This window comes from Salvia miltiorrhiza, chromosome 2 (genome assembly GCF_028751815.1).
Source record: "Salvia miltiorrhiza cultivar Shanhuang (shh) chromosome 2, IMPLAD_Smil_shh, whole genome shotgun sequence".
Lineage (NCBI taxonomy): Eukaryota > Viridiplantae > Streptophyta > Magnoliopsida > Lamiales > Lamiaceae > Salvia > Salvia miltiorrhiza.
The window spans coordinates 22,310,540-22,454,718 of NC_080388.1; the positions used below are offsets into that span (position 1 = coordinate 22,310,540).

A 144,179-nucleotide genomic window follows, 5' to 3' on the forward strand; every position below is an offset into this window, starting at 1 on the left:
CTTGACTTCTTTCTTTAGCAGGTGCGTCAATGGCTTAGCGATTTTCAAAAAGCCGTTAATAAAAAGTCGATAGTATCCTGCTAATCCCAGAAAACTGCGAATCTCGTGCGGTGTGATTGGCAATCTCCACTCCTGTACCGCTTGAACTTTCGCTGGGTCTATTTCAATTTCTCTCGCAAAACACTATGGTCGAGAAAATTGACTTCTTCAAGCCGAAACTTGCATTTGCTAACTTCGCATAAAGCTTTTCAGCTCGTAATCTCTCTAACGCGATCCTCAAATGCTCTTTGTGTTCTCGTTTACTCTTCGAGTAAATCAGGATATCGTCTATGAGGACTAACACGAACTTGTCTAGGTATTCGCGAAAAACGCGGTTCATGTGATCCATGAACACTGTCGGGACATTCGTCAAACCGAAAGACATATCTTCCAAACATCATTGAGTTTATAGTAATGCCATAATGCATACGCGATGCCGTCTTCGGAAATATCTTCCGATCGTATCTTCAGCTGATGGTATCCCGTTCTCATGTCAAACTTTGAAAAGGTGCTCGCTCCTTGTAGTTGATCGAACAGATCATCGATCCGGGGTAACAGATATTTATTCTTTAACGTCACTTTGTTCATCTCTCGATAATCGATACACAGCCTCAAGCTTCCATCATTCTTTTTAACAAAAAGAACTGGTGCTCCCCACGGGGAAACACTGGGTCGAATGAAACCCATATCTAGAAGTTCTTGGAGTTGCAGCTTCAACTCTTGCAACTCAGCAGGGGCCATTCTGTACGGCGCTTTCGACGTCGGTGCTGCGCCGGGCTCTAAATCAATAGTAAACTCGAGCTATCGATCTGGGGTAATCCCGGTAAAGTTTCAGGAAAAACGTCTTTGTACTCTCGTACAACTGGCATGTCATCAATATTTGCCTTGGATTCGTCTCTCTGGTTCAGATATACAACGTAAGCGGTTGTATCTTTTCTCCGCAAGAGCTTTCTTGCTTGCAGTACCGAGATGATCGGCGTCTTCTTCCATTTTCTCTCAATACCAATGAAGGAAGTAGATTCTTGGCCAGGTGGCTGAAAAGATATTCGTCTCTCCGTGCATTGTATCTTCGCACGATTCTCCTCTAACCAATCCATTCCCAAAATTTATCCAAGTGCCACATATGCATCAGTCTCAGATTTCTAATCTCGAGCTTAATCGATCTTAACTCGAATTCTAAGTTAGGGCACACGGATGAAACTGTAGTAATTCTGTCTATGGGTGTGGCTACTCTGTAGAGGTTGTGGAGCAGGCTCTACATTCGGTTTCGAACAAAAATACTATGGGCACGTCATTCAACTCGCCTATATCTGACAAATTTCCTCTATTCTTGTCAGGTGCTTTCTACTCAAGCGCGAATAGTCTCTGGTGGTGCGGTTGATTTGCCTGCGGGGCTGGTGGTCGCCTTCTTGACTGATGTGGTCGATAGGCTGGCTGTTGTCGCTGTGGTGGAGGTAGCGGTAGAGTTCCCTCCATTGCTTTGAGTTGTGGCCGAAACTGACTCGGTCGTCATCCGCTTCCACTTTGCCAACGATTCGGACACCAGTTCGAGTAGTGCCCGTTCCTTCCGCAGGTGTAACAGCTATTCTGTCTCATCTTGCATTCTCTCAGACGTAATTTATTGCTCTTCAACAAGTCGATAACCCTCGCGGTCCTTGAAAGTTTACTGCTTCTGGGGCAGTTGGGCCAACATAAGGCCGTTTGTCTCAGTTCTGATATCGCGGTTGCTCATTCTGACTCTGCCACGGCTTCTTGGTACCTTGACTTCGGTCGTCCCATTTTCTCTTTCCTTCTTGCCCTCGTCCAGCAAAAGTTGTTTGCACGTTGAGGTGCTCCAACTCGTTTGGGGTGCTGAAGCTCAAATCACGTTCCCTGGCTGCATTGTCAGTTCTATATCAAATGCTCTATTTAATGCTTCAGTACACATAACCGCACTCTGACTCGTTAAATCGTCTCGTACCTCTTGTCTCAAACCTGATCGAAACAATTTTTGACATCTTCTCGTTCATCTCTTCTCGATATGTGGCATACCGAACCAAGTCGCGAAACTGACGTTCGTGTTGAGCTCCGGTTTTATTGCCTTATCTCATATCATCAACTCTATTTCTTTCTTCAATCGGTTTTTCTTTCTCGACAAAAGTCTAAGGGAATATATATATCAACCTTAGAACTAATTCTCATAACTCACAAATCATAAGACTCTTACTCAACATCATATTATTCTCTCAATTCTCATAACTCAACGTCAAAGACATATTTAATGTCTATCATCGCAACATCAGCTCAAAACTCTACTCAAGCATAGAAACTCTCCGGTCATCGTTATATAGACATATAAGAAAATTTTCTCTTTCGAGAACTCTTACTAATTGTGGGGCTTAACGAAAATAAAACATCCCCTAATATTACGACGATGCTACATCTATACTAGTCATCATCTCAGTCTGCTATCGTGAAAAACATTATCTGCTCTAACCCGTCATCTCGATCTCCTTGAATCTGCTATTGCCTATTCTGGCTTAGCATCACTTCCTCTCATCCTCGAAATGGTTAGATTTCAGCATACATGGCTAATATAAGAAAATCCATAATCGAAAAGTCGTGCTCGTCCCGTAATAATATATTTTACGTCTGCTCCCGTAAATCGGGTTTCTTCCAAACACTCTTCTTGTTATACCATCCTAGTTACCTAGACATTCCTAACTCTTGTCGGATGTGGTAGGGTAATAGGATGTAATGAATAAAAAAAAATGTCTGATCTTGAACAAGACGAGCTCAAGTAATGGAATGATTCCATAATAGCTAGTGCTATTTCAAGGATAATGAAGAAGTTACAATCAAGGTAAGATCAAAAGTTAGAACAGAAGCTAGAATAAAACTGAGATATGATATGATGGGAATAAATCAATGCTGGAAGTAGAAACAATCCACTAAGTGGAAAATGAATAAATTGTCCACTGTTAAAGCAAGGGGTAAAGATTTCCAACACAAACGGCTCAGGCTCAAACACAGTGGATCTGGAAAAAAATTTTCAATAGCAAATAGTTCATCTCCCGTTGGAGTTCAAATGGATGCAGAAAAATTTAAATACGACCAAGCGGGATAAGGACTCAATAAGTCTACTCTCATGACTACTCTAGCGATGATACGCGCGGTCCCGGTGAAAGTACCTCTATTACGAAGTACAATTGGTCAATAGTATCTATGCATCCCATGAGGTCTCCATTATACGTTCGTCCTATTAGGGTCGTGTCTATAAATTGCGATGAAATCTCTAACTCTCGTCGTATTATCTCAACAGTTGGTTTCTCTGCTCCTCTCCTTCATCTTCTTCTCGGTTTATGTTCCTTCGGTTCCCTCTTCTTCTCGGAGGTATACTATAAAGGAAAAGGAGTTATATAACTATCGACTTCTAAACTAACCGTTCGTCATTACAAAATATAAATCCTCGTTTTCTCACTTCACTTCTATATCTCATGTGCGATCTCAGAATTCTAAAAATTCTCGTCTACTCTATTTCTCGTCTATCATCGTTCGTAATTCTCATCAATCTCTATTTCTCATTTATCATCAAGCATCAACATCATCATCATTCTCAAAGCTCTGATAAAGATAGTGAAACTCACTAATCATTAACATCTTTGTATATATATATATAAGGAAAAATTGCCTCTCTCTCGAGGTCTTTTACAAAAGTAGGATCCTATATACAAAGGTCCTAACACTAAAATGATGCTTTAACTATACAAGCATCATAGGTACTATGTACCTATAGATATATACTATCTACACATACACACTATGCTATGCTTCTCTACCTATATATATATGTATATAACAACTATGCATCTATACAAATGTACGCGTCTACTAGATACACGTGATCGCTAGTCGTCGTCTCCTGAAATCCTGCTCGTCGCATCGTCAACTTCCATTTCCTCACTCGACTCCATCTCCTCGCTCTCGTACTCATCGATCAGTCGGTAGACGCTGTCGTCGCTCGGCTCATCCTCAACGTCAGTGTCCATCATTGGTCCAAAAACCGGCACCTCGGGAACATGTACCCATGTCTCGACTCCGTCGGCTGTAGTATGACGCTGCAATGGCTGAGTCCGTCCGTAGCCGACCGTCATCTCTAGAGTCTCCTCATCCGGGTCCTCCTCATCACTGTCAAGGTGTGCGGGCCGAGAACTTTCCTCCTGGGCGTCTCGGGACGGTTGGTATAAAATCGAGTGTAAATACGTCTGAAAAGCCAAAGTGCCCAGCTCAGGCAACGGGGCAACCCTCGGATAAGGATCAAAGGGCACATACTGCATCTGAGGCTCAATAGAAACAATCGGCTGCGCCGACTCAACAGGTGGCAATGGCAAAGGTGCCGTCGCCAGTGTCAAATTCCAAGGCGGTAACTCGGCGCTGGGAAAAAGGAATAAGTGATAGAAACGTAAACGGGTCATGCTCTACCACTGGAGAGTACGCCTCGAAGACCATCGGCTCTGAAACATCAGGCTCAAAAGAAACTGGAATCGGATCAGCTGGAAGTAGAGGGGCAATCGAAAATGGCTCCTCGGGAAATGGGGGCACAACAACAAGCTCCCCTCCGTGGGCTGGTCCCCCCGACTCTCCATACGGCGGTGAAGGTGACTCGCCATAAGCAAAGTAGCGGTGGCTCAAAGTCGCGATGAAGCCACGAAAATCGGCGCTCACGAAACGCCCGAACTCAGTCCTCAAGATATGTTGCGGCACCAGCGAAGCCGCCTAGTTTTGCCACTCGGGTGGCAGCTGTGGAATTAGGTGAGTGATGGCCTCAGCCTCGTCAATCCTGTGGATACTAGCCTCCAACCAACAACGGTGGTAATGCGCTAGAAATTCTCCAAGAGTATCGCCCTCTCTCGGTCCAGTAGTCCTGAACCAATGGCGCATCGCCTCGCTATATCGTCTCTGTACCGCTGCCTCTTCTCGACTTCATCCTCGTTTGGTACGGTAGGGCATCGGCTATACTAGCCTCAACATCTCTCCTCGTATTCCACATCAATTGCCTCGTATCAGAATCCATCATCTCAAACAATTTCGTCATCAAAACAATACATAACTCATTAGTGAATCAAACTCAGCTCTCAACAGGAAAGCAACAAGAAACAACATCAACCTCTTACCTCATTAAGCCGGAGGAGATGGGGTGCTGGGGTTTCGTTTCGAACTGACTCTCAAACTAGCCTAAGAATTCAAATTAGACTAGTACTCAAGTTTAATAGAGTAGAAGCAATCAAAGGTTCAACTCAGTCAAGCAATAGACTCAGAGCAGATGACCTGCTCTGATACCACCATGTCGCAGCCCGATTCCCGACACTAGTGATAGTGGGGTACGAGTATCAATACGACTATTTTTAAAAGAATAAAAGATAAGAAGAATAGGTCGAACATCAAGCGGAAGCTCGCATCAGAGCATGCTAAGGAAAATCATCATAAATTAACCCAAGGGTAAAATCGTTAATGTCATCATAACTTCGTAAATATCAGGAATTTCAAGATAAAAAACAAAACGGGTATCGCTCATTTTTCGTAAGGAATCATAATATGCAGAGTATCGCGGCAAAAGGCGAATCGATTATATGTATGAAGACATATAACCGTGAGTACATTGCTTAATTTCAAAAGAAAATCAAAGTATATCACTCCTCAAGACTTGATCGTCAAAAAGGAAATACGATAAAGTAAATACATCCTCCAACAACTCCCCACCAGCACCAGACCAATCTCGCTCCTCGCTTAGTCTGCACATTTAGAAATACATGCAGGGCGTGAGTACATAATACTCAGTGGGCAAACGCCGAAAATCAAGAAAGGTGCTCTTAGAGCTATAGGTTTGAAACTTGCCACATCTCAGCAATACACATGAATAAATTTAGCGTAAATGAACCTGTGTAAGCAGTTTTAATAAACATCATAAAGAAATGAATGAATGACAGCTGTCAAAGATTTCAACATGCATGTACCACATCTACAACTCATCATCATCAAAGGTACTGAGAAGTAGGCCTTCTTCTCGAGCACCGTGACCGGCCGACCCGAAGACGGCTCACGGTCACCTCTGTGTACACAACCCTGCTTGTGGCAGGATCCGAATTCGTCTCATCTCATCAGAAGAGGGTAACATACAAGCTCAACATCAAAAATTGGCAAGTCAAACAGTTCTCAAATATCATTTATCTCAAGACATTTGACAATTCATAACATCATCAAATCATTTTAGATAGCTCGAATGATATATGTATCTCAAAATATTGCCCACCTGAAGTCCTTCGCTAGTTTCGGAATGAAAACAGGCGACTTACTTCTTCGTCTCGCTCGGTCTTCATAATTCATCATCATCGTCAACGAAGGTTCATGTGATAAAACAAACCTTAGTTAGAACTCATTACTAAAATCCAATCTCGTCTCAACGATAACTTCTCACTCAACGTCTATTTACCCAATAAAACTCAATCCCTAGGTATACTCAACTTCTAAGGATTCACACATCCTACTCTCGACTTAACTCTCAACTCGGATTATACTCATAGCAATCAAGCACATAAACAAGCATGAACACATAAGCATATAAAATTCACACATAGATAAGTCAAAAACAACATTCACACTGCACTGACTCGACTTCAAAAATTAACCTGTTCTGACTCCGACATCTCCTGGACTCGAGACTCATACCAAAAGAAAGGTCTTCGAGTCTAGTTTCATATACAAAAAAGTCGAGTCAAAATCTCCAAAATTAACACTCAACAACATTCAAACACATTATAAAACGCATCATACCCAAATTAACTCTCCTCTTTTACATCTTAACTCAAATCTCAAGGGAAACGTTTCAACGAACGCATCAATTCAATTCTCTTTTCATTCTTATGCTCAAAATTACCCAAACACTCATTAATGACCTCATACATCATATAACTCATTTTACACATATAAATCCCCTTTTTATCATGTAAACTAAACTCTAATGATAACTCATGTATCAACGCAAACTCTTAACAAAAGCATGACAAACGTTCACATAATGATCATAAATCAATTAGACCTCATTTTATCATTCATTGCCTTCTCAAAATATGAAAACTCAAAAACTCATTCAAACTAAACTAAGTCCAAATTTTACTTAGCTTACAATAGACTTGATCAAACATACTAAAACACTAATATCATACTCAATTTCATATATCTTAAACCAAATCACTTAATAGACACATAGACAAGAAAGTCCTAATTTTTATTAAACTAAACTCTTTGAAATTTTATAAACACACACGGATCTTTAATCTCATCATATATCTATCAATTTTAATCATTTAAACTCACATATACTCCATCAATTTACAAATTAGAGCATAGATACACATATCCCTAATTTTAGTAAACCAACTCATATCAAAATCATCAATTGACATCATCAATTCATCATTTAAACCATCAACTCAAAAGTTCCCAATTTTGGGTAAACTAAACTATATCAAACTTTCACATCTCTAAGCACATACTTCACAACACCCATCAATCATCAACAAACATCATATAAAACTCATTTTTCACCCCAAATCAAGAAAAGAAAAAGAAATTTTTTTGAATGGTATGAGACCCATATTTTCGAAAATTTAGAAAAAAAAATGAAGGGGGTGATTTTCTTGCTTCAAACTCTCAAGAATACTCACATACAATCTCATACAAGTCTAATCTATGAATATGGAGATCACTTACCCAAGTTTACACCAAATATCAAACTTTCTCTCTCTAGTCTTGAAGTCAATCTTCAAGGATCTCCTTGGATTCAAGTTGATAGGAGGTGTTTAGGTAAGATTTTGATGGTGATTTATGTGTTTGGTATATTTTTGTGAAGCTTCGGAGGTCTCATCTATGGTTAACAATGGTGGAAAGCGAGAGGTGAGGAAGATGAGTGTTGGGCGAAAATGATGAGTGAGGGAGAGAGAGGTGGTCGAATGTGGTGAGTGAGGGAGAGAGAATTTGCTTTACAAGATATGAATTGATCTTGTGATCTTAAAGAAAGATTTGTAAATCTTATGGAATATATGCAATTAATGCATTGATCTCTCTCACTCTAATCTCTACACTTCTCTCTCTAATCTCTACACTTTCAATCTCTACTCTCTCAATAAACACACTCTCAATCTCTACTCTCTCAATCTCCACACTTGGCAATTTGTGGCATTTAATCATATGGTAGAGAAATTAAAATAAAGTGTGAGAAGGGTGATTAAATAGAAATCACAATAACTATGAAAATGTTACTCATTAATAAGGTACCATAGTATAATTATTCATGTGACCAAAATAAAATAATTATAGCACTAATATTAGTGCACTCACTCAATTATAATATTCCTCTATGTAGGAAAAATAATTTAAAAAAAAAATCCTGCTTGGAAAAATTTCCATAAACCGGCATCATTCGATTTCTCGGTAAAAATAAACTGCACTTGCTTTGGAAACTTAATCAAAATTCCAAGTGCTAAAGTCTCAAATATAAATCATAATAAATTGGTCACAATGACACACATCACAAAAATCACATAATCAATCAGTCACGTAAATTCACATAACGTCACATCAAAGCAGTCGGCAAACACAAACAGACTAAACGTCTCTCTGACCGACTCTTTTCATCAAGGTTCCCACTCTTTCTTCCTCGACTCTATATCAAACTCATTATTCCTATTTTCTTAATAGGACAGTCAATCTTTGTTAAGTCGGTATCTGGTAATTCTATTCCCGGTAGTCGGAAATAAAATAAAATCTCAACTCAATTCAATCAGCATCTCTATCTCAACTCATTTCTCAAATCTCATCACTCTAATTCCATCATCGGTTTATTCACTCGTATCTCTATTTAAAAGACAAACTGTCTTATCTACTCATAAAAAAAAGTAGTCTCGTATTTCGACATCTCAGTACTCTCAATAGTGTTAAGACACTATCTCACAACATGAGGAAAAGTACGGGGTGTTACAGAGTTGCTGAGCATTTTGGCATCGTTGGGAGCAGTTTTTGGAGTCAAGCTCACGGTCGCCGCCGTCTTACGGCGGCCGCCATCAAGACGTCGATCGCGGCCCCACGGCGCGCGCCGTGCATTTCCGTGGAAGATCATCGAAGGCAGTACACGGTGGCCGCCGTCCCACGGCGGCCGCCGTCCCTGGCGTTTTCGGCAGTTATGTTTTTGCCGTTTAAAAGCCCATTTTTAGGGTTTTCACCCTATTCTCGACCCCAGCAGCCTCTAAGGCGATTTCCACACTTTTTCCTTGGGTTTTAGAGATTCAAAACATCAACAATAGCTCTTGGATTCATTGGATCACCGTTTATGTCAATTTACATTCCATCGGATTAGTTTACTTGGATCGTACGTTTTGTAAGAATTCATTTGATTCTCTTTAGTTTATTTGAATTCTTTGGTTTGTCTCAGTATTTGTTTATGCTTTTGATGATTGATAGATCTTAGATTATTTTCCATAACGTGGATGATCGTTGATAATTTAAGTATTTGATTGTTCGTTGTTGATCGCTGCGAATGCTCTTTGATTGTTTGTTAAGAAATCCTTCTAGATAACAATTAAAGTTTGTTTTGATTTTGAATTTGATGTTTGATCTTGTCTTCATGCCTGGGTAGTGATTATTCGTTGTTTACGGGTTTATGTTCGTTTGGTTTGGCGTACTAGATTATAACCCTAGTTCGATAGGTTTAATGTTTAATGTTTAATTTCTACGTTTTTAGTTACTACATATCTACTGCATAGTTAATGTTTATTGCTTTCTTCCGATTATGTCTTGGTGATTAGAGAGCGAGATAGTGCCAGACCCAACTACCCGATTAGAGTGTTTAGGTTTTCCTTCAGTTTCTTGTGAGTAACACAATTAGAGCCCTGCTAAGCCTTCCGTGTAAGACGACTTGAGTCACCTTACTGCCCTAGAACGACCTCGTAAAAATTCGAGTCCATCCGCTAGGTGTTTTGGATGAGTCACAAGACGCTACATTTGCTTTTCGGCACGGGATTTAAGGAGTTGTAGATTAATGTTTTAAGTGTGTAATAATAAAGTGATAAAGTAGGAGAGAGAAAGTAATAAAGTGATAAAGTAAGAAAGAGAAGATAATAAAGTGATAAAGTAGGAGAGAGAAGGTAATAAAAAAATACTTAATTAGTGTTAATTAAGTGTTTAAAATTTCTTATTTTTGCCAAATATAGAAATGCAACATCATCGTTGGGACGGCCCGAAAAGGAATATGTAGCATCTTGGGCGGGACGGAGGGAGTATAAATTATATAATTCGAATATTTTTTTTTTGGATTTATTTTTTTTAAAATTTTACTATTGATTTGTTACCAATTGATTAAATGCGATTATATATTAAGAAAAAGAGAAAAAAAAAACCTAAGAAAACCCTTGAGAGCGCAAAGTGAAGCAAACTAAGGGTCGGGCCTCGTTAAAACCTCAGCAAAGAAAACCCAAAGGGAAAAACCTTGCAGACGGAAAAGAGTGTCCGTCTAAGAGGCAACAAAAAGGGCATCGAATCCAAGAGCTCCGGACTAACCATCGCCCCAAGACAGACACCCAAAACGACTAAGAACAACATACGCCCCTCAAAATACTACGTCGTCCCTAGCCGCACAAACCAAGAAAGAAAACGGCCCAACTTGTATTTCGAGCAACAACCAAAGCGCGCCAAAGGGGCTCAACACTGATCCTACCAGCCCACTTTACCAGGATCGCAAAGGATCCCACGTAATCTGCCGAGAAAAAACAGACTCAAAAAACTCAACGCCAACCTATCCAAACGAAGATAAGTTACGGAGCAACCAACGGAACCCGACCCCCAAGGCCCAACTGCCAGCGCACCAGCAAGTTGTTAAAAAACCTCGGCGTCACTCCAACACCCACAACCGCGCACTTCTAGCATTGACGAATAAAACTATGAGAAGAAAGATCCTCCACCACTGCTCGTTGAATCTCATCAATAGCATATGACCACCAACCTTCACTTCTAGCTTGATTTGCCATAATGTCCGCTGCTACGTTACCTTCACGGTAGATGTGACAAACTTGAATGCGCATGTCAGCCAGACGGAGAAGAGTGGCTTTCCAAAAAGCACGATAGCGCCAAGGCACGTCCAATGAACGAGTCTCCACTAGCTTGACAACATAGATAGAATCCGCTTCAATCCATAAATTCCACTAACCTTTAACGTGAGCGATATCAATCGCAGTGATAGTAGTAAGCAGCTCAGCTTCGAAATCGTATCCATCTTCGCCTTTCACATGAAAACAACCTCGAACCGTACCCATACAATCACGAAACACCTCTATCAAAAGTAATAGTATATAGAGAGTTGCAACATGGACAGAACTATAACTTGGACATGTAATAGTATAGAGAGAGTTGTTCAAAATTTCAGAACAAATAATCATGTTATTTTTTATGATAGAAACACATCTATCAAAAGTAACAGAATATCCATCCAAAAATAATTTTGAAACAGAAACGATGTTCCGCTGAAACTCCAGCACATACAAAATATCTCTCAAAACTAAAATGTCATCACCAAAATATAAAGATAAATCTCCAACTGCAATAGCTGCAACTTTCGCCGCATTGCCCATGGAGATGGTGATCTCATCACTTGCTAGTTCCCTTGTCGACTTGAAGCCCTGCAAGGTGTAACAAACATGGTCAGTTGCCCCCGTATCCACTACCCAAGAATGAGTAGAAAACGAAGCTAAACATGTCTCAGTTACTAGAACTTGTGACGTACCTTGTCCATCTGCCTTTAGCGCATTTGAAACACTTCCCCGTCCCCGTTGGCTTCTTCACGCCGCCGGTAGGGCCGCCCACTCCGCTACTCCCACTAGCTTGCTTGCCTCCCTTGCCCTTCGGACCTTTCCACTTCTTTTTCCCGCCTTTCGACGAAGAAGCAGATCCCTTGGCAGTGACAAGCACTTCTTTCCCTTTGCCCATGACTCCCTCTGCCATAACTAGAGCATTCAATAAGTCGTTAAGAGTATAGTTGATCTTGCTCATAATGGCATTGAGACGGAAGTTCTCAGAAGACTTGGGGAGAGTGTTCAGGATGATATCGACTTTGACTTCCCCTTCGATACCTCCTCTGAGTAACTCGAGCCTATCAAAAAGATTTGTCATATGCATGACATGCTCGTGTACAGAACTGCCCTTGCTCATCTTACATGCTAAAATTTCTCTCATTATGTTAAAGCGAGCAGATCTCTCGGACTCCCCAAACACCTCAGTGAGGTTCAAGATGATGCCAGCCGCGTCATCCATGACCTGATGTTGGAGTTGCAAGATTTGTGACATAGTCGTCATAATATAGCACTTAGCCATATTATTTGACTTGTGCCACCTCTTATGCGCCTCTCGTTCCACATCAGTCGACTCATCAGTAAGGGCCGCGGGACGTGGAGTAGTGAGCACAAAACTGTGCTCCTCAGCGTAAAGAATATACATAAGATGGCGTTTCCATTCAACATAATTCGGACCGGTGCGAGGATTGTTTGCAAGAATAGAGATGATAGGGGACATAGACATATCTGCAGGTAAACAAATTAAACATGTAAGAACGTGAAGCACATAATTCGTAACAATAATATTATAACCTTTTGATAAAAACAATATTAATGAAACCTCCAACCGCTCAAGGAATCTCACGAGTAAGCCACGATCGTGTGGACATTTACACACGAACCCCTCAACCAGACTATTCACCTAGTCATTTAATTTCCATCCATGTCAACTTAACCTTTTGACAAAAGAAATTAATAGTTGGACCTTAACTAGACCATATCATATTCAAAAAGGGACTCCGATGGGGAGTTGTACATTGTACTTGAAACAATATCTAAGCAGCGACCACAATTTAACCTTGACAATTAAATTCTCGAAATTGTCATACTCACTAGGACCATGACGCTTTCAATTTAATCTCTTGGTTATCTTATTTAAATCCATCCTATAAAGTACTTATGAGAATCATACGAGTAAGCCACGATCGTGTGGACGTTTACCGCATAACTCCCCCACTACTTAAATAGATTTAAATATTTTTAATAGAAATCTCAACTCGACAAACTCGTGAAATCAAACATGAAGTAAGCCACGATCGTATGGACGTTTACTTACATTCTCAATCACTTTGTCTTGAGACCGCTTGTGGAGGTCTAAAATAATTTTTAAGCACCATAAAAATTATTAAAACAGCTTAGTCTTTTTCTTTCAGAAGGTTTGATTATGCTCAACACATAATCCTACACATGCTATTCTAGAACGCAACACGTAAAATATGCTTAAGAAAACGATAAACCTAGCATGTTTGTCTAAAAGTAGTTAATAAACAAATATTAACAAGCAAAGCAGAAACAACGTGCAAAGAGCATAACGGATTAACCCCACGACATGCAAAGAACAAAATAAAAGAAATAAAGTTCTTCGTGACCCATTCGTGGAATCCCAATTCTAATCTATTACATTTAAAACAGAAAAGAAAAACTCGAAAACGAAAACTCGGCCCGAAACAGCTCCATCAGGCTCGTTTTTGAAACTAGAGTATAGGAACCCCTAGGGTTTACCTCGAGATCCGTGCACCACTTCCTCGGCAGCTTCGGCAAACAGAGCAGCAGCAGCTCAGAGGCCAGAGCAGAGACCGCTCAGAGGCCAGAGCAGAGACAACTCAGAGGCCAGACCAGAGACAACTCAGAGGCTAGAGCAGAGACCGCTCAGTAGCCAGAGCAGAGACAGCTCGGAGGCAGAGTGCAGCAGCTCGCGGACGCGCGCGATAGAACAGCCTGAAACCTGTTCATCCACTCCAAAAACCTGTTCTTCGTTCTACGTCTGATTGTCGTCGTCTTCATCTCGTTTTACCATAAGTACAGATTACAGCCGAAAAACAAATACAACAATTGAAATTCTAATCTAACCATGGATTTTCTCGTGGTAGAAAAACGATTACAACGTCAAAACGACGTATCCCACGAATCAACAGACCACGAAGAACAGCAGCAGCAGTAGGCCAAACACAACGCATATTATTAATGTACGCTAATAAACTGACAGAGCCAAGAAAGACAATGCAGGCTCTGATACCAATTGAAGGATGTAGCCCCAAAAGGATCGTTTCTCAGATATCATTATTCACCAGTACCTTTGATGATGATAAGTTGTAGATGCGGTACATACATGATGAATATTTTGATAGTGCTATCGTTTGTTTATGATTTAGTTGCTTACACGGGTTCTTTCGAGTAAAATCTCCGTGTATTGCTTATGTGGCAAGTTCAATCTATAGCTCTAAGAGCAAGTTTTCACTGATTTTTCGGCATATGTCCACTGAGTATTTTATACTCAGCCCTGCATGTATTTTTAAACGTGCAGGATAAGCGAGGAGGGAGATTGGACTGGTGCTGGCGGGGATTTTGTTTCGGTTGGTTTCTCTTCTACCGTATTCATATTTCTTGCGGTAATATCAAGATGTTGAAGTTTAGTTTAGACTTAATCAAGAAATTTACTCCCAGCTATATGTCTTCATACATATAGTCTGTTCGTATTTTGCTGCGATACTCTGTATATCCTGAGTTTTTGTGAGTATTTAGCTATGTCTACTTTGTAAAGGTTGACAAGAATCTCGAAGATTTAAAAGTTATAAAGCTAATAATTTCTACACTGATGATGATGTCATCTTTCTTGTTTTATCACGTTTCAGTGATTGCTTCCGCTCGACGTTCAATCTAGTTTTCTCTCTTTACCTTATTAATTTATTTAGTCGTATCGATACCCGGTCTACGCTATCACTTGCTAGGCGTCGGGCTGCGATATTGCTGCATATAGATGTCCCTTCCTTCTTCAAGGAAACCGTTTAAGAAAGCGGTCTTGACATCCATTTGTCAAACCTCAAGGTTCATGTGGGCTGCTATGGTAAGGAGTATTCGGATGGACTTAAGCATGACAACCGGCGAAAAGGTCTCATCATAATCTATACCCCGTTCCTGGGTATAACCTTTTGCCACCAGTCTAGCTTTAAAAGCTACTACTTCGCCATCCGAATCTCTCTTTGTCTTGTATACCCACCTACTACCTATGGCCAAAAAGTCATCCGGTAATTCAGTTTTCTCGTATACCTCCATAGCAGTCATGGATTCTATTTCAGAAACCATGGAGTCGAACCAAGAATCTGCATCTAAATCTTTCATCGCTTGTCTAAAGTTGTCAGGGTCGATATCCTTTCGCTCATTAACAGGGACAAGATCCGAAGATTCTCCCAAGAACATAAATCGATCGGGTTGGACGATAACCCTTCCACTACGACGAAGCGGTGGTGGTACAGATGTGACAATGGTTTGTGCAGTGCCTTGTGATGCATTCGCTTGCACACTTGGCTGGGGTGGTGATGGAATCGCCTGTCCATTGCCTTCGATTTCTTAAAGGATAATCTCGGACGTAGACTTGTGTTTATCTATATAATCCTGTTCCAAGAATCGTGCGTTGGTGCTAACAACCACTTTCTGATCCTTAGGATTATAGAAATAACCACCTTTCGTTTCTCTTGGATATCCTACAAACAGCATTACTTCACATCTAGACTCCAATTTCTTTGCCTCTTTGTCGAGCACGTATGCAGGACAACCCCATACCTTTATATGATGCAAACTGGGTTTTCGCCCTGACCATAATTATGTAGGGGTTTTTGGCACAGATTTGGATGGCACTAGATTCAGTAAGTGCCAGATTTGGACGGCACTAGATTCAGTAAGTAAGCCGTTGTTTCCAAGGCATATCCCCAAAATGAAATAGGCAACGATGCATAACTCATCATTGATCGTACCATTTCCAAAAGAGTAATGTTTCTTCTCTCCGCTACACCATTCTGTTGGGGAGTACCCGGTGCAGTTAATTGGAATGTAATCCCAGAATCTAACAAGTATTGCTTAAACTCGTTTTCGAGGTATTCACCACCGCGATCAGACCGCAATGACTTGATAGATTTACCCAATCTCTTCTCCACTTCTGCCTTGAATTCTTTGAATTTCTCAAAGCATTCAGACTTGTGGTGAAGTACGTAAATATACCCATATCTTAAGTAATCGTCAATGAAAGTGACGAAATACTCATACCCTCCACGAGCTTTTGCGGACATCGGTCCACACAAGTCAGAGTGAATCAATTCTAAAACATGCGAGGCCCTATTTCCATTTTCCTTAAAAGACCTTGCCGTCATCTTTCCTTTTATACAAAATTCGCAGGTTCTAAATGGAACAGCTTAAAAGTTTTTCAAAATTCCATTCGACACAAGCCTTTGGATCCTGTTTAGATTGATGTGGCCTAACCTTAGGTGCCAAGCATGTGTATATTGTTCATGAGAAAAAAATTACTCTTATTTGGATTTGGACAAATTTGTGATGTAGATGCAACATGGACAGAAATATAACTTGGACATGTAATAGTATAAAGAGAGTTGTTCAAAATTCCAGAACAAATAATCATGTTATTTTTGATGATAGAAACACCTCTATCAAAAGTAAGAGAATATTTATCCAAAAACAATTTTGAAGCAGAAATGATGTTCCGCCGAAACTCCGGCACATACAAAATATCTCTCAAAACTAAAATGTCATCACCAAAACATAAAGATATATCTCCAATTGCAACAGCTGCAACTTTCGCCGCATTGCCCATGGAGATGGTGATCTCATCACTTGCCAGTTCCCTTGTCGGCTTGAAACCCTGCAAGGTGTAACAGACACGGTCAGTTGCCCCCGTATCCACTACCCAAAAATGAGTAGAAAACGAAGCTAAACATGTCTCAGTTACTAGAAATTGTGACGTACCTTGTCCCTTTGCCTTTAGCACCGGACAATCTTTCTTCCAGTGCCCAGTGTTGCCGCACTTGAAGCACTTTCCCTTTTTCGTTGGCTTCTTCACGCCGCCGGTAGGGCCGCCTACTTTGCTACTCCCACTAGCTTTCTTGCCTCCCTTGCCCTTCAGACCTTTCCACTTCTTTTTCCCGCCTTTCGACGAAGAAGCAGATCCATTGGCAGCGACAAGTACCTCTTTCCCATTGCCCAAGACTCCCTCTGCCATAACTAGAACATTCAATAACTCGTTAAGAGTATAGTTGGCCTTCCTCATAATGGCATTGAGATGGAAGTTCTCAAAAGTCTTGGGGAGAGTATTCAGGATGATATCGACTTTGACATCCTCTTCGATACCTCCTCCGAGTAAGTCGAGCCTATCAAAAAGATTTATCATGTGCACGACATGCTCGTGTACAGAACTGTCCTCGCTCATCTTACATGCTAAGATTTCTCTCATTATGTTAAAGCGAGCAGATCTTTCGGACTCTCCATAAACCTCAGTAAGGTTCAACATGATATCAGCCGCGTCATTCATGACCTGATGCTGGAGTTGCAAGGTTTGTGACATAGTCGTCATAATATAGCACTTGGCCATATTATTTGACTTGTGCCACCTTTTATGCGCCTCTCGTTCCACATCAGTCGACTCATCAGTAAGGGCCACGGGACGTGGAGTAGTGAGCACAAAACTGTGCTCATCAGCGTCAAGAATATACATAAGATGGCGTTTCCATTCAACATAATTTGGACCGGTGAGAGGATTGTTTGCAAAAATAGAGATGATAGGAGACATAGACATATCTGAAGGTAAACAATTTAAACATGTAAGAATATGAAGCACATAATTCGTAACAATAATATTGTAACCTTTTGATAAAACAATATGGATTGATACCTCCAACCGCCCAAGGAATCTCATATGCAAGCCACGCGTGTGGACGTTTACACACGAACTCCTCAAACAGACTATTTACCTAGTCATTTAATCTCCATCCATGTCAACTTAACCTTTTAACAAAGGAAATTAATAGTTGGACCTTAGCTAGACCATATCATAATCAAGAAGGGACTCCGCGGGGAGTTGTACATTGTAATTGATATGATATCTAAGCAATGACCACAATTTAACCTTGACAATTAAATTCTCGAAATTGACATACTCACTCAGACCATGCCGCTTTCAATTTAATTTCTTGGTTATCTTATTTAATTCCATTCTCCAAAGTACTCGTGAAAATCATACAAGTAAGCCACGCGTGTGGATGTTTACTCCATAACTCCCACTACTTTAATGGATTTAAATATTTTTTATAGAAACCTCATCTGACAAACTTATGAAAGAATAAATATGAAGTAGGCCACGCGGGTGGACGTTTACTCACATCGCCAATCACTTTGTCTAGAGACCGCTTGTGGAGGTCTAAAATAATTTTTAAGCACTTTAAAAATTATTAAAACTACTTAGTCTTTTTCTTTCAAAAGGTTTGATCATGCTCAACACATAATCCTAAACATGCTCTTCTAGAACGCAATACGTAAAACATGCTCTTAGAATTCTAAAATATGCTTAAGAAAACGATAAACCTAGCATGCTTGTCTAAGCGCAGTTAACAAACACATATTAACAAGCAAAGACAAAACAGCAAGCAAAGAGCATAAAGGATTAACACCACGACATGCAAAGAACAGAATAAAAGAAAAAAAGTTCTCCGTGACCCATTCGTGGAATCCCAATTCTAATCTATTACATTTAAAACAGAAAAGAATAACTCAAAAACGATAACTCGGCCCGAAATAGCTCCATCAGGCCCGTCTTTGAAACTAGGGTTTAGAAACCCCTAGGGTTTGCCTCGAGATTCGTGCGCTACCTCTTCGGCAGCCCCAACAGATCCGCGCAGCCAGAGCAGAGAAAACTCGCAGCTAGGGCTGAGCTCGTGGCCAAAGCAGGGAAAACAGCCAGAGCAGAGCTCGCAGCCAGGGGCAGAGCTCACAGACAGAGCAGAGACCGCTCAGAGCAAGAGCAGAGACCACTCTGAGGCCAGAGCAAAGACCGCTCAGATGCTAGAGCAGAGACCAATCATACGTCAGAGCAGAGACCACTCACACGCCAGAGTAGAGACCACTCACACGCCAGAGTAGAGACTGCTCAGAGCCAGAGTCGAAACTCAGACTGCCCAAAGCCAGAGCCGAAGCCCAGAGTGCTCAGAACCAGAACCAGCTCCAGAGGGAGAGCGCAGTAGCTCTGAAGCCAGAGTGCAGCAGTTCGCGAACCAGAGTGCAGCACAGCCTGAAACCTGTTCATCAACTCCAAAAACCTGTTCTTCGTTTTACGTCTGATCGTCGTCGTTTGCGTCTCGTTTAACCATAATTACATATTACAACCGGAAAACAACAACAACAAAAAAACTAATCTAACCACAGATTTTTTCGTGCTGGAAAAATGATTACAACGTCAAAATGATGTATCCCACGAATCAACAAACCACGAAGAACAGCAGCAGCAGCAAGCCAAACTCAACGCAAATTATTAATCATACACGAATTAACTGAAAGAGCCAAGAAAAGCAATCCAGGCTCTGATACCAATTGAAGGATTTTAGCCCCAATAAGATCGTTTCTCGGATATCTTAATTCACCATACAACGATTAATTCCTAACATGCTCCTATGAATTTAAGTGCTGTACATTGGAGTTAGAAACACTTACTTGTGAATTATGCAAAGGCTGTCAATGACTGAATTGAAAGACTCCAGTTCTGATCTTCTGAACTGTATCCCGCTCAACTCCCAATGTTGGATGGACAACGAGCTATGAGAATTCCCAAGGAGTAATCGGCATTCTCAAAGTTGGCGCCCCTCTGCTGCTCTCTAAAACCCTAATATTGTGTGTGTCGTATTCTGAGAGCATACAACTGTATTTATAGATAAAATACAGTCCTAGGGCACCAATAACTGTGATGGGCGAAATTTAACTCCTACTAGGGCACAAGAGACTTTGGGCCAGTCCAGGGACCAGCTACAAGGAATAAAGATGGGCCTCTAATGAATTAATTTCTATGATCAGCCTAGATCATAATTAATTCATAAGTATTAATTCATTCCACTAGAGAATCAATACTGATTTACCCCTTTATTGCCGGTAATGAGTCGGGGCTTGTATTTAGACTTATTAAATCTTCGTATTTAAAATATCTGACATCCATTAATTAATTGGAGCTCTGACAGCTTAAATTAATTAATCTCTTTGTAATCCTTAAGCAGTACCACTCAAAACTTATTATTGCGCCTGAACTTAATCAACCTGCAGGGTTTAACGCAATAAACCTTATTGAGCTCCTTAAGGGGATGTCATTATCCTATACTGGAAACGGGTACTAATACAGATAACCAAATATCATATATTGACCGCTATCACCCAAGATACAGAGTACTCAAGTTAATATATAATTCTCACCCATAGTAAGTCAAAGTGATACACGAATCAACATATATATTTGAAATCTTATTAGTATTAAGATTCTACTAAGTCACCGAGATCTTGATTCTTCACTTATGTCAGATAGAAGAATACATCTCACTGTGATCCTATCAATACGTTATAACGTACCAGTATAGACAAGTAGTCAAGACAAACTCCTTCCATCTATATTGCAGCCTAAACCGACGACTCGTCCTAGAGTCATCTCGGTTGTCATCATTTTATATCTCTTAAGGTTATTCTAATTATATGGTCTTCTGTGATCTACAACACACCATATAATCTACTTGTATAGAGACAAAGGACATACATATGCAATCATGAACACAATCAGATAGAAGATTAAGTATTGAACACAGGAATCATTGTATACAAGCATAAAACGTTCTTGCGTTCAGTATACCAATCCAACATCTTAGTACCAGTTCGTGCTAGGAGTGAGAAATCCAACAAGGTGTGTTGGTACTGAAGATTAGATCTTCAGTTGTTTCGGTTGTGTGCACCTGCAAGCACACGTTCAGGTTTGTTGTGCACCCGTAAGCACGAGCATCGGTTTGCAGTGCACCCGTAAGCACTTGCAGAGTGAAGTTGTTGGTTTGACAACCGACCGTGAATGTAGGAAGTGTTTTCCGAACCACGTAAAAATCTCTGTGTCATTTACAGCTTTCAGTACTTACTTTCTTATTTGTGCTCTTCCCTTGTAAACTAAAAAATGATTAAGTGCAAAGAGAAACTTCAGACTAACAACATGCTCAACCCAAAAGGCTATTGCGAAACAAAAGTTTTCCGCTGCGTGTGTTATCAGTCTGATTGATCTATCCTCTGATAGTCAGTAAGATTTATAACATCTCTGTTTATCAAACTCGACTGAAGCTTTACGTGCATCAGTTAAGTTATTTCAAGTTAACTGATAACTCCTTACTGAAGAGTATTCAGTATCAGTCGTCAACTCTATTTTGGTCAAAACTCCTTTCAGTAAACAGGTGTCTGAGTTTGTGTTCAAAGTTTTGTTTTGATCTCTGTGTTGAGATTTCTAAAAATAGCCTATAGGTGTATTCCCCCCCCCCTCCATACACCTATTCAAGACCCTCCGGACCTAACAAGCTTGTAATTGAAATATCAACGTAAAACTAAACTCATAAGTAACTAGGCATAAAAGAACAAAACATAAATACTTAAGCATAAACTATTAAACCCTAGGCAGAATTGAACGATAAAGTAAAAGCTACTAGAATTTAAATGCTACTACTCTAAGAATTTAAACAACTGTAATTAAAAGCTTCTAATCTAATTTGACATAAATGAAATTGCATAATTGAAAACGAAACATAATGCATGTAGAATAAAAGAATCAACGTAAATAATAAATACCGAAAATGTCGCGAGAATCGAATCAGTGTCACTTGATTACAACTCAAAATGGAGAACTAATTCAAAACGGAATTTTAAACTAACTTAGAACAAAAACTATGAAACTTGAAGAACTAAGATTAATTTCGCCGGAAGCAAAGGAGATTGATTTCTTGATGAGTAGTTAAGCCTTTTTATAAACTACCTTTCATCAACCCTAAAGACAATCAAGAACGGCCTAGCCAAACTGGGCCTAAGAGATAGAATCGTGAAAGCAAAGGAGATTGCAAGTTAGAAAAAGTGCTCGGCAAGTAACGGCAGCGCTGGCGAGTGATTGCCAGCTCTGGAGCAGTGCTGGCGGCCTTGCGCGTGATTGCCAGCGCTGGCGACCTTGCGCGCAACTGTCAGCTCTGGACACGAAGTTAGCTCTGGAGTGTTAAGCTCTGTAGAGTTGTAGTCTGCTCTGAAGATGTAGTCTGCTCTGGAGATGGAATCAGCTCTGGCATATGAAGTCCAGCTCTATCGAACTTGGTCAGCTCTGGCGCGGGATTGTCAGCTCAGCTCTGGCACGGGAATGTCCGCGCTGGTAATCACTTTGAGCCCAAATAAGCAAAATCTCCAAAATAGCAATCTTTCTTCTATTTTAACAAAAGAAGCAATAGGGCCGGATGGCCCTATTGGTGATTGAAACTTAAATTTTTTCCACAAAATTTGAAATATCAATATTTGGCCATCTTTTATGTGCTCTACCTAATATACCCTTTAACCCAACGGATCCAACAGCTTCCTTTGACCCGGATCCGGATTTAGGGATTAACCCATGTAGCAACACATACACGTGATTCAGCTTTCATCCTCCTCTCTCTCTATCTCGCCTGCGACATGAACTTTCATCCGGCCAATTCTCCTCTCCGCCTGTTTCATAAGTTGCGACGATGATGAATGAAGCCAATTCTCCTCTCCGCTTGTATCTCGCTCTCTTGCTGTGATTTTCCTCTCCGCCTGTATCTCGCTCTCGCCGGCGTGGACGAAGAGATTAGAGAGACAATTATCCTCTCCTCCTTATCCTCTATCTCACCGCAAGCGACGTATCTACAACCTCTCTCTGATTGTCCTCTCTGCTTCTATCTCTCTCTCGCAGGCACCGATGAAGAGACTAGAGAGGCGATTATCCTCTCTTCCTCATCCTCCTCCTCTGTCTCACCGGTTTCGACAAATCTGCAGTGATTCGACGAGATTTGGTACGAGATTTTGTTTGTTTTTTGTTTGTTTATTTGTTTGTTTGATCTGTTTCATCTTATTGACATCATGATTTCTTCTATTTCTGTGATTTATGTATTTGTGTACGAGATTTGGCACGTATATTATATTGTTGTTGTTTTTGTATGTGTTGCTGTGAATGGTAGGCACTTATGGCACTATTAGTGCTGTTAGTGCCATACAGTTGTGTTCTGATATCATGTAGCTAGGTGGTGCAGTCATTTGGCCATTTTAAACACTTTCCCGTAGGGTGTATATTATCCAATTAGGGTTTGGATGCTCCATTTAGGGTTTAGATGTTCCATTTAGGGTTTAGATTCGATTGTTGTTATGTCTGTATTTTGGATCTGCGTATTAGTGCGATAAGTGCCTAGGCAAATCTATTTAGGGTTTAGATTATCCAATTAGGGCTAAGATGTTCCATTTAGGGTTTAGATGTTCCATTTAGGGATTTAGATTTGATTGATGTTATGTCTATATTTTTGGATCTGCGTAGGCACTTATGGCACTATTAGTGCCATAAGTGCCTACACAGATCTATTTACGGTTTAGATTATCCAATTAGGGTTTAGATTATCCATTTAGGGTTTATATAATCCAATTAGGGTTTAGATGTTCCATTTAGGGTTTAGATTATCCAATTAGGGTTTAGATGTTCCATTTAGAGTTTATATTATCCAATTAGGGTTTAGATGTTCCAAGGTTTAAATTCGATTGATGTTACGTCTGTATTCTGGATTTGCGTAGGCACTTATGGCACTATTAGTGCCATAAGTGCCTACGAGGACCAGATCACTTGGTTTTATTTTGTTTGTTTGTATGCTTGTTTATTTATCACATTTACAATATTTGTGTTGCATGAAATCGTACTAATGACCATACACTGCCTTGTCTTATGTAGATGGGTGCAACATCTATTATTATTGCTCATGAAGGAACTTGGGTTAACAATGTTTATGAGGGTGGACGGAGGGAATATATGCCTATACCGTCTAATGGTATAACATTCATTGATCTACTTGGTAAGATTGAACTTCGTTTAATGAAGAATAGGACTGTCTATATGTATGAAATTGATGCATTATTTCAGTCTCCTGGATGTGAGGTGATGAGGATGAAGATTACTGATGATTTTGAACTGTCACATTTGTTGAATTCTGTTCAAATTCCGATTTTACATGTGACTGTTTTTCTTAGAAGTAATGATTTGGCGAAGCATGTTTTACATAATCCTGTTGTTGGAGTTTCAGCTTCTAGCAATTTTAATTCTAGTGACAATCAGATGGATGGTCTTGAGAATTGTTGTGAAGTTGCTGATGATGTTGATGAAGAGGATGAGAGTAATGATGGTTTAGTTGGGCAAGGTGATTATGGGTCTGATGATGATGAGGATTTTGATGACTATTGTGGTAGAGATTGTCAGAATTTGCCACCGCGTGATGCAACTGATGAAGAGATAGGAAATTATCATCACCCTACTAGTCAGTGGGTTATCCCAGGTGCTGCTTATCAAGCTTCGGTCCCTTTTCAAGAACTAGGCATAGAGGAGGATGATTCGAGCAGCGATACATTCTCTGTTGGTGGTATTTTTCAAAGCAAGGATAAGATGGTTGTAGCTTGTGGTGTTTATCATCTTATTAACCATGCATCGTTTACTACAGTTCGTTCCTCACTGTCCAGATACTATGTTGTTTGTAAATTTGGAGGTGGTTGCCCGTTTGTTCTTCGTGGGAAGGCTTTGGGAAAAATGTGGACTATTACTGAATTTGTTCCTCATGGCTGCGCAATTGACCTGAGGTACCATGCTGCCCCAAAAGTGTCTTCTAAGGTGTTGGCATCGTATTTCCTTCCGGATGTGATGGCTAAAGGTGTTACCCTTACACCATGTAACAACCCGCTCTTTTATCAGTATTTAATTCCTGTTTTGTGTGTTTATTTATCTATCTGCCAGTAAATGAAGCACCTTACGTTTTCAGCTATGTTTCTGAATTACGTATTTTGGAGAACAGAGTCACTAAACTAGCAGTATGCATTTCTTTTTATCTTCGTGTGTTTAAGACCGCGACGAGAATCTTTGAGTCGATGAATTATTATTCAAAGTTATAACCAACTTAGCAAAGTTGTGTTATTTATCAAGATGGAGTTTATTTCACATTGTCGCTTAAGTCGTGAATTATTTCCGACTTTGAAGCTAATTAAATCTACGGATTTAATTTAAGTATTAGAATGACGAACGAATTAAATCTACGGATTTAATTTAGCACTTATTCGATTTTAGCCGAAACGCGAAACCGTATTTCAAATACAGAGAAATCAACACTGAAGGATTTTACTTAGATCTTTTTCTCTTAGAACACATCACCACCCACGCCACCCTATCCCGCCACCTGCCAACGCCATGATTAAGGAAAAGAAGGAAAAAGGGAGAAAAGAAAAGAGTGGAAAAAGGTGCTGCAGCAACAACTCTTCCCATTGGCTGGGCAGCCGAAAGGCCTCCCCTCAAGCTACAGCAACAGCTCTTCCCATTGGCTGGGCAGCCGAAAGGCCTCCCCTCAAGCTGCAGCAACAGCTCTTCCCATTGGCTGGGCAGCCGAAAGGCCTCCCATCACCTCACCTGCTGCACCCCATCCCACGCCATGCAGTACTACAACCAATGCCTCCCTTCGGCACTCAAGTGCACGCCAACCGAGCTCCTAGTATAAATTCACTCTTCAACCCTTGAGCCACCCCTTTCTCCTTTCAACACTTAGAATTTTCAGCAGTAACAACAAGAAGTTTCATCTCTCTCGACGCCTTTAACGAAGGGGAGTAGAGCGAGATTCTTGATGCCGACTTTAACAAGGTAAAAACTCGGCTTAATTTTCCTCCCTTCGCCATGTGTCTTTCCACCTGTTTCGGCCTAAGAGCAGCAGCCATTTTCATTTTCAGTTTGCACCTCGACGCTTGAAAAAGCAAGAGAGAAACTATCGTCCTTACCCGACCAAAGCACGCGAGATATCAAGGTAACCTTCGACCTCTGTTGCTACTCCAATCGGCATGAATCACACTCGTAGAAATCATGTTTTATGGGCTGTTAACGAATGAACAAAAAACATGTTAAGTCACGTTTTTGTGGAACCTACAACTTGAACCTTGATGAACTACGAGAACATTAGCTTTAAACGTAGACGAACGTGAATAATCAAAGTATAGACAAAACGGGTATCGCTCATTTTTCGTAAGGAATCATAATATGCAGAGTATCGCAGCAAAAGGCGAATCGATTATATGTATGAAGACATATAACCGTGAGTACATTGCTTAATTTCAAAAGAAAATCAAAGTATATCACTCCTCAAGACTTGATCGTCAAAAAGGAAATACGATAAAGTAAATACATCCTCCAACAACTCCCCACCAGCACCAGACCAATCTCGCTCCTCGCTTAGTCTGCACATTTAGAAATACATGCAGGGCGTGAGTACATAATACTCAGTGGGCAAACGCCGAAAATCAAGAAAGGTGCTCTTAGAGCTATAGGTTTGAAACTTGCCACATCTCAGCAATACACAGGAATAAATTTAGCGTAAATGAACCTGTGTAAGCAGTTTTAATAAACATCATAAAGAAATGAATGAATGACAGCTGTCAAAGATTTCAACATGCATGTACCACATCTACAACTCATCATCATCAAAGGTACTGAGAAGTAGGCCTCCTTCTCGAGCACCGTGACCGGCCGACCCGAAGACGGCTCACGGTCACCTCTGTGTACACAACCCTGCTTGTGGCAGGATCCGAATTCGTCTCATCTCATCAGTAGAGGGTAACATACAAGCTCAACATCAAAAATTGGCAAGTCAAACAGTTCTCAAATATCATTTATCTCAAGACATTTGACAAATTCATAACATCATCAAATCATTTTAGATAGCTCGAATGATATATGTATCTCAAAATATTGCCCACCTGAAGTCCTTCGCTAGTTTCGGAATGAAAACAGGCGACTTACTTCTTCGTCTCGCTCGGTCTTCATAATTCATCATCATCGTCAACGAAGGTTCATGTGATAAAACAAACCTTAGTTAGAACTCATTACTAAAATCCAATCTCGTCTCAACGATAACTTCTCACTCAACGTCTATTTACCCAATAAAACTCAATCCCTAGGTATACTCAACTTCTAAGGATTCACACATCCTACTCTCGACTTAACTCTCAACTCGGATTATACTCATAGCATTCAAGCACATAAACAAGCATGAACACATAAGCATATAAAATTCACACATAGATAAGTCAAAAACAACCTTCACACTGCACTGACTCGACTTCAAAAATTAACCTGTTCTGACTCCGACATCTCCTGGACTCGAGACTCATACCAAAAGAAAGGTCTTGGACTCGAGTCTAGTTTCATATACAAAAAAGTAGAGTCAAAAACTCCAAGTGGTTTTCGAGATATGACTGTTTGCACCTCGACGCTTGAAAAAGCGAGAGAGAAACCATCGTCCTTACCCGACCAAAGCACGCGAGATATCAAGGTAACCTTCGACCTCTGTTGCTACTCCAATCGGCATGAATCACACTCGCAGAAATCATGTTTTATGGGCTGTTAACGAATGAACAAAAAGCATGTTAAGTCATGTTTTTGTGGAACCTACAACTTGAACCTTGATGAACGACGAGAACATTAGCTTTAAACGTAGACGAACGTGAATAATCACAGCATGCTCACTGATTTATGCTTAATTTACACTATTTTTTAGGGGTTTGTATGTGCGTGTTTTAGGATAATCTTCTGGAATTTGGTGCGTTTTATGGTGTATTCTATGCTTTGCAGGAGATTTAGGCTTACCAGATGAAAGAATGCAATTTTGGAGAATTTTGGATTAATTAGGCGTTTTCTAAGTGTTCTGGAATGCCAGAGCAGAGGAATCAAAAGCCAGTCCAGAGAAATCCGCGGAATATCAGAGAAGCGGAGCCGACATCTCCAGAGCAGAGAAATCACCGTTCCTCTGGCACCAGAGATATCAATGTCAGAGGCGTGTCAGAGGCGAGATCCATTTCTCTGGCGAAGTCAGAGAAGTCATATCCAGCAAAGTCACAACCCAGATCAGAGAAATCGTCAAGAACAGAGAAGTGCCAGAAGAGCCGAAGATCAGAGCAGAGAAGTCATTGCAGAGGGATCGAGTCCCCGCTGCCAGAGAAGTCAATACCTAAATTTCAGAGGAGTCACCGTTCCTCTGGAGAAGGCCAGAGCGGAACCCATTCCTCTGGCGAGGCCAGAGAGATCAACCATTCCTCTGGCGCAACCCGTTCCCCGAGAGACATCCATTCCTCTGGCGAGAATGGGCAGGCAGCGAGAGTGGGAGTGTTTTCAGTGCGTGCATCCAGCTGGAAAGTTGCCTTGTTTTACACGATTCTATTACCTTTAGAATTCTATTTCCTTTTGGAATTCTACTTTGCATGGCAACTCCTATGGTGATTTGAAGGAAATCTGAAGCTTATAAATAGGTCCTCTTTTGACCTAAGGCATATCATCAGACGGCAGACACCCGAAAACCTTAGTATTCATACTTTAGTTTTTAGCTTTAGAATTTTATTGCTTTCTAGTTTTCAAGGCTTGGATCAAGATTGAAGATTCAAGTCGCTACTTCAGTTTTTATTTTAGTTTTTATACAATTCAGTTTTTATAATTGCATTCTATTTATTTATGTTTATGTTTTACTTTAGCATGTCTGGCTAGTTTCCTTTAACTGATTCTAGGGTTTGTAAATAGTTGATTGAATTTATGTGATTTATTTGTTAATACTTTTGTGCCTTCCAGTTTATGATTCATAATTCCTGGTACTTAATTCTTGTGAATTATCTGATCAATAGTTTGCATGTTTAGCTATTCGGTTTGAGACCTAGCGGAGATAACTGTTTAGCGGATTCAGGAATGTATGATATGATTTTAACCTTGAGACCTAGCGGAGATAGGTGGATCATAGGGAGCTATTCTTAGGAGCTATTGGGAGTTAGTATATTTTCTTGAGACCTAACGGAGATAGAGAATTTACTAATCTACGATCGTTGCTGCTCTAGCGAGAGTAATTGATTACTTAAGTGATCTCTCATCATAACTGGATTAAACTGGTACATAGGGTTAATAGATTTATTGCGTAGATTTAATTGATGAATTTACTACCCTAGGATCAGTTGTCTTTCATATTTGATTTTTCCTACGATCTTTTAATTATTGTTAATTGCGTTTTAGTTTAAGTTAATTAAACCTTCATTCTTTCGTTTGCCTGAATATTACTAGAGTTTAATTAGGATTACTTAGAGTGATTCGTCATAATAGTCCCTGTGGATACGATACTCGGTTACTTAATTTGTGCTACAATTACACCGTGTTAGTTGCGGTAATTTGTTGCTAATAATTTAGTGATCAACTTTTTGGCGCCGTTGCCGGGGATTATTTAGAATTTACTTTAATATTTCTGATTAGACTTAAGCATTATTTCAGGCGTTATAAGTTTTAATTTTATTTTATTTTTAGTTTTTAAAATTTCTATTTTTGTTTGTTGTCTCAGGCGTGTATGATCACGAGATCCAAAGGAAAGGAACATCTAGTGCCTTTGAACTTGGAAATCGAAAAGCAATACAAAAGAGACAACCGCGAAAAGAAAAAGCTAGCAATGGCAGAGAATAACATGGACCTTCAAACTCTTGTGGAAGTCGTGACAAACCTTCAGAGGCAACTAGATGAAGAAAGAGAGCGCAACCGGGCTCCTCCACCAGAGCCACCACTGAATCACATGTATCAGCCTCGAGTTGATCAATTTCAAGGAGGCAAATGGGGACCAACTGTGCAAGCCAACACATTCGAGCTGAAGCCGGGATTGATAAACATGGTGCAAGCTGAGCAGTTTAGTGGAGCGGCTTCTGAAAATCCGCATGCTCACATTACCCAGTTCCTAGATATCTGCGACACTATTAAGCAGAATGGAGTGCCACCTGATGCCATCAGAATGAAGATGTTTGGATTCTCTCTCAGGGACAGAGCGAAGGAGTGGTTCAAGAGTCTGGACAGAGGTGCTATTACTGGATGGGAGGATTTGTGTAGAGCTTTCCTAGCAAAATACTTTCCTGCCTCTAAAGCTCAGAAAATCATTGCGGAGATTTCTCACTTTTCCCAGCTAGGAGATGAGACCATTCATGATGCCTGGGAAAGATTTCGTGAGCTGCTCAGGAACTGTCCACAACATGGTTTCACGGAGGATCAGCAAATCATTCACTTTTATAATGGTTTGACTGGTCTGACAAAAAGTATGGTGGATGCCACTGCAGGTGGATGTCTTCTCCATAGAAACACAAAGGAGGCATATCGTGTGATAGAAGAGATGGCCTCCAACAGTTATCAATGGCCGAATGACAGAAGTTCCACGAGAAGAATTGCAGCTGTGAATGAGGAGAGAGATAATTTTAAAGAGAAATATGAAGCTCTTCAAAAGCAGTATGAGTTGGAGAGAAAAGCATTGCTAGCTAAAATTCCTCAGCAGCCGATTTTATCCGATGTAACACAGTTTGAAGATGCTAATTTTGTCCAGCAGCAGTACCAATTCAATAGACCAAACTATCAGGGACATCAGGGTGGAAATCCACCGTATCATCCCAATAATAGGAATCATCCAAATTTTTCCTATTCAAATCCCAACAATGCTGTGCAGCCTCCACCTGGGTTTTCTGTGTCTAGTGGAGGAGTCATCAATGAGCCGAAGAAGGATTCACTAGAGGAGATGATGAAGCAAGTGTTGGTGAAGGTGACCGGGATGGAGGCAAACTCGGCAAACATGGGGACCAAAATTTCCAACATGGAGCAAAATTTTTCAGCATTGTCTAAGCAGGTGCAGATGTTGGAGACTCAAGTTGGTCAGATGGCCAACCAAGCAGCTGCGCAGAACAAGCTAGGCCAACTTCCTAGCAACACTCAGTTCAATCCGAAGAGCCAACATCAGCAGCCTCAGCAAAATCAGCAATGTCATTCCATCCGGGTGGTTGATAATCTAGTTGAGGATCCAGAGCAGAGGAATCAAGAGCAGCGGGATCCAGAGCAGAGGGTTCCAGAGAAGCGGGTTCCAGAACAGCGAAATCACTCAGAGCAGAGGAATCCTCCAGAGCAGCGGAATGGCAAGGAAAAAGGTGTCGAGATTTTTGAGGAGGATGATTTGGAGACGATTGTATGCGATTCGCCACCAATTTCTAAGGTGTCGAGTTCTTCTGCAGTTAAGGAGCCCATCCCTAATCCCACATTTCCCAGGCCAGAGTACAAGCCTGTGGCGCCTTTCCCGAATCACCTGGCAAAACCAAGATTAGATGAGCAAAGCTCCAATTTTTTGGAGACATTTAAGAAGTTGGCTGTGAATATTCCTTCCGTGGAGATCTTGAGAAACAAGCCAAATGTGGTGCAAATTGTGAAGGCTGTGATGGAAAAGAAGCGTGCATTCAATGAAATTGAGGAGGTGCTCGCAGTGAAGGAGTATCAGCTGCCTCCAAAGAGAGAAGATCCGGGCAGTTTCAATATTCCTGTGAAGATTGGGAAGTCATTGTTTGAGAAAGTGCTGTGTGACACCGGAGCAAGCATAAATGTCATGCCTCTTAAAGTATATAGGAAGTTGCAGCTGGGGGATTTGAAGCCAACCGACAAGACAATTCAACTGATTGATAAGTCTTGCTCTAAACCTCTAGGAGTTGCGGAAGATGTGCTTGTGAAGGTGAGTGATTTTTTCTTCCCAGTCGACTTTGTAGTGTTGGATATTCCGGAGGATCCAAAGATGCCTTTGCTGTTAGGGAGACCTTTCCTTGCCACATGTGGAGCAAAGCTAGATATGCAAATGGGGACGATGATATTGGGAGCCTATGGGGAAACGGTGATCTTCAAGAAACCTCCACCAAAGGAAGTTCCCCAGAACGAAGTGATTAATTTGGCTGACAGTTTTCTAGCAAATTCGGAGGATGAAGAGGTTGCGAAAAATGAGCTGCCCAAGTATGAAGCCAAGGAAAAAACTCCAAAACCAAAAGAAGTTCTGACTTTTGAGATGTGTTTGTTTTTGGAGCATGATGGGGGGTCTTTGAAAACCCATACCCCCAAGAAGAAGAAAGTGAAATTCCGAATTTTTCGGAATAAGAATGAGAAGGGGGCAATGCTGGTGGAGGATGTCCGAGCCAAGAGAAGTGTTTTGGTGGAGAGGGCACCCAAGAGTAGAAAAGCCTTCCGATGGTTAGAATGTTGTTTCCGACCTCCATGAGTTTTTGAGGTATCGTCGAGCTCTAGACGTTAAATTAAGCACTTGTTGGGAGGTAACCCAACTATTTTTCTTTGTTTTGTTTTCCTTCCTTTTAGTTTCGTTGTGTTTTGTTTTGTTTCTTTTTGTTTCTTTGTTTTGTTTGGGGCTTTTGTTTCTCTGTCAGGTTTCTGGAGGTTTTCGTGTTTCAGCAAAGTCACTCACTTCGCTGCCCTACCCAGCGCCGCCTTATTTACTCTACCCAAGGCCACAAACCTCTTCAACGCCTCTCACGAAGATTCAGCTTTGCAATGCCGATATTCAGGGAAGTTTTCTACACTTTTCATATTTCTTTTATGCCCTGAGGACATGGCATACTTTAAGTGTGGGGGAGTGGTGTTTTGTGCTTATATTTTTCAAAATTGGGCGAAATTGATTTTTCTATGCTTAGTTTTTAGTCTCGAATCTGGCTAATTTTTATGAATTTGTGGAAGAGAAGATGGTTTTCGATGTGAATTTCGGGTTTGTGAATGAATGGAGGATATTCTTGTTTTACCTTTGATATATGTTTCTTGTTTGTGCAAAGAATTATGAGTTTTGTTGCAACACTTTTGTAAGTTAGTAAAACGTGATTTGTCCGGTAGATGCTAGAAGGAGTGTTGTCATTGTGATTGCCTACGATCGTATCTTATCTGTGAAATGTGAAAAATGTTGGACGAATTGCCAACTTCAAAATTGCCAGCTCTGAAACATCTGGCCTGTTCTATAATGTGATAGCTCTGAGTCTCTGCTCCTCTAGTCTAACTATGAGCATGGGAAACCACGTGAAAAGACTTTGGATTACATCCAAATGGTTTTATTTCATGAATTATGGCTCAACTGTCGAAATCTCAAGCACACAAAGTGTGAAAAATGGTGATATTGATTATAAAGGCGATCACATTAGGGAATTCACTTCTAGCGGAGAATTGGGTCTGATCGAATTACTTGCATTACTCTTTTGTTGCTTCTTAAACTTTGAGTTACTTGCATGACCGAGAGATGTATGTTGATTGTAAAGTTTTGAATTGACTTTGTGAATGATGGGATGGAAATAAACGTTGTTGAAATCAATCTCTTCCTAGGATTCATATAGATTTTGCTTGAGGACAAGCAAAAGGCTAAGTGTGGGGGAGTTGATTTATGCTTAATTTACACTATTTTTTAGGGGTTTGTATGTGCGTGTTTTAGGATAATCTTCTGGAATTTGGTGCGTTTTATGGTGTATTCTATGCTTTGCAGGAGATTTAGGCTTACCAGATGAAAGAATGCAATTTTGGAGAATTTTGGATTAATTAGGCGTTTTCTAAGTGTTCTGGAATGCCAGAGCAGAGGAATCAAAAGCCAGTCCAGAGAAATCCGCGGAATATCAGAGAAGCGGAGCCGACATCTCCAGAGCAGAGAAATCACCGTTCCTCTGGCACCAGAGATATCAATGTCAGAGGCGTGTCAGAGGCGAGATCCATTTCTCTGGCGAAGTCAGAGAAGTCATATCCAGCAAAGTCACAACCCAGATCAGAGAAATCGTCAAGAACAGAGAAGTGCCAGAAGAGCCGAAGATCAGAGCAGAGAAGTCATTGCAGAGGGATCGAGTCCCCGCTGCCAGAGAAGTCAATACCTAAATTTCAGAGGAGTCACCGTTCCTCTGGAGAAGGCCAGAGCGGAACCCATTCCTCTGGCGAGGCCAGAGAGATCAACCATTCCTCTGGCGCAACCCGTTCCCCGAGAGACATCCATTCCTCTGGCGAGAATGGGCAGGCAGCGAGAGTGGGAGTGTTTTCAGTGCGTGCATCCAGCTGGAAAGTTGCCTTGTTTTACACGATTCTATTACCTTTAGAATTCTATTTCCTTTTGGAATTCTACTTTGCATGGCAACTCCTATGGTGATTTGAAGGAAATCTGAAGCTTATAAATAGGTCCTCTTTTGACCTAAGGCATATCATCAGACGGCAGACACCCGAAAACCTTAGTATTCATACTTTAGTTTTTAGCTTTAGAATTTTATTGCTTTCTAGTTTTCAAGGCTTGGATCAAGATTGAAGATTCAAGTCGCTACTTCAGTTTTTATTTTAGTTTTTATACAATTCAGTTTTTATAATTGCATTCTATTTATTTATGTTTATGTTTTACTTTAGCATGTCTGGCTAGTTTCCTTTAACTGATTCTAGGGTTTGTAAATAGTTGATTGAATTTATGTGATTTATTTGTTAATACTTTTGTGCCTTCCAGTTTATGATTCATAATTCCTGGTACTTAATTCTTGTGAATTATCTGATCAATAGTTTGCATGTTTAGCTATTCGGTTTGAGACCTAGCGGAGATAACTGTTTAGCGGATTCAGGAATGTATGATATGATTTTAACCTTGAGACCTAGCGGAGATAGGTGGATCATAGGGAGCTATTCTTAGGAGCTATTGGGAGTTAGTATATTTTCTTGAGACCTAACGGAGATAGAGAATTTACTAATCTACGATCGTTGCTGCTCTAGCGAGAGTAATTGATTACTTAAGTGATCTCTCATCATAACTGGATTAAACTGGTACATAGGGTTAATAGATTTATTGCGTAGATTTAATTGATGAATTTACTACCCTAGGATCAGTTGTCTTTCATATTTGATTTTTCCTACGATCTTTTAATTATTGTTAATTGCGTTTTAGTTTAAGTTAATTAAACCTTCATTCTTTCGTTTGCCTGAATATTACTAGAGTTTAATTAGGATTACTTAGAGTGATTCGTCATAATAGTCCCTGTGGATACGATACTCGGTTACTTAATTTGTGCTACAATTACACCGTGTTAGTTGCGGTAATTTGTTGCTAATAATTTAGTGATCACTCACATAGGTAGAGATTAAGGTCTGTATACGAGTGAGAATCGAGGCGAGATAAGGACGGAGAATTCTGGTTTTGGAAACTGGAGTCCCCGTCGCTCTTCCCAGAGGAATGGCCAGAGGAATGGCCAGAGCAGAGGAATGGCCAGAGGAATGACCAGAGCAGAGCGGAGAAAATGCCAGACCAGAGGAATCGCCTCGCCAGAGGAATCGCTTCGCCAGAGGAATCGCCTCGCCAGAGGAATCACTTTCACCAGAGGAATCGTTCCTCGCCAGAGGAATCACTTCGCCACAGAGCTAACTCAGCTAGTGCTGACTTAGAGGCCAGAGTTGACCTCCAGAGCAGAAAGCGAAAAAGGGAGAGAGAGAGAGAGAGAGAGAAGAGAACATAGGGTGTTTAAATCTTTATTATTTTCTTTCCCTTGCTTACACGAAGGGAGATTATTATATTTTACTGACAGTTTAGAATGCCCTAATGAGAACGAATCAATGTAGTTAATTACTTGACTTCATGGGACGGAACCTAGTTGGGTTAATTGTTTAATAAAAAGGAATATGAGCCATGCATAATTACATTATGCATCCTCATTTATTTGAGAATTTCCTCGGACTAAGACCTTACGTTATTTCTTTTCCGAATCAAGGTTGAACGCAAGAGTTTAAGGCTTAGTCGTGAGTCACCACTACCAGGTGGGCTTTCTTACGTATAAACTAAAACCGTATAGTAGAATTGTTATGACTTTATGCTTATGAATTTGAATGATGTTGTCAATGCCTAAATGCTTTATGTTTTGTTATTAATTGCCTATCTGATGTTAATCGAATTCGGATTCTGGATGGGACCGCAAATCCCTTCGGAATTAGTGTACACCCTTGTGATCGTGAGTTATCTAGCGGGTTGGCCGATCATAGTGACCGTAGAGGGAGGCCTCCCTCTCGGCACGAGTTACTGATATGGTGATTAATGATATTAAAATGCCGGCGCGAGTTATTTATGAAAGAAATGATATTTTTGTAGTAAATACGAGTCTTTAAAGGAAAACCCTCGTATCTTACTACCGATGAAAGGCTTGACAATAAAATATTATGCATGTATGTAAATTTCGGCAAGTGTCCACTAAGTACTCCCGTACTTAGCCCTGCATGTATTTTTAAATGTGCAGGTTGAGCTGTGATCGGGGATGTAGCGTGCAAGCGGAGCTTTTGTCAATCTAGGACGAGAACCCCAGAGTGGAGTATATGTCTTCATACATATACTCAAATTGTTGTTTTTCCGCTGCAAACACTGATTTTTTTTTGCTAAGATGTTATGTCATTTGTCAAACAATATGTAATATTTAACAATGTACTCGAACTCCTTGAGTACCCATTTTGGATCATGTTATGTACGGTCCCCTTGTGGCCATCGTTAATATCTAGTTATTTCGATTGTTTCCCTTATACAAAGTCGAGTCATCAAGAAGCTAAATATGCCCCTTTTCTAATCCCGCTCCTAAATTCCCTCCCCTAGTCGCGGTTTCCCCGAGTTTGCTATCCTTAGCAAGCGCGGTCGTGACAGAATGGTATCAGAGCGTTTCTTCTGCTCTGAATACTAATCATTCCTTCTAAGTTGAGTCTAGATTTAATAAGTCAATATACTTTTGAACTAGTTGACAAAAGCTTGGCACTACATCTCGTCACGCTCAACGGAGGTTATGGTAAGTGCTTTCAAGTTTATTAAGTTGATTTCTTGAAATGCATGAAGCATGAATAAGTATGATTATTGTTTGAATCACAAGAACTTAGAACTATTAAGATAGATACATACTCACTCTCACGATGGAACATAGAAGAGTACATCATCATCGCATGACAAGCCTTAAGATCGGTAGACTATAACACTAGAACTTTATGATTGTCGAATTCTTAATCTGTGATTAAGTATTAAGGAGGTCCTTAATACAAGTCATGATTTTGTGCTTGAAAACTAGATTTAGATCACCTCTATGACTTGTGCTTGGACACTAGATTTAGACGATGTTGTGATGTCTAGATTTTACAAGTTTTGATTTTCGAACCAATTCTTGATTACCAAGTATAGACGTTTGGAACCTTATCGCTTTTAGATAATTGTCGCGTGTTACTTTTTGAAGATAGAACTTCTTTTGTTAGATGGCGAGGACTGTCTTTACCCGACGACGACCATTGCCCCCGTGGGCTAGTCCAGAGGAGGTCGAGCGGTCCTACCGCACTTATGCCCCATGTCACGGGGATAACCTCGGACAGTTCCTCGCAGGTTTTCACAGACACTGGGTCGAGGTGAGTGCACACGGAGTGTCAGGGTATGATGGCATCCTGAGGTTGATCTTGCTGTTACCTTCTGAGTGGCAGGGATGGGCTAGTCAGATCTCTGCCCACTACATCTTTCGCCGGGAGGATTACCACGACCTCGTGGGAGACTTCCCTAGTTTCGTTGCGGAGCTTCAGGCCTGTTTCACCTTGTGGGGCAGCGCCCCTCTAGGGCCCTACATCCTCCCAGGAGACTACGTGCAGGTAGGGACGCCTCTGCCCGCTGAGACTCCCGCTGCTGCACCCGAGCCCCCGATGGCCTTGCCACAAGACCCTCCACCACGTGCCTCAGTTCTAAGGCGCCGTGGTAGGCGCGATGACGAGGCAGGCCCTTCTCGTCCATGGGCTCGCAGGGATTTCCCGTCGGCTCCCGACTCAGCTCTCCGGGCAACTACTCCTCCACCACCACCGATACCCATGGTAGTCGCAGAGCTTGCGGCGGCCATGGCAGACATCGACAGGGTCATGGCCAACATGAGGGAGTTCCTAGATAGGGGTAAAGCCCCTATGCAGGAGGATGATGATACGGCACAGTATGGTGCGATGAGGAGGATTACTCGCCCCGAGCCGTTGCCACCTCCAGCCCCGATCGAGCCTCGTGCCACGGCCAGGATCCGCACCAGGGACGATCCGATCCGTGAGATTGCGGACGACATCTTCCGCACAGCCCAGATCATGCGGGAGACGGGTGAAGGTCAGGGAGAGACCCCGTCGCCCAGCGAGGAGGAGGAGGATCCGATTATTTACCTCCTGGCGTCACCGAGGAGCAGCCGTACCGCGACTCAGGGTTCGCAGATTTGATAGTTTTAGCTCATGGATGTTTTCCGAAAATGATGATTCATTCCGATGTTTTTGTAACCCTATGACTATATTTTTATTTTGATGTCGTTAGCTAACGATAGTACGGAAGCGTTGATCTCTAGGACATTCCGTGACGGAGTACCTTTTGTGATTGCTTAGCTAGTAAGCCGGTACATCATATGGAGTACTTGGATAGACTTTTTCTTCGATTTGAGGTGATGATGTAAAAGTCCTCGTAGAGGCAATTTTCCATGATATATATGACCCTGGCATGGGCTTTATGCGACAATCTCGCGTATGTTTTTCTACGGGTTGTATTCTTCACAAGTCAGTTCAGGATGTAGTATATATGACTTTGTGACTTGTGCATGCAAGCAGTTCGTTATTTTTGCCTTAGAGGCTCCTGTTTTGAATGTGTTAAAAGGGGTGTTTTGTATTTTGCAGAATGCCGCCTAAACGAGGTCGCCCCGCTTGGAGAAACGTTAACAACGATGGAAATCGCGATGAAATACCAGAAGGACCGCGAAACGACAGGGAACCTACCCCATCCCCTCCACCCCCTGTTAGAAGAACTGAAGAACTTTTTCTTCGACAGAATCCGCCCACGTTCACTGGGACAGGCGACCCAGCCGAGGCCGAAGCTTGGATACGCGCGTTAGAGCGTATTTTCACCTTTCTACACTGCACTGAAGAGGAGCGACTCTCGTGCGTGTCTTTCCAACTAGCCGGATCAACTGACTTTTGGTGGAAAGCCCGCCGAAAGACTCTGACTCCCGAGCAATGGGCAGCTTATACTTGGGAAGACTTTAAGACTGGGTTATACGATAAGTATATTCCCAAAAGCTACAGGAAGAAGAAGGAGGCTGAGTTCTATAGCCTGAAACAGGGAAATAAGACAGTGACAGAATATGACAGAGAGTTCTGCGATCTATCACGTTATGCTCCACAGCAGGTGGATACTGATGAGAAAATGGCGGAGAAATTTTGTGCCGGTCTGAGGTACGAAATTCGGATGACTCTAGCTAGTCATGGTGGACTCTCATACACTGAGTCTTTGAACAGGGCACTGGACATCGAAGCTGCGATGCCAGTGGAAAGGTTGGCTCCGTCACAGACCTCAGCGCCAGTCAACCCACCTGCACGCCCTTAGAACTTTAAAGGGAAGCGCAACTGGAGCGACCAGGGAGGGATTGAAAACCAGACTAACAAGAGGCCATGGCAAGGAAGTGCGCCGTTTGGACAATTTCAGCAACAAGGACAAGGGAAGCAACAAGGCCCTGCCCCGGCCGCAGGCAACCAGAGACAAAATGAAGTTCCCCTTTGTCCAAAATGCAACAAACCACATCGTGGTGTCTGTAGGGCTGGAACTGACAGTTGCTACACGTGTGGCCAGAAGGGCCACTACTCCTCTCAGTGCCCCAACAAACAGCAGGGCGCGGCAATTAGGGCCACTTATGCCCAGCCCTTGCGAGCAGTTCAAGGCAACATCAGCCCCGCCAACAACAGCCACACCAGCAGCAACACCAACACCAGCACCAACAGCGCCAACAGCAACAGAAACAGCCGCAACAACTGCCGCAGCAGGCAAGAGCCTTTGCTATCACCCAAAACCAGCCCGAGAAAAACCAGGGAAACCTGGCAGGTATGGGCAAGCTTAAGGGTTTTTCCATTATGATTCTGTTCGATACTGGTGCCTCGCATTATTTTATTTCTGCCCCTTGCGTAGATACCTTAGAAATCGAATCAGAACGAGCTAAGTGTGCCTTAAGAATCACTACACCCTTAGGAGGAAGATCTACCACCACTCATGTTTGCTCGAACGTAGAATTTGAAATGGGAGAACTTAAGATGGTAGCGAACAATCTTAATATTCTGCTCATGTGGGACGTAGATATGATCTTAGGAATGGACTGGTTAGCCGAGAATTACGCCACCATCCTTTGTAATGAACGAAAGATTTCTCTTCGACCACCTGGAAAAGAACCGACAGAATTTCACGGCATCGGTATGAAGAAAAGAGTACCAGTGATATCCGCACTGCAAGCCAGAAAAGAGATGATGAAGGAAGGAAGCACAACTTATCTTGTCTACCTAAACGAGGAAGCTAGTAATGACAAGAGGGTGGAAGATGTGGCAATAGTACGAGACTTTCCAGAAATTTTTCCTGAAATATTGCCAGGACTACCTCCAGACAGGCAACTAGATTTCACCATTGATCTAGAACCTGGATCTGCCCCAGTATCAAAGGCACCATACAGGATGGTCCCAAAGGAATTACAAGAATTGAAGGTGTAACTACAAGAACTCTTGGACTTGGGTTTCATCAGGCCCAGTGTCTCGCCTTGGGGAGCGCCTGTACTCTTTGTCAAAAAGAAAGATGGAACCGTGAGGATGTGCATTGATTATAGAGAATTGAACAAACTGACGCTTAAAAACAAATACCCTCTCCCAAGGATAGATGATTTGTTTGATCAACTCAAGGGAGCCAGTGTATTCTCAAAAATAGACTTAAGGTCTGGGTACCACCAGCTGAAGATCAGACCGGAGGATATACCCAAGACCGCTTTCCGCACAAGATATGGTCACTATGAATTCGTTGTCATGCCATTTGGTCTAACCAATGCACCGGTAGTATTCATGGACCTCATGAATCGAGTTTTCCATCCATACTTAGACAAATTTGTCTTAATATTTATAGATGATATCCTCATCTATTCTAAGACTGACCAAGAGCATGAAAAGCATTTGAGAATCATCCTGGAGACATTAAAGATGGAGAAGTTGTTCGCCAAATTCAGCAAGTGCGAATTTTGGCTGAAAGAAGTAATGTTCCTAGGACACATCGTGTCAGCAGATGGAATCAAGGTAGACCCCGCCAAGGTGCAAGCAGTGCGCGAGTGGAAATCACCAACCACACCTAATGAAATCCGGAGTTTCTTAGGTTTGGCGGGATACTACCGGAGATTCATCGAAGGATTCTCTGAGATAGCAAGGCCAATGACGCAATTACTTCGCAAAGGAATCAAGTATAAATGGACCGAAGAGTGTGAAGCCAGCTTCCAAGAGCTGAAGAGGAAATTGACAACTGCACCAGTGCTAGCAGTTCCAGCAGCCGATAAAGAATACATGATCTTCACACACGCGTCCAAAAATGGGCTAGGTTGTGTGTTGATGCAGGAAGGGAAGGTCATCGCCTACGCCTCGCGACAACTAAGGCCACATGAGTTGAACTACCCCACTCATGATCTGGAACTGGCAGCAATTGTGCATGCTCTAAAAATTTGGAGGCACCATCTATACGGAGTTAGATGTGAAATCTTCACTGATCACAAAAGCCTTAAGTACTTTTTCGAGCAGAAAGACCTGAACATGAGACAGAGGACATGGCTCGAGCTCGTGAAGGATTACGATTGCGGTATCAATTACCACCCGGGGAAAGCTAATGTAGTAGCTGATGCTTTAAGTCGTAAAACTCAATCCGAGTTAGGACTTCTTCTCACTCAAGAGGACACACTTGTAAGGGATTTTGACAGATTGAAGATAGAAGTGGTTCAGCCACCGGCAACAACAAGAGCAATTATTGCAACTCTGGTAGCCGCCCCAGACCTCAGAGAAAGGATCATCAGTGCCCAGAGAGCGGACGAGGGCTTGGAAAAAGTTCGTCTCAAGATCCGAACAGGCACGCCCGGAGGCTACCAAGAGGCAACGGATAACACCGTTCTTTTTGAAGGAAGATTGTGTGTTCCCCACAACGAGGAACTCAGAAACGAGATCATGAGTGAAGCTTATGACACGCCCTATACCGCTCATCCCGGGAGTACCAAAATGTACCAAGATCTGAAACAGAAGTTTTGGTGGGACGGGATGAAACGAGATATAGCCTCGTTTGTAGAGCGCTGCCTTGCATGCCAGCAAGTGAAAGCTTTACATCAACGACCATATGGAAAATTGCAGCCTTTGGAAATCCCAGAATGGAAGTGGGAGCACATAGCGATGGATTTCGTGACGGGTTTACCCAAGACAAATAGGGGCAACACAGCTATTTGGGTAATAGTAGACCGTCTCACGAAGTGCGCTCATTTTATACCGATTCCAATTACCCATGGATCGGAGAAGCTAGCCCAACTGTACATCCGTGAGATTGTACGGCTACACGGAATACCAATATCCATTACTTCGGATAGAGATTCAAAATTTACTTCTAGATTTTGGATCAGCTTGCAAAAAGAGTTGGGAACAAGATTAAGCTTTAGCACCGCATTCCATCCACAAACTGATGGACAATCGGAAAGGACAATTCAGACCCTTGAAGATATGTTGAGGACAGTGGTGCTAGACCGAGGAGGAAGTTGGGAATCAGTGCTGCCACTGATCGAATTCGCCTACAACAACAGTTACCAGGAGACCATTGATATGGCACCTTACGAGGCGCTTTATGGAAGGAAGTGTAGATCACCACTTTACTGGGATGAAGTGGGTGAAAGAAAAATCCTTGGGCCAGATGCAGTAAGCGAGATGATCGAGACCATCCACCAGATTAGAGCAAGAATTAAAGAGGCCCAGGATAGACAGAAGTCTTATGCTGATACCCGACGAACCGAACTACAATTTCAGATTGGAGACAAGGTTTTCCTTAAAGTATCACCCTCGAAAGGGATCGTTAGATTCGGTGTTAAGGGTAAGTTGAGACCCCGTTTTGTAGGACCTTATGAGATCCTTGAAAGAATAGGTCCCGTAGCATATAGGTTGGCACTGCCACCTAGCTTTGGAAACGTCCACAATGTGTTCCACGTGTCACAGCTGAGACGGTACGTGTTTGACCCCAAACACGTGATTCACCAAGAGGAAATGATTCTTAACCCAGACTTGACATACGAGGAAAGACCTGAAGCCATTTTGGACCGAAAGGTGCAAGAGTTGAGGAATAAATCGATCGCGTCAGTCAAAATACTATGGAGACACCACGGACCTGAAGAAGCAACGTGGGAACTTGAGGACCAGATGAAAGAAAAATACCCAGAACTTTTCACATAGATATGCAAATTTCGGGACGAAATTTTGTTAAGAGGGGTGGTATGTAACAACCCGCTCTTTTATCAGTATTTAATTCCAGTTTTGCGTGTTTATTTATCTATCTAACAGTAAATGAAGCACCTTACGTTTTCAGCTATGTTTCTGAATTACGTATTTTGGAGAACAAAGTCACTAAACTAGCAGTATGCATTTCTTTTTATCTTCGCGTGTTTAAGACCGCGACGAGAATCTTTGAGTCGATGAATTATTATTCAAAGTTATAACCAACTTAGCAAAGTTGTGTTATTTATCAAGATGGAGTTTATTTCACATTGTCGCTTAAGTCGTGAATTATTTCCGACTTTGAAGCTAATTAAATCTACGGATTTAATTTAAGCATTAGAATGACGAACGAATTAAATCTACGGATTTAATTTAGCACTTATTCGATTTTAGCCGAAACGCGAAACCGTATTTCAAATACAGAGAAATCAACACTGAAGGATTTTACTTAGATCTTTTTCTCTTAGAACACATCACCACCCACGCCACCCTATCCCGCCACCTGCCAACGCCATGATTAAGGAAAAGAAGGAAAAAGGGAGAAAAGAAAAGAGTGGAAAAAGGTGCTGCAGCAACAGCTCTTCCCATTGGCTGGGCAGCCGAAAGGCCTCCCCTCAAGCTGCAGCAACAGCTCTTTCCATTGGCTGGGCAGCCGAAAGGCCTCCCCTCAAGCTGCAGCAACAGCTCTTCCCATTGGCTGGGCAGCCGAAAGGCCTCCCATCACCTCACCTGCTGCACCCCATCCCACGCCATGCAGTACTACAACCAATGCCTCCCTTCGGCACTCAAGTGCACGCCAACCGAGCTCCTAGTATAAATTCACTCTTCAACCCTTGAGCCACCCCTTTCTCCTTTCAACACTTAGAATTTTCAGCAGTAACAACAAGAAGTTTCATCTCTCTCGACGCCTTTAACAAAGGGGAGTAGAGCGAGATTCTTGCGGCCGACTTTAACAAGGTAAAAACTCGGCTTAATTTTCCTCCCCTCGCCATGTTTCTTTCCACCTGTTTCGGCCTAAGAGCAGCAGCCATTTTCATTTTCAGTTTGCACCTCGACGCTTGAAAAAGCGAGAGAGAAACCATCGTCCGTACCCGACCAAAGCACGCGAGATATCAAGGTAACCTTCGACCTCTGTTGCTACTCCAATCGGCATGAATCACACTCGCAGAAATCATGTTTTATGGGCTGTTAACGAATGAACAAAAAGCATGTTAAGTCACGTTTTTGTGGAACCTACAACTTGAACCTTGATGAACGACGAGAACATTAGCTTTAAACGTAGACGAACGTGAATAATCACAGCATGCTCACATAGGTAGAGATTAAGGTCTGTATACGAGTGAGAATCGAGGCGAGATAAGGACGGAGAATTCTGGTTTTGGAAACTGGAGTCCCCGTCGCTCTTCCCAGAGGAATGGCCAGAGGAATGGCCAGAGCAGAGGAATGGCCAGAGGAATGACCAGAGCAGAGCGGAGAAAATGCCAGACCAGAGGAATCGCCTCGCCAGAGGAATCGCTTCGCCAGAGGAATCGCCTCGCCAGAGGAATCGCCTCGCCAGAGGAATCACTTTCACCAGGGGAATCGTTCCTCGCCAGAGGAATCACTTCGCCACAGAGCTAACTCAGCCAGTGCTGACTTAGAGGCCAGAGCTGACCTCCAGAGCAGAAAGCGAAGAAGGGAGAGAGAGAGAGAGAGAGAGAGAGAGAGAGAGAGAGAGAGAGAGAGAGAAGAGAACATAGGGTGTTTAAATCTTTATTATTTTCTTTCCATTGCTTACACGAAGGGAGATTATTATGTTTTACTGACAGTTTAGAATGCCCTAATGAGAACGAATCAATGTAGTTAATTACTTGACTTCATGGGACGGAACCTAGTTGGGTTAATTGTTTAATAAAAAGGAATATGAGACATGCATAATTACATTACGCATCCTCATTTATTTGAGAATTTTCTTGGACTAAGACCTTACGTTATTTCTTTTCCGAATCAAGGTTGAACGCAAGAGTTTAAGGCTTAGTCGTGAGTCACCACTACCAGGTGGGCTTTCTTACGTATAAACTAAAACCGTATAGTAGAATTGTTAAGACTTTATGCTTATGAATTTGAATGATGTTGTCAATGCCTAAATGCTTTATGTTTTGTTATTAATTGCCTATCTGATGTTAATCGAATTCGGATTCTGGATGGGACCGCAAATCCCTTCGGAATTAGTGTACACCCTTTTGATCGTGAGTCATCTAGCGAGTTGGCCGATCATAGTGACCGTAGAGGGAGGCCTCCCTCTCAGCACGAGTTACTGATATGGTGATTAATGATATTAAAATGCCGGCGCGAGTTATTTATGAAAGAAATGATATTTTTGTAGTAAATACGAGTCTTTAAAGGAAAACCCTCGTATCTTACTACCGATGAAAGGTTTGACAATAAAATATTATGCATGTATGTAAATTTCGGCAAGTGTCCACTAAGTACTCCCGTACTTAGCCCTGCATGTATTTCTAAATGTGCAGGTTGAGCTGTGATCGGGGATGTAGCGTGCAAGCGGAGCTTTTGTCAATCTAGGACGAGAACCTCAGAGTGGAGTATATGTCTTCATACATATACTCAAATTGTTGTTTTTCCGCTGCAAACACTGATTTTTTTTGCTAAGATGTTATGTCATTTGTCAAACAATATATATGTATTATTTAACAATGTACTCGAACTCCTTGAGTACCCATTTTGGATCATGTTATGTACGGTCCCCTTGTGGCCTTCGTTAATATCTAGTTATTTCGATTGTTTCCCTTATACAAAGTCGAGTCATCAAGAAGCTAAATATGCCCCTTTTCTAATCCCGCTCCTAAATTCCCTCCCCTAGTCGCGGTTTTCCCGAGTTTGCTATCCTTAGCAAGCGCGGTCGTGACACACCAAGAACTATTCAGGCATTGTTACAGCATAAATATGGTATTTCTGTCATGTATAACACTGCACTTGCTGGGAGGAACTTGGCTTTGAAGATGACGTATGGTGACCTGGGAGGAACTTGCTGGGAGGAAGTGGCTGATGTGCACTAGCCCGGAAGAGGACAAAATTATACAAAATTTTCTTGATAATTTGCAGGATGAGGAGGCCATTGAAGATCAATTTTTGGCCAAGCTTCCACTCGACGTTAATGCCGTTCATGAGGTACCAACTACCGTGAAAGAGGATGCAACCGTTGAGGAAGAACGGGCTGATGTGCTGCCGTGCAAGGATAATGCCGTGCTAAGAGTGCAGAGTGCACCACCTTTGGAAGAGAAGAAAGAGGAGAGATCTCGACATAACTCTTGGTTCGAGAGAATGATGAATGTGATGAGCTCTGCTTGCTCACTAAGAGGACCCGCAGCTGAATTGGAGGATGATGTGCTTTCACGAGGACTAAGTCAGCTGACGTTTCATAGCGATTTTGGTTAAGGGATCCTCTACGTCGGGCTGGCGACTCTAACTCTAGCGCTTGGTGGAAGGCAACCCACCGTTGGTTTGTTTATGTTTTTCTTGTTTTCCGTTGTTGTTTTGTGTCTTTCCTAAGTTTTGGTTGCTTGCGCGGATACTTTGATGTGGTGTTCATGTTTTGACTTCAGCGCTGACCTGATTCAGCGTGGCCACTCTCTACTCTGCATCGACCGTAAATTCCCTTCTTCACCACCTCGCACGATACTTCAGTTTCTCAATGCCGATAATCAGGGACGTTTTCTCAACTCTTCTTATTTCTTTTGTGCCCTGAGGATATGGCATGCTTTAAGTGTGGGGGGGTGTTTTATTGTGCTTATATTTTCAATTGGGCGAGATTAGTCTTTCTATGCTTAGTTTTTGGACTCGAATCTTGCTAGTTTGTATGAATTTGTGGAAGAGAATAAGGTTTTCGATGAGAATTTCGGGTTTGTGAATGAATGGTGGTTATTCTTGTTTTACTCTTGATATATGTTTCTTGTTTGTGCAAAGAATTTGAGTTTTGTTGCAACATGATTGTAAGTTAGTAAAACGTCATTTGTCCGGTAGATGCTAGAAGGAGTGTTGTCATTGTGATTGCCTACGATCGTATCTTATCTGTGAAATGTGAAAAATGTTGGACGAATTGCCAACTTTAAAATTGCCAGCTCTGAAACATCTGGCCTGTTCTGAAATGTGATAGCTCTGAGTCTCTGCTCCTCTAGTCTAACTATGAGCATGGGAAACCACGTGAAAAGACTTTGGATTACATCCAAATGGTTTTTATTTCACGAATTATGGCTCAACTGTCGAAAATCTTAAGCACACAAAGTGTGAAAAATGGTGATATTGATTATAAAGGCGATCACATTAGGGAATTCACTTCTAGTGGAGAATTGGGTCTGATCGAATTGCTTACATTACTCTTTTGTTGCTTCTTAAACTTTAAGTTATTTGCATGATCGAGAGATGTGTATTGATTGTAAAATTTTGAATTGACTTTGTGAATGTTTGGATTGGAAATTAGCATTGTTGAAATCAATCTCTTCCTAGGATTCATATGGATTTTGCTTGAGGACAAGCAAAAGGCTAAGTGTCGGGGGGTTGATTTATGCCTAATTGTTCTAATTTTAGGGGCTTGCATGTGCATATTTTAAGTTAAATCTTCTGGAAATTGGTGCGTTTTATGGTATGCTTTGCAGGAGATTTAGGTTTTCGAGATGAAGAGTGCAAATTTTGGAGAGTTTGGGCTAAGAATCGTGTTTTTGTGCATACTCTGGCATGTAAGAGAAGCAAAGCCCCGCTTGCCAGAGCAGCGAAATGGAAAGCCAGAGAAATGCCCCAGAGCCAGAGAAGCGCCAGAGGAATCGAAGCGCCAGAGGAATCGGAAGCGCCAGAGAAATCACTTCGCTGCTGGAATTATAAGTGCGGAGGAATCAAACGCCAGAGAAATCACCATTTCTCTGGAGTAAGAGAAATCACCATTTCTCTGGAGTCAGAGAAATCACCATTTCTCTGGAGTCAGCGAAATCAAGAAGCCAGTGTAGCCAAGTCATCACCAGAGGAGTCAAGAGTCAGAGCAGAGAAATAAGTCAGAGCAGATGGGATAGAAGCCAGTACAGCGGAATCGTGAAGCCAGAGAAATCACCGTTCCTCTGGCGATAGCAGAGAAATCACCATTCCGCTGGCGAGAGCCGCGATTTCCGCTAGGGTGGAGATGACTTGTAGAGCGCGTCACAGCTGGACTTACCTTCTTTTGCACGATTCTATTGCCTTTAGAGTTCTACTTTGCATGGCAACTTCCATGGTGATCCAGAAGGATTTGAAGTCTATAAATAGGGCCATACTTTTCATTGTAACAATGATCCATTTGCCCTAATCTTTAGTTCCGCCAAGTTAGCTAAAGTTTAGGTTTATTGCTTTTCTAGTGCTAGTTTCGATTTCTGTTCTAGTTAGTTTAGTTTATAGTTCTTTTAATTCATGTTTTAGAGTAGTTCCCGTTTAGAGTAGTAATTACGTGAAAGATTACTTCTCGAGACGATTTACGGTATTTCTTTAATCAAGTTTATTTATTTGCTTTTACTTATGATTTCTTTAAATTCTGCAAATTTACTTATGCGATTTAATGAAGCTTTCTTTAAATTATGCACTTTGGTTTCTGCCTAGTTAGATTAGATTAGAAGTTTTAATTAAAGTTATTTAAATTTGATTTGTCTAGTTAATTCTTTAATTTAAGTTCTTTAAATTCTTGCCTAGGGTTTAATAGTTTAATTCGCCTAGATAATTTTAAGATTAAGTTTTATTTAAGTTTAAATTATAAGCATTAGTTAATAATTCCTTTTCGCCTAGTTAAGTTTAATTTCACGTAAATTTACTTTCCAAGCTTTAGTTTAATAATCTTAAGTTTACAGTTTTCTTGTGACATAATTAAAAGCCCTTAAAGATCTTCCTTGAGAGATGACACCGGGTCAACTTACCATCGCTAGGATGTCCTTGTTCTATTGCAAGTCAAACTAGATGTGTTTCTAGGTTGAGTCAACGCGCAAGCACGTGACCATGGCGCTCTGCTACACCGCCACGCCGCAGCGACTGTCGCGCCGGTTCCCCCATCTGGGGTCGCTGAAGCTCAAGGGAAAGCCACGCGCCGCCATGTTCAACCTGATTCCAGAGGATTGGGGCGGATTCGTCACACCCTGGGTGGAGGAGATTATCAGGTCCTTCGGGAGGATGAAGGTACTGCTCTTCCGGTGGGTGATTGTCAAGGATTCAGATCTCGAGCTTCTCGCGACGTCGCTCGACAAGGTTCTGGAAGTTTTGAGACTGGATAAGTGCTCGGGTTTCTCTACCGATGGGCTTTTGCGTATAGGCAAATTCTGCAGGTAGTAAAACGTGAATACCGCTCTCTGTTAATTATTGTTGTTATGTGATGTGATTTAATTTTGAACTGATTTCAGTTTTATGCTTTCATTTGTATTTGGTAATCTCTGTTATTAATATGATGACATATTCCATTTTTTTTTCACTTGAATTTTTTGTATACGCTGATCTCTTGGAAGAGTTTTACTCCTGTCATTAATTTTTTGAATTTCTTGAGTTGGCTGTATTCAAGAAGGTGAAGAAGGTGGGCCCAACAGAAAATTAAAAAATAATAATAATGCTGACTAACGGTGAGAAAACGGAGGTTAGGGCGAGGGGGGTATTTGCACCTTTTTTCTTGAGTTGGGAGGTTTAGTTGCACGCACAGTGAGAATGGGGAGGTATACGCTATAAGGGCTATACCTAGGAGGGCTTATCTGCACATTTTCCCTATTTAATATTAATATATCAAATAATAAAAACATATCAAATTAACCAGCCTTAATGTCATAGGTTGGCTACATCCTTCACTATTTCATAATATAACACCATTTTAATTCGTCCCTGATTTTTCACTCCAATCTGAGATAGTGTCGCTCCACGACCGCGGCTCGTGGCCGAGCGCCGTCGCCACCACCACCTCCAGCGCCACGAAGAACTTGGACCTATCCAAAACCCTATTCCACACTCCGCTCACGATGCAGTAACTGTTGTTGAAGGGAGGGCGGTGGTGCGCAGCGTGGTCGGCTCGCCTCAAGATGATCCCGGCGTCCTGGAGCATCGCCACCAGTGTCGGCAGCCTCCCCTTTGGGGTGTGGGCCCATGCATGGAACTGCTGGCTGAACATGACGCACCCTGCAAATACGCCCACAAATAACAGGAAAACCGGATCGCTGCATAATAAGTTTATGGGAGTCACGACGGCTGTGACGGCGGCGGCCGCAATGTGGACGTTGTAGGCGACAGGCGGTTTGGCGAGTTGCGAGGGGCGGTGGTGGTGACCTTGGAAACCCACGATTTGGGAGCCGAAGATCGGAGTTTGGGCGCTGCCGTAGTTGTCTATGGCCCAGTGATAAATGCCCGTAACTAGGTCCGCCGTGAAGTAGGCCACCGTGGCGGCAAGCATGGACTCGAGCCATGCCCGTGGAGCGGCGGTGGTCAGCACTAGGGATTTGGCTATGGAGAATAGCAAGGTGGCGCAGCCAGCGGCCAAGCGTGCACGGTGAGCGAAGGTAGTGATGGGCCAATTACTCTCTTGATTTAGGGTTTGCGAGGCTGACCTCTGTTTAAGCTCCATGTTGGAGAAAGAGAGAGTTGAGAATTAATGGAAAGAAATGGTTTGGAGATTAGAATTTATGAAGATATTTGCCGTCGAAATCTGATCAAAAAATTGTGATGAAATATGTTCCAAGTAAATTATAGAGATGGCAAGACCACGTAGGAGTATAAAATAAATATATTCTCAAAAGTAAAGCAAATACAGATAAGTGCTTAGAAAGTTGCACTGGGTTCACGTCATTGTATGGTTGTTGCAAATTTGTGAAGGTCAGAAACAGTTGGCACGTATCTCAATGGAAATTTTGATTGCATATACTAATTATAAATTGTGTTCTAATTTATGTGCCAGTATATATATAATTTTGATGATAATTCATTTGAATTATTTGAACCCAGCTCGGTTTGCAAGATTAAAGAAATTGTTTTTGTTTGTTTAAGACAATTTCTTCTCCACCACAAGCTAGAAACTCACGTACTAGCTAGATCCCAATTGGTCGAAAATATTTTCTGCAAAATATACGAAACTCAACCTTTTTGTTATAAATTACAAAAATAAATAAATAAAATTAAAAAATTGAACCCCAATGAACTCGATGAATTCGAACCCAATACCTTAGCTCTGGAATCTTTTTCTTTTCTTTGTCCGGCGCCGTTTCTACTCAGAGCAAATTCATTATTAATATCTCACTAAGTTAAGTTACTAAAAATAGAACTAAATCAATTATTTGTCGCAGCTACGTGAAATCAACAACAGAATTGTGATGGCGTGATGTATGACTTTTGAAAGTAGTGATGTTAAAGAAAAAGCTATAATCTTCTAATTGATTTGTAATTCTACGACTTTTGCTGTGTATAGAAAAAGATTCCCTTAATTTTAAATTTGTATTAATGCTGCAAAATATTTATTGAGGAAAAAAATAATTGTCTATTTAATATTATTTCAATAAATTATAATCAATTTTAATTGTTTCGAATGTAATTACTTATACCCTTCTCTATTTTATGTAAAAAAAAAAAAGCAATACGAATTCTACTATACTTATTCTCGCTCTCTCTGAAGCTTTAGTTTTTTCCACTGCGTCTCTATTGCTTTGAAGCTCTAATTTTCTTTCTCTCTCTCTCTCTTTCTCTGACGAGTTGCTCTCTCTTTTTATTGACGATTTCTTTTTCGATTTTTTCATTGCCTCCATCAACATTTTTATTTTATACAGAACGGTAAAATACGAGTTCAACAAGTTCCAGATCTACGAACAAATCCAGATTTAAGAAAATGTAGCACGAACCAATATATGACGTGTCAGCTGGAGGAATAAATAAGTAGGTGGCGAATCTTTGGCGTGTTGGGTTTGTCTCCCTCTTGTATAGTCTCTGGACTCATCGTGACACTGTCCATGATGATATCTCTCCCTCCCGCTACTCGGTTCTCATTCAATTGAAAACCTTTATTCTGGAGGCAGCAAATAACTTCAATCTTAGTTCTATGAACAACACCATTTCGGATTTGCTTATTCTTCACAAGTTTTCGGTCTCGGGCTCTCCTCGTAAGGTGCTGACCTATATTTATATCACTTGGCAGCTCCCTCTCCCGGGTTGGATCAAAATCAATACGGATGATTCTGTTCATGGGCTCGATATTCACGCTGGCGGTGTTGCTAGAAATGCCTTTAATGAGGTTATTGGTTGCTATATCATTTTTCTGGAGGTTGCGGCGCTGCCTTTGAAGCCGAGCTTGTAGCAACTATCATTGCCATTGAATGCACTCATCAATTTGGTTGGTCTTGGATTTGGATTGAGGCGGACTCTACTTTCATTGTTAGCCTTCTTCATTCTTGGTCACAAACTGTTCCCTGGCATTTCAAAGCTCATTGACGGAAAGCGTTGTCTAATCTCGTCAACATGTCCTTTATGGTTTCTCATATTTATCGTGAGGGTAATGGCGTTGCTGATTTTATGGCCTCTTACGTTGTAGAAGAAGGTTATTGGCATCAGGCCGTTGAGGGTATTATTTCCCTTGTTCATGAAGATGTCTACACACCTTTTTTTCATGAGGATGACGGACTAGTTCGTGCCCCGCGGTTTTGGTTGTTTTCGGTGGTCAGTTTTTGGGTGGTTTAGTTCACTGCATTTGGGTGTTATTTGGGTTCTTTTGGCATTTCTTTTTTTAAATAAATACTATTGTTAAAAGAACTTATCGATTTTTAAAACAATTCAACAGTTTTAAAATAATAATATATAAAAATTAGAAAAAAAAAACTAAAAACAATATTAACGACCGATTGTAAAAAGTATTAACGACTAATTTCATGAATGATATAAAAAATATTAAAAAAATTAATATTAAGGACCAAATTTTCATGAGTCAATATATGAAAGTAGCCATTTTTTTAGTAAACTTAAAATTTACCCACTCAAATAAAAACTTAAAACAAATACTCACTTTTTGTGTTAAATGACTAAGCTGCCACTAATATTGAAATTAAAAAATTGCCCACCCTAATCTCTATATGTCCCCTCCCAGTCTATCTCTCATTCGGTTCTCTCTCTCTCTCCCCTTCCGCCCCCACCGGTCCCAACAATCCCTCCTCCACCACGCACCGTCTCCGCCGCCGTCCAAGCCTGCGCCGCCTGCAAGTACCAGCACTGCAAGTGCGCCGTCGACTACATCCTCGCCCCCTATTTCCCCCATGACCGCTAGCGGCAGTTCCTGAACACCCACCGCCTCGATCCGCCGGCGAAGGACGCCACCATGCGCACCATCATGTTCCAATCAGAGGCGCGCGCCGGCGGCTGCTACCACATCATACGCGACCTCAAGTTGTAAATCGACCTAGGCACGATCGAGCTCGACATCGTGCTCCACCACCTCGCTCTCTATCGCGCCGCCGCGGCCCGCCAGCAGGACGCGAAGATGCTTTTGATTTGAGAATTTGTGATATCTGTATATTTATTTTACCTTTTTTTGTTATTTTTTGGTGAATTTTGGTTGTGTATGCTGATTTTTTTTCCATCAGATTCAAAGTCAAACGAGGGTTTGCTGATTTTGCTATCGTTCTTCCTAAGAATCCCTCAAAAGCGGTTGTAGCTGGTGAAGAAAGTGAACTTCTTGTTGGGATTAAAAACGGTGGGGAATCAATTATTTATGTCATTGTCCTCCTTGATAAACAAAATTGAAGATTGCAGTAATTGAGAATTTAGTGATGTGGTTTGTTTTATTAATGTTCTTCAATTCACAACTAAATCTATGAATTCAAAACTAAAACTATAATTCACAACCAGCTCGATGAATTCACAACCGCGAATTCGAGTTTAAAAGCTCGAATTCACAACTAATTGTTTTGGTAGTGAATTTATGTAATGACTCGCTCTTTTTATAGTATTTAAATCCAGTAACGCGATAGTTAATATCGTATCCTCCAGTAAATGAAACTCAGTTGCCAGTTATATATGAAACCAGCTTATGATCCTGATTTTTTTATCAGAGACTGAGTTATTATTTTCGCCGCGTGAGAAAAACCGCGACGAGAATTATTAAGCTATTCAATTATTATTATTTCCAAGCTATAACTGACTTACCAAAGTCATGTTATTTATTAATTAAGAAACAGATGCAGTTATATTTTTTTTAATGCTACTAGAAGTCTTGGAATTATTTCCGACAGTAAAATGAATTAAATTCACGGATTTAATTTAAGTTATTGTACAGTTTATCAATATAAGCGAGCGAGGAAACAGATATCAAACAGATACAAAAACACGATGTTTAGAAACTCAAACCAGTATTTTATTTATAATTCGTGACTACAAATTAGTTCCCAGCTTAGGGAAAATTCGTTCCCATATGTCACAAATTTTGGGATTTACTTGGCCCAATCACTTACTATTCTAACTCAAGGCTTTGGCCGAATAGAAGGAGGAAGAAAGTCAATAAAGTTAGTAAGAAAAAAAAAAAAAAAAAAGTGTGTGCTGCAGAGAGAACAGCTACTGCACCCCATCTCCTCAGCAGCCTCCAATGGCTGCCATGTTCCCTCAAACCACAACTTCCGGCCACCCTATCTCTACTCATTTCACTAGCATACTCAAGTATGCAGCAACAAAGTCTTCTACTAAAGCATAAACCCCAAACAATAAATACAACTTTTCATTCTCATCTCATTTCACCCAATAAGTACCAAGGAACAGCCCCAGCTCGTTTCGGTCGAAACACTCAAGTTATTCTCCAATTAAAACCAATCGGCTATAACAAACAGTACAACAACTAAGCCAAGCAACTTCAAGATTGTCTCAGTTCATTCAACAACCAACACAAACCTTCAAGGTATTAATGCTATGTCAATTACTAACATTTAACATGACTTTGCCTGATCAAAAAAAAAAAAAAAAAAAAAAGTAAATATCCATTCCAGTACGCATTCATACCAAAGCATGATCATAAGTAGTTTCACAAGGATAGACGAAGTATAAGCATCTTGAACTTAGTAAACACCCCAACTACGCTTTCATGAGCAAGTGACAGTTTATATGTAGTTTAAACGAGCATTTGAGTTTATACAAAACAAGAAGAGATTACACCTTGTCTTTGATTCGCGATTAAGAACCGATAGAAATGGGGGCGAGTGTGACCTAGCTTTAGAAAGGAGCGGGCTGCCGCCCTGCTCTGATTTGAGAAGACGATGCGATGACGGAGCTTCCAAAGGCGTCAGAGCTGGAGAATGAAAGGCCGGTCAGATTAGAGATGAAGGTCGGAGTTTGAAACTTCAGGGGATGAGTTTGGGCTTTTTGTTTCCCTTTCATGGTAGAGACGAGGATAGAGACGGCCACGACCGGCGCCGACTGATTCGCCGGATGCCGAACGAAGGAGTAGCAGCGGCGACTTACCAGATGAGACTAGGGCTCGATTTAGGGCTCTGTGATGAAGAGAAAAGGCTGACGCCGGTGATAGCAGACGACGGCTGGACGGCCGGAGAAACGAAGCCGGCCGGATTTTGCCGGAGGAGAAGAGGCCGAACGACTGGTCTGAGAGAGAAAGAGAAGCATCGGCTCCTTGAGAGAGAGAGAGGCCGAGATTTTGGAAAGAGAGAGAGAGAGATTGGGCTGTGTTTTGTTTATTTCATTTTGGGCTTCCATATGGTAAATTCGAACTGGGCAATTTTCCTTTAATTACTATTTGGGCTCGAATTATTTTAATTGTTTTGGGCCGAAGACTTTTTAAGTTGGGCTTTAATTGTTTTAAAGCTTGGGCTAAAGTTACTTCTTTTAGTTAAGCCTAGCAGTATCTATTTTGATGGAGCCCAATTATTTATGAGTGGGTGGGCCGATTCTTATTCAGTAAATGAGCCGCCCAGTTTATTAATTATTGTTTTGGACTTCAGACTTTAAAGCGAGCTATCATTGTTTATTTTCATTAAAGCCACTGGTTTATTTAATTAGTTGGCTACTCTCTTTTGAGCCTATTAATTATTTGAGGTTACGTTAGTAATTATGTTTCTATCGAAAAGCCCGATAATTTCTACGAGGTCACATCTTGATTAAAGCCGAGTTAGTCCTTTATTTTGATCGAGTACAAAGGCGAGATTTATTTCACAACTAGAACATTCCGATGAGGAAGGAAGAATCACAACTTCATTCGATCGTGTTAGACGAAAATTAGCTAAATCTATTAACAAGGATTAATAGTACAATTCCTCGAGTATCGTTCGGAAATATTAGTTCATGTATACGAGATTCATGCATAGTTAAATTACGCTTTCTCATTAATTGAGAATTTTTCTCGAGCCAACGTCTTATTTTACATTCTCGTGATTAAGGTCAAGCGCAAGAGTAAGAACTACTCAATGAGTTACAATACCTTAGCAAAACCTTGCTATCAGGTGGGCAATTTCTTACACATAAAATAAAATGCTATTAAAGAACTATGCAAGTTTTATGCTTTATTATGCCTAAATGAGTTAAGCTTTATTATACTTCACGCTAAATGATTTACGCTATGTTGTTACGCTTATTTATGCCTTATGTGATTTACGTTTGTTTACGCTTGAATGCTTTACGCTAATAAGTTTATGCCTGTGATTGATGCTTGCGTCTGTTGGGGGAGGCCTCCCTCAACAGTACGATGCCGTGTCCGCTGAGAAGGGCCTTCCTCACGGCGCGATGCCCGTGTCCGCTGGGGAAGGCCTTCCTCACGACACGATGCTTGTTAAATGATTGTTGATGATGAAGAATGCACTCACGCTATTCATGGTTTTGGAAATGTTTAGTGAACAAAGGATTTGAAAGAAACTCATGCCTCTTATGCGATGTTGTGGTTTGTTGATGATGTTAAGTTTATGTTTTAGTTTTGGCAACTGCCCACTAAGTACTCTTGTACTTAGCCCCTCGTATGTTTATGATTGTGCAGGTTGAGCTGTGATGGGCGATGAAGTGTTGCTGAGTGGAGCTTTTGTTGAACTTAAAGTAGGCTCAAAAAGGATATATGTCTTCATACATGTATCTCAGTTATGCCTTCCGCTGCAAACACTGATTATGTTTTAACCAAGCCTCTAACTATGCCTTTTTCCTTTCAAGGAATATTTCACGCGTATTCAAGTTCTTTGAGTATCCTTTTTATGCGCCCTTTTCTAAACCCGCTTCTTAACCTCCCTTCCCTGGTCATGATTTCCCGGCTTAATTATCCTTAATTAAGTCCGGTCGTGACAATTTGAATTTTAAAACTATAATTCACAACCAGTAATTTGATGAATTCACAACTAGAAATAATGCTAGTTGTGAATTTAAGTTTTAAAGCTTGAATTCACGACTAACAATATTTTTAGTTGAAGGCCCCGTTTGATAGGGGATATAAGCCCTATATTGCTTGTTTATCTCTTCTTATTGTGTGTTTGATAGAATAAATACTTAATCACTCAAGCCCGCATTTAGGGCAAGGCCCGCACTAAATTTACTGTTTCACATTTATTATACATCTACCGCTCACCCCTAGTTTTATAATCAAGATTGTACAGTGTTATTGGTTAGATTTTAGGTTTACAAAATTACCCTCCCAATTTCAACTGCAAAGCATCGATATTCTTGGAGCTCTCGTTTAGTTGGGTGATCTTCTTCACCAAGTGATTGGCCATGAAAGGGATTAGCCAGGTGCTACCAGAGCCGCCGCAGAGACAAAGAACAAGGTGGAGCTTGGATTCAATTTCGACGCAGCTGGGTTTGGTTTGAAAAGATGGTTGAAAGATTTGGGTGCATGTCTCGCTGCCCTTACTCTCAACGCCCCTGCCTTCGCCGAAGTCGTCGTCCCCGCCCTCGCCCTCGGCGCTCCCTACCCTCGGCGACCTCGCCATGGACGCCCCTGCACTCGCCCTCACTTTCTCCCCAAATTTCACCAAATCTCTCGGTAGGTTTGTGAGTTTGGGATCAACAATTGGAGCCATGGCGGTGGGTTTCTTGTGAAGAAAAAAAACAAGTTTTCATTCCAAAAATCAAGTCTTTACAACAATTGAGTTCTCTGTAAAACTATTTCAAATTTACAAACCTACCGAGAGATAAAACGAGAGAGGAGGTGGCGGACTGCCGCGGCTCTGCCTTCCACGGAAACGACGGCTCCGGGAGAGGAGGCTGCCAGAGTTCTTGCTGGCAACAGCAGCGCTCGACGGTGGTGCTCCTCCAGCGAGCGACGATGACTCCGGGCTTGTTCTGGTTTTCTTGTGACGAAAAAGGGGGCGGGGATTGGGGGGATGAGCTTGTGAAGAAGAAGAGGGGGAGGTGGTGGGGGTTAATGGCTTTTACACGTTTTTGCTGATAGCCTTTTTTTTCTAATTTTTTTTATATTTCTTATATTAAGGTTAAAAATGTAATTTGTTAATTTATTTATTTTTTGAAAAAATTTGTTAATTTAATCTTAAGTTATATATTGTCTATCAAACAAAAAAATTAGTTATGTCAAGAATTCTATTTTAACTATCAAACACCTATAAAATATTAACAATCTCATTCAATCTATATTATTTATCTAAGTTTTATTTATCATCCCTTATCTCATTCCAGCTATCAAACACACCCTTAGTTGTGAATTCACGCGAATTCACGACCACCAATAGTTCTAGTTGTGAATTCACGCGAATTCACGACTAACAATATTTGTAGTTGTGAATTTATTTAAAACTTGAATTCACAACATTATGTTCTTGAATTCACGACCACATCTATGAATTCACAACGTAATGTTCTTGAATTCATGACCACATCTACGAATTCACAACTTAATATTCTTGAATTCACAACCAGATCTATGAATTCACAATTAAAACTAGAATTCACAACCAGCTCGATGAATTCACAACTTAAAAAATGAAGAACCTAAAAAAATAACAAAATTAATAAGAATTTTCGATCATCAAAAAATTTTAAAATATTAAAAATAAAACGGTCGTTATAGGTGTCTTCCCCAAATCTGAAAAATTGACTTTTAAATCAATAATGTTTCATTTTCGTCTCAAATTTGTTTGATTATCGGTTTTTCCTTATGCCGACGCCGAAAATGACACGGTGACTACCGAATTTGACACTCAGGCATATCTTTGACATGTAAAAAAAAAAAAAAACCCCACCCCCCATCCACCATCGTCTTCCGCAACCTCCCCCTACCGCAACCACCGCCGGGGCCGCCCCCTAAATCGATGACGCCATGGCTGCAATTCCTCCCAAAATCACAAATCCGGTATCGTTTATTCTTGGAGAAGAGGCGCGTGTGGCATTTCTCTTTGTAGCGCAGAACGCTCACCTTTCTCACTCCGCCGTTGTCCGAGAACAAGTCTATCTGCGCCAACCTCGCCTGCAACCCCAAACATTCTTCTTCTTTTCATTTCTCATTTCTATTTAATTTTACTAAATCACGAAAAGTAAAGTGATTGACATTAACGCACCCGAATGCCGGGAGGATAGTCGGCGACAGCGGAGAAGGGCGAGGGCTTGTCGGAGCAGGCGTGCAGGACGCATTCGTAGTTCAAGTTGAGCAGCAGCCCTTCACTATGTTCTGTACCGTCCGGAGCAGGCGAGGAGATTCAGAAGAAGAGAGAGAGAGAGATGATGAGAGAGGCACAGTTGGCGGTCACTGACTTGAACGTGTTGTGTCGGCTCACCGGTTGTAGGCACCGGCGGTGGTGGCGACAGGGGCAACGACGGTGGTTGGGAGAGGGGAGAATAGGGTTTGGGGGTGGGGGAAGCTGGGGAAAACGCTAGGTATGGTTTGTTTTTTTTTATTATTATTTTTCTTCCGTATGTAATAAATGTGTCCAAGTGTCAGTTCCAGCTGCCACCGTGTCATTTCCTGCGTCGGTGTAGAAAAAAATGATCACCGAATGAATTTGAGACGAAAATGAAACGTTATGGATTTAAAAGTCACTTTTTCAGATGTGGTGCAATAACCAAATTCTTAAAAACGTTATGGATTTACAGGCAATTAGCCCTAAAAAGAATAATGTTATATAGTTTAGTTGGCTACATACATCCCTTCATTATTTCATAAAATTATTATTGTAAAAATATAAAAAAAAAATTAAGTAAAACTGAAATAATAAATTAAAAAAATATAAAGAAATGAATATAATATAAAAAATAAACTACATCCTTCATTATTTCATACTCCATATAACACCTCCGTTTTAATTCATCGCTGAATTTTCAGTCCAATCTGAGGTGGGGTTACTCCACGACCGCGGCTGGTGGCCGAGGGCCGCCGCCACCACCACCTCCAGCGCCACAAAGAACTTGGACCAATCCAAAACCCTATTCCACACTCCGCTAACGATGCAGTAATTGGTGTTGAAGGGAGCGCGGTGGTGCGCGGCGTGGTCAGCCCGCCTCAAGATGATCCCGGCGTCCTGGATGGCCGCCACCAGCGGCGGCAGCCTCCCCTTTGGGGTGTGGGCCCATGCATGGAACTGCTGGCTGAACATGACGCACCCTGCAAACACGCCCACAAATAACAGCAAAACCGGATCGCTGCATAATAAGTTTATGGGTATCGCTACGGCTGCTACGGCGGCGGCAGTAATGTAGACGTTGTAGACTACATGCATTTTTGTGATTTCCGAGGGGCGATGGTGGTGGCCTTGGAAACCCACGATTTGGGGGCCGAAGATCGGAGTTTGGGCGCTGCCGTAGTTGTCTATGGCCCAATGATAGATGCCGGTGCCTAGGTCCGCCGCCAAGTAGGCCGCCATGGCGGCGATAGTGGACTCCAGCCATGGCTGTGGAGCAACGGCGGCGTTCATCAGTAGTAGGGATTTGGCTATCGAGAATAGCACAGCGGCGCAGCCAGCGGCGAAGCATGCACGGTGAGCGAAGGTGGTGATGGGCCAATTACTGTCTTCATTTAGGTTTTGCGTTGCGTGTTTAAGCTCCATGTTAGAGAAAGAGAGAGAGTGTTGACAATTAATGGTTTGGGAGATACAATTTATATAAAGAGCCATGGAAATCAGACCAAAAAATTGTGATGTGTTGTGATGAAATATGTTCCAAGTAATGACATGTGTAAATCAGAGACAAATAAATATAATCTCGTAAGCAAAGCAAAATATAAGTGCTTAGAAAGTTGCATTCGGTTCACGTCAACGTGTTTTACTTGCCTATTCTTCAATTTTAATTTATTATACTTTAATATAATAAGAAGATAATTAACAAAGATTCACTCATCCAATTAGACTTTATAATTATTTTTTTATATTTATTTGAATTAAATAATTAATTATTTGAGTTAATTAATTCAAAGTTAGGGTATATAATTTTTTAAAATTTCAATTTTTAGTTATAAATATTAATTATAATTTATAATATAATAATATTTTTTATTTTTACAACAAATAATTATAAAATAGACGAATTAAGAGTGGTACACACTAAATATTTATGGGACAGAGGATCCCATGTGTTTTCTTTTTAGAGGGGTTATTTGGCACACAAGTTTATTTAAAATTAACAATAAATTTACAAGATTAACCTTTCAATAATTTAAAATTGACAAATCACTTTTTTTTCTCTCTCTTTTTTTTCACCACTTCTTTCTAGTTTTTACCAATATTACATGTGTATGGATCATCTTTCTCCTTCACAAACACACACAAACAGAAAAAAAGGATTTAATTTTTCCTTTCATTCACGAAAGAATTCCCCAAACTCCTTTATGAAAGAATTCCCAGACTTTCAACTTCCCCAAACTTGCATTAACGTAAGAATTCCCCAAAACTATCTTCAAAAAGAATTCCACGAAATAATTCCCCAAACTTTCATTCGCCAAGTTTGGAAGAATTGCTCTACAAAAAACTAAGCCAACTAAAGAAAAAGTGGAACGAAGAGAAGGCAAAACACCAACAATTGATACACACACATATATCATAATCAAAGATAAGCATCAAGTAAACATCAAAAAAGGGAAAAAGATAAATAAAAGCAGCCTTTAAAATTACTGACCGGCTTAATATATAGCTACTTCTTTACTCGTCCGTCCTGCAAACAAGCAGCAGAAAAGATTAATAAGAAACCAATTTGGGGAAAAAGAATTACTCACAAACATAGAATACACACAAGGCATCAAACTCAAACAGTTAAAACATCCAAATTCAACCAATTAAACATCCCCAAGCCGGGAAAAAAACAAATCACATATAAATAGATCTCCACAAAGGAGCCGCTCCCGCTTTTCCTGCCAAGGCCATACTTATTTCCAACTCGGGGGCTCCATTGTTTATAATCATAGCATATGAAATAGTTCTTATATAAATTATTTTTTAATTAATTTTATTTGATTAACATAAGTAATGAACAGACATATTTAGTAAAAATGGAGAAAAACTCACCATCAGCAGGATTTGAACCCGGGGCAAATTTCTGTTCATGCGGTACATTGATTTGTTCATCAAAATTATAGATTTGTTCGTTTTTGTTTCACGAATTCTCTATTCTCTAAATATTTAGCATTCTCTATTGAACCTCTCTCTCTCTCTCTATATATATATATAGGGGGCCGCTCCAATGAGACCCCCTAATTTTAGTGAGATCTAGGGCACGATCTGATGCATTTATTTTATCAATCCTATGGCTGATATTGTATCTGGAGGGTGATTTTTTTTCGCAGGGTTCGAATCCTGAAGGGAGCAGAATATTTTAAATTTTGTTATTCATCAGTATATACTGCATTGTTCATCAGTATATACGGCCTTGTTCATCAGTATATATGTCTTATTCATTACGAATTTTTTAAATTTTATTTTTCATCAGTATATACATCTTGTTCATTAGATATACGTTTTGTTCATTAGTATTATATGTCTTATTCATTGTACTCATGTTACACGAAAAATTGGGGGTCTCACTGGAGCGCGCCCATATATATATATGGGCGGATGTATACTATGGCTGCACTGGGCTCCAGCCCAGTGCAAAGCCCAAATTTTTTCTATATATATATATAATATAATACCAAGCCCACCTCATAGATTACCCATAGCCCAGCCCAACTATCTAAAGAAAACATAAAAACATTCTAACCTATGTCAAAGAGTCGACGCACACAGTAGAAAAATTCAGAAAACATAATTAATAGGCTAGCGTCTCTCTCTCCTGAGCAATTGCAAAGCAATAATTTGTCCTATTGTGGCTGTGGAGAATTGAACTTCCAATTTATTCACTTATTCTCGTCTCATATTATTCAAGGTATGTAAATTCAAGAACCCTAAATTAGAATTAATATTAAAATTAAGTTTATTTTTATTGAATTTTACTGATGAAATCGAAACTTGAAATAGAGGTAGAAGAATTTCTTATCTTTTATTTGAAACTCTCTTGTAAATTGCAATTAATATTTTAAATAAATGTAATGAAATTCTTAATGTTTTTTATATCTTGTAGTTCTTCAATAATTTAAATGGAGCATCAACATATTGCAAAGAAAGGAAAATGACTTATATCATCTTTCTTTAAGAAACGTGATCGTCAAGATACTCAAGACAATGGAGATGGCTTGGAACCTTCAAATTCAACCATGGCCGCTGGAAATCAAACTAATCAATCTCCTTCACCTCCTATGGAGCAAAATTCAGTTACATGTATTGAGCGTGATCCGGGTAAAAGGAAATAATTGTGTGAATATTCTGTTAATGCACGAGATGATATAAGACGTGCATATCTAAAAGCTGGTCCTTATCAACCGAAAATAAAAGCGTATCCTGTTACAAAGTTTGGCACTCAAAATCGTAGCTTTCAGAAGAGATCGTTTGATAAGTTTCATTGGCTGGAGTATTCGCTTTCCACAAATAAGGCATATTGTTTCTATTGCTTTCTTTTCATCAGTGAAGTTAATCTGCCTGGCTCTTCTGCATTAGTCAAGAAAGGATTTGACAATTGGAAAAGAATAAATCAAGGAAAAAATTGTTCATTCCTTACTCATGTTGGTTCTGCAGCTACATCACCACAAACTATGTGCTTAAAACGTGCAGAAGATTTGATGAGACCAGTTGGGCATATAGACAAAGTGATGCATTCTCAAACGATTATTGAGAACGAGAGGAATCGACTGCGCTTGAAGACCTCGATCACAAGCGTCCGATGGCTTGCACTTCAAGGTTGTGCTTTTAGAGGTCATGATGAGTCTTCATCTTCATCGAATCGTGGGAATTTTATTGAATTGGTGAAGGCTTTTGCAAATATGAATTTTTCGCCCCGTGCAGCGCTGAATTCCCACAATCCGACCAGCTTCTTCCCTCACCAACACTCTTTTGACACTTAGAATGTATGAGGCTCACAAGTGTTATGCACGAATCAAAGTTCACACGCAGCGGACATCAACATGAACAACCTTAAGCAACACACAACGATTTACGGGAACACCACGCCCCAACCTTTAATTTTATTCCCACAATAAAATTACAAGGACCTATCTCTATGCTCAAGGCTCGTGCACAACTCTCTTGCTGTCCAGCTCACAGCCAATTACAATATATAAATGTGATAGACAACCCCCATCACTAGGCAAAAACCGTCTACACGGCTGAGACTAACTGTCGGGCAGTTTTTCGCCCCACTAACTCAAAACTGCCCATCGTGGGTTGTGGCAGTTGGCGCCCAGCAACTGCTTCACTCTGCTCCCACTGATCCAGCCATCGACATCTCCAGAGCTAACCTCTAGAACTCATCTCCAGAGCTTATCCCCAGAGCTGGTATGCTCTGACCTCCCCGCGCTGGTCTGCTCTGACCTCGCAAAGCTGGTATGCTCTGACCTCGCCGAGCTGGTCTGCTCTGACCTTCCGCTGGTCTGCTCTGGAATCCAGAGCTGGTATGCTCTGACCTCGCAGAGCTGGTCTGCTCTGACCTTCCGCTGGTCTGCTCTGGCATCCAGAGCTGGTCTGCTCTGACTTCTCGATCTGGCTCAAGATTAGAATATATGAAGTAAGAATGGTGATCACTGAGTTGATTGTCGAGTTGCACCTCGCTCTCCAGTTCTTTTGGCGATCGTCAAATTCATTACTCACTTCTTCACGAACTCGGCGATCCACGAGGCGGTCGCCCAGTTAATCTTCTCGTGATCACTTTGTTTCTCACTCATTTATCTCTATTCTCGATCCTCATACACATACTACCATTGACTTTCTTACGTAACATTCAAATGTGCATCAATTGATCAAAATTGTACTCATACGTGACACCAATGCAATATAACAAAATCCAATCAAAAGATATCACATAGGTGCCCAATTCAACACATGCACGATATCACAAATTTTTAAATTATGCAATTTCAAGAATACCCATCTAAATCTAAACTTTTTAAATTATGCAAGTTCAAGAATACTCACCTAAATCTAAACACGGGTATTGATGATAGAGAATACCTGACTAATTGAGCGTAATAAGCACCGCATAAGGCAAATAATTGGAGTTCATATACTCCCTACATCCCATAAAAACATTTATAGTATGGAACGACACAGATTTTAAAAAATTCTGTAAAATATAGTATGAGTGGAGAAAGTGTTTAGTGGGAAAATTATTACTATAAATGATGTATGCATATTTTTATGGGATGGATGAAAAATGAAAACTATACATATTTTTATATGACGGAAGGAGTACTATAATATATCTTTTTTTTTAGGTAAATACTACAATGATCTAAAGACACAAATGGTATAATATTTCTAAAAGAAATAAGTGTTGAATACATGTTTTTGGAGAATAAATATAGAAAGCAGGATAGATAGTCAACATTCCAAATAGAAGCACAGAAGCTGCTATATTCCATACAGATCTGACAACACAACACTCCTTAGTAATCACGACAATTAAGTCATTGCATTGTACAAAAATTACACATCGGATGCTGTGTAGGAAGACACAGATGATACGCAGGGAAACCAATATCTACTTCTACCATCTTTGTGTCCATTATCAATCATGGCAAGACCTTCCTGTATTATCCAACATATACAGAAAAGCTCGTTATACTCGTTCGGAATTGGAGTTTTAAGCATCTAAATAGACGAAATGGCAGCAACAACTTACTTCTAGTAAAGTTTCGAGGGCATCAGTTGCGCGTCCAGATGTCCAAGAGAGCCGTCTCTGAACTTCATCGACTGTCACAAAGCCTTGACCCTAAGGATACAGCACAACAAATCGTTACATAAAGATTAAGTACTAGAAGTTATAGCTAACAATAACGAAAGCACACACTATAACATACACACAACCTCTAACAAGAGGATACTAAGGACACACGTCAATTTACAATCATTAGGCAGGGGTAAGACGAGAGTAGGATCAACAAGATGCTCCCTAGAGATACTCCTTAGTTGGTGGGATCCCCAAATTTTAGTAACCAACTTAAGGCGGTGTTAGTTTTGACAATGACAAGCAACCAAAACCATGAATAGAAAGTTTGATAGCATATATTCATACTGCGCCTATTTAGGAAATGATAAAATGTGGCTCAAGAAGACATGTGAAGTGCAAAATACATATAGAGAATGAAAGTGATAAAATCAAGAATACAGAAGCAAAATTCGTCAATGACTCAAAGGGGAAACCTGTGCTAGCTCCAAAATTTCATTGTGGTCTTTATTCAATTCTGTGGGGACAGATCTAACAAGCTTCTTCTTGCCAAGAGATATCACCTCAAAACCATTCCCGAGCACCTGAATAACAATTTTAAGTGTTTAATAGTGTAAATCTCAATGATATTAATAAAATAAAACAAAATAAAATAAAATAAAAAAGATGACAAAAAATCTCAAACACACACACACACACACACATATATATATATATATATATAGGGAATGGCTACCGTGAAAACACCTCTTAAAATAAAAATAAAAACGTTTTTCAATGTATGAATTTAATATAGAACACGTATGAATTCATCCAACAAGATTACGAATTGTGAAAAATAAATTTTTGCTACCTTTGGGATTCAAACTCAGGACCATGAATTCATCCAACAGGGTTACGAATCAACCGTAGATCTTGATGATCTAAGGGCTGAAAATTGTTTATATTTTATATTTTAAGAAGTGTTTTTATTTTAGTCCTCCCCTATATATATATGGGTAGGTTATAGTAAAAACCGCAATTTAAAATAAGAACACTGCACTGAAGTGTAAAGTTACTGCATTCGTTGTGCACTTAATTGCACTCGATGGTGATGATGATGACGATAATAATAATATCGCTCCCTCTAGGATTCGAACCCAGATAGTGCATTCATCCATCAAGATGATGCATCCACCGTAGATCTTCATAATCTAAAGGTTGGAAATCGTTCTCCGCTCTTATTATAAATTAAAATTCTCATTTGAATCTCTCCCTATATATATATATATATAGAAAATGAGGCAAATCAAATATATGCATGCAGACAGATGTGCACATAAATATAAAATTGGGCGAGAGAAGAGATCTCATGTTGTATCATAATTCATAAGTTTAGGAGAAAGAAAGGCTTGTATTGTGCTAATGAGAAAATAAACCACAATTTTTGTTCCAATAGAGAAATTTATTTTGGAAAGCAATCAAATATAGCTTGTCACTTGATAATTGTTTCCATCCAAGTTCATTGCTAAAATTAATTAGACAACCATTTAACAAAGACTTGTGGGGTATTCAACATATTCCACTAACATAACATCAGCAATAAGATCAAGACCAAATTACCTTCAGCTTACTTATGGCACGCAAACAATCATCCTGAGAGATAGCCTCACGAGTTCCTTTCCTTCTTTGACCAAGCAGTTTACAAAGTTCTTCCAAGCTGATCAGACCTCCATTGTGAGGTCTAGTGGCCAAGCAAATATCAACAATTTGCACACCTGTCTAGATCCAGATTGATTACAGTTAGAAGTGAAATAACAGAGACTGCCTATACATAATAGAAACATGAAAACGAAAATGTTATGAATAAAATAAAATACACCATGGAGTGAAACTAGATACTTCTCAAAATACAATAGTGACAGGCAATAATATAAATGTGGCAACTGGCAACCAACTTTGTGCAAGAGATCAACAAAGAAGTGAGGTACCAACCAAGTTCGTAATAGAAGTCACCAATGCCCAATAGCTCAGCCCAGAAACCCTTGTTAGAAGCCAGAGGATCAACTCCTACTTTGGCACACATCTCATGAAATTGCGACCGAAATGCTGGATTTTTGCGAATGTCATTCTATCGAGCCACACAGAATGATGAGACAAGCTAATACTTCAAATATTTCGATAAAGAATTAGGGGAATCAATTATAGCAAAAGAGTGTGAAGTAACTTTAACCAGAAGCTGCAAAGATGAAATAGTATTTCTTATTTGGTATCGTGAAAGTTACGGCACAGAAGGCAATAAACTTTTCAATTCTTTAAAAGATTCACCAAATTCGTCTGACTTTCTGAGTGAAAAAAATAAGGTAGAGGGAGTTATCACCTTTTGATGCATATATTTCTTTTCTTTTTTTAACCTAGACCAAACAATAAGGAGCTGAAGTGGGATTTCTCATATATTGTGTTTTACTCGACATCTTATCATACATTCCAACCAACAAGACCTTTAGCCGTCTTATTTTACCATTTTCACACTTTTTCAGAAAAACTAAAACAACATAATCAGTTACAATCCCTGGATAGACTTCGAGTGATTAATTAGCACAGTTCCAGCTCAATTTAACTATAAACTAATTAGTTTCTTCGAAATAGTGTCATCTTGCACCACACAAGAGCTATTGAGATATAAATTACTCAAAGAAAATGTTACTGATAAAAGCTAGACAGAAGAATAACTAAAATCAAGAGAAGACATAATATAATAACTATTCAAAGGGTTAATATCACTATCTAGATAAAAGTTTGCTGTTTTTAAGTAATAGACCACACTTTTAATATTGACATAATAATACCCAATATTTTTTTATTTATTTTCAAATCCAGATTGGCCCACTTTTTCTATACCAATAATCGCATTGGCCACTGAAAATTTGGGTGGAATTGAGTCAGATGATGTTGTTTCTAGTTGACATGGAAATTTGAAATCTACTTCATTATTTTTCAGTCGAGAATTAATTCCACACAAATTTCTGGTTGCCAACACGAGTATCCTGTAATGGAAAGGTGGACCCAGCCTAGTTTGATGAAATTAATTAGCATGCATTTTTTTTTTGTCAATATTGAAAATATGGTTTATTTCTGAAAAAGAAAAGAGGACCTTGTGTTTGCGGGCAAAATCTTCTAGCTGAGAACGAAATGTAGCGAGTTGTTCTTTCATGAGATCCGTCCGCAATTTTGCCACATTTTCTCCAAGCAATCGGTATTGATCCTTTAATTATCCAAAAATATATATCAAAATAAATATAGACCCAAAGAAAAAGAAAGATTCACGTTTATATATAAAAATAGAGAGAAAGAGCAGGAAGAACCCTAGCAGCGGCGGCATTCTGCAAACCTCCAATTCCAGGTCTACGCCTCATTATGTTATTCTATATCAATTGAGCTTTGCACAGAAACTTTTCTTTCTGCTGAAACCAGGAGAAGACAATAGAGATCAAACTAGGTACTGGAGTAAAAATATTATTTAAAATAAAAGAAAATTTCAGGAAACACTCATAATTCCAAAATCAAAACGAAAATGTGTGGATTTTCATCACTTTATATACTTAGCCATCAGATGAGCATTCGGCCAGTTCTGTGAGCCACAGAAACTGAAAATTCGAGGATTTTCAAACAGAACTGGACACAGAGCCAGGTTCGTTCAGTTTTTGGTTTTTATGTACTTGCAAACATTGTGTTTGGAGCTTCTTTTTCTTCTGTGTCCTATTGATTCTTATATAAACAAGCCAAATAACAAAATAAAATGAAAACTAACTAAATTCAATCAACAACAACCCAAAAACACTTGTAAAAAGTCGAGAACTGTGAAATGAGATCAATTTTGTCACTACTTTGATTAGGGACTAAAACTAACAAGTAATCAGCAGGCAGCCCAGAAAATATCTTTGATTTTGCAATAAATAGGAAAGCACTTAACCCAGGCATTCAAATCCCTGTTTTATCGGCAGCGCAAAAAGGTAATAATCAATTATCTATTCAAGGGACGAAGATATCGAACCTGAGAGTATTGAAAGCTGATACTTTTCACGACATGGCAGCGGCGGCGTGGCGGCGAGGTGGAGATGGATGCGACGATTTGGGCAATAAATATGGGAATTGGGTGACTGTGTGCGAGTGCGAGAGAGTGGTGCGGTTGCTAAACATGAAACAAATTAATTACTAATTATTTAATTAAATCTAACAAATGCGAAGGGGGAAGGGAGAGGCGACGCGAGTCTGTGACTGTGACGGAGGGAAGGGGTTTTGTATGCGTATATGCGCGCGAGTGAATGTATCGATTGGATTCGCAGGTAGAGAGATATTGGGAAGCGAAATCGGCACTTCGGTGTAGGGATGTCAATGGGTGGGTTTTACCCGGACCAGAACCAGAACCGTTCATTACCCGTTGAGCTATAAGCAACGGTTCTGGTTCTGGTTCTAGACCCGACCCATTTAGACCCTAAACCTGACGGGTCCAAATCCGATCCGATCCGATCCGTTTGTTATGGGTCCAGACCGACCCGTTTTGCTGCTGACCCGCCACGGGCGCCACCCCACCCACACCCCCACCTCCAATTTTTTTTTTCTCCCCAAACCCCACCCACCCCCTCACCCCCCACCCCACCCCACGACCCCCCCCCCCCCCCCCAAAAAAAAATTATTTTTTATTTTTTCTTAAATTTTTCTCCCCACCCCCTCAACCTCAACCCCACCCACCCCTCCCCCCCTCGAAAAAATTATTTTTTATTTTTTAAAAAAGTTTTCTCCACACCCCCACTAAAAAATTAGTAGTATTATCCTTGATTCTTGAAAATGGAATGTATGTGAAATACATGCAGCAGCAGAAGATAGTAAAAAAGGCAACAAAATTTTCTCAAACTCAGTAGCCAATCTACAACTGTAGCAGACTAGCAGATGAATATAGTCATCCTCCTCTATTGGCAATTTGGCATATTCTGATCATACTTCACAGACACACACACAATAATGGAAATCATGACAAGAAATGAAGGATGAAATCACCTGCTACAAGGCAGAGTCATCTGCTGATTACTCAATGAAGCAGACAACATTTTCTCAAAGAGAAAGGGAAATAATTTCTCAGAACTCCAAACTATTGCAAAAAAATGGATGCAGACAAAACAAGAAGCTCCCAACTCTTCAAGAAAATAAAACAGAACAAAATAAAATGGATTTGATATTAAAGGATTGGTTTAGTCTTTCATAGAGTTCAAGAATCAAGTTCTCTCCCTTGACAAACAGAGGAAGACAAAGTTGGAGATGGTGAAGGGAAGTAGCTGCGACTGCAACTGGTACATTTTGAGAATTCATCCACGCTCAAATCATCATACTTCTCATCAACAAAGCAGTTTTCAGCATTCAACCAAATAAGCTAACCAAAGCAACACAAACTGGATTTGGGAATGCATTTTTTGAGTAAATTATTGGGTAAAACTTCAATTAGCTCCTTATCTGCTTCCTTTATGAAAATTCAATTTGGGGCATTTTGGCAGAAGCTTCTAAATTTCCAGAATTAAATTAATTCAGAGTAGGTGAGCTTTTTGTTTAAGGAAGGACAGCTTAGCGGTGCTGGAGGGTTTACCTTGAGGAGTGCAGGAGCAGCTTCGCGGCGCGGCGGCGGCGTGCGGCGGAGAGCGTAGGAACTCCCGGCGCGGCGGCGTGCGGCGGAGAGGGCAGGAACTCCCGGAGCGGCGGAGAGCAGCGAATTCCGGAGAGCGCGACAACAATCAGCAGCGAGGCGACACCAATCGGCGGCGGAGGCGGAGGAATTGAGGTGAGCGTGAAGCGGCTGCGACGCTGCGTGCAGATCCAATTTTCAAATTCAGACGAGAATTGAGATTTGAGCGTTTGAGACCATGGGCTTTTTTGGTCTTTTTTGGGCTTTTTTAAGTTTGGTAATGGATATTATTGGGTCTATAGATCTGATAAGACCCATGGGTAATTAACCTACCCAAAACCATTTTATTTATCATTTAATGGTCCGGTCCGGTGTGGATCTAATAAGCAATGGATCGGTTCTGGTTCCGAAACCGTAACAATTTTAATGGTTCTGGTCCGGGTAAAATCCGCTCATTGACATCCCTACTTCGGTGAATGCGGAAGATGACGAAAGAGGGAAGGGTACTATTCTTTTTATTTGCAAATTGGCCCCTGCAATTTCTGGTTTCTGGACATTTGGAGTCCAAATTGGATGTTGGCTTTCTTAGAGCATCAACAACCGTGCACCCATAGTGGGTGTCCCCACTTCTATTGCACCCAGTCCAGCAATGGTATTGCACCCGCCCGGACTCAATAGATTTTAATTTCATTTTCTTTTTACTTTTATTCTTTTTTCAATTTAAATTAAACAACTTCAATTTTAACAACATAAAATTTATTCAATTAAAAATCCAAACATTACAAATAAAAAAAACAACAAATATTTAAAACATCCAATTTTCGAAAAATTTAAAGCCGTCGAACTACGGGTCAACCGGACCAAAGCGTGCCCATAGATGCTCAACCAAATCATCACGGAGGCGAGCATGCAATCGTGCATCCTTCAAGCTTGCATTCCGTGCCAAATAGGCGGCGAACTCCGGTGGTGCTCCGGAATTGAATTGTGTTTGAGGAGGAGAACTTGGTCCCTCACCGCCGTCACCATCAAAATTACTTGCATTTCCACCTTCATCCTCAATGATCATGTTGTGCAATATGATGCATGCAAACATGATCGAACTCATTTGCTCTGCCTTCCACAAACGCGACGGTCCTCTGATTATACCCCACCGAGCCTGAAGAACACCGAAAGCTCGTTCCACATCCTTCCTTGCAGCTTCTTGCATCACCTTGAACCTCCGCTTCTTCTCATCGTTCGAAAACTGGAAGCTCTTCACGAACACCGGCCAGTCCGGATAGATGCCGTCTGTTAAGTAGTATCATCGAGTGTGGTGAGAATTGTTGGCGAGGAAGTGCACAGCCGCTTCATGCCCCACTAAAACATCGTTGAATAGCGTGGACTGGTGGAGCACGTTGATGTCGTTGTTGGACCCAGCGACTCCAAAAAATGCATGCCAAATCCACAAATCTTGTGAAGCAACGGCCTCTAATATAATTGTTGGCTCGCCTTGATCCCCTCGAGTGTAGGCGTCGTGCCAAGCCACGGGGAAATTCTTCCATCCCCAATGCATGCAGTCTAGGCTCCCCAACATTCCCGGGAACCCATGGCGGGCTTCGTGCATTGCAGTGATGCGTTGCACATCGGCAGCTGTTGGCCGCCTCAAATACGTGCCGCCAAAGATACGAACGACGGCCTTGCAGAATTTCTTCAAGCATTCCAACGCCGTCGTCTCTCCTATACGGATATATTCGTCACAACAATCAGCAGCAGTTCTGTATGCCAATTGTTGAACAGCGGCAGTGCACTTCTGGATCGGGGAGAAGCTTAAGCGGCCAATAGCATTCGGACGTTGTTGGAAGTAAGGATCGACTTCTAGCGCATTGACAATGCGTAGAAACAACTCTCGGCTCATGCGAAATCGACGGCGAAAGAATTGTGGCTCATAAACAGGATCGACAGAAAAATAATCGCGATGGAGGCGCTCGGCTCCACCTTCACGGTCACGACGAACCACTATCCGCTTTTTCCTCGGGCGTGGTGGAGGTGGATCGAAACGATATGAACTTGCCACTGTCATAAAATTCACAGCACATCTCATAAAAAATAAATCGGGGGCTTGAGTAGGATCAAGAATAGGAGGAAGTTGTGCGGGATCAACATGAACTTCTTCGTCGGATGAAGAATTTGAGGAAGAATAATTGTTGGAAGAATTGGTGGATGAAGACATTTTCTTTAAGAATTGAAGAGAAAATGAGTAGTTTGATATAGTGTTTGTGATTGAGGAAGGGGATATATGATTTTATATAGGTGAAAAGGAAAAAAAAATATATTAAAATTGGCCGAATTCGACCGTTGAGAAGGCAACGGTCATTTGAATTCGACCGTTGAGAATTTTTCCCGGCCACTTAAATTCTTTAACTTCTGGATGCAGAGTCCGAAGTTCCATGAGCTAGTGGAGGAAACATGGATAGAAAAATTGGATACGAAAGCTCAACTAAATTTCTCCATGAAGCTCAAAAAGCTACAACAAGTCCTTAGGAATTTCAACAATAAGGATTGTGCCCACCTAATGGAGAGAGCAAGTGTAGCAAGATTGAAGCTTAATGCAATACAAGAGATGCTTGATAAAGATCCTTGTAACACTGCACTCAAGGAAGATGAAATAGGCGCACGAAAGGAGGCCCTCCTCCTTGACTTGGCCGAAAAGGACTTCCTCAAGCAAAAAGCCAAATGCCAACATTTAAACTTTGTGGATAAAAATTTCAAATATTTTTTCTCCATAGTTAAGAAAAGAAATATCACTAACTCTATCTCTTTCTTATGCAAGGATAATGGAGAGGAGACTAGAGACATGAATGAGATAATATCACTTTTTGGCGACCACTATAAGGATCTCTTTGGCACGGAAACACAGTCGGACCCCATTGAGTGGAGTGCTTTTGAGGAGGGGCCGAGACTTCAACTTTGCGAGAAGGATGCAATGGTTGCCCCCATCTCAGACCAAGAAATCAAGGATGCATTGTGGGACATTGGCAACAAAAAAACGTCGGGTCCCGATGGTTTCTCGGCAGCTTTCTTTAAGAAGGAATGGGCGACGGTTAAGATTGAATTACTTGAGGCAGTCCACGAGTTTTTTAACTATGGGCTGATCCTTAAGGAATTAAATCATACCATCGTCACTCTCATACCAAAAATCAACCACAACCCGTCAGTGGGCGACTTCAGGCCGATTGCATGCACTAATGTGCTCTACAAGATCATCACAAAGATCCTTACCAATCGAATGCAGTCTTCTCTCAATAATATAATTCATTATTCTCAATCTTCTTTCGTCAAAGGCCGCTCTATTACTGATAATATCTTTTTGGTCCAGGAATTGATTAGGAAGTACGAGAGGAAGAGGATTTCACCAAGATGCAAGTTGAAGATCGACCTTCAAAAAGCATATGACTCGATCTCATGGACCTTCTTGGGACGGGTGCTTGTCGGCCTTGGCTTCCACACAACTTTTATCCAATGGATAATGACGTGTGTTACCTCGGCCACTTTCACCTTAGCCATCAATGGAAAACACCACCATTTTATTAAAGGCAAAAGAGGCTTACGGCAAGGGGACCCGATGTCACCAACGCTCTTTCTCTTTTGCATGGAGTACTTAGCGAGGCTACTCCAACTTCGCACGAGAGAGAAGGAATTCAATTTCCACCCGAAATGTGAAAGTCTCAAAATCACACATCTCACCTTTGTCGATGACCTACTCATGTTTGGTAGGGGGACCTTGGCTCCATGGAGATCATTGACGACACACTTAAGAAGTTTGCAGGGGCATCGAGACTAAAAATCAACAAAAGAAAATCCCAAATTTTCTTGGCTGGTATGAAAGACACAGAAAGGAAGGAGATCATCGACCTCTTTGGTTTTGAGGTTGGATCACTCCCAATTAAATACTTGGGTATCCCCCTCGCATCCAAGAAGCTCACGGCGGCCCAATATGAACCTCTTATCAAAAAGATCTCCGATGGCATCCTCAACTGGACAGACATCAACCTTTCCATGGCAGGAAGGCTTAAGTTGGCACGAACTGTCCTCCAAGGTACAGAATGTTATTGGCTTCAAATCTTCCCCCTTCCGGCTGTAGTCATCCAAAGACTCAATAGGATCGTGAGAACATTTGTGTGGGGTAAGTAGTGGCGGAGCCAGGATTTTTTTTTGGGGGGGGGGGGCTGAACTGTTACGGGGGTTCGGGGGCGGTAGCCCCCGTTTTTTTTTTTTTTTTTTTGAGGGCATTCAATACATTTTAGACATTTTTTTACTAAAATACAAATATAATAATAATAATAATAATAACAACATTTTCATAGATAATATAGTTCAAAACATTTACTAAATTTTTTTTGGGGGGCATTCAATACATTTTACACATTTTTTTACTAAAATACAAATATAATAATAATAATAACAACATTTTCATAGATAATATAGTTCAAAACATTTACTAAAATTTTTTTTGGGGGCATTCAATACATTTTAGACATTTTTTACTAAAATACAAATATAATAATAACAACATTTTCATAGATAATATAGTTCAAAACATTTACTAAAAATTTTTTTGGGGGCATTCAATACATTTAGACATTTTTTACTAAAATACAAATATAATAATAATAATAACATTTTCATAGATAATATAGTTCAACATTTACTAAAAAAAATTTTGGGGGCATTCAATACATTTTAGACATTTTTTTACTAAAATACAAATATAATAACAATAATAACAACATTTTTAGATATATTATAAAAAAAAAATTCAAAATTTTGGGGTAAGGTAGCGGGACAAGTGGCGTGGAAAAAAGTTTGCCTCCCCAAGGAGGAAGGAGGACTAGCTCTGCGGGACCTTAGCACTTGGAACAAGGCGCTCCTCATAAAAAATCTTGGGAATATCCATTCCAAAGCAGAGTCCTTGTGGATACTTTGGGTTCACACGGAATATATCAAAAAGGACATTTGGACCCTACAACCGCACTCAACAGATTAACCTCTCATCAAGAACATTTGTGGGGTTCGGGACTTACTCATTGAGAAGCATGCAAGTTCCATACTGAAGGCGCAAGAGTCACTCTTTGAGTGGGCAGATTCAAATCTCACGGCAGGGGCTTATGAATGCTTTCGACCTAAAGGTGTGAAAGCATTTTGGCACAAAGCTATTTGGAAACCATATATCCCTCCACGATGCTCTATCACTCTTTGGTTGGCACTCCAACACCGACTCAAAACAGTGGATAGATTGGAAGGAGTGCAAAAATTGTGCTCCATTTGCAAGCTTGATGATCAGACTCACGATCACCTCTTGATAATACTCATGTTTCCACGGTTTTTAGTGTTCTTATGATATTAATTTTATAGGAAATTGAGTTTTGATGATTGTTTTGTGCTTAAATTGCTTTATCTTGAGAAATGTGTTACTTGCTTGAACTTTGATGATTTTTTACACAAATATGGAGTTCGAATTTGGACTGTTGGTCTGAATGAAAGTTGTACTTCGTCTCGATACGAGTTCGGACGAGAAAGATATCGCCGAAATAAGAAATTCGCGCGCAGCAGTGAATAGTGTCCGACGGAAATTTCCGAATTTTCGGGAATTTTCGGGTTTTTTATATTTTCTCAGTATTTTCGAGTTCTAAACTGTATTTATCTCCTGTGCCTATATATAGGTCCTTTCTCTGACCTATTAGACACATCTTTTCACATCTCTTTATCTCTTTTCTCCATCTTTTCAGTTTTAAACTTAGAATTTTATTGTTTTCATAGATTAGCTTTATTTTCCTACAAGATTCAAACTGTCATTCAACATTCTTTCGGGTTTTATCTATTTTATTTATTTCAATTGCTTTGTTTTATTTATGCTTTTATTTTATTTTATGATGTCTAGCTAGTTTTTTTATCTGAACCTAGGGTTTGTACAAAGTTGATTAAATATGTATGTTTGATTTGTTGATATCGATTTGCCCTCCAACTTGTGATTCATGATTCCTGGTGCTTGTTTTCTTGTGAATTGCCTGATCAATAATTTACATGTCTAGCTGTTCAGTTTGAGTCTTGAATGCGATAATTGTTCAGCCGATTCAGGAATGCATGATATAGTGTTAGCCTTGAGTCTTGAATGCGACATGCGAAGCTATAGGAAGCTATTTTTTGTGTGCTATTTGGAGTTAATTTATTCCTTGGAGTCTTGATTGTGAAAATGGGTAAATTAACCTACGTTCATAGGTGTTCGTTAGAGAAGCTTGTGAATAATATAGTGATCTTTCGTCATGGTTGGATTAAATTGGTAATTGAATTAATAAATTGAATGCATGTGTTTGAGTAACGATAGTACATCCCTAGGGTCAGAGTTTTTTTTTATTATTTGAGTTTTTATCCTGTTTTATTTTGTTTTGTTTGTATTTTAGTTTTGTTCTTCGTTCTCGTGGGAGTTTGCCTGAATACTACTAGAGTTTACTCGGGATTACTTAGAGTGATTCATTATAATAGTCCCTGTGGATACGATACTCGACTTGCTGTTTCTGTGCTACAATTACACTGTTTAGTTGCAGTTTTTGTTGCTATAAAAATAGTGATCAACTTTTTGGCGCCGTTGCCTGGGACTGTGTAGAATTTACTTTAATATTTTTGATAGGACTTAGGCATTATTTCAGGCTTTTTTTTTTTATTTTTTTTATTTCATGGCTCCTGATGTTTGACTGATGTATCCCTCAGAGTATAGGCGTATAGTGGAAGATCTGGAAAGATTGCTCGAAGAATTGGACAGGCGTGCTCAGCATCAGTCATATTCAAAGCTGCAGGATGCCGAGGAGAAAGATGAGGAGATTGAGAAAATAGCAGTTGATAAGCCCTCTACTCCAAAGGATGATTTTAGCATCCCTCATATTTCTGCTGCTATAAAGCATGTTTCTATTCCTGCTCCTCCCAAGTCCAACTACAAGCTTGATGCTCCATTCCCCTGCTGCTTGGCCAAGCCACGTAATGATGAAAAAATGACCAAGTTCTTGGAGATCTCTTTGAAGCAGGATGATCCCGATAGCTTTGTTGTTGCTTGTGCTATTGGTTGGCTTACCGTTTCAGAGGTGTTATGGGATTTAGCGGTTTGTCTTCTTTTGATGCCTATCTTTGTTTTCCATCGTGTGGGGATAGGATGAGCCATGAGGTATCGTCGAGCTCTAGACGTTAAATTAAGCACTTGTTGGGAGGTAGCCCAACTGTTTTTCTTTGTTATATTTTTCTTTATTTTAGTTTCTTTTTGTTTCTTTGTTTTGTTTGGAAGTTTAGTGCAGTTGAGCTTGGAAGATGCGGGAACTTGCGCCTTGTCCATACTACCACCATGGAGCATGTGTTTCTGTGAGTAGTGACACACATATCATCATCCATCCAAACTTATTTTCTAACTTATGTTCTGTAATAAGTTTGGGGGAGGGGGGTGAGAGTAGATATGTGTATCACTTTTATTATTTTTGTTGGCTTTATTGTTTTATCTTGCTTGGTTGGTGGTGTGTGATTGTTAGCTCCATTAGATTTCTGGTAAGATGTCAATGATGATTTCTGTGAAAAAAATTTGGAATTTAATTTTCTTTGATGATTTGAGTATAATTGAAACTAATTTGCATAATTCTGTAGTGATTTTGACCTTGACTTTTGGACGTTGAATAAACATGTGAGGATTTGAGCCATAACTGTTTATCATACACAGTTTATTCTTTGTTGTGAGTTTGATTATGCATGTGGTGATCTTCTAGAACTTGCCAAGGTTTCTGTGTCGAGGTTGTTGTTGTGCCCAGGATTAAGAGATGATTTTAGGCCATCTTTTGTTAGCCACATTATTATCCCAAACACTGTCCTTGAAAAAAATTATCCTTCGTTATCCACTTTGAGCCTATTTAGCTTTTATTCTTTAGCCGGATGATAGGGGGTGATGAAGTATATGGGGATCTTTGTGTGGTGAATATCATAGTGGGTTGTGAAAAAGAAGGGATGATATTGTGCTACTATTTACTATAATAAGCTCTAGAAGGTTGTGAAAAAAAAAAGAAAAAAAATTGTTGAAAAAAAGAAAAAAAAAGGGAAAAAAAAAGAAAAAGAAAAAAGTGTGAAGTCGAGTGTACATTGAGAAATTGATTAGAATATCGACTTTGTTTGTTGGAAATAAATGGAAAGCATAAAAGAGTGTTTAGTTCTGTTTTGTGATGATTAAATCCCTTGAGTTGTGTGATTATGGTGGCATAGTCGGGTGGAAGATGAAATGTATTCCATACTTGATTTGTGAAGTTATAAGTGTTGGTGTTCTTAATTATTTTGAGTCACTTAGCATATATTTCCCTACCTTAACCAATGTCCCTACATTATAACCCAAAGAAAAAGACTTTTTTGATCTTAGTCCTGGCACACTATTAGCGATGGAGATTGTAGACGATTGGCAAGCTTATGGTAAGTGATCTATATTGCATTGATTTTCGATGAGAGTATACACGTCCTATTCCATCAATTGAGAGTTGAGTGAAACACATATTTGTGAGATTCAATTGTTTGGAATGTCAAGGTTGATGTTGCTATAGATTGTGTTTATTGGTGAATTTTATGCTTGATTATTGGAGATTTGATAATTCTATCATTCTTTAATTTTTATGAGGCATCTATGATCTAGAATTTTACCCATTCGTGTTATTGATTGTGTTCTTCTCATTATTCGAGGACGAACAATGGCTTAAGTTTGGGGGAGTTGATAACACTCATGTTTCCATAGTTTTTAGTGTTCTTATGATGTTAATTTTATAGAAAATTGAGTGTTTGATGATTGTTTTGTGCTTAAATTGCTTTGTCTTGTGAAATGTGTTACTTGCTTGAACTTTGATGATTTTTTACAGAAATATGGAGTTCGAATTTGGACTGTTGGTCTGAATGAAAGTTGTAGTTCGTCTCGATACGAGTTCGTAGGCGCAAACGGTTCGCAAATCCGAGTTCGGACAAGAAAGATATCGCTGAAACAAGAAAGTCGCGCGCAGCAGTGAATAGTGTCCGACGGAAATTTCCGAATTTTTGGGAATTTTCGGGTTTTTTATATTTTCTCAGTATTTTCGAGTTCTAAACTGTATTTATCTCTTGTGCCTATATATAGGTCCTTTCGCTGACCTATTAGACACATCTTTTCACATCTCTTTACCTCTTTTCTCCATCTTTTCAGTTTTAGACTTAGAATTTTATTGTTTTCATAGATTAGCTTTATTTTCCTACAAGATTCAAACTGTCATTCAACATTCTTCCGGGTTTTATCTATTTTATTTATTTCAATTGCTTTATTTTATTTATGCTTTTATTTTATTTTATGATGTCTAGCTAGTTCTTTTATCTGAATCTAGGGTTTGTACAAAGTTGATTTAATATGTATGTTTGATTTGTTGATATCAATTTGTCCTCCAACTTGTGATTTATGAATCCTGGTGCCTGTTTTCTTGTGAATTACCTGATCAATAATTTACATGTCTAGCTGTTCAGTTTGAGTCTTGAATGCGATAATTGTTCAGCCGATTCAGGAATGCATGATATAGTGTTAGCCTTGAGTCTTGAATGCGACAGGCGAAGCTATAGGAAGCTATTTTTTGTGTGCTATTTGGAGTTAATTTATTCCTTGGAATCTTGAATGTGAAAAGGGGTAAATTAATCTACGTTCATAGGTGTTCGTTAGAGAAGCTTGTGAATAATGTAGTGATCTTTCGTCGGGGTTGGATTAAATTGGTAATTGAATGCATGTGTTTGAGTAACGATAGTATATCCCTAGGGTCAGAGTTTTTTTTATTATTTGAGTTTTTATCCTGTTTTATTTTGTTTTGTGTGGATTTTAGTTTTGTTCTTCGTTCTCGTGGGAGTTTGCCTGAATACTACTAGAGTTTACTCGGGATTACTTAGAGTGATTCGTTATAATAGTCCATGTGGATACGATACTCGACTTGCTGTTTCTGTGCTACGATTACACTGTTTAGTTGCAGTTTTTGTTGCTATAAAAATAGTGATCACCTCTTCTTTAAATGCGAAGGCACTAAAAAGATTTGGGAGGACATCAAGACTTGGATGCGACTCAAGGGACTCATGTCTACAATACCGAGTGGTTTAAAGCACCTCACGGAAAAGAAGAAGGGATCGGCAATCGTGAGCAAGGCTAAACTCCTTGCGCTTGCAATGACGGTAAACCACCTTTGGTTTGCTTGGGATAAGCTTATTTTCGAAGAGGAGGCCTTCGTCGGGACAAAGGTACTTTATGAGATAAAATGTGATATCTTTAGATGTTTGTTTGAGCTCTATCCACCGGAGGAGGTTCGGGCCAACCTTGAATGGAATGGAGTTTCCACTAGGTGGAAATAAGTTGGCCACCTATCGCTAGTCCATGCAGATGCTTTTAAAATCCCCCGCTATATCCGCAGGATGATTCAGCGCTTCCGGGGGCAGGGCTGCGCTGAGCAGCGCTACGGGGCAGGCCTGCGCAGAGCAACGCTACAGGGTAGGGCAGCGGTGAGCAGCACTTTCGGAGCAGGGCATCCGGGGCAAGGCTGCGCGGTGCAGCGTTTCCGGGGCAGGGCTGCGCTGGGCAGCGCTCCTGGGCAGGGCTGCACTGAGCAGCGCTTCCATGGGCAGTGCTGCGCTGGGCAGCGCTTCCAGGGCAGGGCTGCGCTGAGCAACGCTTCCAGGGCTGGGCAACACTCCTGGGCAGGGCTGCACTGCGCAGTGCTTCCGGGGGCAGTGCTGCGCTGGGCAACACTTCCAGGGCAGGGCTGAGCTGTGAAGCGCTTCCGGGCCAGGGCTGCGCTGCACAGGGCAGTGCTTCAGGGCAGGGCTGCGTCGAGTAGCACTTCCAAGCCAGCACTTGACAACACTCAGCAGTTGGAGGGCACACCAGAGGTTGCTAGTGGCGCTGAACTCCTGATAAGTTACGGCCTTGGATGAACCTCATTATCCACAAGGCTAGAGGAATACCACTACGTCACCTATCGCCTAGAGATCTACCGGCAGCACGTAAATGATTGGCTCCAAATTCTCGCTCATCAAGTAAGCTCTGATTTAGATCATGGATCTGTTCCCATCCTCCATGTAACTTCCTTTTTGGAGCGCCATGTTACTGGTCGCTGCCATGTATTGTACCTAAGTTTGTAATAAAAAATTTGGGTGTGTGTGCGGGGATCTGCTCTTGGATGATCCGAGCCAGAGTACCCCAATGGCTTTCGTGACATAATCCTAAACCACAAAACTTAAACACAATAACGAAGATGTCAAGAATGGAAACTGGCACTGCTAAATCATCAAGTAATTATCTATTTAATCTGGAAAACTTGGAAAGATGGGCAAGTTCTAGAGGCCTTCGGCAGTTCTTGGCAGGTACTGAAAGCCCTTGGAAGCTCTCGACGGGAGATCCAGCAGCCACACGGCAGTAGCGACTGAACGCGGTAGTTTTCGATTGCCTTCAGAAGTGTGCCACGACTGATTACCTTGGCCAGCTCTTCAACAGATACCCTGAATGCCCCCACCAGCCTGCGCGCAAAGGAAAAATTCTTGGCAGGGTGCGGCCTACCACATCCCGCCGGTCTTATACTTTTACGTGTTTTGTTACCAGTTCTTGTAAAATCTTGACCATAGCACCATTCACTTTTGGAATGTGCTAAGTATGTACCAAAGTGTTATTTTCATAGAAAAGACACCCCCCTGCCCCCACTTTTCTCATTTGAGACTTATGTTTTGGTGGCTCGTACTCCCTTGGGTATGCCCAAGTATTTTGTACTTCTCCTTTTTTCTTTATTTATTTACTTCGTATTTTCATAAAAAAAAGAGATACAAGATTTTTTTTAAAGCAACTCTCGAAAGGGTGAGGGGTTAGGTAGACCCCCAACCTATAAATAACACATCAATCAGTGTCCCATACAAGACGCTGCCCAAAAGTGACAACGCCCAATAGATGCAACAAGGAGAAACCTAAAACAGACAGAACAAAACCATAATGGGATGAAACCCAAAAATGGCTCCATTCGGAAGATAAAAAAACGAAGTCAAAAAGAAAACAAGCCAAAGCAAACTAGCTATCCACATGAAAACTGAATCTAAAGTTAGGGTAACCAAGTTGATCCATCCTAACCAGAGAAAGAAACTGTCGAGGAGCAGAAGAATAATCAAAAGTAGTCAACGTCTGAAACTGATGCCCTTTCCTTTCTATAAGACCGGCAGGCCGGTCTCCCTCTCTGGGATGTGAGAGAAACGAACACGCCGAAGCTGAGTAAGCAGACGAATCCAAGCAACAATATGACGAATACTAGCATGACCATGACGCCTAGCAGACATGAGCAACACAATCGCCGCCGCATCAATCTCGACCCAGATATGAGAAGAAAATGTGATAGCCAACCTAATACCCTCAAGTAGGGCAGCTAACTCAATATCAAAACTGGAAGTAGCATCACAAGTGGTGCAGAAGGCAATAATGAGGGCTCCAGTATGATCACGAACCACTCTTCCACCTGCCCCACGCTATATGTGTGAATCGAAGGAACCATCAGTGTTCAGCTTCACCCAAGGAGACTCCGGAGGAAGCCAGTGAACCAGAGTGGAATGGAGAGTTTGCCTCACGGGAAGAGCTGGGGGCATGAAATCAACCGGTGGGGCACAATCTCGCCAATGAGAGACAGTGAGCTTCCCCGCCACAACGAGCAAACGAAGAAGTCGAACAACCTGCCAAATCACATGAAAAGCACGGAAAGAAGTAGCCTCGTGCTTATGGCTATTCCTTTTCATACAAAGAAACCACATAACCAAACAAGGTACCAAAAAAGAAATGTACCTCTTGTTCTCCCTAGGGAAAGCTCGCCGCCAGTAACCTAATCTACGTATAATATCAGTGCTCGTGTGATAAGGTGTGTGCACAGTAAAAAACCAAGAGTCAAAATGAGCCCACACAATCAAAGCAGCCTCACTCCACAGGAAAACATGCAGACACGACTCAGACTAGGGAGACACACAACAAAGACACATGGAAGCAAGGGAAATACCCCGCGACTGGAGACACGAATCAACAAGAAGACGACCAAAAAGAAGACGCCACATGAACACAAAAATAGAATGAGTAAGACAATCGCTCTAGATATCAGCAAACAAAGTCTGTCTGGGCAGCCATTTCCGAACAAGATCCCAAGTAGAGGAAGTAGAGAACTCACCGTGGCTGGTCGAATCCCATCGCATTACATCCTCCGTCCCCATCACAATTGGAGTCCGGCTCAAGGCATCAATCAACTCAACAGGAATATCATGCAAGACACGTAACTCATACAAATGAAGCTCATCCCAAGCAAAGTCATGCCAAAACTCACAAACACGGAGAAAAGTGTGACCATTTTCGGGATGACTATATGAACTCAAGGGCGATCCCCGAACCATATGTCATCCCAGAAACTAATCCTACCATTCCCAATGGACCACATAATATGACACTGAGCAGACTCAGAAATACGCATCATACGACGCGTAGGACTCACATGAACAGTATAATGTGAGCGCTGAGGGAAGCGCTCATCACAATAATTAGCCCACATATAACGAGCCCAAAGAGACTCCTTAGTCTGAAACGCCACCACAACTTAAAGCTGAAAGCGCGATCAACCTTAGAGAAACGGCGAATACCAAGACCACCCTCCGCTAAAGGCATGCAAATCTGCTCCCAGCTCACCCAGTGAATCTTCCGCTGCTCATCCGTAGAACCCCAAAAACCTTGTATTCAATTTGAGCAGTGCGTGTATTTTTTTTTGTGAGGCCAAAACACTTTTATGCTTAACCACCAATTTTTCATGTCCACGTTATATATGGGTCAGCACTTTTAATAGCTCTTGATTTAAAAAGTCACTTTATTTTTAAAATTTTGTAGAAATAAAGAAAAGGCTGCTTAAGTTTTTCCTAAAACCAAATAAGCTACTTAGATTTAATTTTTATTTTATTTTATTTTATTTTATTTTATTTTACGATATATAAAATTATTTTCACTTATTAATAAATTTACTTCCATAAATAAAATTTTATAAATTTCAAGCAGCTCATGCGTTTGGACATCAAGAATCCTACCTCTGTCCAAACGCAACTACAAAAAATTTCATGCTATCATTGTTTCTCATTTGATCATTGTATCAATTGTTGTTCTGTTCCTGACCAAACAAAAAAAAAGGGCAACTAACGTCATTTCAAGGAGAAAATCTTGCCTAATGAAGTGAGTTTGAATGTTTCTTATGCTAAGCTAAGCTGATATGCCTGTAGCTTCTTTGGGTATCAAGAATAGAAATGCCACCGGAATAAAAGTGCATAACACTTGGATGATAATGCCCACGAGAAGGTTGTGGAAGCTTCCTGAGGAGATATTCAGAACTGAGGCGAGGCCAGCACCCACGAACGAGCTCACGGTCGAACCCAAGTTGTTGATCGACATAAACAATGCAAATAATGTTCCTTCAATACCAGGTGGGCAGAGTTGCCCAGATAAGATAAGGAATGGCATAAACCTACATCAACAAATGCCAAGATTTTAAATACTAATAATTTCATTGGATTCATTTTCACTAAACTCTATTACTTAAGAAAAAGATTACTGTAACATGATGACTGTGCTGGAAAAGACATAACTAAATACAATATAGGTGGGCATGAATTTAGATATCAGCACGAAACGATTCAATGCAACGATAAGAATAACCTTTATTAAAAAAAAAAAAAAAAACTGTCATGTACGTACTTAAATTGGTTGATTCCATCTGATAGAGCTGATCCGAAGAGCACCATAACCTTGTCTGATATGCCTAGTGAAAGATTAGATCTCGACACCAGAATTGCGTCCAGAAGACTCAACACGGACAAACTAATATGAGCACACCTGAAAATTTTTAAGAATCCCACAAATTAATAATTGGTAACTTACACGGAATGAGGATCTAGAACTGCCAAAAAAAGCCAAGAGGATTCCAGGTCTAAGATCAACATACAGGAGAATCCTGCGCAATTTCATTTTCTTCAAGTAGCGATTATAAATGAAGGTCCCGAACATGAGTCCTAACCACCCTATGACACGAGTGGTGCCTAAGAATGATGCTTCCAATTTGAGAACTTCTGTCTGGTAATAGAACATTATTGTCGAGAGGTTTGGGACAGTCACATGTGCCAGGAAAAACCAAGCCATGGGCCTACACTCCCCAGGAGAAAGTAGGAGCATAAAAGAACCATCAGTTAGTCATGTCACTGATGAGAAAGAACTGACAATAAAAAAAAAATAACAATGCTAGGCTGCAAAGAAACAATCAAATTGGTAATAAACACGTACACTTGTTCTCACGTGCTCAGAAATTTCATATTTCAGTCTTACCAATTTTTTAAATTTCACTTCTATTTTTGGTAGCAGCATCATAATGTATTACCTGACTTCAGCTAGTTTCTGCATTATTATACTGGTTTTTTATATTCAATCTTCGAAAAGATATCACAGTTGTTAACTTCACAACAAGAATCATCATCCACATTTCTTAGTGATTTTACTTGTCGTACTCTACAGCAGAACACTGACAAATATTCATTCTAATAAATGAATACTCAAAGCATATTGCAAGTAAATAGTACATAGGGCAGCTTAAGTGAAAGAAAGACAATTCATTGTTCCAGGTAAAGTACATATAGAGCAGCTTAAGTGAAAAATATTCAACTGAAACTCACTCCAATCTTACACAAACAACCAAATAACTAAATGAGAACGTCATAGTAATTACCTCAAAATGATTGGCTGTCTGAAAGCCCCAAGTAATGAAAATGTGGCAGTTTTCAAAGAATCGAGCCATTTTGCCACAATGAATCCCTGGCCTACAGGCACCTCTGATTCACTAGCAGTTACAGGCTCTTGTTTTGTGCTCTTCTGGCCCCTTCTTCGCCTATGAGTATTTTTTGCAGACTTCTTTGTAGAAATATTGTTATGGCTTCCCAGGTTATCTTCATGGGAATCTTTTCCATTAATTGAGTGGGAGGCTCCATTTGAGCTGGAGTTCTCAGAAAGTACTTTATCTTCTACTGAATTTTCCTCAACTAAACTACATGAAAGGAGCTGTATGGCTGGTAAAATTGAAAAAAGCAAAAATATTTTATCTATCTGTAAATTGTTAAGGGTGTAGCCCCCAAATAAACTGCCACATATTCCTCCAAAAGCCATTGCCATCCAGGATATGGACTGAAGATCACCAGCAAAACTGGCCCTGTTCAAGAGTCACAAGAAATTAATCAATTTGAAGCCAAAATAAAAGAGAAATACACAGAGCTACAACAGTGAGAAATAAAAAAGCCATGGCATGCTTTACAAAACTTGTCATCCCTCATATAATATAGAAGAAAGTTTTTACAACTGACAGATTCGCCAGTACAGCCAATAAAGACACTAAAATGTTCCATGTTGACATGTCAAGTTGGAACTTAGAAGATTAATCTCCGGTTTTGTTTAAATAGAGAGAGAGAGAGAGAGGGAGAGCAAAATTGGAAATTGTCAACTTATTAGGAATTAGCGGCATTAGTCATCATACTCAACAAACGAGATATTCACCCTTCGTCGTGTATTTCACATATGCATTGAGGATCAGTGCTATTATATCACTGTAACCCGCGCATAATCATTTAGGATTCAATTTTGAGCTAAGTTTGTCAAAGGTCAAGGATTAAAAACACACTTATTTTTAAGGTCTCATCCTCTGGTGTCAACAGATTAAGTTCAAGAATTATGTACGTGGCAATAAATATTTTTTTCTTTCTATTTGAGTCTTTAACTATCAGGCTACAGAATATGCTATAATGAAAAAGGGAGCCCCACAACACATTGAAAGACTTGCCTCTCAAATCTTACAGCCTCAGCTATCATGGCATCAATCACAACATCGGCCATTGCAGAGCCCAAATTTTGTACTGTCAAAAGAATCATGAGCGGCAATCTGGAGGTCCTTGAGGATGTATGGATGCCCAAAATAAGCCATGGGAAAAGAGATAGCAATGTGGCAATCATTAAGTAAGGAATCCTTTTTTTTCCTCCAATGGGTATGCAATCTGACAAAATTCTGCACCGCAATCATAATTCAACATTATTTATGTCCTAAATGATGAAGTGCAAATTACAAAATGCTACTTTATCATAATTACATGAGTGAAGTATAACAATAAAGCACCAGTATCTGGAGACCTGCTCGTAACATACTGTACAAAGGAAAACCTTCAATTTGATTCACTAATAATGCAGCTGCTTTTCTCATGAATAACAGTTCTTACTCAACTGAATCATGGACTATACTAGATGCTGATTATTACTACTTGTAGCACATAGTAAGGTGTTTTGATTTTCTATCTTGAATGAATTATTGATACCCTTGAATAAAAGTTTAAATCTACCGTGCCCGCTAATTCTAGCTCTTGTTTTCCATTTTTCTCTTACCCAACAAAATCGACATATGCTGACAACAACGAATTCATATTTAGATAGTGATGAGGTATTAAACGAAGAACCTGAAAAGAAAAAAAGTTGCTGGACTTTCTAGTTTTTATCTTGTAAACATAGCTCCACATAAAGGTAACATCACACTGGAAATAGAGTTGGACCCATACCCATATACTGGTTTGATACTCCAAGGGAAAAAGGCTATTGTTGTCACGAACTGGGATGCTGAAGGTGATAGCATTAGCTTGTCTTTAAGCAGGTATGACACAGCAGTCCAAACAAATGATCTGAAGCCCTGGTTCAACAGAATTATACTCCAAATTTAATTGGAGAACAAATTTCCAGAAAACACGAGAAAGCATATGCAAACATCACAAGGGTGTCAAATCTTCTGTAAGATACCAAGTCATCCCCCGTTATATCCTACTGAAAGATAGATCCTGAAATACGCTTCCCTAATTAAGTGAAAGATTTTAGTTATTTGGAAGCTATATGTGCCTATAGTTTCTTCCCAGAACATAAATCATGTGCCTAATAGTTAAATAATCTTTTATAGGTCAGGGATACATATAAATGTGTGACTAAGTGTCAGTTTGATGGGCTTAAAGGATGGTTTTATTAATAGATAACTCCAGAACATATTACCAGGTAATGACTTCACACGAATGAACAAGAAAATATTTTCAGAACATTTTGTTAGACTGTGTACAGGTATCTCAAGAAACTAGAATATGGTTTCCCTCAACTACTCTGCACAACAACTTGATACCTCTTAATTAAGTTCATATGGTGAATATCCTGTAGTTGATAGTAATCATCTCCATAGTGGCCGAACTATGTAAAAGGGTAACCAGATATACAGCATTCCAGAGAGTATACAAATGGATACTAACCATAGCTATCTTTTAATCTTATCTTGTAATCCATCTACAATGACACTCCATACTTCCCTCCATAGGCCTATTGGCAAATAACTATTTATAATATTTGTGTTAAAGGTCAAGTTAGTTCTTCTTCTTTTTTCTCCTTAAATCTTCTTTTACACAGAACTAGCTATCCCTTAAAGATGACAGGTTTTCTGGATTGCTTTCCTTCATAATGTTAGTGTAATTGACAAACAACTTCAACATCACCGACTTTATGTTGCCAGATAACTTGCTGACAAATAAGAAACTGGCAATCTTGATCATTGTGCTTATATTTGATTGAAACAAATCATCAGGCTCATCACTTTACATGACTACTACAGAGCATGGATCAAGAAACATTCCCCAATTTCTTTCCCCAAAGCAAAGCAACAATAGGATTATGCAACTTAGGAGCAACTCCCTTTACAATCTTTGCTCACAACAATCACCAAATTGGGAAATCAGCTAAACGAACAAATATACCATGCAATCAGAATCTATAAGGTGTGACTCGTAGACAACAAAACACAGGCATATAACACATGAGAGATCACACAGCCAACAAAAAATCTGACAGTAGACGCTCCAGAAACACGATAGCACGCAACAAAAGCTTTCAGAAATGACTAACTCAAATATTTTAGTTAATCACACCTTCTCCGGAGTATGAAAAATGAGGTTACATATAACAAGGAGTACTAGAAATCGCAGCATTCCCTTAACATCACATCAAAAAGAACAGAAAGGAAAAAAATCAATTGAAAAGATAAAAGACACGAAAAAAGTTGGCAACAAACAAAATTAGGGAAAACGAGAGCTAGAAAGGGAACCTGGGTGAAGTAAATGAAGCAAACCAGCCATAGAAACGATGCCCCAAATGCGATCCCTAATTTCTTCAACCAACTTATCATTTTGTTTTTACTTCTTTCTGGTGGAGCGAACGGATTGAATGTTGTTCAACACCCCTCACACGTCGATGATCTCACAAAAGATTTCAGTTGCGGATTCTGAAGAATTCTTTATCTAAAATCTCCATCTTCCGCACATGCATATAAAAAGCGAATGAAATCGCGGAGGAGATTGAGGGGAATTGGATCTTAGGGAAAATTTAGGAGATTACGCATGGAATTTGCTTCATTGTTCGAATTTTATGTTCCTCCCTCTCCTTTTTTTCGTTCAACGGTTTTCTTCTGCGTTCAACGGTTTCTTTTCTTAGTTGTTGACTGTTTGCAATTTTCTCCACTGAAATGTATTTATACCTCTTTTTATATAGTTACTAGTACTACCATTCGTGCGATGCACCACAGATACGAATGTCGGACATAATATTAAATAAATAAATATAAATATTAAATAAAATCAAAATATAAAAAAATAGAAATTATTTAAAATAAAATAAATTCATATCAATTATTCAATAAAGAATTTGAATCTGAAACAAATTTCCACTTTTATATAAAGTGCAATGATAATTATAGTTATTAGTAGTAAATAATTTAAACGTATTATAGACGGAGTATAAAATTAAGATAAATACAAATTAAAAAATATATACTCCACTATTTAACAATAAAAAAAAGTAGTACTTATGTATAGTATTTATATCTATATCTATAACTATATATATGTGGCTTCAAATCTCATTGCTTCACTGGAAATATGTAGTATAAAAAAGTATCTTTATATATTTCCTCTTCATTTACTTTCTTTATATTTCCAATCATATCTGTATATAATTTCTAAATTACACATTCAATCACAAAATTTTTCAATAATTAATTTCATATAATTATGTTATATATCATGTACTTTTATATAATAATATTTTTCTAATCATGCATTTGCTAAATTTTCAAATATGTCATGCAATTTTATTTGTCATTGTGCTAAAGTCATTGTTATATTTTAATTATTAGCTCACACTTAATTTTACAATTTTGGATCAACAATTAAATAAAATAAAATTAATAAGAGCAAAATATTATATTGTTAAAAGTCTATATATTTTTTAATATCCCAAATTTGTTTTTAAAAATAAAATAAGTACACATACAAATATATTTATGTTAAAAGTCCATATTTAAATAAGATAATTAATTAAAAAAAATCAAAAATAGTAAAATTAGAATTAAAATTAATCAATCAAACTGTAAAACTTAATTTATGGTCAAATTTTGTTTTTGATTTAATCATTATATATACGCACTACTTTGCTATACTAAGCAATTAGTATTTACTTAATATTTTTATAATTCTATTTTAGCATATAAAATAAAGTTTCTTTTTAACTCCAATTAAAATATGTGTGGCCGTTTCACACACATTTCTCTCTACACGAAAAACCGCACCTCTTAACTACAAAAATACTACTATTAATATAATTAAAAAGTAAAATAGTGAAAGCCCTATTACATTTTTCCCAATCCAGCGCCGCTACAGCTTCTTCTTCTCCATTGCTTTCTTTTCTTTTCTTTTTGCGTCAAGGAGTGCAGCAGCGGAAGAGAGAATAAGAAAGATCTGGTAACCACTGCCCTAAATAAATTGTCATCCCCGCTCACTGGATTGACGATCAAGAGGAGACGATCTAACGGTTGGAGGGAATTCCGTCGCCGGCGATGGAGCCGCCTTCGCTCAAGCCTCAAGGTTTCATCGTACGGATGTTGCGGTGCTTTCGGGAAGGGCAAGAAGACGCGTTTCGATTGAATTGAGGCGGTAGAATTTTAGGTGATTGAGCTATAGTTCTTTTTTTTCGTCCGTGTGTGTCATTTCCTCCTTTCTCCCTCGATCCCTCCGCCGCCTCACTACTTTTCTCGCTAGATCTCGTTTCTTCTCTGCTCTGATCTACCGGCTTTTTTGGAGAATCTTTCAGAGCACTACTCTTCCTCACTTCTCCTCTCAATCATATGCTGAACAGTGATAATGGCCAAATTGGATCGTAGGAGAGATAATATGATTAAATTGAAAGAACGTGGGAGAGAGAAACTGTTTAGATTTTGCCGGGAAAAATTGACCGTTACACTGCTGCTTTATATATAATATAGATGAGTAATATTTGATTTTAAGCTAATCTTCATTTATTCGTCTGGAAAAATGTGGCGGTGTCCTGACATCCATTCGCATCGTACGGACCAATCAACCCTGCTCAAATTCACAGCTCAGAGCCTCAGACCCGTTGATCCGAGTCATCTATATTTTTTTTGTTTAATTATTTTTTACCAACAAAAATTATATTTTTACTAACAAGTAACAACAAATGATATTTTTATTAAATATAAATGATACTTTTATAAATGATAGTATTTTAATTACATATGAACGATACTTTTAAATGAACCAAAAAAGATTTGAAAAAAAATAAAAATAAAAATGGAACGTGCAGATCGGAGCTAATCGGACCGAACTAAATTGATCCCAACTCGACCGACTACCCCATACTTCTGAAAGTGAGTGTTGTTTAGTCTAAACTAGAACACCCACCCGTGCGTTGCACGGCAAGTGCTGCACGTTGAGTGTTATTTTTAAATAATATTTTAAATAAATAAATATGAAAATAAGACATGATATTCATATAAATTAAATTTAATTATAATTAAATGCAAAACAATAGCACACATATTGTCATACATTTTGAAAAACTTCCCTATGTAACACCCCGGTTTTACCAAGACAAAAATAAATAGAAAAATAATGAAAAAAAAAAAACTTAATAGAGCTGAATAAACTTGACAATTTACCCTTTTAAATGGGTTATTTATAATTTGAAGAGATAAAATGAAAGGCATTGAGTGATGCTAATCAATTGATAATATTTAAACTCACAGGATTGCATAAGTTTAGTTTCGCGACTCTGATCATAACCAACAATAACTTTATTAATAGAAATATGAGTTAAAAAGTTTTAGCTCAACAAGATAATATTGCATCATATAATAGAAGTTCTTAGTTTAGGGAATTGAAATACAAGATAACAAGCTAGTCATTAGCGGAAGCAAAAGCCAGCGTGGAACCCTAGCCTCAGCTCAACCCCATCTGCACCAACCGATCAACCTGAAAACATTTAAAAATATTTTGGGCTGAGCACTAGTGTACTCAGTGGGCTATGCATTTTATAAATATTTTATGAAATAGTCAAACAGTTTATCCAATATCACAATCATGACTCAGAAGGTTTTAAAACAGAAATCCACTTCTAAGCATGACAAAACTTTTCTCATTAAGTGGCGCCATGTAACATTCGATTGTTACTCGCTGCTTATGATCCCGGACCTCTAGCCACCGACGGATCGCTTTCTTTTCTCCCATTTATCAATCTCGGGACGCACCCAATCAGATCAATAATCATAACTGTGCTTCGGAACACATCCAGACAAGCACCCTTATAACGCCTCTTAGCTTTGTTAGTGCACGATGGCGATCAACCCATCGAGCCACTAACCTTGTGTACACAATCCTCATCTAACGTGTTAGGCCAAATGAGAATCTCGATCGATGCTTATGCGAGCATTAAACAATACAGAACGTACATAAAAACATTTATATTGGATAAACAAATAACTTTCATGAAATATCAGAGCTTATATAACTCAAGATACATTGTATGTAAAATAAAGCCCACCTTGATTGGACAAAGTCCGAAGTCAAACGTAACTCGTCTCGTAAAAGCAATGCTAATCCTCTTGGTCAATTGAGCCTACAAGATAATCTAATCTTAATAGGTCTCGTGATACTAGCATTAGATAATAGCAAAACGAGGCTACTAAGTTATGATTCGCTATGCCCGGATTTTAAAACTCACTTATAAACTTGAAAATAAATTAAACCAACTTAAATTAAGGCCCAAGTAATAATAAATAATAATTGGCAACCTAATTCTTTAATAACTAAAGCTCAAATTTCAATTAAGAAAATAGCCAACTTAAAAAGAATAAGCCCAGCAATTAAATCAACCCAACACTAATAAAAGACTATGCTGAAACCCAATTAAATGAGCCCAACTGAAATAAAACCAAGCCCAAACCACTTTTCTCTCTCCTGTTCATTCTCATATGCGTCTCTCTCTCTCTCCCTCACAGAAATCGCCTTTCTCTCTCCCAAGCCGCCGTCCACCTCCAGCAAGACCGGCGGCGCTTCGCCGGCGCTCATCACCTTCACCCTCACCAGCATCTGCATCTGCCGACTCTCCCTCTCAACATCTCGCCCCACTCTCTCTGTCTCTAAACAGCTGCGGTCGCCGCCGCTCTTCCACGGCTGCCGCGTCGCCGCCCCCTTCACCTCTCCGCCGCCTCTTTTCTCCATCTCCATCCCCCAATTGATCAAACCCCCAGATACAGTAACCCAAAATCTCTCTCTCACGGCTCAAATTAGAAAACCACTCTCTCTCTCTTCCTCTCACTCATCCGCCTGCCACCTTCTACCATAGCGGTGTTTTCGCCGCCTTCTTCCCTCCTCCCTCGCCGGACAGCCAGTGGCCGTCAAAATTGCCGCCGCCTCTCCTCTTTCTCTCACGGCGAACGGCGAGATTCACCGTCGCCCCCTTCTCCTTCGGTCCGAACAGCAGCAGCTCATCAGCCGCTGCCGCCGCTCTCCCTGCTTCAACCCCTCCTAGCCCCGATTGAACTCACGCCATACTAACACACACAACAAGAATCAAGCGCAGCAAGATCGAAGCTGTAAAGACTGAAGTTTTATCAAAATTTTAAGGGTTCGTTCTTCTCCGTGTTTCTTCAATTCCTTCACAAGAGTCCAGTTCAAAGTGTAAATGTCAAGGCACAAGTTTGATGGTATTGTCTATGATGATTTTAAATCAGCAGAATTTTATTCGTATATTTCTTGTTTGTTGGTTTCGTGTGTCATCAAAGTTCATCAGAACGAAAAGAATAGTGTGGGAATAATGAAGTAAAGATGGAAACTTTGGGGGTACCGTGATGTGATTATGAAGAAGATGAAGAGGGCTGAGCTCTGCTTCTGTTCTATCTGCAAGTAATATATGAACTGAATATGTATGCTGGTGTTGTGAAAATATAGAACAAGTCTTGTACGAAATTGAGTATGAAGATAGAACCTTGATGAGGTGAATGTTTTTTTTTTACTGCTTATGCTGCTCTTGTTTAGGCGCTTCTGTAAAGAAAAAAGGGCGAAGTTTGTTTACTTTTATTTGGAAGAAATCGAATTTTGGGAAGTATAATTGAGATGAAAGTGATGAGATTCATCTGTGGTGAAGTGTATGGGGTAGGGCTGTGGGTAATTTAAAGAAGACAAAGGCAGTAGATGGGGTAAAGAAGAAGGTAACGTGGATGATTTCAAATCAAAGCCTTGGGCAGATTTTTCTATCAAAGGTAACGTGGATGATCTCTTGGTGTTGAAATCTGGGTTCTTGGCAGATCAAGTGTGGTTGGAAAAATAAAATAAAAGTTTTATATTGGGCTCATGAAAATTAAAAGGATCATGGACTAAAAATATATAATTGGGCTCTTATAGATATAGGCCCAAATTTCTTAATCACATAATGGTGGTATCAAATAAAGGATTCAACACTAAATTCAAGATTTCTACTAAAATATTCTATTGGGAAAAATCGGGGTATTACACCCTATACACAACATTTGTAGTAGTAGTATCATCATTTCTACCATCTTCAGAAAGCAATATTTTAAGTCCTGCTCGACTTCGTACTCTTGACACTGCAACGTACAATTGGCCATGTGTAAAAACTGGTCTTGGCAAGAATAAACCAACATGAGAAAACGATTGCCCTTGACTTTTGTTGATCGTCATTGCATAAGATACAATTAGGGAGAATTGTCGTCATTCAAACTTAAATGGCAATTTTGGATCAGCAGGAGTCAATGACATTCTTGGAATCAAAATTTTTGTATTTGCATTATCTCCCGTAAGAATTTGTGCTTCCAAAACATGTTGTCCAAGTCTTGTTATTTTCAATCGAGTTCCATTGCACAATCCATTTGCATGATCAATGTTCCTCAACAACATAACCGGAGTTCCAACCTTCAAATATATTTCGTGATTTGGTACTCCTGAACATTTGATGATATTCAAGAATTCTGGGGTATGCACCTGTTGTACCAAATCAGTGATTGAATCTGATCTTGAAGTTGAGTCTGAGCTTCTATATAAACGTCCTTCACTTTTGTTCAAAGAAATCATGTATTGATTTACAGATTCAACAGTATTAAGAGTAGGAGCAAGTATTGCTCTCTCTTGTAGATAACTTGTATCTACATTATTGGAACAATCTGATGGATAAATGGCGTTAACTATGTGCTCAATTGGATTTCCAGACCATTTTATCAAAAAATCTGTTCGAATATCAATATTGACACTACCATCATTCGCACTTCCAATTGTTCCATCGCCTATACTCGCAATCCATTTAGAGAACTCTTCCAACTCCACAGCTTCAGCACTGGAGCCCATATTTTGAAGCCTCATATTTTTTGTCAACCGTAACACCTTGCAATATTTCCAGAGATATGAAGAATTTATTGTTGCAAAAACAATATCTTGCCTACTTCCTTTTGGTATAACAGGTAGTATCTGTCTGAAATCACCACCGAACACAACTGTCTTTCCTCCAAAAGGGGTGGATGCACTTGACGGATTGACAAACCGCATTATATCTCGTAGACTTCGATCCAATGCTTCAAAACAAAACTTGTGCATCATCGGTGCCTCATCCCAAATAATAAGCTTACACTTAACAATCAATTCTGCAAGTGGAGAACCTTGATTGATGTTGCACATGGAATCCTCATTGACATTTATAGGAATTTTGAATCGTGAATGAGCTGTTCTTCCACCAGGCAACAACAGGGACACAATTCCACTTGAAGCAACATTTAAAACAATTTCTCCCTTTGACCTTAGAGCTGCTGAAAGAGTGTTCCATATGAATGTTTTTCCCGTACCTCCATACCCATATATGAAAAACATTCCTCCATAATTTGACCGTGTCGCATTAATAACAGTATCATAAACACATCGTTGTTCATCGGTAAGCTTAGAAATCAAAGCTTTGTGTTCATCTGTTAATGTTTTTCGATCATATCTTAGTTCATCATTGATCAATTTATTTTGATCAGTTTCAAAGAATTCAGAACTTGGATAAGGAATGCCTTCAAACTCTCGCAAAGTCCTTCCAAAACTACTCAACAGTTTTTCAATTTCCACAAGTGTATAACACTTGATTTGATCTTCAGTTAGTTGTAGTTCTGCAATTTTAAAAATATATATATAATCCCATAATATAATGTAATTATAAAAAAGAAAACATGTAAAATGATAATATAAAACTCTGTAATGATTTCACCTGGATGATGCAGCATAGTTCTTTGATTGTATAAGATATCATCTGATAAATATATCCAGCATGCATTCCAAACATCTGCTACGCTTCCAAAAGAGTCGGACGACAATAATGTGACGAATAACATTCTTAAAGACTTAGCAGATGCCCAACAACTTGCTTAAACTATACCATTAGTGTATTCTCTATCATCATTCAACAAATCCCATTGCATAGCAAGCTTCCTTAAATGAACCATATACAATCCCATTAACAGTTCTTATGTCCGCATAACATGTAGGTCCACGTACTATGTTGAGTAAACATCTCAAATAATACATTTCTCCACTCCCAGGAGGTAAATAAACAACTCTTCCAATCGAGTACCTTTCTTTTCTTGGTTCCCATGCATTTATTTTCTTTGCGTGCCAAACAAATCGTGTTGGGAATTCTGCATATGTAAGTTTCCTTGCTTCTGGATATATCTTATTTGCCTCAAACCACTTTAAGAACTTGGTTTGTCCAATTGTAGGTTTACTCAAAACCTCATCTAATGTATCCGACTCTGAAAATATTATGTTTTGCTCATTCGGAAGATGAAAACTCAACCTTTCAACAGGAGGATCTTTGTACTGTATTTCAAATCCAAAAATTCGCCATGCAGCCTCACATGATGATATGTATCTGCAATCATAATACATATTCACTTCATCCACATTCTTTTCCATATGTCCATCATTCGTGCTCTTATAGAAAGATGCAGTAACACGATCATTTCCTTTGTTGATATACTTGAACAAATATTTGATCGACCGTGACTGATTGCACCATTCAACATTTATATGTGCTCCATACTTCATTAGAAGATAACGATTGTGCGGAACAACATATCTATTGTCCAAAGGCACACCATTCTTCAGAATTGTTCTCCCATTATTTCTACGCCTATATACTGGATAACCATCTTCATCAACACTAGTTGTCTCAACATATTTTTTGGGAAAATATTTTGTGAAACGACCATTTGCCATGCAAGGTGAATTTTTATTTGCTACTCCACATGGACCATGAAGCATGAAATCATGTACAGCTGTATAATACTTTGGATCCATGTCTGGTATTTCAGCTGAAATAATTTCGTTGATATTATCTGGTGAAGGATTTCTATCTTCATTCCAAAGGAAGAGCAGAATATGTGCATGTGGAAGTCCTCTTTTTTGAAATTCAATAGTGTATACAACTGTGACAATATAAATATAGAAATATAATAAATTAATTTATGAAATCACATAAATATTAATAAAATAATATAATGCATAAAGTAATAATGTAATCTAAATATAATACCTGCTCTCACAATGCCGAATATTTTCTCTTTACGTAGATCATTAATCAAATTATTCAACTTCATTTTGAAAACCCGACAAACAATATCAGGGCGGTCTTCCGGTTTCAATCCTCGTTTTTCAACATATCTAACAATCTCAGGCCACTTTGGATTACATGTAAATGTGATGAATAGATTAGGATATCCAGCCCATTTACATATAGCCATCGCATCTTGATAATTTTGCACCATGTATCGAGCTCCCCCAACAAAACTTGATGGCAATATCACTCTTTTTCCTCTGGTTGCTGGATTTGTTTCACCTCTTATTAGAGCATCTGTGAGGCCTTTATACAAATCAGCCCGCATTTTTTTCTGATTCATGCGTATATACATCAATCTAGATGATTCAATCATAGTGTATGCATCAACCACAAACTGTTGGAATAGACGTTTAGAAGTCAAAATTGTCGTCGCATCAGATTCTCTTTCATGCAACCGGAAAGCAAAGTAATCTTTCATAGTAACATTACTGCGAGCATTATTACCACTTGAACTTCCCGACACATTTAAAGGAATATCTTCACGAAATCCATCTTCACCATATGGGAATAACAATGGATACTGCAAATCAAGATACGCTGCATGTAATTCATTAATGCGCTTGAGTTCTCTGGTTTGTGTTTCAACAATTAAATCTCTATCCCCCATCGATTCATCAAAATCACCAACTACTAAAGCAACCACTTCAGATACGGTTGGTAGATTATATGTTCGAGCATCACCATGTCGTCTACCAATAAGCTTTATCTTGACATCAGATTGACCTTGATCAATAATTTTCTCTTTTGCCATTCTAAATGTCTTCACTAACACATTATTTTCATCCAACATTATCTTCAAATCAGAAACAATTTCAGCATGTAAATTGTTTTTATCACTTTTTTGCCTACACAAATAAAAATAAATAACTTTACATAACTAAAATGAAATAATAATAATAATAATAATAATAATAATAATAATAATAATAATAATAATAATAATAATAATAATAAAATCATTACATACTTCATGTAAACATTGTAGTTACCTCACAGACTGCATCCTATTAGCAACTTCATTTTCTGTATCGTAAATATACAGTTGAGCAAATTTTGGTGTAGCACCTTCAGATGGTATCAAACTGCCCATCAAATGATAGTTCTGACCATGCAATCGAAATGTTGGCGGTGCATTGCCAGTATTTAAACTCAAATCAATCTTTCCTCCCATTGATGTAAATGCAAACATACTATTATAAGATCGAATATGATCTCGAAAATGTTTGCTCTTTGCATCTTTTCCATGAAGAAAGTTATGCAACAATGTTGGAGGATGATTAATTTTTGGAAGTTTTACTTTACCACTACGACAACACAATGAGTACGTTGGATTTTCAGTATCACAAGACTTCCCTTTTCTTTCATCATACCAAAATAATGCATTGCAAAATTCACACCGACAAACTGGATCACCAAGATCGTAGTATTCTGTTAAATTAAATTTAGAATTAATCATTAACCATTAATAATATAAATTATAAGTATACAAATAAAACTAATTAATACCAAAACATTCATTATAATTAAGAAAATTTAGTTACCTTCTTCCGAAGCAACCAAATCTGACAGATAATCCGTGTCATTTGACGCTTCATTTGTTAAATCAATGACTTCTGATCTTCCATCATTTCTTTCATTTTGAGATTGACGTTCATTTGTGCTCGTGCTTGCATAATCCATAAATGAAGAAGAGTTTTTGGGACATGGTTCATCATTTGTTAAATCAATGATTTCTGGAATATGTCTACTTCCTCTACAATATTTTGTTTTTTTTGAAGCATGCTCCATGTTATCTGCAAAAAAGAAGTAAAAATCAATATGTGGTTTCCTAATTTAAATGTATAAATATATTTAACTATAAAAAATATATAAAAAAAGCTAAATTATTTCTTGGCCTAACGATTTTTCTTTTATTTGTAAAATTTAATATTAAAAATGTAAGTATTATATAATATACGGTAATTTTTTTGCGCGTTAAATACAAAATTTTCCGCTAAAATTGAATGCAACAGTTTGAACAACTGTAATATTTAAAAAACGTGTCAGTTGTCGAGACTTATTCAAAGTTTTGCCAAAATTGAAATTTGCTTTTTTTAACAATTTAATCCCAACTTGATTATGCCCATAACCGCCGAACGGCAACAAATAATAGATAATATCGAGTATTTTTGAAAATTGTATCCTTGCACCTATTTATTGGCGCCCACTAACCCTTGCACTTTATTAAAAGTTGTAGTATTTAAAAATACAAATATTTTAATAACAAATGTCTAGTAGATTAAAAAAAAATTACATAATTAAATATGTATATTATAATTCTGTAATGCGTATCCCATATATAATATATTTGAAAATAAAATATATTTGAGAATAAAATATATTTGAAATGGTAATTCAAAAATATATTACATTTATAAAATTACAAATATATTACGTATGTAATTTACACACACACACACATATATATATATATATATATATATATATATATATATATACAGGGACGGAGCCAGGGGGGCTAGGGGGGGCTAGAGCCCCCTCCCAAATTTTGAGTTTTTTTTTTTTTTTTTTTTTTTTTTTTTTTTTTTTAATTTTAAAAAATATATATAGATATATGTTTATACCTATTATAAAATAATTTTGTTTTATAAAAGAGTATTTGGTTATTATATTCTCTCATATATATACTTAATTTAAGGATAATTCCGTTATTTAAAACTATATAATCTATGAAATAATGTTTGTTATTATTACTATTATACTTGTCTTTTAATAAAAAAATGCCTAATATGTATGAAATGTTAAAAAAAATTATAATGTATTGAAACTAATTTGTAATATATAGAAAATATATAATCTATGAACATGTTGTTTGTTATTATTATTATTATGCTTGCCTTTTAATAAAAAATGTCTTAAATATACGGAATGTCTGTAGTGACCCGCTCTATTATATATTTTAAATCCAGTAATGCGTGTTTATTTTTGTTCATCAGTGAATGAAAACGGTTATTATCCTGATATGAATTCAGCTTATGATCCTGAATTTATATTGTTAAAGCAGTCAATGATATCATTTCAGAGTTATAACTGACTTAGCAAAGTCACGTTATTTATTTAAGCGAGATGGAATTTGATTTTATTTTACTCAGGTCGTGAATTATTTCCGACTCATGAAGTTAATTAAATCTGCGGATTTAATTTAGAATTATTTTTACAGTCTATCGATATTAATATCAAGCAGATACACCATCACACGTTACATATTACAGTTATAAAAATTCTTTCCTATACTCCTATTACACACCGGCTGCATCATCAAAGGTGAATGAGTAAAAGAAAGAAGAAAATAAATAGGAGAAAGAAAGGAAATAGGGAGGAAATAGGAGAAGAAACAAAAGAGAGAGGAGGCGTGCGTGTGTAAAGCAGCAACAGCTCTGCCACAGCCGCCCAACTCTACCAATCCCCTTCTCCCTACACCCTACCCCTATTCCTTAGCAGCTGCCAGCCGCCCCACTTCACCAATCTGTTAGTCAAAGGTTCTACAATTTTTTTCAAGTTTGGCAGCAACTCTTTCCATTTTTGCTGCTTGCAGCAACATTCCCTTTTGTCAACATTTGCTGCCAACAACTCTTCCCATATAATCTCATTATCAGCCAGCAACTCCCTCATATTTTCTTTCCTCGTGCGCCATTCAAAGGGGAGGAATTGATTCAGCTGCTGTCAAGCTGGAAGAGTATTTCCCCACTGTATTCAACAACGCCAACCAAAAGAACAAACATTGCAAGGTATTCATTATTTCAATTTATTCAAGTTCCGGCTATATGCAGCATATGCCCAGTTTTAGAAATGCATAGTATGAGAGGAGAAGCATGACCATATTATCGAGATAGAACTCACTAGCAAACCAACAGATTATATGAACTCATTTTTATGAGAAACATAAGCAGAGATAATTACAGCAAGATAGAGAGTAATACTTCCCTCTTATGCTTAGAACCGAGCCATTTGGGGCTCGGCTTAAGACGAGTTCAGCCGAGAGTCGCGAGGGAGAGGAGAGGCTAGATAATTGTCGAACAGAGGGATTTAAGAGAGTGAGAGACAGACGGATTGAAGAGAGAGGGAGGTACCGGCGGCGGTCAGCGAAGCTACCGGCAGCGACTCGCCGGTACTCCAATGGCTTGATGTCGGCTTCACCGGAAAGGGAACTGCGGCGGCCGACACCTCGGCTGGAGGCGTGATCGAGAGAGAGAGAGACCCGAGGACAGCAGCCACGGCGTTACCAAACTGGAGGGGACGAGGCCGACCGGTACCAGGACAACAGCAGCGGATCGGCGAGCCTTTCACTTGCCGCCGGGAGGAACAGCGGCAACAGTCCAAGGGCAGCAGCGGCGCGATGAGGGCGTCGGACACTCCCCTGCTCGCCGGCCTTCACAAGGCGGCGGCGGAACTTCAGCGTGAGGGAGAGAGACCGGAACCGATGGCCGCTGAACAGCCGAGGAAGAGGGCCGATCAGATCTTGGCCGAGAAAGAGAGAGAGCGGCCGGAAGGAGAGGAGGCCGACGGGCTCCAGGCCGGAGCAACGCCGCTCCCAGACGGCGACCGGTCGCCCAATTTCGAAAGGGTAGCAGCAGCAGCAGCGCTGATTCCTTGAGAATCAGGGCTCGATGTTGGGGGAGGAAAGAGGACGGCGCCGGGGCTGAGACGCGTCGACAGATGACGCCGGCCGAAGCAAGTGATGGCTGAACGGCCGGAGGAGGCGCAGCCGGCCAGATTTAGCCGGAGGAGAAGAGGCCGATCGGCCTTGAGGAAGAGAGGGAGCGTCGGTTCTTGAGAGAGAGAAAAGAGAGAGAAAAGCGTGAATTGTTTTGAGAGAGAGAGAGAGTCCGATAGTTGGTGATGAAAAGAGAGAGAGAGTGGACTGTAAGAGAAGAATTGGGCCTCTAATTTCTTTTGGGCCGAATTTTGAGTTGGGCTGGATTATTTATTAATTTTGGGCCGATTTTAAATTATGAATTGGGCTTCTGAATTTATTTATATGGGCCGATTTTAATTACTGATTGGGCCTCTGAATTTATTTATTTTACTCAGATGGGCTTTTATTACATTATTTCATTGGGCCGAATTTATTTAAATTGAAGGCCATCTATTTTATTTGGGCTGTTATATTATCTTCGTTGGGCCTCGTTAGATTTATTTAATTGAGCCCAGCTAATCAAATAATTATTTATTGGGCCAAGATTTATTTAATTACTTGAGCCGATGAATTATTTCAATTGGGCCTCTCATGTTAATTATTCAAGCCCACTTTTACTTAATGATTAGGTTGCCTTATGTTGAGCCTTTTAATTATTTAATCTTATAACATTACTTATTCATATTTATTAAGCCAATTAATTATGAGGTTATAAAGCGAATAAGCTGAAGTATTTATTTATTTTCTATTGACTACGAGGAGCGGGGTTTATTTAATTGACGGATTAGAACACCCCGAAGAGAACAGATTAATTTTTGTTAATTATCCGGCTTCATGAGACGAGACTTAGCTTTTGTTTAAATCCGATAGCCTGGATTAACAATAGAAATTCCCTGATTATTATCTCAGAATAATAGTTCATGCATACGAGATTCATGCATAGTTTAATTACGCATTCTCATTTAATTGAGAATTTTCCCTCGATTTAAAGTCTTACGTTATTTTATCGGATTAAAGGTCGAGCGCAAGAATAAGAGCTCGTCAAGGAGTCACTAATCTGTAGCAAAGCTTTGCTATCAGGTGGGTTACTTTCATATATATCAAATGAGTTTAATGTTATGTTTGAACAATTATTTCATTGCAAAATCTTTGAACTGGAAATTATTTCAACTGTTGTCTTGCCATAAATGTTTCAATGTTTGGTATGATATCTATCTGATGTGGCTTTGCCAGTTATTATGAAATCGAATTCGGGTCCTGAGCAGTTGATAGCTATCCTGCCAGGGCTAGTGTACACCAGTGACCGTGAGTCATCTAGCGGGTTGGCCGGTCAAGTGTCGTGAGAGGTGGCCACCTCTCCGGCACACAGTTCCAGATATGATAGATTACAGAACTTAGACTGCAGTCGAACTTTAAGAATCACAAATGAATTTAGTAAGCTTGGGCCTTTTTAGCGAAAAACTCCCTTGCTGTACTGTTTATGATGGCATGACAATTTACAACTTTACGAAGCATGTTATATTTCATAGTAGGCATATGTGCCCACTGAGTACTTTTGTACTCAGCCCTGCATATATTTCTAAATGTGCAGGTTGAGCAGCTGCCGATGGTGATGAAGTGACGAGCGGGACTCTTTTGTCTTATTATGTATTAATGAACTCTAGGGTTACATGTCTTCATACATGTAATCAGAACCTTATTCCGCTGCGTACTCAGAAGTCTTATGTTATTTTGGTTAAGTCGGAGTTATCCGAACTTACTAGTTATTTGAGTCTATACGACTAAAACTCCATTATATTATAAATATCCCTGTTGTTAACAATGATACTGCGATCCTTTCTTGTTTGATTATTCCCCTTTCTACCCCGCTTCTAATCTCCCTCCATTAGTCACGGTTTCCCCGGCTTAATTATCCTTAATTAAGGCCGGTCGTGACAGAGTGGTATCAGAGCAGTTCATTTGCTCTGAACCCTAGAGTTAGGCCATTTTTCTAGTATGATCACTAGTATATATGAGTCAGTCAACCAAAGCTCATCACTTCATCACATCGTCATGCTCAGCAAGAAAGAAGGTGGTAATGATTTTAAAACATTGAGAAGTTCACGTTCTATATGAATGTACTGATGCTTACATTCAAGTTTTATGCTTTATTGATTGATTAGATATCTCAATGAACTTAGATGCGTTAAGAATGCATAATCACTGTTACGAGAAGAACAATAGAAGCTAGAAACTCAGTTATATTTCACTATAGCCATGGTGAAGAGCTAAGAAAGAAAAAGAGAATCCCATGAAAGCAGTGCAAGCGGAGTGCCACGCACGAATCACTGAAGCAGGCATAGTTCTTCATTCAGGTTGTTCACGAGTGACAGAACACCGAATCGACTATTGCCTTATTTGATGATAGATCACGTGAGTCATTGCTCGTAGCGACGAGTGTGACTTATGTAATCAGCTAGCTATCGCATAATGAGCTAAGACTCATTACTAACTCTCGATTATCACCAGTTATGGCATGAAGAGAACCTTCATGATTTATGTTTGAACTTCAGAGTCGGACTCATATACAGTTATAACACTTTGTGTATGATGTTATAGCATAGCGATTAGAACTGCCAGCTTACAGTTTCAGATATTCAGAACCTTTATGATTACAATTACCTATTATATTACACGTGAGCATGATTTAGAATCCCTATTGATTACGATCACCTGCTACAAATCGAAAGGAGGATGGGTGCCATGGGTAACTAGAAGTTACCAACCATTATGATTGACTAGAAAAATCTATACAAGTGCGTAAGACGGGAGGAGTTCCTGAAGATGGTTTGGAGTTTAACAAGAGCTAGAAATATCGACAATGGTTCGATGTTAAAGTTAAGAGATTGAGATTATGATGAGAGACTAAGCAGGTTAAGTATGCATACCTTAGTCGATCAGAGACATTCCCCAGTTAGAACATTTTAGATTAAACATTCAGTTTAGTAGCCAGAATGCAAGCATTGACTAAGGTCATTCCATGACTTAGTATTTTGTGTGGTGACACATACCTTGCAAAGATGCTCAGAGATGCAAAATCTATTTCCTGTAAAGGCATGAGAGTGCTTCGAATTATATGGTTGCATTTCAAGCGCTTTGTGAAGGAACACTAAGTACTAGAAGTACTACATTAAGATCATATTGATGAACATTGTTGAGTAAGGTCGAGCCTACCTTATTTCGCCTATAGAAGATGTTTAAGGATTGTATTAAACTAGGAGGCAGACTCCAAGTTTGAGAAGCTCTAGAATATTCTCAAGGACATGTTCAAGATATTAAGAAGAAAGTGGTGATTTTAAACCAAATATACCTTTTGCAGTCAAGGAACAAGAGTTGTCAAGTTCGGAAAAGTATTTCCGAATGACTGAGAAGTAGTTGTGTCGGACCTGGCCAGTCCACATGGCCAAAATCTCAGTAGTCGTCATATATGGGTCTCTAAACCTATATATTTAAACTTTCATCTGAAAAGCCAAGCGGGTACAGATTATTAGGTCATTTCGTTTCGACTTTTTAGTCAATTCATTTCTACCCTAAGGTCATTCCTTTTCAATTGTTTGACAAAATTATTGAAACACTTTGCCAAATTGTCTTTTGTGATTTCAATTACTGTGGTTTATTAGTTGTTAGTAGATTTCCGGTGACCTAAAGACAAACAAGTATTCACCAGATTAAATCCATCTGGCACGTATGCCTCGACCGAAGGGTCAAGCACGTGATCCAACTAGACCATCTCTTATGGATTTAGTAGAACGTTATTTGTGTTTTTCAGAAACGTTGATTGTTCTGATGCTTTTTATGCCCTTATGCTGGCTTAGTTGTTTGACTAGTACTAGTACTGAAACGCTGGTCCACAGGGCGTAATGTGACTAAGTTCTTTTGTGATAACTGCTAGACAACCAGTCCACCACGTGTACTACTTGGACAGATGATTAGATCTATATCCAAATATTAATGAAATAGTCTTTATTGATGTAAATTTCCTATGTCTATTCAACAACCTATTTGGTCTTTTGCGGCAAGTTACTTCTGCCACGTGTTACTTATATGCTTGCATGAGAAAGAGTTCGAACAAGATTCGAGAATCAAGAAAGCAATTTACAGAATTGATGATATGCATCTGTGGTGACTATATGTCGACTCATCGGAATGCCAACAAAGCAAAGACGTCCGAGAGAAGGGGAAAGAATTCCCTGAAATGAAGGAAGAGACCCAGAAACAGGGCCAGAACTATAAATAGTCCCACCACCTGTTCAGCCAGAACGGCGGATTGAGGAATTATTCTTGCGACAGAACCCACCTACCTTCAACGGGACAGGAGACCCGGCAGAAGCTGAAACTTGGGTTCGCACTATTGAGCGCATTTTCAACTTCCTGCGTTGCACCCACCAAGAGCGCCTGACTTGTATGTCCTTTCAGTTAACTGGGTCAGCTGATTTCTGGTGGGAAGTAAGGATGAAAACGATGACACCAGAGCAGTTAGAAAACCTGACATGGGAACAATTCAAAGCCGGTATATATGACAAATATATACCCAAGAGCTACCGCAAGAAGAAGGAAGCTGAATTTTACAATCTGAAGCAAGGGAAGATGTCGGTAACTCAATACGACAGGATGTTCTGCGATATGTCTAGATATGCGCTGGAACAAGTTGACACAGATGAGAAGATGGCTGAAAAGTTTTGTGCCGGTCTGAGGCACGAGATTAGGATGGCATTGGCAAGCCACGGAGGATTGTCCTACACAGAGTCGCTCACCCGAGCATTAGACATTGAGTCAGCCATGCCAGGAGAAAGACTTGCAATTGTACCTGCGCCAGCACCTCCACATGATCAAAGTTATAATCAGAATTTCAAAGGAAAGAGGAGATGGGACAACAGTAACCCGAACCAAGGCGAGAAGAGGCCATGGCAGGGACGGGTCTTCCAGTCACAGGGCTATGGAAACCAGGGCGCACCGAAACAGATGGGAAATAACCAACAGAGGGCCCCACCTTGCCCCAAATGTAACAAAAGTCATGTGGGAATCTGTAAGGCCGGCAGTGATAGTTGCTATATCTGCAACCAGAAGGGGCACTATGCAAACCGGTGCCCGAATAAGCAACACGGAACGGGTTCAAGGCCGAACCCACCTATCCAGGCTCTGCATCTGCGAGCAATCCAAGCTTATCCTCAACCAAACCCAGGGCAGCAACTGCAACAGTATCAGCAACCCCAGTTTCAGCAGTTACAGTCGTTTCGGCCACAACAGCAACAGCCGTTTCAGCCACAACCACGTCGACAACAGCAACGACAGCAAAAACCACAGGGAGGGCCTCGTCATGCTAGAGCCTATGCTATGAGGCAGAAGCAGCCCGTGAACAACCATGGAAACCTGGCAGGCATGGGCATGCTACTCAATACTCCTGTTGTACTTCTATTTGATACGGGCGCATCGCATACTTTCATTTCAAGTACATGTGTCGACACCTTAAAACCTAAAATGGAAAGAGCTGACCAGGAGTTGAGTATATCATCACCTATAGGAGGGATGACGACAGTAGATCATGTGTGTTTGAACCTAGAACTGAACATAGGGTCACTCAAGATTGTAGTGAACAACTCGTATGTTATACCGATGGGAGATGTGGACATAATCCTAGGAATGGACTGGCTAGCCGAGAACTATGCCACCATCCTTTGTAACGAAAGACGGATATCGTTTCGACCCCCAGGAAGAGAGCTGTCACATTTCCACGGAATTAGCATGGGGAGAAGAAAGATGATCATCTCCGCCCTACAAGCAACGAAAATGATGAAGAAAGGATACCCAGCTTACCTCGTATACTTGCACGGAGAACTGGGAACTGAAAGGAACATAGAAGATGTAGCAATTGTACGGGACTTTTCAGAAGTATTTCCAGAGATTCTGCCAGGGCCACCACCAGACAGACCAATTGAGTTTACCATTGATTTAGAGCCCGGGGCAGCTCCCATATCAAAGGCACCGTACCGGATGGCTCCTAAAGAGTTGGAAGAACTCAAGATACAACTGCAAGAACTTTTGGAACTTGGATTCATTAGGCCAAGTGTATCACCTTGGGGTGCACCCGTACTTTTCGTGAAGAAAAAGGATGGCACATTGCGAATGTGCATAGACTATAGAGAACTGAACAAAGTGACACTCAAGAACAAATATCCTTTACAATGGATAGATGACCTCTTCGACCAGCTCAAGGGAGCAAGCGTGTTCTCGAAGATTGATTTGCGGTCTGGTTATCACCAGCTGAAGATTCGACCAGAAGACGTACTTAAGACAGCGTTTCGAACTAGGTATGGCCACTACGAATTTGTAGTTGTGCCATTTGGGCTAACTAATGCGCCAGCCGTGTTCATGGACCTCATGAATCGAGTGTTCCATCCGTACTTAGACAAATTTGTCTTGGTATTCATAGATGACATCATGATCTACTCGAAGAACGAGAAAGACCATGAGGAACATCTGAGAATTGTCCTAGAAACGTTGAGGACGGAGCGCCTTTAAGCCAAATTCAGCAAGTGCGAGTTTTGGCTCAGTGAAGTCACGTTTTTAGGACATATTGTGTCATCAGAAGGGATTAAAGTGGACCCTGAGAAAGTGCAAGCGGTGCGCGAATGGAGATCGCCTACTAACCCTAATGAGATAAGAAGTTTCTTAGGATTGGCATGTTACTATCGGAGGTTTATGGAAGGATTTTCAAAAAAATTGCAAGGCTAATGACGCAACTACTCAGGAAGGGAATAAAATTTTCTTGGACAGAGGAGTGCGAAAAGAGCTTCCAAGAACTCAAGGAAAAGTTGACTACGGCACCAGTGTTAGCCGTCCCAACAGCTGATAAGGAATACGTGATTTACACAGACGCGTCCAAAAATGGACTTGGCTGCGTGCTGATGCAAGAAGGAAGAGTGATAGCATATGCGTCACGACAGCTTAGGCCACATGAACTGAATTACCCGACTCATGATCTGGAGTTAGCTGCAGTGGTGCACGCACTAAAGATTTGGAGACACCACCTATATGGAGTTAGGTGCGAGATATTCACAGACCACAAAAGCTTGAAATATTTTTTCGAGCAAAAGGACCTCAACATGAGACAGAGGAGATAGCTTGAACTAGTGAAGGATTATGACTGCGGTATTAACTACCACCCGGGTAAGGCCAATGTAGTAGCTGATGCATTGAGCCGTAAAACTCAATCTAGGTTGGGATGCCTCGTCACCCAAAAGAATGAACTCATCAAAGAGTTTGGAAAAATGAGCATAGAAGTGGTTAAACCACCAGGGACGATAGCAAGCGTTGTTACAACGATACCTAGCTTGAGGAAGATGATTGTAGAAGCACAAAGAAAAGACGAGAAAATGGAGAACTATGGGAAGCAGTAAGGAAAGGAGGAGTCAAGAATTATCAAGAAACATCAGATAATGCTATCCTCTTTGAGGGAATGATATGCATCCCCCACGATGATGAGCTTAAGGATAAAATCATGAGTGAGGCTCACGATACCCCTTATACTGCCCACCCCGGGAGTACTAAGATGTATCAAGATCTAAAGAAGCATTTTTGGTGGGAAGGCATGAAAAGAGACATAGCATCCTTTGTAGAGAGATGCCTAGCTTGCCAATAAGTGAAGGCCCTACACCAAAGGCCATATGGAAAGCTACAACCATTGGAAATCCCAGAATGGAAGTGGGAGCACATAGCAATGGATTTTGTGACCAGTTTGCCCAAAACAAAGAGAGGAAACACTGCCATTTGGGTAATAGTGGATCGACTCACAAAATGTGCTCATTTTATACCAATACCGATCACACACGGGTCAGACAAGCTAGCTCAGTTGTATGTTCGAGAGATTGTACGCTTACACGGTGTACCCGTGTCAATCACTTCAGACCGAGACTCAAAATTTACTTCTAGATTTTGGATGAGCTTACAAAAGGAGTTAGGCACGAGGTTAAATTTCAGCACCGCCTTTCACCCGCAGACAGACGGGCAGTCTGAAAGGACAATTAAGACCCTCGAAGATATGTTGAGAACAGTGGTGTTAGACAGAGGTGGAAGTTGGGAAGTAGTGCTGCCGTTGATTGAATTTGCCTATAATAACAGTTACCAGTCAACTATCGATATGGCACCATATGAGGCATTATATGGAAGAAAATGTAGATCACCGCTTTATTGGGATGAAGTGGGTGAGAGAAAAGTTCTAGGATCAGACATGGTCAATGAGATGGTTGAGATAGTCCGCCAGATCAGAGGGCGAATAAAAGAGGCACAAGATAGACAGAAATCTTACGCTGATGCACGTCGAACTGAGTTATGTTTTGAAATAGGAGACAAGGTATTCCTGAAAGTATCTCCCTCCAAGGGGATAATTAGGTTTGGTGTCAAGGGAAAGCTCAAACCTCGGTTTATAGGACCTTATGAGATTTTGGAGAGAATAGGCCCAGTAGCCTATAGGTTAGCATTACCGCCAAGTTTTGGAAACGTTCACAATGTTTTCCACGTATCACAACTCAGAAAATACGTTTTCGATCCAAAGTACATAATCTACCAAGAAGAAATGATCCTTTGCCCAGACTTGAGCTATGAAGAGAGACCAGAGGCCATTCTAGATCGAAAAATGCAACAACTCAGGAATAAGGCAATCACATCAGTGAAAGTCTTATGGAGACACCACGGACAAGAGGAAGCCACGTGGGAACTTGAAGACAAAATGAAGGAGAAATATCCCGAATTGTTTTAGAAGAAATATGCAAATTTCGGGACGAAATTTTTTTTAAGAGGGGTAGTATGTAGTGACCCGCTCTATTATATATTTTAAATCCAGTAATGCGTGTTTATTTTTGTTCATCAGTGAATGAAAACGGTTATTATCCTGATATGAATTCAGCTTATGATCCTGAATTTATATTGTTAAAGCAGTCAATGATATCATTTCAGAGTTATAACTGACTTAGCAAAGTCACGTTATTTATTTAAGCGAGATGGAATTTGATTTTATTTTACTCAGGTCGTGAATTATTTCCGACTCATGAAGTTAATTAAATCTGCGGATTTAATTTAGAATTATTTTTACAGTCTATCGATATTAATATCAAGCAGATACACCATCACACGTTACATATTACAGTTATAAAAATTCTTTCCTATACTCCTATTACACACCGGCTGCATCATCAAAGGTGAATGAGTAAAAGAAAGAAGAAAATAAATAGGAGAAAGAAAGGAAATAGGGAGGAAATAGGAGAAGAAACAAAAGAGAGAGGAGGCGTGCGTGTGTAAAGCAGCAACAGCTCTGCCACAGCCGCCCAACTCTACCAATCCCCTTCTCCCTACACCCTACCCCTATTCCTTAGCAGCTGCCAGCCGCCCCACTTCACCAATCTGTTAGTCAAAGGTTCTACAATTTTTTTCAAGTTTGGCAGCAACTCTTTCCATTTTTGCTGCTTGCAGCAACATTCCCTTTTGTCAACATTTGCTGCCAACAACTCTTCCCATATAATCTCATTATCAGCCAGCAACTCCCTCATATTTTCTTTCCTCGTGCGCCATTCAAAGGGGAGGAATTGATTCAGCTGCTGTCAAGCTGGAAGAGTATTTCCCCACTGTATTCAACAACGCCAACCAAAAGAACAAACATTGCAAGGTATTCATTATTTCAATTTATTCAAGTTCCGGCTATATGCAGCATATGCCCAGTTTTAGAAATGCATAGTATGAGAGGAGAAGCATGACCATATTATCGAGATAGAACTCACTAGCAAACCAACAGATTATATGAACTCATTTTTATGAGAAACATAAGCAGAGATAATTACAGCAAGATAGAGAGTAATACTTCCCTCTTATGCTTAGAACCGAGCCATTTGGGGCTCGGCTTAAGACGAGTTCAGCCGAGAGTCGCGAGGGAGAGGAGAGGCTAGATAATTGTCGAACAGAGGGATTTAAGAGAGTGAGAGACAGACGGATTGAAGAGAGAGGGAGGTACCGGCGGCGGTCAGCGAAGCTACCGGCAGCGACTCGCCGGTACTCCAATGGCTTGATGTCGGCTTCACCGGAAAGGGAACTGCGGCGGCCGACACCTCGGCTGGAGGCGTGATCGAGAGAGAGAGAGACCCGAGGACAACAGCCACGGCGTTACCAAACTGGAGGGGACGAGGCCGACCGGTACCAGGACAACAGCAGCGGATCGGCGAGCCTTTCACTTGCCGCCGGGAGGAACAGCGGCAACAGTCCAAGGGCAGCAGCGGCGCGATGAGGGCGTCGGACACTCCCCTGCTCGCCGGCCTTCACAAGGCGGCGGCGGAACTTCAGCGTGAGGGAGAGAGACCGGAACCGATGGCCGCTGAATAGCCGAGGAAGAGGGCCGATCAGATCTTGGCCGAGAAAGAGAGAGAGCGGCCGGAAGGAGAGGAGGCCGACGGGCTCCAGGCCGGAGCAACGCCGCTCCCAGACGGCGACCGGTCGCCCAATTTCGAAAGGGTAGCAGCAGCAGCAGCGCTGATTCCTTGAGAATCAGGGCTCGATGTTGGGGGAGGAAAGAGGACGGCGCCGGGGCTGAGACGCGTCGACAGATGACGCCGGCCGAAGCAAGTGATGGCTGAACGGCCGGAGGAGGCGCAGCCGGCCAGATTTAGCCGGAGGAGAAGAGGCCGATCGGCCTTGAGGAAGAGAGGGAGCGTCGGTTCTTGAGAGAGAGAAAAGAGAGAGAAAAGCGTGAATTGTTTTGAGAGAGAGAGAGAGTCCGATAGTTGGTGATGAAAAGAGAGAGAGAGTGGACTGTAAGAGAAGAATTGGGCCTCTAATTTCTTTTGGGCCGAATTTTGAGTTGGGCTGGATTATTTATTAATTTTGGGCCGATTTTAAATTATGAATTGGGCTTCTGAATTTATTTATATGGGCCGATTTTAATTACTGATTGGGCCTCTGAATTTATTTATTTTACTCAGATGGGCTTTTATTACATTATTTCATTGGGCCGAATTTATTTAAATTGAAGGCCATCTATTTTATTTGGGCTGTTATATTATCTTCGTTGGGCCTCGTTAGATTTATTTAATTGAGCCCAGCTAATCAAATAATTATTTATTGGGCCAAGATTTATTTAATTACTTGAGCCGATGAATTATTTCAATTGGGCCTCTCATGTTAATTATTCAAGCCCACTTTTACTTAATGATTAGGTTGCCTTATGTTGAGCCTTTTAATTATTTAATCTTATAACATTACTTATTCATATTTATTAAGCCAATTAATTATGAGGTTATAAAGCGAATAAGCTGAAGTATTTATTTATTTTCTATTGACTACGAGGAGCGGGGTTTATTTAATTGACGGATTAGAACACCCCGAAGAGAACGGATTAATTTTTGTTAATTATCCGGCTTCATGAGACGAGACTTAGCTTTTGTTTAAATCCGATAGCCTGGATTAACAATAGAAATTCCCTGATTATTATCTCAGAATAATAGTTCATGCATACGAGATTCATGCATAGTTTAATTACGCATTCTCATTTAATTGAGAATTTTCCCTCGATTTAAAGTCTTACGTTATTTTCTCGGATTAAAGGTCGAGCGCAAGAATAAGAGCTCGTCAAGGAGTCACTAATCTGTAGCAAAGCTTTGCTATCAGGTGGGTTACTTTCATATATATCAAATGAGTTTAATGTTATGTTTGAACAATTATTTCATTGCAAAATCTTTGAACTGGAAATTATTTCAACTGTTGTCTTGCCATAAATGTTTCAATGTTTGGTATGATATCTATCTGATGTGGCTTTGCCAGTTATTATGAAATCGAATTCGGGTCCTGAGCAGTTGATAGCTATCCTGCCAGGGCTAGTGTACACCAGTGACCGTGAGTCATCTAGCGGGTTGGCCGGTCAAGTGTCGTGAGAGGTGGCCACCTCTCCGGCACACAGTTCCAGATATGATAGATTACAGAACTTAGACTGCAGTCGAACTTTAAGAATCACAAATGAATTTAGTAAGCTTGGGCCTTTTTAGCGAAAAACTCCATTGCTGTACTGTTTATGATGGCATGACAATTTACAACTTTACGAAGCATGTTATATTTCATAGTAGGCATATGTGCCCACTGAGTACTTTTGTACTCAGCCCTGCATATATTTCTAAATGTGCAGGTTGAGCAGCTGCCGATGGTGATGAAGTGACGAGCGGGACTCTTTTGTCTTATTATGTATTAATGAACTCTAGGGTTACATGTCTTCATACATGTAATCAGAACCTTATTCCGCTGCGTACTCAGAAGTCTTATGTTATTTTGGTTAAGTCGGAGTTATCCGAACTTACTAGTTATTTGAGTCTATACGACTAAAACTCCATTATATTATAAATATCCCTGTTGTTAACAATGATACTGCGATCCTTTCTTGTTTGATTATTCCCCTTTCTACCCCGCTTCTAATCTCCCTCCATTAGTCACGGTTTCCCCGGCTTAATTATCCTTAATTAAGGCCGGTCGTGACAATGTCCAAAAAAAGTTTTGTGATATATTGAAACTATATAATCTATAAAAATATTGTTCGTTATTATTAGTATTATGCTCGTATTTTAATAAAAAAAAATACCTTAAATATACAGAATGCCAAAAAAAAATTTCTCGGGGGCTACCGCCCCCGAACCCCCGTACAGTTTCAGCCCCCCCCGAAATTAATTCCTGGCTCCGTCCCTGTATATATATATATATATAGAGAGAGAGAGAGAGAGAGAGAGAGAGAGTGAGAGAGAATGGATCCATGGAGAATGACAAGTATTTTGAGAATATAAAATTAATATAATCCCTTAGATTACTATAATCACACGGCCCACATTTATCCCGATATTTAAGATTGAATTTAACGTAAGATTATTTAAGTAATTTATTTTTTAAGTATAACCGTTTTTTATTTATTTATGGTTGACCGAATTAATTTTATTTTGGGTGGAGTTAGTGGAGATATTCATGATTCATTTTTTATTGTTTATTTCTTAAATTAGTTTTATTATTTCATGTTTGAGTTTCGGTTTCTTAAATAAGTTTTATTATTTATAATTAATATAATATTTCATTAACTTATCAAAAAGTATATAATCCTCAAAACATGTATACAAATTAATATAATTATTATTTAGATAATTGTAATTTTATTATGTTTGTTAGAAAAAATTTATGTTAAATATTTTATGTCATAAAAAATTGAATATATATTTTTTTCAGATATTCGTAATTTTGTTACGCTTGTTCGAAAAATTCTATGTTAAATATTTTATATCAGTAAAAAATTATTCGAAGTTTTTATTTAAACATTCATAATTTTGTTAAGCATTTTCAAAAAGTTTTATGTTACATATTTTAATAATTCTCACTCAAATATCAATATTCAGACTTTTTTACCTAAACGTTCATAATTTTATGACGTTTGTTCGAAAAGCTTCATATCAATTTATTTTTATAAACTAATAAACATAATAAAAAATTTAAATGAACATGGCACAATTTCATAATGAATAAACACAAACTTTTAATGAACAGAACACAATATTTCAATGAATAAAATACAATTTTTGAATAAACGAAAATCAAACGGAAAATAAAATATCTCAATCTTAGCATCCAAAAATTCATCAGATTTTACAAACTGAGATCCTCGTATTAAATAATACGATTTATTAGTTGATTTAACACAAATTTGGACACAAAAGTATTTCTGGGATTTAAAAATGGTACACAATAATAAAAGGAACTAAAATAAAAGATATGAAACTTATCTTCCTAAATTATAAGATTTGGTCAACTTATTTTAAATATGGGGCGGTTACAAAAAAAAAAGGCAATTATCAAGAACCGTTCGATCTTCTATATCTAAGGATAGATATTAATTCTCCATTCTCTAAAAAATGTGGATTCTTCGTGGATCAGTCAACTCAATTTTGGGCTAAAATCAGTGAGCCCAAATATCAGCCCAGTAACCTTACTCAAACCCTAATTTGTACACTATAAATATATCCACTTCACCCACTCAAACCCTAATTTGTACATTATAAATATATCCACTTCACCTACTTAGCTAAAAAAATTCGCAGCCTCACCTCTTCTCTCTCTCACAAAATTTCGCAGCCTCACCTCTTCTCTCTCTCTCTATATACTGGCAGCCTCTCTCCATTCTATATGCTTCTAGTTTTGAAAATATACATATAGGTATAAGATTTACATAGAAGCTATAGATGTTGTTGCGATTCATTTTATTTGTTTTTGTTTGGTTTTTGTATAGATTTTGCTGCAATTTATTTTATTTTTTTGGTTTAGTTTTTGTGATTATTTTGGTAGATCTATTAATATCTACACAAAGTATTGCTTAAAACAAAAGTTCTTTATTTTTTCTTTGATTATTTTTTCGATTACTTGAGTTTATTCCTTTAATTTGATAGATCTATTTTTTTAAAACAAAGTTCTTTAATTTTTCGTTGTTATGTTTCATTTTCTGGTTTAGTTTTTGTGATTATTTTGGTAGATCTATAAATATCTACACAAAGTATTACTTAAAACAAAAGTTCTTCATGTTTTCTTTGATTATTTTTTTTGTTTATATGTTCTTTATTTATATTTTTAAGACATCACTTCGTATAGATTTACATAAAGATGTAGATTTATGAATATTTACATCAAGATGTAGATTTATGAATATCTATATGTGAAGTGATGCTTTTCTTTATTTTTAGTTACATAAATATGAATATCTACATGAGAAGTGGTTGTTTTCTTAATTTTTTTTCGCATTACATATATTTTTATAAGCACAGTTTTATATTTTTTCGTTGATTTTTTTTTAATTATTTTTTTAAGCATCACTTCATAGATCTATCAATTTCTATATTAGATCTATGAATATATACATGAGAAATGGTGCTTTTGTTTATTTGTCTTTCACTTAAGCCATTTTCTATGCAAGTTTGATGAAATATTCATAGCAGGAGTCAATTACTTTTCAAAAAGTCACCAATAGGCATTTATTGTATTACTATGTTTTTTTTATTGTTTTGTTTTTTGTTTTAAAATTAGCCCATTTCGTGTAGATTACGTTAGTTAGCTTTTAAAATATAAAATGAGACATTTCAAATGGAGTTTTGCCCAAGTAACTGTTGCATGTTCTCTGAAACCTGAATATAAATGCATATGATCATATCCTATATAGAGCTGTAAATGAACAGAGCTACTCGCAAGCTATTCGAGATTCGGCTCGAAAAAAGCTCGTTCGGAGCTCGATTCGATAATAAACGAGCCGAGCTCGAGCCCAATTTCGAGCTCGAAATTTTTATCGAGCCGAGCTCGAGCCTGATAGTGCTCGGCTCGTTGAGCTCGCGAACATGTTCGAATTCGATTGTTTTCGAACATGTTCGCAAGCCTGTTCACGAACCTTCAGTCGAGCCTTTAATCGAGTTTGTACACGAGCCTTAAATGAGTCGAACTCGAACTCGAACTCGTGTAACATTATTAAAATAGAGATTTATTAAAAAAGAAGAGAAAAAACCTAAACCCTTGAAAGCACAGAGAGCAGACTAAGGGCCGAGCCTCGTTAAAACCTCAGCGAGAGGAAAAAGAGTACTCGTCTAAAAAAGAAAAAGTGTTTAGAAGCTGAAGTGGGAGAATCTCAGAAGCTCCGGCCGTACCATTGCCCCTAGAAAATCCCGGCTTCACAACACAAGAGGAAACAAAAGGAAACAAAGAAACCAAAAGGGAGGGAAGAAACGAGCCGGCCTCATCAACGTCTGTCATAGAAGGAACCCCGGCCGGTAAAACGCCGTCGCCGAGGCCCTCCTCCAGCCATCGAACAACCAAAGAAGAGGCGCCCACCAAACAGAAAATCTCAGAAGAATCAGACGCCTTAAAACAACAAACAAGAACTGTCATAGAAAGAGCCCCGGCCGGTGATACGCCGTCGCCGAGGCCCTGAAATAAACCTCCAAGAAGGCTCATTCTCTGCAGCATCCTCAAGAACCAGGTGGTGCGAGTTAAGAGGATCACAGCCGGTGATACGCCGTCGCCGAGATCACTCCCCCCATCACACGAATAGAGGTCAGGAGAGATAGTCAAAACGGCCGGTGAGATGCCGTCGCCGAAGACTCGTCCATCCCAACCCCAGCCAACAATTTCCAGCCAAAAGTCCACGAGACACAGCCCCAAACAAGCCCCCCAAATGTTTGTGAAAAAACCGCTGTAAGAACCTATCCGCCCACGACCATCCTTGACCATCGGAATGCACAGCATAGCCAGCCAACAAAGCCCGAACCTCCGCCTAACACTCCCCACAGCCCATCGCATCATGCTCGATACAAAGAAGCATAAACCATCAAAAAACCCGTAGTGACTGCCAACTGTTCGAAGAAAGGCCTGAACAGCCAAATGAGCAACCGAGCCCATCAATTACCTCACAATACGAACATGGCTATGGGAGGCCATATCTTTACGCACCGCAATAGAAATTTCATCAATTTCATGTGGCCACCACCCTTCCACACGGTGTTGATTTGCCATGATATCAGCAGCCGCATTCCCTTCACGAAAAATGTGCGTCACCTTAAGCCTGAAAGATGACAAACACTTGAGGATAGAATTCCAAGCCGCTGCAAACCTCCAAGGAACATCAGACGAGCGTTTCTGCAGCAGGTTAACCACATAAATGGAGTCACCCTCGATCCACAGATCAAGCCAGCCACGAGCATGGGCGATTTGAATTGCACTAATGATTGCCAGGAGTTCAGCTTCAAAAGCAAACCCAACTCCACCCTTATAGTGAAAGCACCCACGAACCACATTCCAATTATCACGGAAGACACCCCCCGCAGCAATGAGACCCGGCGCTCCAGCCGCCGATCCGTCAGTATTAACTTTAATCCAAGGCGGAGAAGGCGTCGACCAGTAAACATTTACAAAATCTGGGGGAGGAGAAGGTCTCGATCTAACGCCAATATGTCGAAGAATGAGGTAGTTTTTCCAGTTGTTATCCATATGGCCAAGCTTCTGAAAATTATTATCCATGTCATTAAAAGCCACTTTAATCATGTGAAGAATACGGGAAGCTTCAAAACGCTGATTATCATGAATACATCTGTTCCGTTGCATCCAAACCGCCCACAAGAGCGTGATGATCCCAGCTTTCCAGAAGCTTGTAGTAAGGGAACTAAGCTTATAGTTCCAAGCTTCAGCCAAAAAATTGTGAATACCAATCGCATCCAACCCTTGTTGATAATGGAACCAATCCAAAAACGAAATCCAGACATCTCTCACCCGGTTACAGCTCCAGAAAAGGTGATCAAGAGTTTCAGCCGCTTCATAACAGATCGGACAAAAATTAGGCGTAATCATGCCCTGCCGAATAAGACGATCGCAGGTGGGCATACGGTTGTGTAACACTCTCCAACAAACCAACGACCTTCTAACCGGGATGAAATTTTCCCAAAGCCAAGTCCCCCAAGAGACGCTGGGAAAACGGCTGCAATGATTCTTAAAGGCCAGAGCCGCCGTGACGTTTCCATGCAAAGAAGGCTTCCAGAAACGTACATCTTTCTCCTCCCCCAAAGGAAGCAACAAAATGTCACAAACCACTTCTGGAAAATTGTTAATAAAGGCCTGCGTAAAGTGCCACACGCCATTATGGAAATAGTCCGCCACCGACTGTTGACAAAACGGGGCCATAAACGGAGGAATGTTACATCTGCTAGCAAGGCTGTAGCCGAGCCAGTCGTCATGCCAGAAAGATGTAGTCAAGCCATCCCCTATATGGGTGTAAGTATTACCAACGAGGTCGTCAATTTCCCCTTTTAAACCCAACCAGATCGAAGAGGGAGCAATCCACTCTTTTTTACCACAAAAACGATCAAGATAGCGATCCCGAATAATGTCGAAGCCAAAATCCCGCCCCTGAATTAATTTCCACGCCCTTTTCATCAAAAAACACTTATTAAGCAACTTGAAGGAGCGAAGACCGAGGCCACCTTCATACTTCGGAGCACAAACCCGGGCCCAGCTAACCGGATAAGAGGCCGTTTTTTTAATGTTTCCTGTCCAAAGGAAATTGCGACAACAGGTATCAAGATCATCGAGCAGGGAACGAGGCCACTTGTATATCATCATAGAGTGTGTGAGTGAGCTCTGAATAACCGATTGAATCAAGCAAAGCCTACCCGCCATTGAGAGATGAAGCCCCTTCCAGCGTGCAAACTTATTCAGAATTTTATCATGAATGGCACGGAGATGAGAAGCCCGCGCCCGCCCCTGAAAAATGGGAACACCAAGATAATTGAAGGGAAATCTACCAGGCACAAACCTGAGGATGCCCTCAATCGACCTCTTAGTAGAAGACGGGACCTTGTCCGTAAAGAAAATATGAGATTTTTCTTGACTTACAAGCTGACCTGAAACAGAGCCATAAAAATCCAAAATTTTCCAAAGAGTGTGAGAATTGTTAATGGTAGCCTTGCAAAAGACCAGAATATCGTCAGCGTAAAGAAGGTGAGTGGTGAAACTCTTCCTTCTGCTCCAAGACATCGGCACCAAATGGCCAGAATTCACACAATTGCTGAAAAGAGTACTCAACACATCTTCCGCAATGCCGAATAAAATAGGCGAGAGGGGATCCCCTAGCCGAACACCACGAGAGCAGGCGAAGTAGCCATGAAGCTGTCCATTATATAAGATGGATATACGAGCAGAGTGGAGAATGACTTCAATCCAGCGGATAAAATTGTTGTGGAAACCCGCGACGCGCAGAACGTTAATCAAGAAACTCCAATTCAGGGTGTCAAACGCTTTCTTGATGTCAATTTTACACGCCATATTCTGACCTTTACCAGTGCGACGCATGCAATTAAAACCCTCAGAGCCCAAAGTAATGCAGTCGTGTATCGAACGACCACTTATGAAGCCAAATTGCTGAGGAGAAACAATAGAAGGTGCCACCTGGTTCAGACGAGAAGCCAACACCTTGGAGACAATCTTGAGCCCAAAGTAATGCAGTCGTGTATCGAACGACCACTTATGAAGCCAAATTGCTGAGGAGAAACAATAGAAGGTGCCACCTTGGTTCAGACGAGAAGCCAATAGTCGTGTATCGAACTCGTGTAACATATTAATTAAGAACACCATATATACGAACATCTAACGAGCCGAGCTCGAGCTCAAGCTCGAATTCGATATTATCGAGCATCACCCGAGCCGAACTCGAACCGAGCCTGAGCTTAGTAAGTGGATGACGAACCGAGCTCGATCATCAAGATAAAAGCTCGAATCGAGCTCGAGCTGAGCTCGAACACCCGAATATTTAAACGAGCCGAGCTCGAGCCTGCTAGTATTCGGCTCGGCTCGGCTCGATTACAGCCCTAATCCTATATAAGAAATAGATAACGTAAAATAAAACCAAACAATAAAGTGGAACTAAGAAAATTGTGGGGGGACAGTTCTGGGATTCCATTAGAGAATGGAACTTTTGGATTCATGCAAAGAATCCAATCCCACGAGTATGGACTATGCTGCATGTTTATTTTTGCATCAAATATTACTATTATTACACAGACACATCAACTCAATTCATTTGAAGCAATGGCGTTTGGCTGGCTTGAGTATTCCATGCGTTAAGGCCTTTTACAGCCTCTGTCTTAATATATATAATTCAACTTTATCTTCGCTATTTATGATTTCTGCCGTATTTCGTTATTCTATTTATATTTTAGAACGCCAATAGTTTAAAAGTTTTCTTCTTGCTTCGTATTTTTTATTAATTGGGAGATTTCTTTTGGCATCTACTATATTTTCAGATATATTAATTCATCTCTCACTTTATGTTTAATTTGGATTCTTTAATTTGTACTTCATTAATATTTTCGTTGCTGCTTCTTGTATGTTGATCTTGTGATACATTCAATCTTGATCCCATTTGTGTTCTTGATTTGGTTAATTTGTTTATAGTGTTGTATTGATGTGCTGATTGCTTATAGTGATAGAGCTAATTTCATTCAAAATTTGAAAAATATCCCATTTTCTGTATGGATTTTTGCCTTGTGTAATATTAATTAATAGATAATATATAATAAAATGATTCTGAAATATGAAATACTAACATTAATAAGTTGACATTTGAAAGTTGAAATCCTAAACAACTAAATTTGAAACTGAAATCATAAAAACGAAATTTAAAAGTGCAAATCCTAAAGTACTAATTACTAAAACATCATAAAACTAAATGCTACTTTAGGGCTTCTCCTTCTTGATCACAACTCTCTTCCCTCTTTTATTCACGAGTTTTGGGTCAGTTGATGTTTCTTCTTCGAGTTGTCTCTTTGTTGCCTCATTGTCACTGATGTTCACTGATTCATGTACATTGGTAAAGCTGCTACTCCCACCATCATTTTGAACCTGAAATATTTCATATTTATAATAATTGTTTTCAATTTCAAAACCAATCTATATAATATTTATTTAATCAATACCTTGATGTTTTCAATTTCTTTGTCTTTCAATTGAGTTTCCTTGGTCTCACTTTCAACTATTGACCCACAATATTTATTTAAAATATTTGGGTCGCAGTTGATTTTTGTCACAACATATGCTCCATCAAAAATCGTTGATTCTTCAACTTTAATTTTAAATAGAGCATTTTTGTTGGTGATAGCATCTATCTCAATTGGCAACTCATTGCTATTAGGATCCTGCAAAATTTTTAATTTTAATTAATAACTTTAGAATTATCTCCATAATTTTATTTATAATTTTATTTTGCATTCACTTACATATATTATTTCTTCACCAGGTTTCCCAATTAGTTGTAAGCACTCCCTATCCCATAAGCTTAAAGAAACACCTCCAGAATTATCAGCAACATATACTCTTAGTCTATACCTATTTTTTTATTAGATAACATGTTAGTAAGTCATAAACAATAGTATTTTCCAAATATCTTAAAATGGATTTACCTCATTTTTCCTGAAACATCAAAGCTTGCACAGTTGTCACAAAAAAAATTATCATCATTTGCTTTCAGTTTTTTTAGGCATATGTTGCATGCTAAGTAAGCCCAAGCTCGAAGCATTGATACAGAACATATTGTGCCATATATCCAGTACATTCCCCTCTTAAAAAATACGAAAATTTATTATTTAAATGTTTCAAAAATTTAATATTAAAAAATATAAAATTATGTAATATTAAACCTGTTGACCAGTCAACTCTGAAATAGCCATGAATTTTGCACTGCCTTCATTTATTTCATCTTCAATTGTTCTAATTGTTGGTGCTGCCAATAACTTGAGATTGATTGATCTTTCCTTGTGAAGTTTGATAAAACTGCAATTGGAAATAATGTGAACAATAATGTATGCCGATGCAATTAATTTTTATTGTTTAAAATACTTACTTGTCCTTCATCTTCTTGATTTCAACAATGTTTTCATCAAAAAGTATGTTTGACACATGATATGAACTTGATATGCAAACTTCACCTGTTTCATAAACCAAAATGTATTAGCACAAATAGATAATAGATAATGATAATGTATTTTTTTATTTTTTCTACCTCTGAATATAGATGGGCGACATAATTGTACTATGATACATATTGGCATTTTTGGTTCTGTGCACAGATATTCATGCATTTTATCTGCATACTGTTCCCAAAGTGTGCATGTCATAGTCTTTCCCCTGCAATTAAATACAATTTAGGTTAGTCATTCACATATATTGAGGTATTTTATTTATGCAATTAACATAATTGAAAGTATAATAAATATTACTCCAAATCTTCTATGATGATATCCATAAGCTTTGTTTGCTGTCCATTGAAATCTTTGATTATTGGCTGATAACTTGAAATTAAAATTCATAAGATGATAATAATTAAAATAAAATGGCTGAAAAGTTTTTACCAAACATGACCACATTCTGGACGTCAGAAATAGAAGAAATTTCTCCAAAATTCTTGATGTTGAATGTGTGATTTGGGAATGTATCATCATCGAGTTCTACAACTCTTGTGTGCTTGAACAATAAAAGCTTATATTGCGACTCTGTGGTTTTGTATTTCATGGTGTTGTTGGTGATAACAAAATCCTTGATTGCATAAACATGTCCTTCTATGAGGAGTGGCTTAATTTGCTGTAGTGATGAAGTATTAATTGTGGCATGGATTCGATCGCCCTGTAAAAATAAACAAAAATTTTAGTATGATATTTGAAATTTTCGAAAATATAAAAAAATAGTGTATTGAGTGAGTACCTCTTTAACTTCACACTCATGAGAAAATGTTTCAGATCTGTTGTTGAACTTGAAGATGTCATAACTTCTTATCAAGCGCAATTGCAATGCGATCTTGCTCTTTCCCGTTTCCAATTCCTTGATGACGCCGAACAAAGGAGCCATTTCAATGTAAAATGAAAAAATGAGAATGATTTTTGTGGAGATCGATTTTTTGGATATGGAATTCGTATTGTGATAGGTGGAATTCGTATTGTGATAGTTTGTGAGGTTATATTTATAGATGGTGTAAATTATTTATTTTGTTTTATAAAATTATGAAGTAACTGCTGCAGTTATGGATAGGATTTAACTAAATAACTGTAATAGATTTGTAAATTGTGTAAATTATTTATTTTGTTTTAAAATTCGTTGATTCAGACAGTTATGGTTGGGAGTTAGTGGGAGTTAATTAAATAACTCGGATACATTGAATGGGTTATGATTAAAAAATTGTATTTATGATATTAAGACAGTTATTTTCGAAAAAAATGACACATATTAATTTGAAAATTTAAAATTTGGAGAGGTAGGTGGTGGGAAAATGACCGTTTAACTGGTCTTTAATATAATATATAGATTTGTTCACTAAGTAGATAAGGCTTATTTTAAAACTCCTTATCCAAACTTAATTAATACCCGCATTAATATGTTATACTCTCTCCGTCCCACGAATCTTGACACGTTTGGTTTCAGCATGAGAATTAAGGAGTTGTAGATTAATGTTTTAAGTGTGCAGGTAATAAAGTATAAAAGTGATAAAGTAGGAGAGTGAATGTAATAAAGTGATAAAGTAGGAGAGAGAATGTAATTAAGACCCTTTATTTTTGGACTAATTATTACCTTATTTGAAAATGTGTCAAGATTCGTGGGACGGCCCAAAAAAGAATACGTGTCAAGATTCCTGGGACGGAGAGAGTATGATCCTTTTTAACAACTAAATACAAAGTAAGCCTTTGGTGCAATGGCTACATCACACTGTTATTCCTTATTCCAAAAGGTTGGGGGTTTGAAACCCAGTACATGCATTGCGATTTTTTTTCCATTTTTTTCACCTTTTTTTGGTTTTGTCTTCCTATCTTCATTTTTTTTTTGTATTTTATGTCTTTTTGCGGTTTTGTTTGTTTTTACGTTTTTTTTTCTTCTCATGTTTTTTTTATTATTATTTTTATATATATTTTTTATTTTTTGCATCTTTATATATATATATATATATATATATATATATTCCGTTTTAGCATTTTTTTTACTGCTTTTCTTTTGCATTTTTTTATTTTACTGTTTTTCTTTTGCATTTTTTTTAATAAATTTTGGTTTTTTCTTTTCAGTATTTTCTTTATTTTTCATTTTTTTATTTATTGTTTTTCCTTTGCGTTTGTTTATGTATTCTCGTGAAAAATGTAATACTTTTAAAATAATATATTTCTTCATACAAATAATTACTTTTTCTGACGACAACAATTATTTGAGCAAATAATTAAAAGTATAAATTCTAGTGAATAAAAATAATAATTATCATGAACAAATATTTCAAAATTATTACATTTGTTTATAATAATTGTTAATTTTATTTATTAGAACTCGTACTTTTAATTATTTGGTTAAGTAATTATTTTAGTAAGAAAAAGTATTGATTGATATAAAGAAAAATAATTACTATTATATAGAAAGATAATATTTTTGAAACATTACATTTCTTCACAATAATGTTTATTTCTATTCATAAGCACATTTACTTTTAGTTATTTGCTCAAATAAATATTTTTGTAAGTAAAAGTAGTTATTGATGTGAAGAAAAGTAATGTTATTTTCACTCGTTAATACTTTTATTCTTAACTATTTGATCAAGTAATTATTGTCGTAACCAAAAGTAATTATTGTTACAATGAAATGTAATATTTCTAAATTATTGCATTTGTTCACAATAGTTGTTACTTTTATTCATGAGAATTTGTACTTTTAGTTATTTGATCAAATAATTATTATTGTAAGAAAAAGTAATTATTGATATTGTAAATAATTTAGCCAAGTAATCATTGTCGTAAGGAAAAGTAATTATTGATATTATGAAATGTAATGTTTATAAATTATTAAATTTGTTTACGATAATTGTTATTTTCATTCATAGGATCAAATGTGTTGGGGTCCCGGAGGGTTGACTGGACAAGGAGTATGGGGGGGGGGGGAATGTCGCAGCCCGATTCCCAAACGCTAGTGATAGCGGGGTACGAGTATCAATACGACTAAAATAAATGAATAAAGAACAATAGAACTAAACTGAACATCGGGCGGAAGCTTACATCAAAACATATTAAGGCAAAGCATTATACTTCGGCTCAAAGGTATATACGTCAACATCGTTATAACTTCTTGAATATCAGGAATTTCAAGAAGAAAAACAAAGTAGGTACAACTTATTTTCAATAAGGAAGCTTAATATCAAGAGTACCACAACAAAAGGCGTATCAATTATATGTATGAAGACATATAATCGCGAGTATATTGCTTGATTAGAAAGGGATGAGGTATTATCTCATTAAAGTTTTATCAATATCGGAAGGAAAACAAAGTACATCATCCTTAAGATTCTAACATCAAGGAAATCAGTAAGGAAACTTCATCAACGAAACAATCCCCACCAGCACCAGTCCAATCTCGCTCCATCGCTTAGCCTGCACATTTAGAAATATATGCAGGGCGTGAGTATATAATACTCAGTGGCAAACGCCGGAAAAAAACATCAAAGGCGCTCTTAGAGCTATATGTTTGAAGCTTGCCATATCATCAGCAATACACAGAAATAAGTTAGCATCAAAGAGTCTGTGCATGCAGTTTTCATAATCATAACATCATAAGTAAACGATAGCGCTATCAAAATATTCATCATGCATGTCCACATCTACAACTCATCATTATCGATACTGAGAAGTAGGCCTCCCTCTCAAGTACCGTGACTGGCCGACCGAAGACGGCTCACAGTCACCTTTGTGCACAAAATCCCGCTTGTGGCAGGACCGAATTCGTCTCATCAGTAGAGGGTAACATACAAGCTCAACATCAAAAATTGGCAAGTCAAACAGTTCTTAAACATCATTTATCTCAAATCATTTGATAAACTCATAAATATCATCATCAATCATTTTAGAAAGCTCATACGATAATAGTATACTCAAAATATTGCCCACCTGTAGTCCTTCGCTTAAGCTCGGATAGGAATAGGTGACTTACTTCTTCGTCTCGCTCGGATCTTCATAAATCATCAACATCATCACGAAGGTTCATGTGATAAAACAACCTTAGTTTGTACTCAATACTGAAATCCAAACTCGTCTCAACAATAACTTCTCACTCAACGTCTATTTACCCAGTAAAACTAAATCCCTAGGCATACTCGACTTCTAAGGATTTCCACGACTTACTCTCGATTTAACTCTCAACTCGGACCATACTCATAGCAGTCAAGCACATAGGCATGCACAAACACATAAACATACAACTTCACATAACATATCACAACAAACAAACATAAGTTTGACTCGGAGACCAGAGCAGAGAAATGCTCGGTGGTCAAGGTGGAAAAACTCAGCAGAGCGGAGCGAAGCAGCTCGGCAGAACTGCGGAAAATACTCGCCAGGGTAGAGGAATCAACTTGCCAAGGCAGTGAAATCATGAACTCTCTGGCATAGCAGCAGAGAAATGCCAGAGGAATGACGAACTCTCTGTCGCCAGAGGAATGGCGAACGTCAGAGGAATCAAACATCAGAGGAATCGATCGTCAGAGGAATCGATCATCAGAGGAATCGAACTCAGAGGAATCGATCTCAGAGGAATCGAACTTAGAGGAATCAAACTCAGAGGAGTCGAACTCAGAGGAATCGAATTCAGAGGAATCGATCTCAGAGGAATCGAACTCAGAGGAGTCGAACTCAGAGGAATCGATCGTCATCAGAGAAATGAACTCGCTGGCAGGGCAGCGGGGAAAAGAACTCTCTGGCATGCCCGCGGGGAAACGATTTCTCTGGCGTATCCGGGGAATGACTTCTCGGCTGAGTAGAGAAAGACTCAAGACAGAACGACGCAGTCAAGAGCAACTCGAGAAACTCATCAACTTTTTCATTCCCAGAAATCATCAAACACTCTCAAACATCAAAAATACTAACACTCTACATCATGATCAACTCAAAAACTCATTTTAAACACTAATTCATCAACATCACGTTAATCCGTTCATATATTCATGCTCATCATCAAATCGTCACTCAAGACATAACCTCAGGGATTTTCCCAAATTCTTATATCAAACTGGTTTTGTAAAAATCATGTCTCAAGACTCAGCTTTGCAAAATACATCTTAATCACCTCAAATCATCACATATAACATATTTCTCACCCCAAATTTTAGAAAAGAACCAGAAAGATTTTTTAAAGGGCATGAACCCTAATTTTCGAAAATGACGAAAAAGGTGGAGGGGGAGTTTCTCATGCTTCAATAATCCTTCTATACACATATATCACACAATAAAGTCTAGATCCAAAAGATTCAAACACTTACTCAAGTAGTTTCGAGAAAAAGGAAATCTTCTCTCTATTCTTCAAGCATCAAACTCCACTAATCTTCTTGAATCAAGAGTAGAAAGTGTTTAAGGACTAGATTTAGTGGAGGATTTCATCATAGTTATGTCTTTAGAAGCTCGAGCTTGGTCTCCAATGGAGGAGAGAAAGAATGGCGTGAGGGGGAGAGAAGAAGGTGAAGGGCCGAAAATGATGAGAATGACGGAAAGAGAGAGAAACTCTTTGGTTTTAACAAGATTCTTATTCCTTAAGATAAGAAGCATTAAATGCTCAAATAGTACCTTGTCTCCCCCTTTGCAGCACGTCTCATCCGCCAATTATCCACATGTGGGAAAAGAGATTAAAATATTGGTGGTGAGTGTAGGAATGTGTGCGGTGGTAATTCTAATCATGTATGCTAATTTTCGAAAATCACACTGACTCAAAAATAAGAGCACACGTAACAAATAATTCACATAACGTCAAACAAATAACTCACAAAGTTATCACATTAAAGGATCATCACTCACCATCACTCTAATCGTCACTCTAGTTTAATCCTCTTTATAGTGATTCTCAATCACTACCTCGACTCTATCTCTCGTCTTTCATCTCAACTCTAAATCAATTATCATCTCCATCTCAACTCGCACATGATTCTCAATTCTATCAACATCTTTAACTCGACTCGTTTCTTAAATCTCATCATTCCAATTCCATCATTGGCTTGTCCACTCATAACTCTATTAAAAGGAAATCTGTCTTCTCTGGTTATAAAAGAAAATCATCTCGCATCTCGACATCTCAGTATTCTCAATAGTGTTAAAACACTATCTCTCAACATAAGGGAAAAGTATGGGGTGTTACATCCTACCCCCCTTAAAAGAAATTTCGTCCCGAAATTTGAGTTATTCATCTCCGGGATAAAGCTCTGGGTACTTCTCTTTCATCTTCTCTTCAAGCTCTGGGGGATACACTCCCGCTGATTCCAAGTAGTCCATCAAATGTGACTATCAATTTCTTCTACGCTTCCCAAACTTTGCTTTTTAGCCATCTAGAGTTTTGTGCCTTGCTGCTTTAAACATCTGATTACAACCATCTTTTCTTCAATTTCCCATGTTGACTCTCTTTTTGACCGTGATGTCTCCATTGGATTTTCACCAAAGGAAATGACTTGTTTCTCCATTGTTGGATCTTCCGGTCCAGTATAGCATCAAGCCTCTCTCTTCGTGACTCAAAACTGGTACCAGGGACACTTCTTCTTGATGGATGACGTGTTTTGGATCAAACACTTACTTTCTCAGTTGAGAAACATGGAAAACGTCTTGGACGTTCGCGAAGCTCAGAGGCAACGCTAGTTATAGGCCACTTGGCCTCATCTTCTAATACATCATAAGGTCTTATATAACTCGGTTTAAGTCTTTTCTTTAACTCGTAAATATGAACCATCACTTCTAATCATCTGACTCAGCAGAATCGAGTAATGACTTCTCTGTCAGAGCAGAGGAATCAACTCCCCGACAGAGGAATGAATTCTTTGCCACCACTTTGTCACGGACGATGCTTGGATCTTTTCCATCCTCGTTGGGGCTTTCCCAACCTTAGGGTCATCAAAGGCAATAACTGGTTTCGCCGTGTCACGGCTCATCAGGGGAACAACATCAGCTCCCCAAGATAGGGAAAACTTACATAACATAAACATCATTTCTAACGTCCAAAGAATCTATCAGTGATTACTCAACTGTCGGATTTCTTCTCTCGATTTTACTAATCGATGTCATAACTCTTTGTACTTACATCATCTTCATTCATAATACTTCAGCAGTCTTCTCTCGAGTTCTGTCCGCAGTGTCAGCGGAGGAATGGTGATTTCCCGGCCAGAGCAGAGGAATCACTAGTCAGAGCAGCGAAATCAAGAAGCCAGAGGAATCGAATGCCAGAGCAGCGGAATGAGTCATCAGAGAAATGGCTTCCGCTCTGGCGCAGCTATCTCATCTCGTCATCAACTTATGTTTATTCCTCAGCGCTCTCGTCTCATAAAAAAGGTGTAACTCTAATGCTCAATATCTCTATTTATCATCATAACTCCATCTCATCTTAATTATAATCTCATATCTCAGTACCGTAGCACTCTCTGTAGTGTCTCGACACCCAAAATAGCTCCTTCACATTTTAACGCGTCAAACATCTTTCTACGAAAGATGCCATCTCTCTCTTCTTAATCTCTGATCAAGCATCATTTCAGTCTTGGCGCGTATTCATACTTTCCGCATTTGTGATGTTAGGGTGTCATGAGCTTCGCTCGTGATTTCATGCTTCAGCTTTCCTTATTAGGCACACTCAGTCTCTTTCTTTAAGCAAAATGGCATTATCCGTCGCCTCTTGTTAATTCTCCATTTTCTAGATTCGAATCTTCATTCGCAACCTTTCCATCTTTTCATCCTTCTCTGCCCGAGCAGAGCAATCGTGATTTCTCTGTCAGAGCAGAGGAATCGGCGCTAGCTCTGTCTAAAACAAAGACCGCTCAAAACATAGCTCTCTTGGCAGAGCAGAACTTCTCGGTTGTAAGTCTGGTGTAATGCTCAATGCAGAAATTTCTATTTCTGTCGTTTGTGGGGGTATTACTTCCTTCAAATTCATCTTCTCGAAATCTATGATTAGGTTCACTTCTTGAGTAAGGAGAAATCCTAACTCTCCCTGATTCTCCCTGCTTAACGCGTCGGTTACAACGTTAGCCTCTCCAGGGTGATAATTCATTTCACAGTCGTAATCCTTCACTAACTCTAATCGTCTTCTTTGTTGCTCAAAGAAAAATTTGAGACTTTCATGATCGGTGTATAACTCACACCGTGCTCCATAGAGATGGTGTCTCCTGATCTTCAAAGCATGCACTATGGCTGCTAATTCTAAATCATGCGTTGGATAATTTATCTCATGCGGTATCCACTTGCTTTGACTCTTCTCTCTCTAAAGTTAGTTCCGCACCAGAGCACATGAAACAGCGCCAATGTAGAGGATTCGGCTCCAGTGCAGAGGAATGCTTTCAACTCTGTCGTCAGAGCGGAACAGAGCTCAACTTCAGTTTTGCTTCAGAGCAGAGCTCAACTTCAAATCATTGAAAGGTAAGATATCTTTTCCCTCTTGCATCAGCACGCAACCTAGACCATTCTTCGATTCATCAATGTAAATTGCATACTAAGTCTCTTCTTTAGCTCTTGAAAACTTCGTTCACAAACGTTCGGCCAACGAACTTGACTTTTTCAAGCCAAAACTCGCATCTACTAAACTTCTCATAAAGCTTTTCAACTCGTAATCTCTCTCTAACTCGATCTTGTCTAGGTATTCGCGAAAAACGCGGTTCATGAGATCCATGAATACTGTCGGGGCATTCGTCAAACCGAAAGACATTACTATAACTCATGGTGTCTATATCTCGTACGAAATGCCGTCTTCGGAAATGTCTTCCGATCGTATCTTCAGTTGGTGGTATCTCATTCTCAAATCAAAAATTTGAAAAAGTGCTCGCTCTTTGTAGTTGATCGAACAGATCATCGATCCGGGGTAACGGATACCTATTCTTTATCGTCACTTCGTTCAATCCTCGAAAATCGATACACAACCTCAAACTTCCATCTTTCCCTTTCACCAAAAAGGATTGGTGCTTCCCGCTGGGAAACACTAGGTCAAAAGAAACCCATATCTAACAGTTCTTGGAGTTGCAGCTTTAACTCTTGCAACTCTGTGGGGGCCATTCTGTATGGCTCTTCCGACGTCGGTGTCGCGTCGGGCTCTAAATCAATCGTAATCCAAGCTGTCGGTCTGGGGTAATCCCGATAAAGTCTTAGGGAAAAACATCTTTATACTCACGCTCGACTGGTATCATCAACGTTTGCTTTGGATTTGTCTCTCTCTGGCTCGGATATACAACATACACGATTGTATCATTTCTCCGCAAGAACTTTCTTGCTTGCAGTGCTGAGATGATCAGCGTCTTCTTCCATTTTCTCTCAATACCAAGGAAGGAAGTAGGTTCTTGGCCAGGTGGCTGAAAAGATATCCGTCTCTCCTTGCATTGCACCTTCACATGGTTTTCCTCTAACTAGTCCATTCCAAAATTTATATCTAAGTGCCATATAGGCATCAATCTCAGGTCTCTCGCCTCGAGCTTAATCGATCTCATCTTGAATTCTAAGTTAGGGCACACGGATGAAACCGTAGTGGTTCAGCCTATGGGTGTGATTACTTATTAGAGGTTGTGGAACAGGCTCTTCGTTCGGTATCGAATAAAATACCGTGGACACACCCTTCAATTCGTCTATATCGGACAATTTTCCTCGGTTTTTGTCCGGTACTTTCTGCTCAAGCGCGAACAGTCTCTGTTGATGTGGTTGATTCGCCTGCGGGGCTGGCGGTTGCCTTCTTGACTGACGTGGTCGAAAGGCTGGCTGTTGTCGCTGTGGTGGAAGTAGCGATAGAGTTCCCTCCATTGCTTTGTGTTGCGGTCGAAACTGACTTGGTTGTCCTCCGCTTCTATTTTACTGACGATTCGGACACTGGTTCCTGTAGCGCCTGACCCTTCCGCAGGTGTAACAGCTGTTCTGTCTCATCTTACATCATTTCAAAAGTAATTTATTGCTCTTCGACAAGGCAACATCCCTCGTGGTTCTTGAAGGTTTACTGCTGTTGGGGCAGTTGGGCCAACATAAGGCCGTTTGTCTCAGTTCTGATATTGCGGTGGCGCATTCTAACTCTGCCACGGCTTTTTAGGGCCTTGACTTCGGTCGTCCCATTTTCTCTTTCCTTCTTGCTCTCGTCCAGAAAAAGATGGATTCACATTCGAGTGCTCTTAACCGTTTTGGGGTGCTGAAGCTTAAATCGCATTCTTTGGCTGCCTTGCCAAATCTATATCAAATGCTCTTTTTAATGCTTCAGTACGCATAACCGCACTCCGACTTGTTAAATCGTCTCGTACCTTTTTTCTCAAACCTGCTCTAAACAATCCTGACATCTTCTCATTCATCTATTCTCGATATGTGGCATACCGAACCAAGTCGCGAAACTGACGTTCGTAATCAGCTACGATTTTATTGCCTTATCTCATATCATCAACTCTATTTCTTTCTTCAATCGGTTTCTCTTTCTCGATGAAGTCTAAGGGGACATGTACCAACCTTAGAACAAATTCTCATAACTCACAAATCATCAGACTCTTACTCAATCATCATACTATTCTCATAACTCAATGTCAAAGACATATTTCATGTCTATCATCGTAACATCAGATCAAAGCTCTACTCAAGCATAAGGACTCTCTGGTCGTCGTCGTATAGACATATAAGAAAATTTTCTCTTTCGAGAACTTTTACCAAATGCAGGTCATAACGGAAATAAAACATCCCGTAATATTATGCCGTTGCTACTTCCGTACTAGTCGTCATCTCAGTCTACTATCGTGAAAAACGTCATCTGTTCTAATCTATCATCTCGATCTCCTTGAATCTGCTATTGCCTATTCTGGCTTAGCATCACTTCTTCTCATCCTCGAAATGGTTAGCTTTCTACATACTTGGCTAATATAAGGAAATCCATAATCGAACTGTTGTGCTCGTCCCGTAAAGATATATTCTACGACTACTCCCATAACTCATATTTCTTCCAAATACTCTTCTCGTTATGCCATCCTAGTTACCTAGACATTCCTAACTCTTGTCGGATGTGGTAGGGACTAGGATGTGATGAATAATAAAGTTTGATCTTGAACAAGACGAGCTCAAGTAATGGAATGATTCCATAATAGCCAGTGCTATCTCAAGGATAATGAAGAAGTTACAATCAAAGGAAGATCAAAAGCTAGAACAGAAACTAGGATAAAAACTGAGATATAGTATGATGGGAGTAAATCAATACTGGAAGTAGAAGCAATCCACTAAGTGGAGAATGAATAAACTATCCACCGTTAAAGCAAGGGGTAAAGATTTCCAACACAAACGGCTCAGGCTTGAACACAGTGGATATGTAAACATTTCTCAATGGCAAGTAGTTCATCTCATATAGGAGTTCAAATGGATGCAGAAAAGTTTAAATACGACCAAGCGGGATAGGGACACAATAAGTCCATTCTCATAATCACTCTAGCGATGATAAACGCGGTCCCGGTAAAAGTACCTCTATTACGAAGTACAATTGGTCAAAAGTATCTATGCATCCCATGAGGTCTCCATAATACGTTCGCCCTATCAGGGTCGTGTCTATAAATCGCGATGAAAACTCTAACTCTTATCGTATTATCTCAACTATCTCTCTCTGCTTTTCTTCTTCATCTTCTTCTCGGTTTATATATCTTCCGTTCCCTCTTCTTCTCAGAGACATACTACAAAGGAAAAGAATTATATAACTATCGACTTCGAACTATTCGTTCGTCAAAAATAAAATACTAATTCTCTTCTTCTTACTTCGCTTCTATACCTCATAAGTGATCTCAAAATTCTCACCATTCTTGTCCACTCTAGTTCTCGTTTGTCATCATTCAAAAATTCTCGTCAGTCTCTATTTCTCATTTATCATCAAGCATCAACATCATCATCATTCTCAAAGCTCTGATAAAGAAAGTGAAACTCACTAATCGTCAACACCTCTGTATATCTATGTATGTAAGGAAAACTGCCTCTCTCTCTCGAGGTCTTTTACAAAAGTGAGGTCTTATGTACCAAAGCCCTAACTCCAAAATGATGCTCTAACTACACAAGCATCATAGGTACTAAGCGTCATGTAGGTTCTATACCAAGCTTCTAGCTATGTACATCGGCTATGCAATACTTATATATACATATACATCTCTAGATAGTTTTGGTCGTCATCTATCAATCTCCCCTCTCATCATCGTCATCATCAACCTCCATATCCTCACTCGGCCCTACCTCCTTGCTCGGCTCTATCTCCTGACTCTTGTACTAGTCGATCGGTCGGTAGTTGCTATCGTCATTCGGCTCATCCTCGACGTTAGTGTCAACCATCAGACCACAAACCGGCACCTCAGAAACAGGTACCCATGTCTCGACTCCGTCAGCAGTAGTATGATGTTTCAATGGCTGGGTCCGTCCGTAGCCGACCGTCATCTCTGGAGTCTCCTCATCACTGTCAAGGTGTGCGGGCTGAGAACTTCCCTCTTGGGCGTCTCGGGATGGTGGGTATAAAATCGAGCGCATATACGTCTGAAAAGACAAAGTACCAGGCTCAGGCAACGGGGCAACCCTTGGATAGGGATCGAAGGGAACATACTGTATCTCAGGCTCCGTAGAAACAATCGGTTGCGCCGACTCAACAGGAGGCAGTGGCGAGGGTGTCGTCACCGGTGCCCAATCCCAAAGCGGTAACTCAGCGCTGGGAGAATGATTTAGTGGTAGATACGCAAACGGGTCATGCTCTATCACAGGAGAGTGCGCTTCGAAGACCATCGGTTCTGAAACATCAGGCTCAAGAGAGGCTGGAATCGGATCAGCTGAGGGTAGAGGTGCCATCGAAAACAGCTCTTCGGGAAGTGGAGACACAACAACTAGCTCCCCTCCTTGGGCTGGTCCCTCATACTCTCCATAAAGTGGTGGAGATGGCTCACGATCCGCGAAATAGTGGTAACTCAACATCACTAAAAATCCTCAAAAATCGGTGCCCATATAACGACCAGACTCGATCCTAAAAATATACCGCGACACCAGTGAAGCTGCCCAATCTTGCCATTTGGGTGGCAGCCGCGGGACCAAGTGTGTAATGGCCTCAGCCTCGTCAATCCCGTGGATACTAGCCTCCCACCAACGACGATGGTAAAGCGCTATAAACTCTCTTAATGTATCGCCTTCTCTCGGTTCAGTAGTCCTGAACCAACGGCGCATCGCCTCGCTATATCGTCTCTGTATCGCTGCCTCTTCTCGACTCTGCATCCTATAATATAAAATATCATGTCCATTAGAAAATGGATACGAAACTCACTTGGTACACCTCAATCCACAACATACTCGTCCTCGTTTGGTACGGCAGGGCATCGGCTAAACTAGCCTCAACATCTCTCCTCATATTAGAACTCATCATCATCAAACAATTTCGTCATCAAAACAATACATAACTCATTAGTGCATCAAACTCAACTCTCATCAGAAAAGCAATATGAAACAACATCATTCTCTTACCTCGTTAAGCCGGAGGAGATGGGGTGCTGGGGTTTCGTTTTAAAAAAAAAGACTCTCCCTCGTACTAGTCTAAGAACTCAAATTAGACTAGTACTCAATCTAAAAAGAGTAGAAGCAATCAAAGGTTCAACTCAATCAAGCAATTAACTCAGAGCAGACGACCTGCTCTGATACCACTCTGTCGCAGCCCGATTCCCAAACGCTAGTGATAGCGGGGTACGAGTATCAATACGACTAAAATAAATGAATAAAGAACAATAGAACTAAACTGAACATCGGGCGGAAGCTTACATCAAAACATATTAAGGCAAAGCATTATACTTCGGCTCAAAGGTATATACGTCAACATCGTTATAACTTCTTGAATATCAGGAATTTCAAGAAGAAAAACAAAGTAGGTACAACTTATTTTCCATAAGGAAGCTTAATATCAAGAGTACCACAACAAAAGGCGTATCAATTATATGTATGAAGACATATAATCGCGAGTATATTGCTTGATTAGAAAGGGATGAGGTATCATCTCATTAAAGTTTTATCAATATCGGAAGGAAAACAAAGTACATCATCCTTAAGATTCTAACATCAAGGAAATCAGCAAGGAAACTTCATCAACGAAACAATCCCCACCAGCACCAGTCCAATCTCGCTCCATCGCTTAGCCTGCACATTTAGAAATATATGCAGGGCGTGAGTATATAATACTCAGTGGCAAACGCCGGAAAAAAACATCAAAGGCGCTCTTAGAGCTATATGTTTGAAGCTTGCCATATCATCAGCAATACACAGAAATAAGTTAGCATCAAAGAGTCTGTGCATGCAGTTTTCATAATCATAACATCATAAGTAAACGATAGCGCTATCAAAATATTCATCATGCATGTACCACATCTACAACTCATCATTATCGATACTGAGAAGTAGGCCTCCCTCTCAAGTACCGTGACTGGCCGACCGAAGACGGCTCACAGTCACCTTTGTGCACAAAATCCCGCTTGTGGCAGGACCGAATTCGTCTCATCAGTAGAGGGTAACATACAAGCTCAACATCAAAAATTGGCAAGTCAAACAGTTCTTAAACATCATTTATCTCAAATCATTTGATAAACTCATAAATATCATCATCAATCATTTTAGAAAGCTCATACGATAAACGTATACTCAAAATATTGCCCACCTGTAGTCTTTCGCTTAAGCTCAGATAGGAATAGGTGACTTACTTCTTCGTCTCGCTCGGATCTTCATAAATCATCAACATCATCACGAAAGTTCATGTGATAAAACAACCTTAGTTTGTACTCAATACTGAAATCCAAACTCGTCTCAACAATAACTTCTCACTTAACGTCTATTTACCCAGTAAAACTAAATCCCTAGGCATACTCGACTTCTAAGGATTTCCATGACTTACTCTCGATTTAACTCTCAACTCGGACCATACTCATAGCAGTCAAGCACATAGGCATGCACAAACACATAAACATACAACTTCACATAACATATCACAACAAACAAACATAAGTTTGACTCGGAGACCAGAGCAGAGAAATGCTCGGTGGTCAAGGTGGAAAAACTCAGCAGAGCGGAGCGAAGCAGCTCGGCAGAACTGCGGAAAATACTCGCCAGGGTAGAGGAATCAACTTGCCAAGGCAGTGAAATCATGAACTCTCTGGCATAGCAGCAGAGAAATGCCAGAGGAATGACGAACTCTCTGTCGCCAGAGGAATGGCGAACGTCAGAGGAATCAAACATCAGAGGAATCGATCGTCAGAGGAATCGATCGTCAGAGGAATCGAACTCAGAGGAATCGATCTCAGAGGAATCGAACTCAGAGGAATTAAACTCAGAGAAGTCGAACTCAGAGGAATCGAATTCAGAGGAATCGAACTCAGATGAGTCAAACTCAGAGGAATCGATCGTCATCAGAGAAATGAACTCGCTGGCAGGGCAGCGGGGAAAAGAACTCTCTGGCATGCCCGCGGGGAAACGATTTCTCTGGCGTATCCGGGGAATGACTTCTCGGCTGAGTAGAGAAAGCCTCAAGACAGAACGACGCAGTCAAGAGCAACTCGAGAAACTCATCAACTTTTTCATTCCCAGAAATCATCAAACACTCTCAAACATCAAAAATACTAACACTCTACATCATGATCAACTCAAAAACTCATTTTAAAACACTAATTCATCAACATCACGTTAATCCGTTCATATATTCATGCTCATCATCAAATCGTCACTCAAGACATAACCTCAGGGATTTTCCCAAATTCTTATATCAAACTGGTTTTGTAAAAATCATGTCTCAAGACTCAGCTTTACAAAATACATCTTAATCACCTCAAATCATCACATATAACATATTTCTCACCCCAAATTTTAGAAAAGAACCAGAAAGATTTTTTAAAGGGCATGAACCCTAATTTTCGAAAATGACGAAAAAGGTGGAGGGGGAGTTTCTCATGCTTCAATCATCCTTCTATACACATATATCACACAATAAAGTCTAGATCCAAAAGATTCAAATACTTACTCAAGTAGTTTCGAGAAAAAGGAAATCTTCTCTCTATTCTTCAAGCATCAAACTCCACTAATCTTCTTGAATCAAGAGTAGAAAGTGTTTAAGGACTAGATTTAGTGGAGGATTTCATCATAGTTATGTCTTTAGAAGCTCGAGCTTGGTCTCCAATGGAGGAGAGAAAGAATGGCGTGAGGGGGAGAGAAAAAGGTGAAGGACCGAAAATGATGAGAATGACGGAAAGAGAGAGAAACTCTTTGGTTTTAACAAGATTCTTATTCCTTAAGATAAGAAGCATTAAATGCTCAAATAGTACCTTGTCTCCCCCTTAGCAGCACGTCTCATCCGCCAATTATCCACATGTGGGAAAAGAGATTAAAATATTGGTGGTGAGTGTAGGAATGTGCGCGGTGGTAATTCTAATCATGTATGCTAATTTTCGAAAATCACACTGACTCAAAAATAAGAGCACACGTAACAAATAATTCACATAACGTCAAACAAATAACTCACAAAGTTATCACATTAACGGATCATCACTCACCATCACTCTAGTTTAATCCTCTTTATAGTGATTCTCAATCACTACCTCGACTCTATCTCTTGTCTTTCATCTCAACTCTAAATCAATTATCATCTCCATCTCAACTCGCACATCATTCTCAATTCTCTCAACATCTTTAACTCGACTCGTTTCTCAAATCTCATCATTCCAATTCCATCATTGGCTTGTCCACTCATAACTCTATTAAAAGGAAATCTGTCTTCTCTGGTTATAAAAGAAAATCATCTCGCATCTCGACATCTCAGTATTCTCAATAGTGTTAAAACACTATCTCTCAACATAAGGGAAAAGTATGGGGTGTTACAGGGAAATACACCTGTAGGCTATTTTTCGCAAAACAAAACAAACTTAACTAAATTTCAGTTAGAGATAGGTTGTAGACTGATACTGAAAGACTTCAGTAATTTTGACATCAATTGAGCACTGTGCTTTAACTGATATCCACATAAGGCTTCAGTCTATAGTTTGTAAAACAGAGTAGAGTTATTATTCTCATTGACTATCAGTTGAATCATCAGTTAGACTATCCACTTTGAGCCTATTTAGCTTTTATTCTTTAGCCGGATGATAGGGGGTGATGTAGTATATGGGGATCTCTGTGTGGTGAATGTTCATAATGGGTCATGAAAAAGAAGGGATGATTTTGTGTTACTATTTACTCTTATAAGCTCTAGAAAAGTTGTGAAAAGAAAAGAAAAAAAAATTGTTGAGAAAAAAAAGAAAAAAAAGAGAAAAGAAAGAGAAAAAAAGGTGTGAAGTCGAGTGTTTATTGAGAGATTTGTTAGAAAATCGACTTTGTGTGTTGGAAATAGGTGGAGAGCATAAAAGAGTGTTTAGTTTTGTATTGTGATGTTTAAATCCCTTGGTTTGTGATGTTTATGGAGGCGTTATTAGGTGGAAGATGAAATTTATTCTATGCTTGATAGTGAAGTCATAAGGTTGCTGTTCTTGATCTATTTGAGTCACTTAGCCTATATTTCCTACCTAAACCAATGTC

At 39.6% G+C, this 144,179-nt stretch overlaps 5 protein-coding genes, 4 long non-coding RNA genes, 1 other non-coding gene and 1 pseudogene across 15 annotated transcripts; all 11 read right to left on the reverse strand.

The window, feature by feature from the left end:
- Positions 1-5,680: 5,680 nt before the first annotated feature.
- Positions 5,681-8,026, reverse strand: LOC131011590 (uncharacterized). Its single transcript, XR_009097036.1, has 3 exons — positions 7,789-8,026; positions 6,329-6,389; positions 5,681-5,810 (listed from the first exon to the last, which is right to left on the reverse strand). It is a non-coding gene; the product is annotated as an uncharacterized LOC131011590 (long non-coding RNA).
- Positions 8,027-30,175: 22,149 nt separating this feature from the next.
- On the reverse strand, positions 30,176-30,282 carry LOC131013801 (small nucleolar RNA R71). Its single transcript, XR_009097881.1, has one exon. It is a non-coding gene; the product is annotated as a small nucleolar RNA R71 (small nucleolar RNA).
- Positions 30,283-50,128: 19,846 nt separating this feature from the next.
- Positions 50,129-51,101, reverse strand: LOC131011591 (fatty acid desaturase 4, chloroplastic-like). Its single transcript, XM_057939358.1, has one exon. The coding sequence runs from the start codon at positions 50,972-50,974 to the stop codon at positions 50,231-50,233; it is 744 nt and encodes a 247-aa protein (XP_057795341.1). The 5' UTR covers positions 50,975-51,101; the 3' UTR covers positions 50,129-50,230.
- A 6,752-nt stretch (positions 51,102-57,853) lies between these two features.
- Positions 57,854-58,717, reverse strand: LOC131011592 (uncharacterized). The gene is made up of 2 exons (XR_009097037.1): positions 58,482-58,717; positions 57,854-58,388 (listed from the first exon to the last, which is right to left on the reverse strand). It is a non-coding gene; the product is annotated as an uncharacterized LOC131011592 (long non-coding RNA).
- A 1,675-nt stretch (positions 58,718-60,392) lies between these two features.
- Positions 60,393-61,377, reverse strand: LOC131011593 (fatty acid desaturase 4, chloroplastic-like). The gene has a single exon (XM_057939359.1). It carries the CDS (start codon positions 61,347-61,349, stop codon positions 60,606-60,608), a length of 744 nt encoding a protein of 247 aa, XP_057795342.1. The 5' UTR covers positions 61,350-61,377; the 3' UTR covers positions 60,393-60,605.
- A 4,732-nt stretch (positions 61,378-66,109) lies between these two features.
- On the reverse strand, positions 66,110-72,657 carry LOC131011594 (vacuolar protein sorting-associated protein 22 homolog 1). 5 transcript variants are annotated; one of them, XM_057939360.1, is made up of 9 exons: positions 72,161-72,657; positions 70,577-70,714; positions 69,888-69,983; positions 69,677-69,787; positions 68,518-68,653; positions 68,146-68,300; positions 67,020-67,127; positions 66,499-66,588; positions 66,110-66,404 (listed from the first exon to the last, which is right to left on the reverse strand). In XM_057939360.1, the coding sequence occupies exons 3-9, from the start codon at positions 69,936-69,938 to the stop codon at positions 66,303-66,305; spliced, it is 753 nt and encodes a 250-aa protein (XP_057795343.1). In that variant the 5' UTR covers positions 69,939-69,983; positions 70,577-70,714; positions 72,161-72,657; the 3' UTR covers positions 66,110-66,302. The 5 variants fall into 5 exon arrangements, with proteins under 5 accessions (XP_057795343.1, XP_057795345.1, XP_057795346.1 ...); XM_057939362.1 differs by having other exon boundaries at positions 69,888-69,986; XM_057939363.1 differs by lacking the exon at positions 70,577-70,714.
- An 839-nt stretch (positions 72,658-73,496) lies between these two features.
- Positions 73,497-74,255, reverse strand: LOC131008139 (uncharacterized). Its single transcript, XM_057935033.1, has one exon. It carries the CDS (start codon positions 74,253-74,255, stop codon positions 73,497-73,499), a length of 759 nt encoding a protein of 252 aa, XP_057791016.1.
- A 12,003-nt stretch (positions 74,256-86,258) lies between these two features.
- LOC131011595 (probable folate-biopterin transporter 4) lies at positions 86,259-91,873 on the reverse strand. Its single transcript, XM_057939365.1, has 7 exons — positions 91,438-91,873; positions 89,867-89,994; positions 89,104-89,325; positions 88,003-88,479; positions 87,229-87,426; positions 86,982-87,119; positions 86,259-86,751 (listed from the first exon to the last, which is right to left on the reverse strand). The coding sequence occupies exons 1-7, from the start codon at positions 91,516-91,518 to the stop codon at positions 86,490-86,492; spliced, it is 1,506 nt and encodes a 501-aa protein (XP_057795348.1). The 5' UTR covers positions 91,519-91,873; the 3' UTR covers positions 86,259-86,489.
- Positions 91,874-94,455: 2,582 nt separating this feature from the next.
- Positions 94,456-97,181, reverse strand: LOC131011596 (uncharacterized). Of its 2 annotated transcripts, XR_009097039.1 has the most exons (4): positions 96,669-97,181; positions 96,528-96,580; positions 95,223-95,297; positions 94,456-94,654 (listed from the first exon to the last, which is right to left on the reverse strand). It is a non-coding gene; the product is annotated as an uncharacterized LOC131011596 (long non-coding RNA). The 2 variants fall into 2 exon arrangements; XR_009097038.1 differs by lacking the exon at positions 95,223-95,297.
- An 8-nt stretch (positions 97,182-97,189) lies between these two features.
- On the reverse strand, positions 97,190-102,020 carry LOC131008140 (uncharacterized; annotated as a pseudogene).
- Positions 102,021-125,275: 23,255 nt separating this feature from the next.
- Positions 125,276-126,955, reverse strand: LOC131011597 (uncharacterized). Its single transcript, XR_009097040.1, has 5 exons — positions 126,656-126,955; positions 126,294-126,581; positions 126,057-126,214; positions 125,574-125,982; positions 125,276-125,499 (listed from the first exon to the last, which is right to left on the reverse strand). It is a non-coding gene; the product is annotated as an uncharacterized LOC131011597 (long non-coding RNA).
- Between the last annotated feature and the right edge of the window lie 17,224 nt (positions 126,956-144,179).

What these genes read in the sequence shown, in the direction of transcription:
- LOC131011591 (XM_057939358.1), bottom strand. Translation starts at nt 50,974, where the DNA reads ATGGAGCTTAAACAGAGGTCAGCCTCGCAAACCCTAAATCAAGAGAGT.
- LOC131011593 (XM_057939359.1), bottom strand. Translation starts at nt 61,349, where the DNA reads ATGGAGCTTAAACACGCAACGCAAAACCTAAATGAAGACAGTAATTGG.
- LOC131011594 (XM_057939363.1), bottom strand. Translation starts at nt 69,938, where the DNA reads ATGAGGCGTAGACCTGGAATTGGAGGTTTGCAGAATGCCGCCGCTGCT. An exon ending in GTGCCATAAGTAAGCTGAAG is followed by an intron (nt 67,128 to 68,145) that starts GTAATTTGGTCT and finishes ATTGTTATTCAG; the next exon opens with GTGCTCGGGAATGGTTTTGA. An exon ending in CCCTCGAAACTTTACTAGAA is followed by an intron (nt 66,405 to 66,498) that starts GTAAGTTGTTGC and finishes TGGATAATACAG; the next exon opens with GAAGGTCTTGCCATGATTGA.
- LOC131008139 (XM_057935033.1), bottom strand. Translation starts at nt 74,255, where the DNA reads ATGACAGTGGCAAGTTCATATCGTTTCGATCCACCTCCACCACGCCCG.
- LOC131011595 (XM_057939365.1), bottom strand. Translation starts at nt 91,518, where the DNA reads ATGATAAGTTGGTTGAAGAAATTAGGGATCGCATTTGGGGCATCGTTT. An exon ending in GAGGCTGTAAGATTTGAGAG is followed by an intron (nt 88,480 to 89,103) that starts GCAAGTCTTTCA and finishes ACTCTTGAACAG; the next exon opens with GGCCAGTTTTGCTGGTGATC. An exon ending in AAATTGCGCAGGATTCTCCT is followed by an intron (nt 87,120 to 87,228) that starts GTATGTTGATCT and finishes AAAAATTTTCAG; the next exon opens with GTGTGCTCATATTAGTTTGT.